This window comes from Coffea arabica, chromosome 11e, assembly GCF_036785885.1.
Source record: "Coffea arabica cultivar ET-39 chromosome 11e, Coffea Arabica ET-39 HiFi, whole genome shotgun sequence".
Taxonomy (NCBI): Eukaryota; Viridiplantae; Streptophyta; class Magnoliopsida; order Gentianales; family Rubiaceae; genus Coffea; species Coffea arabica.
In genome coordinates, this window is record NC_092331.1 from 53,326,629 (window position 1) to 53,461,719 (window position 135,091).

The 135,091-nt window shown below is 35.4% G+C and overlaps 9 protein-coding genes and 3 long non-coding RNA genes across 16 annotated transcripts in view; 10 read left to right on the forward strand and 2 right to left on the reverse strand.

Moving 5' to 3' along the window:
- The first annotated feature begins 11,086 nt into the window (after positions 1-11,086).
- LOC140021380 (uncharacterized) lies at positions 11,087-11,782 on the forward strand. The gene has a single exon (XM_072072140.1). The coding sequence runs from the start codon at positions 11,087-11,089 to the stop codon at positions 11,780-11,782; it is 696 nt and encodes a 231-aa protein (XP_071928241.1).
- A 13,747-nt stretch (positions 11,783-25,529) lies between these two features.
- On the forward strand, positions 25,530-26,498 carry LOC113718506 (uncharacterized). Its single transcript, XR_011825719.1, has 3 exons — positions 25,530-25,825; positions 26,019-26,202; positions 26,284-26,498. It is a non-coding gene; the product is annotated as an uncharacterized lncRNA (long non-coding RNA).
- Positions 26,499-30,468: 3,970 nt separating this feature from the next.
- On the reverse strand, positions 30,469-31,567 carry LOC140021115 (uncharacterized). Of its 2 annotated transcripts, XR_011825090.1 has the most exons (3): positions 31,443-31,567; positions 30,884-30,973; positions 30,469-30,781 (listed from the first exon to the last, which is right to left on the reverse strand). It is a non-coding gene; the product is annotated as an uncharacterized lncRNA (long non-coding RNA). The 2 variants fall into 2 exon arrangements; XR_011825089.1 differs by having other exon boundaries at positions 30,469-30,973.
- On the forward strand, positions 31,381-38,473 carry LOC113718696 (phosphoglucomutase, cytoplasmic). 2 transcript variants are annotated; one of them, XM_027243589.2, is made up of 16 exons: positions 31,382-32,944; positions 33,417-33,530; positions 33,641-33,703; positions 34,238-34,357; positions 34,447-34,547; positions 34,636-34,695; positions 34,769-34,868; positions 34,984-35,129; positions 35,205-35,300; positions 35,568-35,631; positions 35,823-35,904; positions 36,014-36,189; positions 36,330-36,406; positions 37,578-37,713; positions 37,928-38,044; positions 38,134-38,473. In XM_027243589.2, the coding sequence occupies exons 1-16, from the start codon at positions 31,397-31,399 to the stop codon at positions 38,203-38,205; spliced, it is 3,072 nt and encodes a 1,023-aa protein (XP_027099390.2). In that variant the 5' UTR covers positions 31,382-31,396; the 3' UTR covers positions 38,206-38,473. The 2 variants fall into 2 exon arrangements, with proteins under 2 accessions (XP_027099392.2, XP_027099390.2); XM_027243591.2 differs by lacking the exons at positions 37,578-37,713; positions 37,928-38,044; positions 38,134-38,473 and having other exon boundaries at positions 31,381-32,944; positions 36,014-36,244.
- Positions 38,474-46,155: 7,682 nt separating this feature from the next.
- On the forward strand, positions 46,156-48,329 carry LOC113717736 (F-box/kelch-repeat protein At3g23880-like). Its single transcript, XM_072072291.1, has 2 exons — positions 46,156-46,339; positions 46,912-48,329. Exon 2 carries the CDS (start codon positions 46,938-46,940, stop codon positions 48,090-48,092), a length of 1,155 nt encoding a protein of 384 aa, XP_071928392.1. The 5' UTR covers positions 46,156-46,339; positions 46,912-46,937; the 3' UTR covers positions 48,093-48,329.
- A 1,650-nt stretch (positions 48,330-49,979) lies between these two features.
- LOC140021382 (small ribosomal subunit protein mL103 (rPPR7)-like) lies at positions 49,980-50,545 on the forward strand. The gene is made up of 3 exons (XM_072072141.1): positions 49,980-50,073; positions 50,125-50,217; positions 50,334-50,545. Exons 1-3 carry the CDS (start codon positions 49,980-49,982, stop codon positions 50,543-50,545), a joined length of 399 nt encoding a protein of 132 aa, XP_071928242.1.
- An 843-nt stretch (positions 50,546-51,388) lies between these two features.
- Positions 51,389-64,005, forward strand: LOC113717735 (cleavage and polyadenylation specificity factor subunit 3-II). The gene is made up of 13 exons (XM_027242533.2): positions 51,389-51,695; positions 51,887-52,070; positions 52,148-52,220; positions 52,451-52,568; positions 53,039-53,112; positions 53,515-53,651; positions 55,017-55,080; positions 55,934-55,999; positions 57,419-57,488; positions 60,344-60,448; positions 61,096-61,237; positions 62,052-62,151; positions 62,977-64,005. The coding sequence occupies exons 1-13, from the start codon at positions 51,671-51,673 to the stop codon at positions 63,760-63,762; spliced, it is 1,944 nt and encodes a 647-aa protein (XP_027098334.1). The 5' UTR covers positions 51,389-51,670; the 3' UTR covers positions 63,763-64,005.
- Positions 64,006-88,129: 24,124 nt separating this feature from the next.
- On the forward strand, positions 88,130-92,527 carry LOC140021459 (E3 ubiquitin protein ligase RIE1-like). Its single transcript, XM_072072290.1, has 5 exons — positions 88,130-88,819; positions 90,170-90,289; positions 91,328-91,460; positions 91,573-91,728; positions 92,186-92,527. Exons 1-5 carry the CDS (start codon positions 88,278-88,280, stop codon positions 92,345-92,347), a joined length of 1,113 nt encoding a protein of 370 aa, XP_071928391.1. The 5' UTR covers positions 88,130-88,277; the 3' UTR covers positions 92,348-92,527.
- A 4,567-nt stretch (positions 92,528-97,094) lies between these two features.
- LOC140020943 (uncharacterized) lies at positions 97,095-101,224 on the forward strand. 2 transcript variants are annotated; one of them, XR_011824903.1, is made up of 4 exons: positions 97,095-97,753; positions 97,880-97,947; positions 98,348-98,399; positions 100,464-101,224. It is a non-coding gene; the product is annotated as an uncharacterized lncRNA (long non-coding RNA). The 2 variants fall into 2 exon arrangements; XR_011824902.1 differs by having other exon boundaries at positions 97,095-97,947.
- A 1,914-nt stretch (positions 101,225-103,138) lies between these two features.
- LOC113717821 (probable UDP-3-O-acyl-N-acetylglucosamine deacetylase 1, mitochondrial) lies at positions 103,139-108,867 on the reverse strand. The gene is made up of 7 exons (XM_027242635.2): positions 108,734-108,867; positions 108,319-108,630; positions 107,347-107,553; positions 106,032-106,133; positions 105,093-105,157; positions 104,059-104,203; positions 103,139-103,491 (listed from the first exon to the last, which is right to left on the reverse strand). Exons 1-7 carry the CDS (start codon positions 108,794-108,796, stop codon positions 103,438-103,440), a joined length of 948 nt encoding a protein of 315 aa, XP_027098436.1. The 5' UTR covers positions 108,797-108,867; the 3' UTR covers positions 103,139-103,437.
- Positions 108,868-112,998: 4,131 nt separating this feature from the next.
- LOC140003962 (protein VAC14 homolog) lies at positions 112,999-124,520 on the forward strand. Of its 2 annotated transcripts, none has more exons than XM_027243834.2 (20): positions 112,999-113,580; positions 113,671-113,784; positions 113,933-113,998; positions 115,390-115,479; positions 115,560-115,679; positions 115,777-115,805; positions 115,918-116,060; positions 116,421-116,515; positions 116,959-117,045; positions 117,171-117,278; positions 117,395-117,486; positions 117,667-117,748; positions 118,316-118,381; positions 119,567-119,682; positions 119,787-119,907; positions 120,119-120,280; positions 120,437-120,565; positions 122,758-122,826; positions 123,664-123,957; positions 124,061-124,520. In XM_027243834.2, the coding sequence occupies exons 1-20, from the start codon at positions 113,491-113,493 to the stop codon at positions 124,172-124,174; spliced, it is 2,187 nt and encodes a 728-aa protein (XP_027099635.2). In that variant the 5' UTR covers positions 112,999-113,490; the 3' UTR covers positions 124,175-124,520. The 2 variants fall into 2 exon arrangements, with proteins under 2 accessions (XP_027099635.2, XP_071927793.1); XM_072071692.1 differs by having other exon boundaries at positions 113,000-113,580; positions 124,070-124,520.
- A 7,967-nt stretch (positions 124,521-132,487) lies between these two features.
- Positions 132,488-135,091, forward strand: part of LOC113718507 (protein ACCELERATED CELL DEATH 6-like) — a 4,750-nt gene continuing 2,146 nt past the window's right edge. Inside the window, exons 1-2 of the mRNA XM_027243409.2 lie at positions 132,488-133,115; positions 135,044-135,091. The exon at positions 135,044-135,091 is cut by the window's right edge and continues 500 nt beyond it. Coding sequence (XP_027099210.2) covers positions 132,488-133,115; positions 135,044-135,091 — 676 coding nt within the window. The remainder of the gene's footprint in view (positions 133,116-135,043) is intronic.

Sequence of the window (135,091 nt, forward strand, 5' to 3'; positions counted from 1 at the left end):
GACCTCAAATTTTCGCTCAATTCGCGAGTACTCAATCCTAACCCTCGAGTGAAAATTTGGGCGGCATGCCCTTTGTATTTAGTTATTTTTCAGTCATTTATGACTTCATTATTTTCCTCAACTTAACCCAAATTCATACATAAACAATCTTAATACAATAGCCCTTCAACTAGACTCAATGTCATCCAAATACAAAGCAATTCTAGCAATGCAATCCAAAAATCAAAGTTGGAAACTAGTATTAAAGAAGAATAACTAAGTAGCAGGCTTGACACCTTCTGGCGTTTTGGTCACAACTGAAGCTACGCTTATCAGATTGGGGTAAATTTTATGGCGTTTCGAAACTAAGACAGAGAGTTACATTTTTTATGAAGACATCAACACTCAGTTCATGCATTTTCAAGGCCAAAATGTGAAATGTCATAGAAAATAGAAAGTTGCCTGTGAAATAGGACTTTTGACAATCAGAGGTATTTTAGTCATTTCACATGCTACAGTGCTCAAATTGAGCTGAAATTTTACAAGAAGATATTTAACTCCATTCCCTACAACTTTCATGGTTTGAGAAAGATCTCATTCAGCCTCTCTCATGGACGAATATATAGGTCAGAAACAGGGCAGATTCATCATCAAAACTGAAAATTCACTTCTACTCTAAAAATTTATATCCTAGCTCAACACTATCAAGTCCTATATCATCAAAACCATCAATTACTAGCTCAATACTATCAATTACTAGGTAGAAAACCATAATCAAGGCGGAAAATGTAAACCCTAGCTAACCCTTCCATTATATCATCCAAAACTGAATCATTAACCATAATAAGCCAAGAACATAAGTTTCTATCCAAATTTAAACAAGATTAAGGAAGAGAAAAGGAAAGAAAATCATGATACCTTCCAATAATTGCTTGTAAGTGAAAATCACACCCATTTTTTCCTAAACTTTTACCACACAAAACTTTCCAACCGCCAAAAGAGAAGTTTAATCGGTTTAGTTCGGTTGATTTCACTCAAACAAGGCAAAATCTAAGGTTGGAGTTGAAGTTTGTTTTCTCTCTTTCCCTCTCCAAAATTTCGGCCATGCTAGTAAAAAATGAAGCAAAATTGGCCAAGAAGAAAGAAACGTGTCTTAGTCAAACAACCGTTGGATTGCCGACACTTGTTGCTCAAGATCTTTCTTTGTTTTTGTTTTCTTTTCTTCCTTTTCCTTAGTCAATAATGGTGGCTGACTTATGGGTTAATTAAGGGCTAATTAGCTCAATTAAAAACAAGAAAATTAAGGTAATAAAGTAGTGTTCAAGTGGTGTACTCACTCGGTAGCAAACGGTGCACGTCGATTCAAGACTATTTTCCTTAACTCGCACGTACTTGTGTTTTTACTTATGGTTCACTAAGTTATTATTATCACTTCTAATCATACACTTTTTCTTATCTAAAACTCACTCTTAACCACCAAAATTTAGTACACACACCTCACCAAGTGATCACACGGCCAAAATGCACCAAAAACACATCAAAAACCCTAGTATGCGCAAAACCCCCTAACTTATGTCATTCCTTTAGAAAAATCATAACTTGAATTATAGATATAAAAAATTCATACAACTTGCATGTTAAAAACTAGATTTCAAATACTAATAATCTTTAGAAAATACCTCAAAGAAATTCAGCTCATAAGTTGGTCCAAATTGAGCCATAAGCTACTACAACATTCCTATGTTTACTTGTGCATGGCAGAATTTTCAGTCAACTTTGCTAATTTTTTGGAATTTACAGAGATTGAATCAAATTCTGAATTTTACACCATAGGAAGCTCTATGAGTCTAGTTTCAAATGCAACAAACGAAACTCAATTCTAACTTTCTTCAATTCTTGGGAGAAGGCCCTCTCTTGGAAATAGCAATCTTAAGAAATTGCGTATAGAAATGAGATTCACTCTCAATAATCCTATTTCTACTTTCTACAAAAAACAATACATTATATAAAAATCTAAAAAAGTACATCTATATATGCGGGGAAAGAAACAGGAAAAAAAGAGATGTCTTAGAGTTTAGAAACCTTATCTTCCAAAGCCGAGGAAAGATCACAATCTCATTTCAGAGAAGTCATAGCCAATTTCCCAAAGCTGCACAGAGCCTCCTGCGAAAATTTCTAGATTTTCTAACAACTTGAGATTATGAAACTTTTCTTAACAAAATTCACTCCCTTGACTCAAATTCAACCATTAAAGCAACCAATAATCAAATGTAAGTGAGTTCACATAAGGGTTATAAAGACAAGTAAAATTTCGGAGTCTCACACGCCCTATTAAACCTTAATTTATATCTTTTTTAATATACAACTCATTTTCATAAATTTGGAGACAAAAATATTTCTTCATAAAAACTTTTTTGATTTTAATTTTAATGTTATGGGTTAAAATATAAACATATGCATAGCACGAGTCAAAATATTAGTTATAAAGGGTTTGAGCAAGGATATAATGCTTTTAAATTATCCAAAAACAATCACTTTCATTATTTGCAAATATATTGTGTATATCTGATCTTTTCATGCAAAATTAGTATGTTTTCAAATTGATTACTTCCGACTCTACAAAAGTAATTAGTGTAAAAAATACTTACACAAATTAAGCATTAATATTTACATATCTATACTATATACCATTCGCTAGTTCAAAACTTCTAGAAGCTTTCCTAAGTAATATTACAGAGTTTACAATTATTTTAAGTCCTTTAAAATCTTGTATATACCATATAAGTTGTCTTTCCAAATTATAAAGAATTCAACAAAAATTCACAAAATTTTCAATTGGCAAAGAATTCTAACACATTCCCGAAAATCTTTTCGTCCCAATGCTTAATTCAGGTGCGAGTGGCTTCTAATGCCCGTTTTCCCTCACGGGTCTATTTAATTAACGATCAGTTTGTTTGGACAGCAGGGTGCCAGGCTTGTCCTTAATGCAGTATCAATAGAAGTGCTTCCTTCATCGTCGGCCTTCACAGCCTCAGAATATAGGAAGCTTCTTGCTCTACTTGAGCTGCTTATTTCAAAATAAAGGTTTTCTGTTAAATTTCCATTTACTGGAATTAATTTCTGTAATTGATTCTTTAAGAAGTTTGTGATACGATACCGTTTAGCAGTTTGTTGAGTTAGAATTAGTTAACCCTAAACCATAAAAGGGGGGCCCACATTGTGAAAAGGCATCTGGTGGTTATGAATAAAATCCTCACTTTCCTTCTCTTTTCTTCTCCCTCGCATTTCTCTCTCTCCAAGTCTTCGTCCTCCTCATCCCAATTCTGACTCAATCTCTGCAATTCCCCTTAATCTCTAAAATTCCTAACACAGTTACGTGTCCATTTTTGAGCCGGTTCCTACAGTAGGCACGGTCAAAGTGTGTGTACCATAGAATGATCACTATTTCATTTCTTGGATTCTTCTTTCCCGTCGTTCTCTGTCCGTCTCTCAGCAACTGTTAAACTGGTTGAGTTGCAAGAAGATTTACTCATTACCCACATTTTGTGATGGTTGCCGTTATGTGCCATCTCTTTCCTCCGGTAGGTCAATCGGTATCTTTGCCGGTTAGTGTCCATAAGAAATTTTTTTGCATTCCATCTTAAATTTTCACTACCTGCCGCGATAATTGTGTCTCATACCATTTTTTCCCGGTACTACGATCCCCTTTTTCTCCCTCCTCCAATTAGAGGAGAATCCACCGTTTCCTGCGTCCCTAATCCGGACGCCCTTAGAATCCGGCGAAATAGTATGTCGCGTCGCATTTTTCGTGATGAAAAGGATGTTTACAATAGATATGTGATTTTTATTTAAAAATAAGTTAAAATGGCCTAAAATAGGACTTTAAAGAATGCGACGGTTTGGGTCCAAAATTTAGTCTAAAAAGAGTTTTAAAAAAAAATAGGAATCATCACTTAGTATTGAATTTCAATGTATCAAGTATTTTTAACAAAATTTAAATAAAAAAGAAATAAACCCTTTTTGAGAACTCCAAATCTTTGAAAACAAAAGAAAATAAGTTTGGGAGTCATGGTTGAAGAAAGAGAAGGTAAAGATTCGATTAACTCAAATCTAAGGTACCTTTTTAACCTATTTTAAATTAGTTACGAAATTTAATAAAAAAATTTTCTAATCTAACCCATAAATTTACCACGTTTAGATGTTTCCTACATGAATGCAACTCTAAATTTATAGAAAAAATCGAAAGGAGCAAAATGTCCATTCAAGGGTTTAATTGATATTAGTCGCATTAATAAAGAAGACCAAAATAATCCCTTAAAAGGGTTACGAGTATGCAAAAATAAAATTCAAAAGAAAAGAGAATTAAATTATATATAGAAATAAGTGATCAAGAAAAAATGGATGCAATATAATGGGTATGGGAAACAAAAACTCGTGACATGATTTTCTTATACAGGAATTAACAGGGTATTTAAACTAAAAAAGTTATAATCATCTATTTCCCATGTTCAAAGAATAATTCTCCTAATCTAAACAAGCAAATGAACAAACTTATTTTACCATTTCTTAAATGAGATGCAATTCTAAATGACATATAGAGAGTATAGAATAATATAATAGGAAATATCATGCAAATGAGAAAAGATCATAAAATAAAAAATATGCATGAAAATGTAATGAATGTCAAGCAAAAGATGAATCTAATGCATGAATGATCTAAGAGTCTAGCGTTGGACTAACCCATTTCTAAAAGTTCTTACTAACATTGGACTAGCAAGCAAGTGGAGGGAGAAGCCATAACTAGTATTGGACTAGTATGGTGACGTCATGCATTAATACATAGTAAAACGAATAAGGCATAAATTAAAACAACTAAACACGCAAGAGCACGTAGCACGTAACATATAAACATAATATTTAGATGCAAAAATCCTAAGAAAAACGGATAAAACATATAAACACACAAGGCATATAAACACACAAAACCTATCTATTATAGCGGGGAGTCTAATTACAATTTAAAATGAAAAAATATAATAAAATAAACTATCTCTTCTATCTATTACAATAGGGGACCTAATTACAATCTAAAAGGGAAAAATATAATGAAACAAACTTATTTAACTTATCTATTACATTTTGTCTATTTAATTACAATTTTTCAAAAATATTAACTATCTATTATATTTTGAGGTATTTAAATACCTCCCAAATAATTATAAAATTAACTAAACAAACATAAGAAATTTTGAATGAACACTTGAATTAAATAAATAACAAAACATGTAAAAATATATAAATACATAGGAGCACGTAGGAGTACATAAGAGCGCGTAATTGAAATTTAAATGATAATAGGGGTACCTCCCTTTTGAAGTAGTAACTAAATGGAATCAAATTGTCCTATTTATACTCAAAATGAACAAAAAGATTATGACACCAATTTAATTGGAAATAATAATAATAATAATAAAAAGTACTAAATTCACATTAACATGTCAAACATAAAGAAACTTAAGAACATATAAAAATTACAAGTGGAATACACTTAAGAGTAACATAATTAGCTATTAAAGAAAAGCAACAATCATAATAGAGAATCAAAAAGTCACTAGGGACTAAAATGCAAAAGTTAGAAAATTTTTGGGTCAAAAATATAATTTTTAAAAATTTAAGGGTCAAAATTAAATAAAAAATAAAGTTTAGGGATCAAATTACAAATAAATTAAGGACTTAATTGAAAGAAATTCAAAGTTTTTAGGGTTATAAAGAAATTACTCAAAAAGTAAGGGGCTAAAGTGCAAAAGAAGGGCCATTTTTATATTGATTTCGGGCTATAAATCCCTTCAACCCAAGGAAAAAACCAAATATTTTTGTTAAAAGAAAATGGCCTGGCCCAATTATTTCTACTAAATCAAATTTGACAAAAAAAACTGGGCTTGAATATTAAAGCCCAATGTTGCAAACACTAAAAAAAACACAAGCCCACCAGAAATAAAAATAACAAGCCCAACACAATTTTTCCCTTCTTTTTCCTACTTTTTTCTTTCTTTCTTTCTTTTCTTCGCTTTTCTTCTTCTCCCCTCTTCTTAATCTTCTTCTCCAATGGTGCCGAAACTTCAGCCACTAGCGCCGCTGTTGGCCGTCAGTCGCCGTCTCGAAATTTCACCAAAATATGCCGCTACTCGATTTTTCGCGTAGAATCTATTTTTAGACTTAATTTTTACAAAAAATGAACCAAAAGTAACGAAATTGCAAAAAGACAGCCCAGTTTTTATTTTTTTAAAACCCTCAAAACTTCATCAAAAATCATAAAATTTATATTACAACACTCCTTATAACTTCTCCAATACAATTATGATCTTAGTTTGATAAGAAAACAACAATGAAAGGACAAATTAAAGCAAAACAGCCCTTAAAAAATCCATTTTTCATTGCCTTTTAGACTAAAAAAAAAAAAACTTAATTAAGCAACCTTTCCAAGCCATTAACTAGTCACAAATACCCATCATAACAACAATATATGCACAAAATTTAGCATTTTAATTCAGCTTTCTATTTAAGCATTTTTTCACACACTTGTCATGTGTACACAAAAAATTATTTCCTTTTCTTTAATCTGGTTTATGTCTTGCCCAACAATACAACAGTAACAAAACCAGCAAGAGAAAGACACAAACTAGCAACTAAACATGTTTTTAATATAACTAATTAAAAAAGAAAAAGCTGAGACAAAGCAAAAAAGAGAGTTGTGTCTTGTCTTGACCAGAAAAAAGAGACCAAGAGAGAGCAGAGTTGGTGATAGATTAGGTTGATAAAATGATGGTTTTTTTTTTTACCAAATGACAAGAAAGATCAATGAAACAAAATTGAGTGTAACAATAGGTTAATAGTGTATTTGGTAAAAGAGAAATGATTAGGGGTGATTTTTCTTCTATTTTTCTTTTCTTAACATAAACCTACAAAAATGAGAGAAAAGAAAAATAAAATAAAATTAAAATACAAGAAAATAAATGGCTCATTAAATAGATAAAATCTAAGAAAATGTTAAAATTGACAAAAATTTGGTATCTACACAATCACTATCGTGGGATATTGCCATGGCTATGTTTGCTTCCGTATCAATTCACTGTTCAAAAAAGCAAAGCAAAGAAAAAGGCTTTTGTCAACTCTTTATGTATCAAACCCAATTCTTGGGGAATTCATCACTCTGTCGTAGCTACCGTCGACATTGATGGGGGTTGACGGGTTGGTGGAAGCCTTCGATTTTGGAATGGTTGTGGAAACAAAGGAGTTCAAGATCCTACGATTGTCGTATTCTTAGGAAGAATCATGATGAAAAGCTTATGCGGTGCACCACTTGGTATCAAATACACAATGGCGATTGGTGACTCAGATATTATGTCAATTTAGTGGATTTGGAAACCTTTCATTGGAACACCTTTGAGCTAGAACATAATGCTAGTTTATGAAATCTTGCATCAATGGTAAGTGCAATTGTGGTCTAAAGTGCTTGCTTTGCATGCATTTGTCACAACATTACTCAAATCCAAAATGTAATAAAAATAAAAATAATCTTGTATCAATGGTAAGATTTCCTATTAAAACAATATATTTTAGTCACTCATTGGATTTCAATTTCAATCTCTTTTCGCTCCATATAAAGCTCATTGTAAGCATTGATTCTTTCAGGAACATTTCATAATCCAAATGACAAATGGAATGAAGTTGTGCGAGACAATAATGGTTGCTGGTAGGGAGAATTTGAGATAAAAGGAAGAAATTTTCTTGTAGAGATTAAAGGCCAAAAATATCTGTTCACACATTGGAGTGAAGAAATTGTAGATAGTGGCAATTGTAGGAAATGTGGATGACTAGAATATCTTCCGATAAATCAAGTAAAGACGTTTTAGCCATTTTCGGAAGGGGATAGGGGACGGAGATGAGAAAACGAAGATTGAATAGAGGAAATAAATGTTTTTCTGCTATGGAGCTCTACTTAATTCACTTATGGTTATGGTTGGAGGCTAAAGAAGGAAAGCTTTATAGGGAACTTTTAAAAATTATATTCACAAGTTGGATGATTACAAATGAGGGCTTGACCTATTTATAGACAAGACAATATGCCCTAGAGAATTCTAGAAATTCTACAAACTTAGTTATAAAATTAAACCTCTAGAACATTGTACCCTAGTCTAAACCTCTTATATACAAGTGTAACTATTGCTCAACATACTAGAGTAGCCTACAGTGATCTGAAATATTCTACGAAACCACTATGGCCATCTAGTCATAGTTCTCTCGATAAGCTAGACATGCTTACTACTAAAATATTTCCCAGCAATCATGTTAGAGGTAATACGTGATTGATATTTGATGGAATTGGACACATATGGAGTGCGCCATTCTTTCCCAATTGAGTTAGGCGATATTCCTAATGCCTTTGTCATGTCATATTCCTATAATAGCTTGGTGAATTGTCACAATTTCTCGAATAGCTCCTAGCTAGTCTCTGACATTGGTAGGTCTCGCATTTCACCAACTACTCTTTTGATGGTACATGATTTTTGTGACAAATGATATGATCTGATAGATTCTCATCAGCTACCTTGTCGTGCTCGTTCCTTTATCATAGCAGCTGCTCTTGACAACACGTTTTGTGAAGAGCCGTTGGGATTTTTGTTGTAAGGCTTGAGTAGACTCATATGAAAGACCGGATGAAGTTGAAATAGTCCCTTGGTAGCTCCATTTTGTATGCCATTGTCCCAACTTTCTTCAACATAGTAAACCGATCCTCATAACATTGCATTAAAGGAAAGAAAGAAAGCTGTTCTTGGGCATAAAAATTAGAGGATAGCTTGGTGAAAAAGTTGGTACAGTTACTGGAATAGCCGATAAAATAGAGAGCTCCATTAATTAGTTGCCATTTGCATATCTAAATAATTACATTTAGAACTTGATGGAAATGAATTTAAGGATGTAAATGTAATATTAGTCTAGTAAGACTAATCTAACGGTAATGGGTCAGATAGCGCACCAATTTAATAAAATAATCAACTCTAATGAAACCCACAGGGCTTATTAGAAGAACAGGAAAAAGGCCCAAACTTTTATAAAATGCGTAAATTTGTGGTTCGGTAGACAAAAAAAAGCATCAACAGCAATTTGCAAGGAATATTATAGCTAGAAGTATGTCACTTGTCAAATTATTAGAAAGCCATGTATTGAGAAGGGAGGCAAAACCCTAAACCTCTCTTCCCTCTTATATGCAAGGTAGAAATTGGGAAACTAATATTAAGTTTGACTAAGTCATTTTATGTGTATCATATGATTGATTAGAGAAGAAAATATAATTACGAGAAAGAATAGTTTACAAAAAAGAAAATTGATGAATGATTAGAGAATAAAATACAATTACGAGAAAGAAGAACTTATAGAAAAGAAATTGATTAACTAGCTCTCACCGCCATTAACCTGGCTGACAAATTAACTACCCACTGTCTTAGCACTAACTAATTAACTAGTTAAGGTAGTCTTGCACAAATGATCCTCTACTTCTCCCTTTACTACAATCACATCATAGAATTGAGATGTCCGAATTGAACTTTGGGTGAAATTCAATTTGCTCCTCCAATGTAGGTCAATAGATGGATCTAGCCCTATGTTACAGACACATACATATATATAGTGAATAAAACTCAATTAAGCCCTCCAAAATAGAAATTTTGTTTGAAATGAGCTCGTCCATCAATATACTTAGTTGATAGTGTTTTACTAAAGATTTAGTGGTAAAAGTGGTATCTAACTTTTTAGTACATTAAAACAAAAATTTTTTGCCAAATTGAGCCAAAAAAGATAAAATACTAAAAATAGTGCTCTAATATTCTAAATGTTGCTATTTACAATTTTCAAATTTTGTTTAAAATAGCAATATGTTGTCCTTTTGAGCTCTTTTATGTGGAAGATTAACTACTCTAAAGTCCCAAATAAATTGAAAAATTTTCAATACAACACTTACAGGGACTTAGTCTCTAACAATTAACAGTCGACAATTAAAATTCTAGAACCTTGCTAGACTTCCTCATTGAAAAAGCAATTTATTAGTTCACAAATATCCAAATAATTTACTCAAACATTCTTTTGTGTCAAAAGAACCAATAATAAAAGAAGTTTTTCTGCAGATGAAAAATTTAGGTGGTTTGTGTACATTTAAGAGCAGAATAGACTACCTGAAATGATCTAGAAAAGCAAAACAGTTTCACAGAAAATACATTAGATGACATTTTGTTGTCTGTGTCATGAATGGCACTCTTTTATGTAGATTGCTAACGTTTAGCAATGTTCCCTCTAGTCACCCGGGACGTTTCCTCATTTATAATACTGTCCATTTTTTTACTCTTCTTAAATGACATACCAGGCCGTGCATTTGTATATTTTTTGATGTCATCATCTGATAGAATAAGCTGAACAGATAAACAAACATGGAAGTTTAGACACCCTAAAATGAGAAATTATGTCACAAAGGTCCAAAATTAGATTCAATGAAGAAAACAAGAAAACTTATACAATAACTTTCAGATACTAGTGGCAAACTGTCAGGAACTCAGAAGTTAGCTATTGTCGTTTTATTCATATTGCTTAGCGTTTGGTAGGCTCAGGGCACAGACACCAGAAACGGTGTCGTTCAACTAAGTGACAGTTAGTAGTTAATAAAGGCGGTTAAAGCTTAATTGCATAAATAACCCACCGAATGATTGTAATAGGCAGTTAGGATCTTATTTGTCTGAAATCAACAAATTCCAATATTTCCCTCTTTCTGTTAATTCCCCCTCTCTCTTCCTCTACCTACATTTCTCTCTTTCTGTTATCCTTTCCGGTGACTATTGAAGCCATTGTGGCGGTGCTAGCTCGGAGCCTGACAGTTGGTATCAGAGCAGCCGATCCTTGGCTGCTGAGGAAGAAGGACTGCCATGGCGGAAGGCACAAGATACCGATCCTTGGAAGATCAGCTGAAGAAACAGGAGAGTAAGCTCCAGGAATTAGCCGAATCCATGGCCGCTCTGCATACGTCCGGGCAAATGAGTTACGGCAGAGACTCCAGGAGGAAATGGAGAAGAGCAACTCGAGACTGGAGACGATGGTGGGAAATCTGGACCAGAAATTCTGCAAGTTGGAGCAAAAGTTCAGTGTGTTAATGAAAGTGATGATGAAGGACAAGGGAGTCCAGGAGAACGAAGGAGGATCTTCCGAACCTCTTCTACCTACACCACCCTCGCATTTTCGACTGGCGGCTCAGGCTGAAATGGCAGGCCATCAGCAGGAATCCAGAGGTAGGATGTTCACTCCCAATTTGCCTAGATTAGATTTGCCGATGTTTACGACAGGAAATCCAAGGGAATGGCTTAGGAAATGTCATAAATATTTTTTGAACTACCAAATACCTGCTTGCCAGAAAGTAGATTTAGTGGAGATGTTCTTAGAAGGCAAAGCCGATAATTGGTTCCAAGGGGTGAAATTAGCTAAACCTGGGCTAAATTGGGAAGAGTTTAGCGAGTTGCTATGTGAGCGTTTCTCTGGAAAGGGATCACTTGACATAGTAGAAGAATTTAACAAACTGCAACAAGTGGGGACAGTGGAGGAGTATGAGGAAAAATTTGAGGAATTAAAAACTCTGATGTTGACCAAGAACCCCAGATTAGATGAGTCCTATTTTGTTTCCAGCTTTATCAGTGGGTTGAAAGAGGAGATCAAGCCCATGGTAAAGATGTTTAGACCACAGACATTGACCAAGCATTTGAAGTAGCAGAGTTGCAAGAGTATGCACTGGAGGTGCAATGTAAGCAGACCAAAAATTCTGGCAAGATTGCCATGAAGCCTAAGTTTGGGATGTACAAGGGCCAATTTGGTGGACAGAACCTACCTAGTTCTTACAGGCTTCCTGCGATAACTCCTAACACTAGGAGGACTAAAGTTGCACACAAAGAGGTAGGAAGACTTTCAGCAGAAGAGCTGCAGTACAGGCGCAAAAACAACCTGTGCTACAGGTGTGGAGAAAAGTTTGGGTTGGGGCATCAGTGTAGGACAAAAGGTCTGAACTGCCTTAGTGTGGAAGAAGAAGAGGAGACTGATTTTGAGGATGCAGTGGGGGAACAGGATGAGTTTACTGGTAAAGTTGGGGAGATGGCTGAGGTATCATTGAATGCCTTGTCTGGTGCTATTCAGAGGAAGTCCATCATGCTGATTGGCAGTATAGGTGGCTTACCAATCAAAATACTAGTGGACACCGGGAGTTCTGACAGTTTTATCAACCATAGACTTGTTATCTTACTGCACTTACCTTATCAATCTGTGAATCCTTTTACTGTGACTTTAGCAAATGGGACAGACATCACCAGTGGGACAGCTTGTCCTAAGGTAGCTTGGAGGATACAAGACTACCAATTTCAGTTTGACATGAAGATAATGGAACTAGGAAGTTGGGATATCATTCTGGGGGTTGATTGGATGTGTCAGTTCAGTCCAATCACCTTTGACTTCCACACTCTCAGTATCGCACTCAGTGATCGAGGGCAATTACTTCACCTCCAAGGGTTCATAAATCAACCTACGATGGAGCTTGTGAGAGGAAGGGATCTCAGATCCTTCATCCAAGAAAAAAAGAAGAGGTGTGCACACCTGCAGGCGAACTCCACCAAAGACCTTCAGAAAGACATCCCAGAGCTGGTGGAACAGGTTTTACAGCAGTTTCCACAGATATTTGCTACTCCAATGGGACTACCTCCAGAAAGGGAGCTGGATCACCAAATCCCTCTCAAACCAGGGGCAGAACCATTTAAACTCAAGCCTTACAGGTACCCCCACTCCCATAAAGCAGAAATTGAGAAGCAGGTTGCAGAAATGCTTACGAATGGGATTGTTAAACACAGTACTAGTCCTTTTGCTTCCCCTGTCTTGTTGGTTAAAAAAAAAGACAGTACTTGGAGACTATGTATAGATTACAGGAAGCTAAATGAGGTGACTGTCAAGGATAGATTTCTCATCCCCAATATTGATGAATTGCTAGATGAGTTACATGGCACCAAGTATATGTCTAAGTTGGACCTCAGGGCTGGGTACCATCAGTTGAGGGTCAAGGTAGCAGACACCCCCAAGACTGCTTTCCAAACACACCATGGGCACTTTGAATTTCTAGTAATGCCTTTTGGCCTAACAAACGCACCAACCACATTTCAGGCTTTGATGAATAGGATTTTTCAGCCATTCCTGAGAAAATTCGTATTGGTATTTTTTGATGACATCTTGGTTTACAGTCCCACTCTAGAGTCACATGCACAACACCTAAAAATTGTACTCTAGGTCTTAGCGGATAACCAGTTATATTGTAAGAAGTCAAAATGCTCTTTTGCTCAGACATCCATGGAATATTTGGGGCATGTGATTTCTGAGGTTGGGGTCAACATGGACCCAGATAAGGTGGGATGTATCCTGTCTTGGCCCACTCCTAACTCAGTTAAAGAATTAAGGGGATTCTTGGGGCTGACTGGATATTACAGAAGATTTATAAAGGGGTATGGTGTAATTTGCAAGCCTTTAACTCAGCTACTTAAGAAAGAGAGTTTTGGGTGGAACCATCATGCTCAGATGGCTTTTGAAGACCTCAAAAGAGCCATGACCACAGCTCCAGTACTCAGTATGCCAGATTTTGAAATTCCTTTTGTTATAGAGACTGATGCTTGCGGAGTAGGGATTGGAGCAGTGTTAATGCAACATGGACATCCTATAGCATTCCTCAGCAAAGCTCTATCTAGCCAGAACTTGGGGTTATCTGTTTATGAGAAGGAGCTATTTGCTCTGGTGCTAGCCGTGACCAAGTGGAAACACTACTTGCTGGGCCATCATTTTGTCATCAAAACTGATCACCAAGCTCTCAAACACTTGCTGGAGCAGAAGCTCACGCATCCCCTGCAACATAAATGGCTCACCAAATTACTTGGGCTGGACTACGAAATCCAGTACAAAAAAGGAGCTGACAATGGGGTGGCAGATGCGCTATCCAAGAGGAGGTTTGAAGACCCTCATGGGGACATAGCAGTAAATTGTACCATGTGTGCAATTTCCTCAGTCCAACCAACATGGATGCAGGAGTTGGTTGCAAGCTATGAGGGGGATAATGAGGCTCAGCAGAAGATAGCTCAGCTCCTGTTAGACCCCAATGCAGTCTCAGACTATCACTTGGATAGGGGAATGCTCAAGTTTAAAGATCGACTATATGTGGGATCTGCTAATAGTATTCGTGGCAAGGTGATCCAGGCTCTACATGACTCAGCAGTAGGGGGGCATTCTGGCCAAAGGGGATGTCTACACAGGATACAAACTCTATTTTATTGGCCGGGAATCAAGCAGGATGTTGTCACTTTTGTCAGGTCTTGTGATGTATGCCAAAGGAACAAGCATGAGAATGTTCCCTATCCTGGACTTTTGCAACCTATTCCAGTTCCACAACAGGCATGGTTTCACATATCCATGGATTTCATTGAGCAGCTGCCCCTATCTCATGGTTTTGACACTATCTTGGTAGTGGTGGATCGACTGACAAAATTCAGTCACTTCATACGTCTCACACATCCTTTCACTGCGCAACAGATAGCTCAGGTCTTCCTTGACCAGATTTATAGGTTTCATGGATTACCAGAATCTATGATTTCAGATAGGGATAGAATTTTTATTAGCAGGTTTTGGCAAGAGTTGTTCCATCTGTTGGGAGTTGGCCTGCATTATAGCTCATCCTACCATCCCCAGTCTGATGGTTAGAGTGAGCGAGTGAACCAATGCTTGGAAAACTATCTTAGGTGTATGTGCAGTGAACACCCCTCTCAATGGAGTAGATGGCTACCCACAGCTGAGCTTTGGTACAACACCAACTTCCACACCAGCTTACAAATTACTCCATTTGAGGCATTGTATGGATACAAGCCCAACCACATTCCTTTGGGGCCCTTTCACGACAGTGTTATTCCAGCTGCAACTGACCTGGTGCAGGATAGGCTCCAGGTCATCTCACTCATCAAGGAGAATTTGGCAAAGGCACAGAACCGCATGAAACTCTTTGCTGACAGACATAGGTTTGAACGTACACTTCAAGTGGGGGATTGGGTGTTTCTTAAACTACAACCTTATAGACAACAAACGGTGGCTATTCGAAGGAGTTTGAAACTCACAGCAAAATACTATGGACCTTTCCAGATCATTGCCAAGGTAGGGGCGGTAGCCTATAGGTTGCGGTTACCTGCTGGAGCTAAGGTTCATCCAGTGTTTCATGTTTCGCTGTTAAAGAAAAGGATTGGAGATGCTCAGGGCACTGAACCTATGTTGCCTGCATGGGACTCCTCTGACCAATGCTTACTTCAACCTGAGGCAATCTTGAGACGTAGAGCTATCAGGCGTAACTCTCAAGTGGTCATCCAGTACTTAGTGAAGTGGGATCAGCTACCAGAATCAGAGTCCTCTTGGGAAGACAAGGACTTCATCGACAAACAGTTTCCAGCATTCCAAGCTTGAGGACAAGCTTTGCCTAAGGGGGAGGAATTGTCAGGAACTCAAAAGTTAGCTATTGTCGTTTTATTCACATTGCTTAGCGTTTGGTAGGCTCAGGGCACAGACACCAGAAACGGTGTCGTTCAACTAAGTGACAGTTAGTAGTTAATAAAGGCGGTTAAAGCTTAATTGCATAAATAACCCACCGAATGATTGTAATAGGCAGTTAGGATCTTATTTGTCTGAAATCAACAAATTCCAATATTTCCCTCTTTCTGTTAATTCCCTTTCTCTCTTCGTCTACCTACCTTTCTCTCTTTCCTCTCTTTCTGTTATCCTTTCCGGTGACTATTGAAGCCATTGTGGCGGTGCTAGCTCGGAGCCTGACACAAACCTCTTGAGAGAATTGAGTCATAAGCCATGTGCCCCTTAAGTACAGGAACTTTGGTCTTTTAACAATCACAAGCTTCAAGCCATTTAGTTTTAACGACATAAACCATGCATAAAACTGCAAGATTTCTTCTTTGATATTACTGGAAAATTGCTGAGCATGTAAGAGCCCGACGATTCCTAACCTCTAGGCACCCTGAAAGGCAAAAAAAAAAAAAATGAAGGTATCATTTGACAGAATTTCAGAGTACTTTTGCCATGCACATGAGTTGTTACTAGAATTGTCGAAAGACACTATAATAAACATTTCATAGCATCAAGGTTGACCATGGCAACATGTATCGGTTTTCTACACAAATTATTCGAAAAATGGAAATAGGCCAGACAAAAAGCAACAGAGAAATGGGAGACATGGAGAGCCACACATGAAGAAGTGATACTTGATTATTATTTAACAAGAGTAGACAACAAAATAAAGGAAAGTCAAAACTCTACTTGCTTCAACTTTTCATGATTTTCTATGGTCCTTAGTGATATGGACTACTACTGCAGAAGTTAATATCTTCATGTACTGCTATTGGTGCCATCAGAAGCATTTCCTATTCTAACAGCCAGGATGTAGCAACTAAACCTATCAATATGCTGCCAAGAGATAATTATACTTTTTGGTCTCACAGTTTTGTAAAATTTGTTGAATTTAAATAGAACATTTTGTGCCAAATATCAACTACAAAATAGGATCAACTTACGAGAAAGGTACACATACACATAAAAAATAAAAGCACTTTCATGTCCAAATTAGAATATAATAAAACTAATTGATACAAAATGTATACAAAACATACCACCTAAACATCACTTTCAGCATTGATACCCGAAGAGTAGTAAACAGTTACCATGCCCACTAGTATAGACCAATGAAATAATCCAACATGTTTAAACTTTCTACCAATACTAGGTGATCATCACTATGGTAGAGGTTCCTGAATTCATAGGAATAGAGTTTGAAATTATATTTACTAAAACAGTTTGGGAACAGATTCTAAAATTTTATCAAATACACTGTGGTAGAGGTCTCCTATTATATGAAATTATAACTTTTCAATTACAATAAATTTTGTAACTTACAATTCAAATTAGAATGTGTCTTGAATAACCAATAATTTTCAACATTTACTTAACATGTTAATTAATGTAGGTTATGTTTGATTAATTTTTCTTCACCTATAAATATGAGTAGTTGAGATTGAAAAAAGGGTATAATAACTTATGTTTTGTGAACTATAATTCATAAAAGAAAAACTACCTACTATTCTATTATTTTTCTATGTCATAGTTTGATAAGTAAAACCGGTGTTAATGGAATTATACTCTTTTAGTTGTACAGACTAATGAGAGTGATAACAAGTGTGACTAGATTGTTGTAGTTTGGGGGTGACAAGTTGGAGATTCTACTATACCGAAATTGGTTCTTCCAAAAAGGATTGAATTACTTTAAAGAAAGTGAGATATCCGTGCCTCAACCCTCCATATTTGTGCATTATTATATTATCATTTTAACTATTTTATTATAGTTAATTTTGTAATTGTTATAGTTATTGTTATAACTGCTGTTAATTTTTCTATTTGACTTTTATATTTTTGTTCTAGTGAAACGACAATTTTAAATTGATTCAGATCAAGATGGAGTTCAACTTACAAGTCCTTACTATCAAACTTAGAAGACTTCAATATAGTCTACCTATGGACAGAAAAATATAAGAAGATCTTAACCAATGAGATATATGAAGCATTAAGGAATGCTTGTGAAGAAAAATTCAGCAAAAAGGGAAGTTGTTGATTCCATTGCTTGAATTATTAATTGTATAATCTTTCTAATGAAGTTCATAACTTTTATGAAATTTCGTATCCTATTGTCAACAATATGAAAGGATGTATAGGGAAAATATAGTATCAGAGATGTAGATGCGAAGAAGTTTAAATTGCTGAACAATTATAACTTGTTACTCCACTAGACAAGTTGCCACCATGCATTTTAGAAGAAATTTTAAAGATGCCTTCTTAACAAGTAAAAGTGAATTTCCAGTGGGTATGATTAATTGGGTTTTACTTTAATTGCAATCGATATATACTCCATTGCATGTTATAAAGTTGTGACAAATAGTGGGGTTTCATAATAATTTTCTATACTAATATGCAAAGGATTTTATTTTTGCATATTATTAAAGTACTAAAATAGTGGGAATTTTTTTTTCTTTGCTAAAAATTAATGCAAAGAATCTAATATATTATTGAAGATTCTCAATAACATTAATGTTTATTGTGAATAACAAAAAAAAATTACAAATCTCATGTGATACTATGTTATTTTTGCAACTTGCGAGTATGAATTTTAAATTTGCAATTAAGTGCAATGTTAAATAACATTGAGTATCATGGTTTTGGATTTTTTAATTCTTTCTTTGAGTTTGTGCAGATAGATATGCATTCAAAAGTGTGAATATAATGTGAAGGCACTTGAAATAAGTATTTCATATTCTTGCGAAAAGAAGCTCTATGAAAATTTCATGAAACTGGCAAAAATTGTTCCTAATAGGTCTATGAACTACTGATCTACTAGAGGAAATTGAGAATTTTTGAGAAGTAAAGTAACTCCTAGTAGTAAACTAATGGTCATTTATGTTGATGATTTCTAGTGAGACTATTGGCTACTAGAATCAAAAAAATTGAAAACATTGAGTCTTAACTTGAAATAAATATAATTGCTTGTATGTCAATTATGTGAGAAATATTCTCACAAAATATTAGTATTATCATAGCATTATTGTGGTACTTGATGAAATAATTGAACTCGAGTGTCAATAAATCATATCTTTGTTTATGTTTTGTGATGATTGTGAATAACTCAAAATTGAGGCAAAGATATGATAAATCATGAGAGGGATGTGACTAAAGTCCATAAATTCTAAATCACGTGCAAGGATACCCAATTTAATGATTAGAAATCCCAAGAGTTAGGTTCGAATTTCATACCACCAAGACTACAAATCTTCTTTGGAGAGTGTTTTCTCAATAAAACTACTCTAGATCTTTTGTATCTTCAATGTGCAAAAGTTCATTTTAACATTTTCATTTGTGAGTGAATACTTCAATAGTGTAGCTCTGTGAGGGTTGTACTGAGGGATAGTAAAACTTCCTTGCTTGACCGAGTGGAGTTTGGGGTAAGGAGGAAGTGAACCTTCCTTTGTACACAAGATTGGTTGTACTTCATCAACTTGAAGAAGCTTGTTCTATAAATTGATCTACAAGCTCAAAAGGAGTTTGATAGTCAATTGGTTTGCAATTCTTCCCTTCTTATTTACTTATTTTTATATTGTGATTTTTTAATTGCTTATCTCTTCTACTCCCAAACAATCGTGCTTTCTTACTAATTGCTACATTGTGTGGTCACTTAGAAAAGAGGGTAAATTTCATTTTGAACAAAAAGTGCCCATAACTTGATTAGCTTTTTAATCAACCTAATTCACCCCCCTCTTAGGTTGTCTTGGATCCTTACAAAAGGGAAAAACTAATTACATGGTGATTTGAAAAGAAGCATACACAACTGTTAATAATTATGGTCCATCCCTATGATATATTTACATACATCCTGTAATGGAAGAAAGGTTGCGCTGCTACATTGCTCTTAATGAAATCTATAACTCTTATGAGTGAGGTGTTTGAGTTACTAGAGCACCCTTGGTGGATTTCGCCTATATGAGTGTTAAGGGTAGGGCAGTTCTAAAGAGAATTGGGACTTGTTCTCTTATGCGCTCATGAAAAAATTGGGATTGAACGTAGAGGCTGTAGAGTACTAGAGTTATAAGCTCATGAGAATATCTAGACTATTATGTGTGTAAGATAATATCCAATAACTCAAATCGAGACCACAATTCACTACTAGCTCTGTTATTGGAAAAAAATTATTATACTAAATATAAGTACAAGACATTGCAACCTATATCATGCATGCTAGTTTTTTCTTGCTAATAATATTATACTATTTTATTTTATTAAAATAAGTGGGGGATTGTTGCAATATTTCAATAAAATAGTAAAATTCTTAATTAAATGTGTAAGTTTCAAGGAGAATAAATTGGTAAAAGTTTTTGAAATTTATTGGTGTTTGCATGATTTTTTACTAAAGATTTATTATATGAAATTATGGCTTTTCAATTATAATAAATTGGAGAATAAATTGGTAAATGTTTTTGAAATTTATTGGCATTTGATTGATTTTTGACTAAAGATTTATTATATGAAATTATGGCTTTTCAATTATAATAAATTTTGTAACCTACAATTCAAACTAGAATGTGCCTTGAATAGCAAATAATTTTCAGCATTTACTGAGGATATTAATTAGTGTGGGTTATATTTGATTAATTTTTCTTCTCCTAGAAATATGTGTAGTTGAGATAGAAAAAAGAGCATAACAACTTACGTTTTGTGAGCTACAATTAATAAAAGAAAAACTATCTACTCTTCTATTATTTTTCTATGTCATAGTTTGACAAGCAAAATTAGTGTTAATGGAATTATACTCTCTTAGTTGTGTAGATTAATGAGAATAACAGTAAGTGTGGTTGGACGGTTGTATCTTGAGAGTGACAAGTCGGAGATTCTACTACACCGAAATTGGTTCTTTCGCAAAGTATTGAATCACTTTAAAGAAAATGAGATATCTGTATTTCAACCCTCCACATTTGAGCATTATTATATTATCATTTTAACTATTTTATTATAGTTAATTTTATAATTGTTATAGTTATTGTTATAACTACTATTAAATTTTCTATTTAACATTTGTATTTTTGTTCTAGAAGAACAACAGAAACTGGTTTCTGTTTGAAGTTTTATGACATCCAGGAATTGTGGATAAGTGCTTAATATGATCTTGGGTAGGCTGCAAACTTGCAACATTACCAAAAAAGGTGCAGCAAAGCAGTGCAGCTATGAAAAGCTGGTTGAATAAGCTCGAGATGTCCATGCCAAAAACACATAGGAATAGTTAAAAAATGAGAGAGATGGACAATCTTTTTACTTTACTTCTGTTGAATAAAGTTGTGTTCGTATAAAATATTATTTTTTAAAAATAAATAACAAAACTTGCTGTCTTGTTGGAAGTAGTCTCTTTATATTAGGCTGAAAAGAAGGAAAAAAGATTAAAAAAACAAAGAGGCAAATGACTTGATTTCTTGACTGATGTTAGATATTTTATCTTAATTTGGCTAATATTAGCTTGGTCGAATGAATTTCTCAAGTTCAGTTGAAGTAGCTCAAATTTGCATGCACAGTTATAAGATTTATGGTTATCCCAAACTTGGACCTATCAACAAAACTGGTGCAAAACTCCATTTGTTTAGAGCACTAGTTTCAAGCAGCTTGAGTATCTTCACTCATGCTTCTTGCCTGATGCAAGTATATTTATTTAAAGTAAGTTTGTAGCCTTTGTTGATCAGGTTTAAAGAGACTCTACTCTAAAAGTGTTAATTTCTTAAGCAAGACATTAAATCAAATGCTAGGTTTACTGAAACGACCAAGTATACACCAGATGTGTGTTCGTGTGCGCACTTTTTTTTTTTTTTCAAAAAATTTTTCTTATCAAGAGAGGTGTTGGATTTAAGGAGCAGAGCATGAGAAGGGAGATTTGAACCAAAATTCCTTAAATTTTGAGGTCTCAATTTTAGCAGTGTGTGTTTGGATTAAACTGTATGTATCTGACATATTCCACTAATAGGTTTGTTGTATTTATATATATATAAGAAGTATTTATGCTATAAGTTTTCACTTTAAGAACTAAATATTTTTGTTTGGTTATATGTTTGGCAATCATTTTCTCGGTCATATGACTTAGGAAGAATCATGATGAAAAGCTAATGCGGTGCACTGCTCGACATCAAATACACAATGGTGATTGGTGACTCAGATGTTAAGTCGATTTAGTGGATTTCGAAACCTTCCATCAAGACCCCTTTGAGCTAGAATATAATGCTAGTTTATGAAATCTTGCTAGTTCAATTAACAGTTAGAGCCATGTCGGCAGGTTCTAGGATATGTATTAGGAATAATTTCAGAAAACTCTCTTGAAGTTTTTAACCATTTCACTCAGTTCCCCAAAGTTCTGAAAATTACACTCATTTCCCTTAATTTGACAGTTCGGTAACTAAACCTTAAAATAGGGTCAAAATTTTAATGAATACCCTAAAATGATCTTATCTTATAAAATTTAATTTATTTTTCTAAACAATTGTAAAGTAATTTGGCACAATTATAAAGGGAACGAGTGTTAAGTTTTTCATACCAATATTTGTTATTTTATAATCAATAATAAATCTTTTGCTATGATAGGATACTTTTCATTGTGATTTATTGTGGATATAGATTCTTTTTAAGATACAAAAAAGTATTATCTTGTCTTCTTTAAAGTATTATGGAACTATAAGTGAATGTTATGTTGTTATAGTTTATTGCTTTAGCCATGCGCATCCATTTGCTTTTCATACATGATACATCCACAAACCAGATTTCAGACTTGACTTTTAAGTGATGATCATTCCAAATTTAACCCGTATGCACTTGCCAATTGCAATCCGCTAAATCAAGATTCAAACTGAATAGGGCAAGTGTAGAAATCACTGCAATTCTGGAAGCAATACCTTAAAGATTAAACTGTCTATTTTTATTTCTTTTTTTTTTAAAATTGTTTTTAAATTTTTGATCATCACCGAAATGGGCCTTACTAAATGGGTTCTTTAAGTGGATACGTTTACTAAATGGAAACTGAAGGCCTAATTGATGTGAACGAAACGGTTGGGGTTGGGGCACCTGAAGGCGTGATTGGTATAATGCTGTTGGATTCTCGTCTTCAAGGGCAATAATATTGGCATATTATACCCAACTTTTGCCGCCGCGGTAAACTTATAATAAGGAGCACGGAAGGGCCTTTCGTCTGCAGTGAAGCGAATGAACTGTGCATATAGTACTCACAACATGTTCGACAAAATTCCGAAGCGAGATTTTATCTTATTCTCATGACTAAAGAGGCTTTGAAATTCTTCGCTTATAGTCTTCAAAGATTCAAAGCCTCAAGAAAGTTTCCGGACCGCCATGACTTCAACAAGTCTCTCCACAGCCTCACACGGTCCAACTGCGGCGACCTCTCATTGAAACTCCTTGTTACCTTTATTTCAAAAGGCTACTTTCCTCATGTCTCAGCTTTTAACTCCGTCATTTCATACTTCTGCAATCTAGGATTTCCTGGTTCTGCTCAAAAGTTGATAAATTTGATGCCAAAACTTGGTTGTTTGCCTGATATAGTTAGTTACAATTCTCTGATTGATGGGTACTTGAGAAATGCTGATGTTGGTGATGCTTGTTTTATGATGAGGAAAGTTTGTAGTGGGCTGATGAATGTTAGGCCTGATTTGGCTACTTTTAACGCAATGTTTAATGGGTTTTGTAAGGTTGGAAAGGTTGAAGGGTTGCTTGTGTATATGAGTTTGATGTGGAAAGTTTGTGTACCAAATGTTGTAACTTATGGTATACTTGTTGACATGTATTGTAAAATGAATAACGTTAATATGGCTTATAGGGTGTTTAAGGATATGAAGAGTAGTGGGGTTTTCCCAAATTTACAAATCTTTACTTCTTTGATTGATGGATATTGTAAGGCTGGTGAATTGGAAGTTGCACTGGGATTATACATGGATATGCGCAGGAATTCAGTTTTTCCAAATGTGGTTACTGATTCAGCTCTAATTGATGGTTTTTGTAAATGGGGGATGCTGGAAAAGGCTACTTACTTGTTTTCGAGGATGTCGGAAGGTGGGGTTGAACCTAATACTGTTGTATATACTAGTATGATTGATGGGGAATTCAAGAAAAAGAATGTAGATAATTCTCTGAAGTACTTGAGCAGAATGCATGATCAGGGTATTAGGCTTGATGTCACTACTTATGGGGTTATTATATCCGGGCTATGCAATATGAATAGGCTGGATAGTGCAGTTGAAGTTAAAAAAGTTATGACGGATCACGGAGTGGCACCTGATGGAGTCATATTTGCTACTCTTATGCATGCTTATTTCAAGGCTGGAAATGTGGAAGCAGCAATGAATGAATACGAGGAATCGCTGGCTCGAGGTTTTCAACCCGATGTTGTTACTCTTACATCCTTAATAGATGGCCTCTGCAAGAATGGGCGTCTTGACGAAGCAAAACTGCATTTTAGTAAAGAAAATGCTGATGAAATTTCATACAATGTCCTAATTCATGGCATGTGCAAGGAGGGGGAATTGAGCCAAGTTGAGATGGTCTATAGAGAAATGACCGACGCTGGATTTGTTCCTAACAAGTATTTTTACACTACTTGGATTGCAGGGCTTTGCAAGCAAGGAAACCTTGTAGAAGCATTCAGGCTTCAGAAACAGATGGTTAAAGAGGGTATTCCGCCTAATTTGTTTGCATACAGTTCCTTGATTTTTGGATTAACCAACAAAGGATTCATGATTGAAGCAAAACAAGTGTTTGATGACATGTTGAAAAAGGGAATGAGGCCTAATCATGTAGTTTATGATATATTAATTAGAGGATATGCTAAGGAGGGCAATCAACCTGCTATTTCATGTTTAATTGATGAGATGAGAATGAGAGGCCTACTCTCAGATGATGGATGCAATCAGAAGTACATGTTACATGATTGCAGATAGCAGTTGATTGGAATTCTGTCAAGAAAGGTATAATCTTGCGCCAAATGTTTGTGCTGAACTGCCTGCAAAGCCTGTAATGCTTGAGACTCTGTTTTGACGGTGCAATTAATTGCTGTTTGCTGCTCATTCAAGACGAGAGAGCGTAAATCAGTGGGTTGCAAATACTGGGACCGCATCTAAAACAATTGGAGTACAAGTGGATTATTTCAGTACATTAGACTAGTAGAAATCCTTCTTTTTACAATGAATGAAAACATATGGCCAGTTTTTGGCGACTTGATTATGGGAAAGAACTTCAATTTAAAACAATCAAATTGCAACTTAGAACAGTTGGTCTACTTGTGGACCTTTTCCGATCAATAATTATTCTAAGTGAAAAATTAATTTGATTTAAAATACTGCATAAAACAATTAGTGTACTCGTAAATTTTTTCCAATTATATTGATTTTAAGTTACTTTTCAATGTTAAAGAGCAATATTTATTGGAGATATTTTCATAAGTGGAGAAGAGCAATTTTTAAATGGGAAAATGACTTTAATTAAAATACTACTACTCTAAAATATAAAACAATTAGATTACTCGTAACTTTTTCAATTATATCAAGAGTAAATTTTATATACATATTGTATATACTATCATTATTGGATTTATGATACATGTACCAAAATTGAATTTTAAATTCAAATTTTGTATAATTGTCATTCATTCAATCTGATGGTGTATATACTGTCAGTGTAGGAAAGATTAATCCTTATATTAATAGAAGATTAGAACAACAAAAGTCCTATAAAGCGAATATGGAGGATATTTTTTTAGTTTTCACCTGCTATATATTAAATGGAGAAAATTACTTTTAAATTTAAGATAGTCGAATCACAATCTAAAACAGTTGCATGATCGATACAAAGTGGAACAGAATACGTTGATGCAAAGTACTAGAATCACAAATGTAAAACCAATTCGCCAACAATTTCTTTTACTTGGTTTTGTGATTGGGTGCATGGCAGTATGGTTCATGAATTTTAGCTGTTTCAAATTCATCCTGGTTTTCCGGTTAAGTCGAACTTCAGTTGGTTTTGGCATTTTGCTTATAAGTTTTGCAGAACTCTGCTGGTGTTGCAAGAGCAAGAATAAACCCACCTAGAATGGCGATTGAATGCCTCGTTTTAGGTACTTTTCTGACTCAACCTGCAGTCATGTGAATGACCGTTAGTATAATGGTTCCTGGCGCTGTTATATTGTTTTGTACAGAGCTCATTTGATAAAATGCCAATGAGGAAAAAAGTGACCCTTAATGGTTGTTGATGTTATGAAGTTTTGTGGGTTTATATAGTCTGAATTTGGTTTTTGTGATGATGATCAGGGGCAGGGCAAGAGGTGGGAAAAAGCTGCGTGGTGGTGACTATAATCAGCAAGAGAATAATGTTTGATTGTGGGATGCATATGGGATATCTGGATCACCATCGATATCCTGACTTCTCACTGACCCCTCGCAATGCTGCTGAAGATTTTACTAGCTCCCTCAGTTGCATCATTATCACACATTTGTATGATTTACTTTGTTAGTCCTGGGGGTGTTTTTGTGTGTGAGTTGCTGGTTAGTGAGTAACTGAATTTGGGTTATGCAGCCACTTGGATCATATTGGTGCACTTCCTTATTTCACTGAAGTATGTGGATATAAGGGACCCATTTACATGACGGTAATTTTCTCATTCTTTTTGGGAATCCTTATTGAAACCACTGAAGTAATTATTGAAGTTCAAACTTCGTGTAAAACAAGAACAGAGTTTACTGGTTCTGTGGTTCTTTTTAAAGTTAATGAACCAGGTGTTTTTTTTAGAACCCTTTTGACGCGAGGAATGTTATTACGTCGATATTTGTGATGCTGTGTGCAAATGCTTTGATTGTTTCTTAGTAAAAAAAACAACAAACTTGCTAGCAATTTCAGCACTAATATTGCTTGTACATAGCAGATAGGCTGACATACCATGTAAGACTTGTTACCTTTTTAAAACACTTTCAATACCATTAACAATCTTGGGAGGTAATTTAATCAGCAACACCAAAATTCTTCCTTTTGGCCCCGAAGTTACTCCAACTACCTCTGCCACGAAGTCTACACAGGCCTGCACAATTAACAAGAAAACTTTACTGATCATTCGCCACTTAAAAATATTATACAAGAAATAAGTAATAGATGTAAACCAAAAACTCCTCCAATGCTGAGCCATTATGGTTAAAATAGAGTTCTTTAGCCATAGCTATTGTGTTTGGCATAGAACTTAGAGTTTCAATTAAAGCTGCAATATGGTTCATACATGCACATTGATGGCTATGGATAAACAGAACGCCTGTGATTTTTGTTTTGCTTCATCATCACGCAAGTTTGTTAAAATTAAAAAAAAAAAATTATCCAGTTACTTATATACGATCAATCCTCATCAACAACCCTTTTGGAATCAGGGTTCAAGGTTCCAAGAATAAGAACCATTGAGATAGTTTTTAAGATGACCTTAGACAGGGCACTTTCAAAAAATCTGATAAACAATGCCTATGAGACGTTGAAATAAAAATATCCTGCACAAAGTCCTTTTTTTTTTTTTCCTTTTTGGTTGGGGTGCTGTATGAATAAGTGTATATAACCATTCATAAGATAATCAGTTGAAGGTTAACGATAATTATACCCATAATTGTGTTGCATGCTTATTAACTACGAAAAGCCAACCTTTGGAAAACGTAAATCAACTATGAAAAGTCACGATCAGTTTGAAATATACTACTATAACTTGTTTCTGTTCGTAGCAGAAAAATGAAAAATGAAATACAAAGCAGACATAGCAACCTCAGTGGGAACAGAAACAGCTCTTTTGTCACATTTGTTTGGATAGAGTGTTATTTGAAATATTATTTGGAATAATTACTGTAGCACTTTTTGTGATGTGATGTATGTAAGATAAAAAGTTGATTGAGAATAAAAAAAAGGTGAATTGAAAAATGTGTTTATGATGCAAGCGAAATATTATTTGAATTCATGTTTGTTTGGATTGATCTTTATTTCCCCAAGTATATTTGCTTACATCATCATTACAATTTCCAATACACCTTTTTACTTTCTCAATTATTTTTTCATCTCACATACATCACATTACAAAAAGTGCTACAGTAAAAATATCTCAAATAACTTACAATCCAAACAAACCCATCTGGCTGTAAGGATAGCAAGCAAAGAAACTTTGCATGGCATATAATGCAAATTAAATTAGAATTTAATTTTTTTTTTTTTTTTTTTTTGCTGAGTCAAGTACACAATGGGGAAGAAAAGTGGATTGAAAAAAATACAATCACCATAAAATAATAATTAAAAGAAACATGGAAATTAGAGGAATATACCTTTCTTATATAGAAAGACAGACGATTATACACAGTGTTTTGAAAACCGGACCGGACCGGCCGGTTCGACCGGTTGAACCGCGAACCGGCCATGGCTCCGGTCCGGTTCAATGCCAGGTTTGACTTTGTCAAGAAACCGGTCAAAAACCGGTCGGACCGCCAAACCGCTGAACCGGATGTGAACCGGTTATTTCCGGTTCTTGAGTTTTCCTTTTTTTTTTTTTTTTTTTTTTTTTGCAAAATGTAGTTACCAAGATTCGAACTCAAGACCTTTGTAATAGAAGACCAATGTAGTAACCGTTGCACTATCACATCTTATTAGTTTGTTTTGATAACTTATTTATATAAAACAAACACTCATATTTCTTTTGTTCCATTTTTTTTACAAAATATCATCCTTTCATGACTCTTTCTTTTTAATCTTCAATACACACACACACACACTCTCTCTCTATCATCTTTTCTTTTGCCACTCATTTTTAATCAAACCTCTTTATTTTTAATTTATTGATGTTTTCTTCCATATTTTAATTTTGTTTTTGTCCATTAAATTTAAAAAAGTTAAAAAAGAATTATTTTTCTTTAACCCAATTTATTTAATACCACAACCACTCACTTTTATCTCATTTTTTGTTTCTTATCAAATTTGCATTTCTATTTTCAATTCTCTTGATTTTCTTCGAACTCCAGACTTCCTTTTTTAAATTGTAAATTTAAATTCCAAAATGTAAATTAAAATTTAAGTTCACAATGTCTAAATTCTCATAGACGTGAATTTTTTATAATTTCAAATATTGTGATTTTTGGATTATATTTAAGATTTTTTTGGTAGATATAATTGAAATTGAGATGAAATTTATTTGTTTTAACGTATAATTTAAAAAACTTATTTTTAAAAATCCAAGTTATTCAAAAATAGTAAACTTTTCATCATATAAAGTATTAAATTATCCATTACATGTCTTATTTTGTGCACATATATATTTATATAAATTATTTTTTAAAAAATTCATTGAACCGAGGTTGAACCGGTCCGACCGGTTGAACCTCGACCCTTTCACTTCACCGGTTCGATTAACGGTCCGGTTTTTAAAACATTGATTATACATCTTCTAAACTTTTCTGTCCTCAAAAGGTCAATAACGGCAAATATCTTCCATTAAAATATAAGTGAATGAGATGGCAGTGTTTTCATAGTACAGAGAGAAAAATGTTGCTAAAGACAAGAATATAGCAATAAAATTTCTCTCAAGGGATGACCAATCCTCGCAAATATCCCAAATCTAGTAACGTCATCTTCAAAATAACCTTCTTAATTTTTTATTTTTTTGCAGGGGCCTCGTGCAATCCAACATCATCGTAACAACATCTTTTTTGAATAACATTTTACATTGCGATTTTGCAACAAATTATCACTGACAATCTCTATTTCAGCTAAAGCAAGGCCAACCATTTGTTTGAAGATGAATAGACGCATAAAATTTTGACAAGTTGCCTCCCTTGAAATAAATCAATATTCATTCCCAGAACTTTTTTGGTCTTTTGTGCAAGCAACCTCACAATTTCAATATATTTTCACTACCAAAAAAGTTTTACACCAATATGGAATAAAGTCAAATAAAACAAGAAAAAGTGAATAACTCCGAAGACCCCAGACTTGTCATGTCTGCATTGACTGATGGGAAAGGTCCAATGTCTCAGGCTATTGGGTGATTGGTAAATGAAAGAATAAACAAATTTAACCTTAGCAACAACTTCCAAAGAATTGTGTCGTAGAGTTAATTACTAGGATCATACAATGAGAATCAAGAAAGCCAAAATAAGTCTTACAACCAGACAAACGCTAGGAAGTGTTATATTACCAAATTTAAAGGTACCTTTGGTAACATCTGGTTGAAGATACAAAGTTGCTCTATCAATTTGCAATCATCAACATGCCTTATATGCGTGTTCTTTCTCATGTTAAGATTCGTCTCATTCCATTGGCCAATTAAGTTCCATTTTACATTTTTCGTCTAACCTGATATAAATTGTTTAGTGAGGAAATAAAGGAGTATAAATTGCAATTTTCTAGTACTAAATTTTACATATAAGATATGAAGGTTAATAACATTCGAATCCCTTGTATACGTTTGATCAAACAACTACATGACAATGCGGGGTAGAATTGCTAACATGCACAACTTAAAGTCATATCCATTTTCTTTTCTGTGAGAAAAATTGCCTCGCTCGTAAGTGCTTTAGTAGCCATTATGGGGGAAGAATGATAAAAAAGGTTGAAAGAAAAAAGGATCACACAATAGTTTAACAATTGAAAGCCAGATCAAGAACGAAGAAGGTTAATCGTTTCAAAACTAACTGAAACGTAAAGGGAACAAAATAGGAGCTCAGGCAACTGAAAAGGAGTTGAGAAAATTCAGTATTCATTGTCAAGAAACCATCAAACTACGCCATATTCACTCGCATTCAAAATCAAGAAGATACCAACATCACTAATGAGTAAATACGATTTGTCTCAATGACTACATGCCATAAATGCAGTACATAAAATATTAATTTGTTTGAATGCCACAATTTTAGGAAAACAAGTAGCACTCTGCTCACTGAAACTCTACTCTTAGTCACCACAAATGAACAATTTAAGGAATAACAATTGAAATTTTGAAAAGAAAAAGAAAGCAAAGAACCTGTAATAATAGGAAAGAAAAAAGTGGTAAAGTCCGAGGGAACCTCTTCTGCAAAGAACAAAGGAAAAGGGGTATAGCATTTAGAATACAAACCGTAATAAAATACACATGAACAGAAGAAGACACAATCAAACTACTCATTAATTTTACGCAAAGTAGGCTGGATACGGTGTTGGGTCCTGCTGCTAAAATCTGGAGTAGTTCTCAGAAAGGACCGAAGAAAAATTCCAAATTTTGGACCTGCAATATAAAAAAATTATACCTTAGACAACAAAGCCAAGGGAAAAAATCATTTAAAAGCATCAGATTGACAAAAATCCAAAACAAACAAGCTGTGAATTTAAACAATTCTTCACATAGAACTTATCCTGAATGATGCTATGACTTTTCAATAGGCTCTTAGCATATTGGAATTGGAATAAATTGAGAAATCAAAGATAAAAAATTAGTTCGTCAGTTAACCACTCGTGGCAGATATCACATTGGAAGAAGAAACAACCAAGAACAAAGATTCTCAAACTCAACCGAAAGAAAGTGCACCAATCAAATACCCACTCGAGTTGCTGCCTTAAGAACCAATAGTTAGATGTAGCAGAAAAAGATCAGTCATGTAGCAGCAGCTGGAGTAGCTACAGTAGCTACCGTAAAAACCAATAATTAGATATGGCAGCAAAAGATCGGGCCATGTGGCAGCAGCTGGAATACTTACGGTCAGAATTGGCTCTGACAAAAAGGATGGGCCATGTGTCAGCTGGAATAGTTACAGTAAGAACTGGTTCTTATAGAAAAGTTGGGGATGACGTCTTTCCTGTATCAGTCAGTCTATTTCGTCTTTCCTGTATTAGTCAGATCTATTTGGTTTCATCGTATATTCTTCGTCATTCTCCCGTCCCCCTTCCAGAAATGGAAGAAACTTGCTTGCTTGACTTGCCAGAAAACCTTCTGGTCACCCGCATTTTCCCACGCCTCCCATTGTGTGGAATTTCAAGCCTCGGACGTGTCAACAAATACCTCCGTCAATTAATCTCCAGAAGAAATTTTCTTGAATCTTATCTCAAGTTTTCCCCATATACCACCGTTATTGTATCGCATAGGTCTGTTTCCTCTGCTACCGTCCCAAGCTTCTCTCTCCTCCAATTGGAGGAGGATCCAACGGCACCTCTTCTTGCGTCCCTTGTCCGGACGCCCTTCCAATCGGGGGATGTGGCTACCATCGTGGGATCTTCCCACGGCTATATCTGCTTTCGTGTCAATTCGTTATTCATTAAAAGAATGCCAAAGCACGGGTATTTGTCAACTCTTCATGTATCAAATCCAATTATTGGGGAATTCATCACTCTGCCGCCACCGCCGTCGACAATGATGGGGGATGACGGATCGGTGGAAGGTTTTGGTTTTGGAATGGTTGAGAAAACAAAGGAGTTCAAAATCCTGCGATTATCGTGTTCTTTTTATGATACCGATGGCGAAGGAGATGGGTGCAGAGGAGAAGTCTTTAGATTTGAAGAATATCGGTGGGTTTCAGTTCAAGGACCCAATCCTCCTTTTCCTAGATATCGTCGATATTTTGATGGCCGGATGAATCGGGCCGAGATGTGCCCGTTGTCGTACCGAAATCGTTTGCATTGGCTCACACAGCCGAACAGGGAGGATTTTTTATATTGTTTTGATATTGCAGAGGAACGGATTTTTCCCATACCGCCGCCGCCGGTACAAGCATCCGCCGAGATGAGTATAACAGTCCTTGATGATTTTCTTTCTATTTGTGTTGTTTCGGAGGATAGTATCGATATTTGGCAGATGCTTGAGTACGAGGTGGAAGGTTCTTGGAAGAGAACTCGAATCCTAGACCTTGGCCTAGCAGTCCGTGTCCCCCCTCTCCCTTCCGTCCCAGTGCTTCGTTTGCAAGACACTGGGATTTTGCTTTGTCACCAAAGCTATGAAACGCTCAAAAAAGTGATAGAGGGGGAAATGTCTGCGGTCAATATAACCGCTGGAACCCAGTCACAAGATGTCACTGCTGTTTCCTATATCCCCCGCCTTGAGTCTGTGACTCAATTGGTGAACCGTGCGGATAAGACCAACTACAAATACCTACGAAGGTGTAACCTTCACAACTTTATACAAGCCACGCTTAACACGATCAATGGAGAAGGGGCTACAATTGTGGTTTCCGGTGATAGTCCTTTTGCCCCCAAAGATGCCATTCAGGTAAATTGTGAACAATGTTGATACTTTTAAGTTGGCAAATGTTTAGTTTTTTTTACTTCTTTTATTGTAGTTTAGTTTTGAATTGGCTAAAACCTTTATTTGTTCAAACCTTGAATTATTCTAGATGTCTGATGTTACATGTTGATGTTCAACATGTCTTGTTTCCTTATACTTTGATTTAGATGTTGTCATGAGAGGAGTCTCCCACTGGAGGTGTATTCTAGTCAATTTTTTGAAGTTAATCTTATAATATTAAACAAGCCTTAGGATTTATATGATAGAATAAGTAACAAACAAATTTAAATTGCAGAATATAACTTGCTCTTGCATGGGAAAGTATGGGCATTTTCTGGTTTGTCTGTAGATTGTGCTGAAGTGCGAACCATGCTCAACTTGTAGCATGCATTCTTTTTTTTTTGAACTGTATTAAACGGCTGTTGTGTATTTATATTCTTTGGTTTATCACGTGCAGATCATTATTAAAATGGCAGCTGCAAATGGAGTAAGACGAATTTGGGTTGGTAAGAACGGCTTGTTGTCTACTCCTGCTGTATCAGCTGTTATACGTAAAAGAGTTGGCATTGATGTAAGTATCTCCTTTATACTTTTCTTATGACCTTTTTTCTGATTTTTTTTTTCAGAAAAAATGGTGTTTTATTGCAATGTGAGACTTAATCTTTTTGCTACTGAATATAGGGTTCTAAGGCTTCTGGAGCATTCATATTGACTGGTAGCCACAACCCTGGTAGCCCTTGTGAGGTTAGATTTTGCTATAATATATTGATGCATTCATATTCTCTGTTTTCCTTGCTAAAAAATGCACTTCGCCATAAGTCTAACTATACTTCTGTTGTTCTTTTTTGCTTTACTTTTACCAGTATTATGTAGCGGATTTTGTTAGGAAAACTGTTTCAACAGAGATTTGGTCAACTTTCATGTGAATTTTTTCTACTTTTTGTGAGCTTCCATGTGAAATTTTTCTGTTTCTGTTGGTAAGAAAATCTTTTTAAACCATCGTTCTCATTTGCATAACATTTCATGGTTACCAGGATATTTGTTGCCTGGGTGAACATCAATGCCTAACAAACATGATCCTGAGGAGTAGACAACATGACCTGGGAATCAAGCCCTTACTTTACTATCTTTTTCTTACAATTCCCTTGTTTCCTGATGGGTCTATTTTATTGGGGTTGTAGTTAGAGTACTAGCGAAGGCACATCGTTGTACTGCATCTCTGAAACAGTTTAATGATAACGTGTTCATATCTTCATTTGTGTACCATTTCGACTGCAGGATTTTGGAGTTAAATACATGATGGGAAATGGGGGACTTGCTCCAGAATCTGTTACTCATAAGATCCATGAAGCGACAAAAACCATTGTGGAGCATGGGTTTGCAGTAGGATTGCCAGATGTATGAAGTGCTCTTTAAACCTTTTGTCTTTTCGTTGGACTCAAGTTACTTCTCATTTCCAATTCTAACGTGATCTCTAATTCAATTAGGTGGATCTCAATACAATAGGTTTGACAAGATTGCCTCTTTCAAGGGGACAATTTGAGGTTGAAGTCTTAGATTTAGCCAGTGACTATGTAGAAGTGATGAAGTATGTATCTTTCTTAGACTAGTAGAAGCCTACAATTTTATTTTTTTTCATTTGAAATACATTTATGTACTGCTTTTCTATATCACAGGTCCACCTTTGATTTTGGCCCAATTCGGAAGCTTATTTCATTACCAAACTTTACTTTCTGGTATGCTTGTCATCTTATTTTCATATGTATAAATTTAATGTCTTCTTCTCTTAATGCCTAGTCATCTATGCAGTTTTGATGCACTTAATGGGTTGGCTGGAGCACTTGCAAGACGTATCTTTGTTGAAGAGCTTGGTGCTGAAGAAAGCTCTCTGAGAAATTGTGCTTTTAAGGTCTTTAGCTTCTTTCCCTGGTAGTGTGCATTAAGTGGAAATGTTCAGCCATTGATTTTGTTGTATAACCTTTGATTGAATTTCATACTTTGTACATCAACTTTTATCTGGGCAGGAGGACTTCATCGGAGGGTATAATTTTACCAATGCAGAATCAGTTGCTCGAATGAGGTTGGGTAAGACCAACGCTGGCAGTGAGCCACCAGACTTTGGTGCTGTTGTTGATTGGGATGCTAGCTGTAACATGGTTTTTGGCAAAAGGTAGCTTTGAACTTTATGCTCATAACAACTGTAATGTTGCTCAAAATTGCATTTGACTTATTATTTTGGTGTCAGGTTTTATGTTACCGCATCTGATGCTGTTGCTGTTATTGCTGCAAATGCTGTTGAGGCCATCCCTTACTTTTCTGGTGGTCTTAAAGGAGTTGCCAGGTTTTGCTTGGACCTGCTTGATTGTTGGATCTTTGTTTATATGCATGCATGCAAGAATTTATTAGAATCCTACTTTGTGTTATAGATGTTTTTGTCTGGTGCATGCACGTCTTTTTGGTGTCAGTGTGCAGGTGTGCGCACCCACACACACCCATCCCATGCCCACACTCACACACAGAACACACTATGTATGTAAACAGCCATACATCATCCTTAGGTGACATCTTTTATAAAAAAGTTTTGCTCATGTTTAAGATTTCGTTGCAGGAGTATGCCCACATCTTCTGCTCTTGATGTTGTGGCTAAGCGTCTCAAGCTTCCCTTGTTTGAGGTGCTTAGCGCATTCCCTTCTTTTATTTTTCCATGTTTTGTGTTGGCCTGGGGTGTTAGGTTAGGTGTTTTTCTTTTTTTTTTGGGGGGGTGTTGGAGGGGAGAGATTATGATTTGAGTGTGCTTGCCTTCCATGGCAATGAATTTTTGTATTAATATTGCTTCGATCCTGCTGTTCACCTGAAATGTAAGGTTCCTGTTGGCTTGGAGTTCCGGGGAAATTTAATGGATGCTGGACTATGTTCAATATGGGGTGAAGAGAGTTGCAGGATGTGTAAGCTCTTGGTCATATTCTTAGAATTGAATTTTTGATAGAGTCATCAGCTGTAAAACAACTAAAGAACCATTTCTAATTTTTAACTATTTAATTGATTCACAAATAGGCTGTGATTGTATACGTGAAAGAGATGGAATTTGTGCCGTTTTGGCTTGGCTAGCCATTCTGGCAGACAAAAACAAAGATAACTTGTGTGGAGGGAGGCTTGTGACCATTGAAGACATTGTTTCTGATCATTGGTCTGTTTATGGCCGCCACTATTACACTCGATATGATTACGAGGTACATGCAGTATGTAGAAATGCTGATTCGTCATTTCTTGCAACCTGCATATATGGTATTTGTTGATTCTGACTTAGTAAGTTGAACAACATAATGGTAATATATTGTGGCTAAAACAATGTGTCTTCGTTTCTTCAAAGAATGTTGATGCAGGTGGTGCAAAGGAGTTGATGGCCCATTTGGTCAAGCTGCAATCATCCCTCAATGAAGTGAATGAGTAATGCTTCTCTCTTTCTCTCTCTAAGTTGCATTTGTTCTGCTTCTTTTCAGAACACTAATTTGGAAAATGACAAGTTTCTTAGGCTTAATGTAAGTGGGTTGCAGTCTTGTGTAACAACTTTCTGACATAAGATATCTTTTACTGTGACGGTGGATGGCTACTGAATTTGAACACGTTTAATCTAAGTAACCAATTGCTCTGTTTTCTCCATTTCATCTCGGGCATCATTTGTTGTTAATAGGAGTTCATGTGTTTACTTTCTTGTCTGAGGATGAGATGCAAAACTCAAATACTCGTTTGCATGAGTAAATAGTATGAATACAGTAAACAACCTACATTTCTCTCAACTCTGTCTTCTAAATCAAGTAAAAGAGTCCGTTGATAGGCAGATATTCTCTAGTTGAGAAAATATGTCATCCTTCTATATCAACTGTTTTTTAAGAGTTTGACTAGGGCTATCTGTGATTGGAATCTAAAGATAGCTCTGTGTGAGGTTGTAAGAAGGTAATGCTCTACAGTATTTTCTGCTTGCCCTGCTTGTGTCAAAAAGTTTGTTTATATGCATATATTCTGCAGTTATGCTAAAGACAAAGGTAAGTCCTCTCTGGCGTTTTATTTGAAGATTCTGTAGCTTTCCAGTGAATATGTTCTCAGGTTTTAAGGAAATTCCACCTATCTTTGATGAAGGCAAATGAGATTGTTGGACAAAGTTGTTTTCATGACTACTCCTACGTCACCCTGTAGGAATTTCTCATCAAAGGAAGACTGTCAAAAATGGATGAGTGTTGGATGCTAATTTTAATGACTTAAATGAAGCTCTCTAATCTTTTGACAAAAAAAAAATGAAGTTCTCTAATCCAAGAATGTCACCGGTTGGCCTGACTTTTTCACAGGCTTGCGATACATGTCTAATGTTTAATAAAAAAGAGAAAAGATGTGGGACTTGTCAGTTAAATACATGCCCAAATGATTTGTTTCTATGGCACAAGTGCTTGAGCTGCACTTTTGTTTGATACCTTGCATTCTGATGATTTGCATGAATGCTTGAAACTTGAATGTCAGTGTTGAGGGAACTTCTGCCAGATGATATTCAATTGCTTGTGTTGGTTTGAGGTAGCTTTTTTTTTTTTTTTTTTTTCTGAAAACCTTGCCTGTCCATGTAATGCAGAATAATAAAAGGGATACATTCAGACGTTTCAAATGTTGTTCGTGCTGATGAGTTTTTTGAGTATAAAGATCCAGTGGATGGTTCCATCTCTAAGCATCAGGGTATCCGATATCTGTTTGAAGATGGTTCGCGATTGGTAAAGTCCTAGCCCTTGAAGCTTAAAAAAATGTCTAATTTTGTTCCTAATAATTAAATGCTTTACTGCAACGGGGTAGTATTTCTTATTATGTTTCAAGTAGAGTACAATGAACACAGAAGGAACGATTAATCAGGATATGAGCCTTGCTGACTATTTCATACGGTAGATGTATCTGTCTTTCTCTCTTCACCGCACCTTCCTCTTGCATCAGGTTTTCTGTCTTTCTGGAACTGGATCAGAGGTTGCTACTATTCGTGTTTATATTGAGCACTATGAGAAGGATTCTTCAAAAACTGGCAGAGATTCTCAAGAAGCACTTGCTCCTTTGGTGAGATACTGCAGCGCATGTTTTCATACCTATTTAACATGAATCTATTTCAGGCTCCTCGTCTCTGAAACTGGTTTTTGTCGCCTCAGGTTGAAGTTGCTATTAAGCTCTCTAAGATGGAAGCATTCACTGGCAGATCTGCCCCCACAACCATCACATAAGAACATGCTGTTACGCAGTTTAACAGATTTGTATGTCTTAACAGCACAAATAAATGGTATAACTGCTGTTATGAGTCAATAATGCTCCACTCTACGGATACTCCATATCGACTTGTGTAATTTTTGTGTTTCTGCGGCCTCAATATGGTGGACATATTTGATGAGAATATCTGTGGACTTGGGTTTCCAGTTTTGCACGTAAAAACTTTGGATGGTCGGGTAACTTTCGGCACCTCATTCCCTTTAATCTAGCGTCTCTTTTACGGTAGTTTATAATTTGTTCTTTTACCCTATCTTCTGCATTGATTTTTCTTTAAAAATGTATATACGGTCGAGGAAATCTACTTGAATTCTTTCTGCTATCTTTTTTTTTAGGGTATATTGCTCATCTGAAAAATTAATCTCTGTCGTGACCCTTTTTCTTCTATCTACGAATTCCTTCAAAATTTTCAGATTTAAAAGTAACTCAGGGTATCGGTATGCATGGTGAATTATTGCATAATGACTGTTAGGTATAAGCCAAAGTTCTCAACTTTGCTAACATATTGATGTTGACAATGATGCCCTTGAGTTCTTCTCCATTGGAATTAAAATCTTTCTTCTTTTTTTTTTTTCGACAACGATAATAATTATATAACCTATTTTATCATAATCTCCAGGAGGATGAGGGAGCCTAAAGAGGCTTGTGTATCAGAGGCTAGCACCACCTTTGGATTTTTTTTTTTGGCACCACCCTTGGAATTAGAATCTTTCTCGAGAGCATGGAATTTGTCATCGAGTTCGGATGGTACAAGCACTTGCAGTTTTTGTTCCTCCACCAACCGCTATGAATAAGGTGTTGCAGGAATGTAAAACCCAAATTTAATCATGCCTGGTGATGGTTCAAGAAAATACTAGTATGGTAATGGAAAAGGAACCAAAGGTAAACTCTTTTAATCATCCAAAATAGTAGGGCTAATTTCTCAGAATATACGTAAAAAAAAAAAATTATCCACCAAATGAAGCTCTGACATAGGATGTTTCTCAAACTATACCGGCCGTACTGACTCAGCACGGCAGCAAAATAAATTTTTGTTCCTCCAAAGTTCTGTTTGGAAGCTTGGTTTTTTACCAAGTTTGTATAAAACTAGTTTTTTAACAACTTGTGCTACAGGAACCCCAAAAAACTTACCAAAATTTTTAACCTACACACTTAAAATATCCAAAACACAACAAAAAAAAAAATTTTCCTTCCCCTTTTCTTCTTATTCCTCTCCCACCACCACCTCCATTGCCGGCTCTGTCGCCGGTTCCCGCGTCAATTTCCGGTGCCGGTGCCGGTCTTCTTTTTTTTTCCCCCTTTTTTCCCTCTCCCCCTCTTCCTCCCCTGCCATCATCCTCTCTTGTCTTTTTTTTTTCTCTCAACGTCCGGCACCATTCCCACCTCTCTGTGGGAAAAAAAAAGAAAGAAAAGAAAGAGGATGAGAAGCGGGAAGGGGACAGGGAAGGCGGGGGTGGCGGGGCAGAGGGGGGCGGCGGGGGGAGCAGGAAGGTGCAGAGGGGGGCGGCAGGGGGAGGGGGAAGGCGGGGGGAGTGGGAAGGGGCAGAGGGGGGCAGGGGCAGGGGGAAGGCGGAAGGCGGGGAGAGGGGGGCTGCAGGGGGAGGGGGAAGGCGGGGCAGAGGGGGCGCGGGGGGAGGGGGAAGGGGCAGAGGGGGGCGGCGGGGGGAGCGGGAAGGGGCAGAGGGGGGCGGCAGGGGGAGGGGGAAGGCGGGGGGAGTGGGGAGGGGCAGAGGGGGCGGCGGGGGGAGAGGGAAGGAGGGGGGAGGGGGATGGGGCAGAGGGGGGCAGGGGCAGGGGCAGGGGGAAGGCGGAAGGCGGGGGGAGGGGGAAGGGGCAGAGGGGGGCTGCGGGGGGAGGGGGAAGGCGGGGCAGAGGGGGCGGCGGGGGGAGGGGAGGAGAAGGGGAAAGGGAGGAGAGGGGTGGCGGTTGCTGGCAGGCTGCTGGGGGTGGCGGAGGTAACGGGGAAGAAGAAGAAGAAGAAGAAGAAGAAGAAAAAGAGAAGAAAGAAAAGAGAGAGGAAAGAAAAAAAAAGAAAAAGAGAAGAAAGAAAAGAAAGAGGAAAGAAAAAGAAAAAGAAAAAGAAAAAGAAAGGGAAAGAGAAAAAAAATAGAAAAGGAAAAAAAAAAAGAAAAAAGAAATTTTTCACCTTATAAAAACTTCTACAAAATTTTTCACCTTACAAAAATTTCTACAAAATTTTTTCAAAAACTTCTACAGTGCACTACAGTAAAGTTTTAGACAAACTCCCAAAAAACTCAGGTTCCAAACAGGCCCTCAGTCAGCGGCTGCAAAAATTTTAGTGGGGCTCAGAAGATGTCAGTCGCGGCCGTGCTGACTGTGCACGGCCGCGACTGACATCTTCTGAGGCGTGGCAGAACTTTGCAGCCGCTGCCGTGCTGCGGCTGAAATCTTCTCAAAATTTGCAGCCGCTCCACCAATTGTTTCAATCATGATGGCATGAGCTGCAAGCCTGCAGCTGCACTGTTACTAAGTCTACTGGCTTTCTCGGGCTCTTGGACCGTTTCAAAGCCACCAAAAACATTTGTTTAAAATTGATTGAAGTCTGGACATGGATGGAGGGAGGAAATGGAAGTCTGGAACCATGTCCTTTAAGGAGAGAAAGTATTTTAAACAAAATATTTATATTTATATATAAATATATATATTTATTTCAATTGATATAATATATATAATATACATAATTTAAATATACATATTAATATTAATATAATTTAAAAACGAGAATCGGATACAAACCAGTTATTAAGTTAATTATACGCCTTAGTCAAGGTTGTTGGCGGAAAAAAATCCACTCAATTATATATTTATCTATATATATTTATATAAATTTATAAATATACTTATTTCAATTTTGTTTTATAATATGTATATTAATATGTATATTTTAATTATGTATATTATATTATATATATATAAATTGTAGTAATATTAATATTTATATTTCAATTATGTATATTAATATGTATATTATATATATTATATCAATTGAAATAAATATTATATATTTATATATAAATAATAATATTTTGTTCAAAATATATTTATATATATTTATAATATATATATTTATATAAATGTATAAATGTATTTATTTATAAATATCATACAAGTTTATATTTATTTAAATATATTTATATAAATATATAAATATATTTATTTCAATTTTGTTTTATAATATGTATATTTCAATTATGTATATTATATTATATATATCTAAATTATATTAATATTAATATGTATATTTAAATTATGTATATTATATATATTATATCAATTGAAATAAATATATATTTATATATAAATATAAATATTTTGTTTAAAATACTTTCTCTACTTAAAGGACATGGTTCCAGACTTCCATTTCCTTCCTCCATCCATGTCCAGACTTCAATCAATTTTAAACAAATGTTTTTGGTGGCTTTGAAATGGTCCAAGAGCCCGAGAAATCCAGTAGACTCAGTAATAGTGCAGCTGCAGGCTTGTAGCTCATGCCATCATGATTGAAACAATTGGTGGAGCGGCTGCAAATTTTTTAGAAGATGTGCAGCGGCTGCAAAACTTCTGCCACGCCTCAGAAGATGTCAGTCGGGCCGTGCACAATCAGCACGGCCGCGACTGACATCTTCTGAGCCCCACTAACATTTTTTGCAGCCGCTGACTGATTTTTATCTGTCAGATTGGGAGTGGGAAATTTATTTTGCTGCCCGTGCTGAATCAACACGGCCGGTATAGTTTGAGAAGCACCTCATGTCAGAGCTTCATTTGATGGATATTTTTTTTTTATACGTATATTTTGAGAAATTAGCCAGTAGTAGGGGACGAAAGAACTGTTTTTTTAATCATAAAATCCAATATTTGAAGAAAAACATTAAAAAAAAGAGGGAGTTTTATTATATATATATAAAAAAAAATACTAGTATGGAAGACAAATGAGCTGGGGAAAAAAAATCAAGATTTCAGAAAAATACAAAACATTTATCTGTGATTACACAGAATCAAAGAAAAGATAATTGGGACACTAGAAAATTTTAGTTACCCATACTTTGAAATGCGTCTAAAAATTCCAATCTGTGTTCCTTTTTTTTTTTTTAATTACTCTTCTTTTTTTTCATAATTCAGTATGACATTATCTCCACACAATAATGCAATACAAAGGTATCTGAATAATCAAGTCTTATCCCAAACTTTTACAGCCAACCGAAGGCAACATGATTAACATTCCCAGGTAACGATTGAGATAGTGTATTATGACATCAATCAGGATGGTATTGGCTCTGCTTCGCTTTGTTGTAGCATTGTTGTATGCTCAAATTTTCTCATTGTCAGGGCCCAACTGAACTCGAATTTATAAATTGTAGGTCACACCACATCAGCGGAAGAGGGGTAGGAAGCAACCATACCCAACAGTTCACGGTCAAGATTTTGCCAAAAAAATTGTACGATCCAGATTTTATCTTGTACCTCATTCTTAACAACATGTGTGGGACTCACAAAATTTTGTTCTAAAATTATACGTTATTAAAAGTAAGTTACACTATGTGTAAACAGAATTATGTTGTGTGCAAAATATACATAACCTTCAGGAAGGGTTGCTTTGCAGCCGCTCTGGCTCCTGATCCCACATGAGCAATGGAAGCAGCGTCTTACTTTTTATTACGAATTAGAGAACAAATTAAAGGGTCAATTCTCTAATCTCTGTCCATAGATTACTTTTCACAGGGTCGAAATCCAGTTCTCATTGCTTCATTTCAAGTGGTCCTTGTATGTGGTCACGTGAACGTTTGGATATCAACAGATTCCAAACTCCAAGCCAAAAAATAAGTAATAAATAAATAAATCCCAAGCTTCGAGAATGACAATAGATTCAGTACAACTACAATGACTCGTAAATAGAACACTAATACTTCAAAAAGTCTATTAAGAATAACTCATATAGCTAGAATGCTTAATAGTCTCGAGAGTAGGGGCGGGCGCAGGTCGAGTACTCGCCCAATCCACCATTTTGCTAACTCGACTCACACTATGCGGATAAGTTATTTTCTGACTCTTACCTGCCCCGCATATCAGCGGGTACGCGTTGAGATAGAGTGGGGTCAACGGGTACTCGTTCCATCCCACTTATCATTTAATTTTTTTTTAAAAATAATTTATACTAATTTAATTTTATATTTTACACATTCATCTAAAATTTAATAAATATTTTTTTTCAAAATATGTCTCCCACTAAGAACCAAGTATGTGAAGAGAATACAAAATAAACGAAAAAAATTAAAAGAATTCAAAATCAATAAAAATTTGAAATAAGTAGCACATGTTTGTAAATATATGTTCCATATTAATTAAACTCTTTTCTATAAAATATAATATCATGATCTCTACAAATGAATCTTGTAAATAAACTATAGTATCTCATATTTGTAATGCAATTTGTTCAATGAAATTACATATTTAGCCATAAATTATTATTTTATAGTATGTATATAAAAAAATAAAAATTATATATATACAGGGCAGGTCGGGTACCTGCAAATTTTTTTAATTATGTGACCCTAATCTGCCCCGCATTTTAGCGGATACTCGACTCCCTTTTGACCTAATCAAATAATATAAATCAGGTATCCTAATTTTTGCATTAGGTCGGATCAGATATGTGTGGATTTTCGGATCAGCGGATAATTTTGCCCACCCCTACTCAAGAGGGATAATAGGTTCGCTGGGGACGAGGGGCCTGGACGGTTGTCTCGATTTTCACGTCGTGTGGGACCCACAAAAATATTGTTCTAATGTTACTCGCTGTTGTTCTATTGTTACACCTTGTACAGATGATATTACATCATGTACAAATGATGTTACACCTTCCGGAGCGGTTGTCAGAACAACCGCTCCAGCCCCGCGTCCATTGGCTCGAAAGCAGTCAGTTAGTCTGGTGTAAGGTCACCTATAGGAGGCTTGCAGGGCTCCCGAGGCGTCTGGCTACCCACACGCCTATAAATAATTTTTTAAAAACTTTCTTCTTGTTGAAATTCTATTTTTCTTCCCAATTTACCATCTTTTTAGATCAGTAAAACGAATTATGCCAATGGATATAGAACAAAAAAATCTCTATTTTATCTCAACAAGTTACAGTATAGGTATGGGTTATTCCATACATGACATGAACTTCCTTTCCTGAACGTAACCTACACTAAACTTCTCATGAATAAATTTTGTAACTGTAGTGGACTCTTGTCCCTCCCAGTAATAGACTTTATATATGCAAATTGTTTACCTCGTAGATTCGTAATTGGAACTATATAAGGATTTCGTTATGTTGTAAACAAGCAAAAAGTTTCAGTGTAACACAATAGCCATGCTAAAATTCTATCAAACTTCAAGAACAAAGTGTATGTCACTGCAATTCAACTTCAAATATGAACAAAATATATCAAATTTCCAAGTTTGTCCTTCAACTTTTCTGTTAAACCTAATTTTGACTCTCAACTTTTATTTTGGCCAAATTAGTCCTTAATTTTAATATGTGATAATTTTAGAAACCTCCTCCAAGTTTTTCATAATATCACTCAGCTAATCTGAGGTTTTTAAAATCTCACTTACTTTGGATTAACATTCTTGTAATATTTTAACCCCTTTGGAGGAAATACAAGAAAGATAAAACTTTTGTTCCAATACTACCCTTATGTTATTTTACTTATGGAATTTATAACAAAATAAAAAATAATATAAAGTTAAATTTTTATAAGGTATAAATTTCTTAACATAAATTATTTATTTTAGCTATATTGGAACAAAGAAAAATTCACACACATGAAAAGATTATTTGAGTTTTCATTACAACTTAAACTACACCATGAATTAAAACATATTTCTCCAAAAAATATATTGACTTCCTAAAATTAATTGTTGCACGAAATTTTTTTAAGGTGTTAATTACTCTCCAAAATCGTCCTAAGTGATTGATCTTGATTAGATTTAATTTATTTACGTCCTTTGCTATCCCACCATGAGCCCAATATAAAGAAATATGGACCATTATCAGTTAGCAATTTATTTTTTAATTTACATTTTTTGCTTTTAAAATTTTATTTTGTTTTGACTTTTTGGTTAAATAGTTATTAAGAGCAAGGGTGATATTGTCAATTTATGAACTTTAATAGAAATATTTAGTCTTGTAAAATTGACAAAGGAGGTAAGTGAGATTTTAAAAATTTAAGAAACGTTGAGTGATATTATGACAAACCTCCAACCTCAGGGGAAGTTTTTGAAATTATAGCTTTTATTATTGTATCATATTTTATTCTTTTACGGTTGCAATGCCAATCAAAACATTTTTGGGACAAAATCACTAGCATCACAAAAAGTGCTTTCTTTTTTTTTAATAAAATTTTTAAAAAAAGTTAATGAAACATTTTGTTCTCTAGCCTTTCTAACAGAACTTTTTTTTTTCCTTTGTTTTAAAATAGGGCTGGAAGTAGTTACAAAATTGCCCTTTGTTGGTGATTTTTTTTTTTGGCAGGGGAAATGATATAATTGATGGCGCCAATCATAAAATTTGAGTTTAGGACTAAATTTGTCAAAATAAAAGTTGAGGGTGGATTTTTTTTCAAAGAAAAAAAAAAGAAGTTGAATTACAAGATTGGCCAATTTTCGCTTTGACATTTCCAAATAGGTTTCAAATTTGATTTTTTCCGTAATTTGCAGTGGATGGATTCCATATGGGTTTCGAGTTCCTTTTTGTTTTTGGGCTCGAACTTGTTATTGTTTGTGGATTGGAGTTAATCTATGAATACCTGAAAACCAGTGCGTGGGGTCCATCTCTTTGATTCCATTGCCAGCTTGAGGATTACTCTGACCATTTACTTTTGGGCCCATCCAAACTAGCGAAAAGATGAGGACAGCGCTGCGGGGAAGGAAGACTGTTGAAGAGAGAAACAAAAAGCTGCAACTTTTGGAGCCATCAAAGAGACGGCGAATCGAAGCCCCGCTTGAACGAAATTTTAGCCAAGACATCCTTGCAGCAACCACACTCTACCCATGCATCGGTTCTAAATTTCGGATTTTCGATTTATTTATGGGGTAATTTTATCCTTCCTGATCTGCTTCCATAGTTGCAATCTTTGGGGTACAAATCCTGGTTGATCTACTCTCTTGGGTACAAATTCTAGTTGATCTACTCTCTACTCACTTCAATTGATGTGTTAAAAAGTATCTAACCAAAACGTTTTAGAGGATGTAACTGTGTCTGTGCAAATCTTGGTTTGTGTGGGTATCCCTGCCTCGAACCATAAATTTGAGTTCAATTTTTGTAGTTTTGTTTGATAGTTTTTTTTTTAAATTTCCAGAAACGGTATAAATTTGGATTTGGATTTGTATGTTTGCTTGCTTGCTTTGCTTTCAATTGATTCCCGATCCTTCTGCAAAATAAATACATAAAAATAAAAATAAAATTTGGCCTACACCCACCAAAAAAAAAAGGGAAAATTTCCAGATCCTACCTGGTTTTGAGTTTCCTTTTCGGCATTGGATTTGCTCCATCTGTGGATTGGAGTTTTCTACAAAAGCTTACACCCGGCCAGGCATTGGCCACCATTTATTTCTGTTTCTTGTTTCCTCTCCTTTAGCTGATTCTTACGTCTGTCTTTTTTTAGATTATCCAGTCTGTTCATCAAGCACGATGGATTTACCTGGTGAAATGTGGTTAGATATTCTACTGCACTTGCCGGTGAAATCCCTCCTGCAATTGAAATCCGTCTGTAAATCATGGTGTGCTTTGATCGACAGCCCTCAATTCAAAGCTATTTACCTTAGCCGTGCTAAAAACTATGCTCTTCTCCTCAAGCGACCGCCCCTGAAGAATACCAATCGCTCTGCTTCTTACTATATCCATTCCAATCTGGAACCGGTTCGTGATGCCACCAAGCCTGATCTGCAGCACATGCCATTCTCACGTCACGCTAATTTTTTTGGTGACACTGTTATGCTTATCTGTGATTGCAACGGTCTAATTTTCCTAGAAGATGATAATGGCATGTACTTGCTAAATCCAGCACTTCAGGAAGTCAGGATTCTTCCTCCCCTGCCAAGGTCGTCTTTCATTGGATGTTACCTTGGACTTGGTTATGATTCTAACGCCAATGATTACAAAGTTGTTATATTGGGTGAGAATCAAACTGCACAGATGGCGAACGTGTACAGCCTGAATAGCGACTCATGGAGAGAGATAGTCGCTGCATTTCCAACTTGTGTGCTAGACGAGCGAATTTTCCCTGTATACTTCAATGGATGCATGCACTGGAGTGCATGCACAGTCGAATTCGATCCTGCAAGTCCTAGAGTGGCAAGGAGGAGGAGAAGGGTAGTGCTCTTTTCGTTCGACATGAGCACTGAAGTAGTCAAAGAGATTGCACTGCCTGATTCTTTCAGGGGCGAAAACATTCGTCCTCCTCGTCTTGGTGTTCTGAGAGAATCCCTTGCTCTAATCTATCGTCGGTATGTTGGACTGGAAGATCGTATTGATGTATGGGTGATGAAAGAGTATGGTGTTAAGGAGACTTGGGCAAAAATGTATTCAATCGGACCTGGATTTGACAACGTGTTCTGTCTGTGCTTTTGGAAGGATGAACTCCTTCTGCAGAGGTGTGTTGGAGGACAGTTGATTTTGACTTTGATTTCACTTGCAGCAGGCCATAAATTCCGAACGTTTGATGGGTATGGTGAGTATGACGACTCTGTAGTCGCCATAGTTTACAAGGAAAGCTGGATTTCAGTTAAGAGGTGTCACGAGTGTTTAGGTTTTGTGCAAAAGAGAAACAAGTACTTCCTACCCTGAGCACATCTCATTTGTTTGCAAAAGAGAAGAAGAGAAGTTCCCATCCTCACTGCATTTAAATGAACTCTCCATTGTAGATTATATAGGAGGGGGAATTTTCCTATTTTTTTTTTAAATATTATCTTTTTAAGGCTTTGGCATGGCACATATAGATATGGACAAGAACAAGGTAAAATCTTATGTTTACAGTCATCTCTGTTTTATGTCAAGTGGAAGCGTAATGCCTTTTTATTCTTCTGTTTTATGTTGCGGCTTTGTTTTGCCATGTTTTGTCTTGCAGATATGTGAACAAATCCCTGTAGTGGCATATAAAGCTTTCTGTATTTCTCTTGAATGTCGAACATGTGTTTATTAGAAATTTCGTTCCATTTCTTTGTCCTGCTATTCTGTATATTTTTATCGTTTTATTTAATCTTCAGAGAGTTATGGATGATTTTACAGTATCTGCTAAATCAAGATTCAAACTGAATAGGGCAATCCTGGAAGCAATACCTTAAGGATTAAACTGTCTATTTTTGTTTCTTTTTCTAATTGTTTTTTTAATTTTAGATCATCACCGAAATGGGCTGCACCAGTCATGATTTTTGGGTTGTTTGGGAGGCAGGTTAACTGATTGGAAACTGAAGGCCTGATTGATGTAGACTCTTCAGTCACTAAACTTGCTTTACATGGTTGGGGTGGGGCCACCTGAGGGCGTGATTGATATAATGCTGTTTGATTCTCGTCTTCAAGGGCAATAATATAGGCATATTAAACCCAGCTTTAATTGCCGTAAGCTTTTAAAAAGTGCGCGGAAGGGCCTTTCCTCTGCGGTCAAGCGAATGAACTGTGCAGATAATGCTCACAACATGTCCGACGAAATTCCGAAACTTTATCTTATTTTCATGACTAAAGAGGCTTTGAAATTCTTCGCTTATAGTCTTCAAAGATTCAAAGCCTCAAGAAAGTTTGCGGACCGCCATGACTTCAACAAGTTTCTCCACAGCCTCACACGGTCCAACTACGGCGACCTTTCATTGAAACTCCTCGTCGCCTTTATTTCAAAAGTCTACTTTCCTCATGTCTCAGCCTTTAACTCTGTCATTTCATACTTCTGCAATCTGGGATTTCCTGGTTCTGCTCAAAAGTTGATAAATTTGATGCCAAAACTTGGTTGTTTGCCTGATATAGTTAGTTACAATTCTCTGATTGATGGGTACTTGAGAAATGCTGATGTTGGTGATGCTTGTTTTATGATGAGGAAAGTTTGTAGTGGGCTGATGAATGTTAGGCCTGATTTGGTTACTTTTAACGCAATGTTTAATGGGTTTTGTAAGGTTGGAACGGTTGAAGAGTTGCTTGTGTATATGAGTTTGATGTGGAAAGTTTGTGTACCAAATGTTGTAACTTATGGTATACTTGTTGACACGTATTGTAAAATGAATAACGTTAATATGGCCTATAGGGTGTTTAAGGATATGAAGAGTAGTGGGGTTTTCCCAAATTTACAAATCTTTACTTCTTTGATTGATGGATATTGTAAGGCTGGTGAATTGGAAGTTGCACTGGGATTATACTTGGATATGCGCAGGAATTCAGTTTTTCCAAATGTGGTTACTTATTCAGCTCTAATTGATGGTTTTTGTAAACGGGGGATGCTGGAAAAGACAGCTTATTTGTTTTCGAGGATGTTGGAAGATGGGGTTGAACCTAATATTGTTGTATATACTAGCATGATTGATGGGGAATTCAAGAAAAAGAATGTAGATAATGCTCTGAAGTACTTGAGCAGAATGCATGATCAGGGTATTAGGCTTGATGTCACTGCTTATGGCTTATGGGGTTATTGTGTCTGGGCTATGCAATATGAATAGGCTGGATAGTGCAGTTGAAGTTAAAAAAGTTATGATGGATTACGGAGTGGCACCTGATGGTGTCATATTTGCTACTCTTATGCATGCTTATTTCAAGGCTGGAAATGTGGAAGCAGCAATGAATGAAAGTGGCACCTGATGTTTTCGGCCTGATGTTGTTACTCTTACATCCTTAATAGACGGCCTCTGCAAGAATGGGCGTCTTGACGAAGCAAAATTGCATTTTAGCAAAGAAAATGCTAATGAAATCTCATACACTGTCCTAATTGATGGCATGTGCAAGGAGGGGGAATTGAGTCAAGTTGAGATGGTCTATAGATGGTCTATAGAGAAATGACAGATGCTGGATTTGTTCCTAACAAACACTTTTACACTACTTGGATTGCAGGGCTTTGCAAGCAAGAAAACCTTGTACAAGAATTCAGGCTTCAAAAACAGATGGTTAAAGAGGGTATTCCGCCTAATTTGTTTGCATATAGTTCCTTGATTTTTGGATTAACCAACAAAGGATTCATGATTGAAGCAAAACAAGTGTTTGATGACATGTTGAAAAAGGGAACAAGTCGTGATCATGTAGTTTATGATATATTAATTAGATGATATGTTAAAGAGGGCAATCAACCTGCTATTTCATGTTTAATTGATGAGATGAGAATCAAAGGACTGCTCTCAGATGATGAATGCAATCAGAAGTACATGTTACATGATTGCAGATAGCAGTTGATTGGAATTCTGTCAAGAAAGGTATAATCTTGGGCCAAATATTGTGCTGAACCACCTACAAAGCCTGTAATGCTTGAGACTTTGTTTTGACGGTGCTTGCTAGCTTGAAGCATGTTTGCTGCTCATTCAAGATGAGAGAGTGTAAATCAGTGGGTTGCAAATACTAGGAGCGCATCCAAAGCAATTGGAGTACTAGTGGATTGTTTCTGTACATTAGACTAGTAGAAATCATTCTTTACAATGAATGAAAATATATGGCCATTTTTTGGCGACTTGATTATGGGAAAAAACTTCAATTTAAAACAATCAAATTGCAACTTAGAACAGTTTGTCGACTTGTAGACTTTTTTCGATCAATAATTATTCTAAGTGGAAAATTAATTTTCACTAAAAAGTACCAGTATATTACTGCATTAAACAATTAGTCAACTTGTAAATTTTTCCAATTATATTGGTTTTAATTAGAACTCCTATATGGTGAGTGCGTAGTTATCCAGTATAATTAATATTATGAGCTATGAGCTTATTTTTCAATGTTAAAGAGCAATATTTATTGGAGATATTTTCACAAGTGGAGAAGAGCAATTTTGAAGCGGGAAATTGACTTTAATTAAAATACTACTACACTAAAATAAAAAATCAATTAGATTACTCGTAACTTTTCCAATTATATTAATAGATTAGGACAATAAAAGTTTAGTTTTCACCTGCTATGTATTCGAATCACAATCTAAAACAGTTGCAAGATCAATATAAAGTGGAACAGAATACGTTGATGCAAAGTACTAGAATCACAAATCTAAAACCAATTCGCCTACAATTTCTTTTGCTTGGTTTTGTGATTGGGTGCATGGCAGTATGGTTCATGAATTTTAGCTGTTTCAAATTCATCCTGGTTTTCCAATAGGTGGTTAAGTCGAACTTCAGTTGGTTTTGGCCTTTTGCTTCTAAGTTTTGCAGAACTCTGCTGGTGTCGCAAGAGCAAGAATAAACCCACCTAGAATGGCGATTGAATGCCTCGTTTTAGGTACTTTTCTGACTCAACCTGCAGTCATGTGAATGACCGTTAGTATAATGGTTCCAGGCGCTGTTATAGTTTTGTACAGAACTCGTTTGATAAAATGCCAATGAGGAAAAAACTGACCCTTAATGGTTGTTGATGTTATGAAGTTTTGTGGGTTTATATAGTCTGAATTTGGTTTTTGTGATGATGATCAGGGGCAGGGCAAGAGGTGGGAAAAAGCTGCGTGGTGGTGACTATAAACGGCAAGAGAATAATGTTTGATTGTGGGATGCATATGGGATATCTGGATGATCGTCGATATCCTGACTTCTCACTGATCCCTCGCAATGCTGCTGAAGATTTTACTAGCTCCCTCAGTTGCATCATTATCACACATTTGTATAATTTACTTGATTAGTCCTGCGTTTTTGTGTGTGAGTTGCTGGTTAGTGAGTAACTGAATTTGGGTTATGCAGCCACTTGGATCATATTGGTGCACTTCCTTATTTCACTGAAGTATGTGGATATAAGGGACCCATTTACATGACGGTAATTTTCTCATTCTTTTTGGGAATCCTTATTGAAACCAATGAAGTAATTATTAGAGTTCAAACTTTGTGTAAAACAAGAAAAGAGTTTACTGGTTATGTGGTTCTTTTTAAAGTTAATGAACCAGGGGTTTTTTTAGAACCATTTTGATGCGAGGAATGTTATTACGTCGATATTTGTGGCATTGGATATCAAGTCTGGATTTTTAGATTTCTTGGGATAATTTTCAGTATCCTACAAAAGCTTTGGCTCCGCTGATGCTGGAGGACTATCGTAAAGTGATGGTTGACAGAAGGGGAGAGGAAGAACAGTTTAGCTCCAAGGATATTGTGGAGTGCATGAAGAGAGGTGGATGTCTTCCTCTTTTCTTGCGATTCTTCTTATCTTGTATGCTTTTAATTCATACGGTCATTGGAAGTGGTTAATAAGTGGAAGCAGCAACATTCTTATGTGTCTACAGAGTGCCAATAAAAGTACATTTTCTTTCTGGTAATCGTTATTGTGCATGTGGTTCTGTCTTCTTGATCCAATCCTTGTTGGTAAACTTCATGTGTGACATTTGAGAGATTGATTGCTAAGAGAACTTGTGATTGTTGTCAGCTACAATACTTGATTGAAAAGTATTCAGCTTTCCTCTTCCACTCCATCAGTCCTTCAATAATGGTTTTGTTCTCTAATTTTTGTGGATAGTTAGAGGTCCTGTAACTGTAGTCCAGCCAATTTTTCAAATGCATTTGCTAATTGTCAAAGCTAAACAAGGAGGTCTTGTGCAAATGCAAACGCATGAAAAATGATTAGTTTCTTGTTGCCTTCTGCAGTAACTGCCGTCGATTTGAAGCAGACTGTGCAAGTTGATAAGGACCTTCAGATTCGTGCATATTATGCAGGACATGTAAGGTTCTCATTATTCTTGGCTTGTATACAACACTTTATGTAGTTTTTATTTCTGTTATACAACTTTCTAATCCCATTCAAAAATGCCTGTATTTTTTACAAATTTTGCTTTGTCTTTCATGGTTCTAAGTCTGTTCTCATTTTTTTTCTTTTCTAAGTGTGCTTGTTAATGCTTATATCAATTTTATTGTATTTCCAGCTGTCATGAATTTTCTTAACTAATAGAATGCAAAATGATTGTTTCACTATTTTGGTACATGGATGCATGTATGTTTCTAAATTTAGTAGATTGTCTTTCTTGCATAGTGATTATGACTGCTCAATAGTCAGTGTAGAATTATTTTTGATGCTTTGTCGTTTGCTACAGTAAATTGTTTGTATAATAGTCTAGATGCTCTAGGTTCTTGGAGCTGCAATGTTCTATGCAAAGGTTGGAGATGCTGCCATGGTGTACACTGGGGATTATAATATGACAGCAGATAGACATCTTGGAGCTGCTCAAATTGATCGACTGCATTTGGACCTTGTCATAACAGAGTAAGGGAGCCATTCTTTCTTATGTGTGCATATATGCTTGCATATACATAATTCATCATGTTAGAGATATTCATTAATAATTTCTCTTTAAATGTATTTACACATTATTTGTTCTTAGGTCGGGTTCAAGAGTGTCACTGGAAGTACAGTCTGCTGTTTTAATCTCTGATTGTGAGAGGCAGAAAATTTACTCCCTTAGACCCATTTTTTTTGTGTCAGTTTCCCTTCCGAGGTGTCTTTATCCTGAACGACCACTTCAAAAGTGGAAGTGTTTCTTGTGATTTTACGCTTTCATGCAAATTTGATACATACAACCAATAAATGGTAGAAAAGGGAACAACAAATTCTAGAACCAAAGATAAATAGATTTTTTATTTTATCTTAGAATAAATGGAGTAAAATGGTTCATTCTTTGTTACACTTAATGCAAGTACTATCATTATGTCATTAAGTCAATGGACCTAAAATTTCATGTTTTCGTTTTTGGACTTTTTTCTGCATAATTTTAAAAATTGAAACGATAGTGAATATGACTTGCTAGCTTTACTCATAGAGGCCAGGTTGGACGTTCAAGATGGTAGAAATTACTTGCATCTGTTTCATCCTGCATCAGGAGGTGAAATCTTGAACTGGAATACAAGATGGAGAGAACAGTTCCTAATGGTATTTTAGAAGATTTTGACTGAGGAAAAATATGCTACCTATGTTAAATGGAATTTATAGGAAACTGTATAAACATATTTTTGCTGTTAATCACATGGACTGTGGGACCAAAATCATGGTACGTATGCAATTGAATTTTTCAAGACTAGGGAGTATGGTTGCATGCATGTCATTAGATTTTCAAAGACCACTTTCATCTTTTAAACATTGGAGATGTTAATTTACGAAAAATGCACAATGGAGCAATTTCCCTACAGTTTCAATATTTATAAGAGATATTTATAAGAGATTGTTAATTCATAGGTTTTTAGTTGGATTGCATTTGACATTTAGACGGAAGAATTTACTCTTGTTTTGAGTTCCTTAATTTGACTAGTTGATGAGTATTAATCACATAAATTTGCATAGAGCTTTGAGTTCTTTAAGCTGACTCTATGGGTAACAGATTTGTTATTTACTAGGATGATCACTGACCCTGTTATTCAAACTTGTGCTAATGATTTTCTTTCTATGATTTTGCCTCATTACTTTTAGTGACCTTTGTTGTTTGTCAATACTTGAATAGCACTTCTATTAACAATTTGAGATGTTCAAGCTGGTATAAGGATGTGCATTCTCTTGGTGAAAACGAGTTATTTTCTGAATCTGACAAAGGTTAATAAAATTTATTAGCTAGTGCCTTATGGGCTAAAGTTCTTGCAGGTCAACTTATGCAACAACACTCCGGGAATCAAAGTATGTTCGGGAGCGGGAGTTTCTAAAAGCTGTATGACCCTCCACTTTGTAATTCTATTTGTCACTTGAATTTCCTGTATGCTGCAGTTTCATTCTTTCTTAAATTGTGTTTCTTTGTTTCACCATTGATGTTCAGTCACATTTTTACTATTACGTATGTCTGTTCCTTATTGACATGCTACTAAGTATAGAATTATGCTGGCAGAAGTTCAGTGTTTCAGTTTTGACAATTTATACTTCAGCTATTAACTTTCACCTCTAAATATTTTTTATTTTCACCTACAATACTGATTCAGCTCCTCCTATGGGAATAATATTTTTGGTTTCAACTCTGCAGAGTCTGGGAGAAAAAAACTTGTCTTGGTTGCCACGGATTTTGGAAAAATTGTTGACCACTTTTTACAAGAGGCAGTGGTGGAATGTGGCAACCCTTGTTCATGCATGCAATTTCTACTGCTGTAGATTTTTTTCTGTCAATGAAGATGGTTTCTTGAATGATGAATCTAATGGTTATTTGTTTTGAAACTTTTTTCTTTAACATAATTGAAAAAGATTGTTATTCTTGATCCTGTCTCGGCAACTTCTTTTCTGGTGATAGGAACCTTGATTTGGGCACATAATTCAAGTAATTAAATTAAGATCACTGTAAATCAAATTTGCATGTCTTACTCTTCCTATGGAATCAGAAAAGAGGAAGTTAAAAATTGCCTGGATGAGGAAACTGTATTTAACTGTGTTGTAAATACTACTTCAAATGTACATGAAAAACAATTTGCATTATGTACAATTCACGTATTATCTGATGTTTCATTCCCTAGAAATAGACATGCAACGCAATCATTTTCTGGTCTAATCTTCAACTATGTCTATTTTGATTTTAACAGGTTCACAACTGTGTTGCTTGTGGAGGAAAGGTGCTGATTCCTTCATTTGCTTTAGGAAGAGCACAGGTTGGTAAAACATTTTAGGCTGAGATCATTCATCTCTCATGCTTTGGAGTAAAAATTATTCCTCAGCTTGTAGCATTCTTTGATTGGCACATGCCTGGACATGGATGTTAAAGATTCAATTTGCTTAAACTCGCCCAAGTCTCAACATATTAACATCTAATTCTAGAATCACCCTACTTGTGTTAACACTTGAGGCCCATAATTTCTATTTGGGTAGATTATTTTGAATAGGGATATTGATTTAGTCCCAGATCATGTTGGAATATCTTCATCATTTAATGAATAAAGTGAAATAAAACTATAAAACAGAGATGCAAAATAAGACACTGAACATGTAGCAAGCAGAGTCGAGGAATCTATCAACTAATGGCACTTTCTAAGGAATAACAACTGCTGAGACTACTCTCCTGAAAACTTCTAAACTGCTGAATGCATTCACAATAATAAGTCATGGTAGGAGTGTCCAGCATGTAGCCCTCCTACATATGATGGATGACATGGATAGATATGCCTTTTGATCTCAACAGGAACTTGCAAGTCTGATAAAAATCACATTGACATAAAGGATCTTAAACTGTCCCAATTGATGAATCAACAATATTGAAAGCTGATAGCAACTGATGGCTTAAGATGTGTTGGGAAAGGGACACCCGTTTGTGGTTGCTTTATTCCTTGTGAACTGACAAACTCAAGTACTGACTGTGATACCATTACTGTTATGATCAGAAGCCATAAAGGACTTTTTGAAGGCTAACTCCTTTGTAGGTTGTGATTTATGGAATCTGTTAAGCTTTGTATTATCCTGATTTATGAAAGAGTCATTCTTGTTCTGTTAAGCTTTGTGTTTTCCAAAGTGCCAGGATGCGCATCAGTACTGCTTTGAGACATTTAACCAAAATTTCAGCTTTGATATCATTTTATGCTATGCAGCTACTTTGACATATGGTCTCTCCTTTCTTGGCAATGCAATATAGGGAAGGTTTGTGCCTATAGGGGTTGCATGATTTGGCTGTTGTCCTAGTAGGTTGAAGGTTGGGAAAGCAAAATCCAAGATTGCTCTCAATTTGATTTTGCCTAACAACATGCATTTAGCAGACCAAGTTTCACATTAATTATCACTTCCTGCATCAATTAATTAGAAACTCTGGCATCCCTCATAGGTTTCAATTTTTCTTACCCACTGGAAGTTTACTTGTTGAATTGCCTTCTCTTAGCATTCTAGAAGCTGCTCCATGGAACTGAGCAAATTGTATGACCTGTACAATGTTGTATTTGGTTTGAAGTGTATATGTTTATTTTGGATGCTTTCCTTTGTTTCATCACTGCAAAGCTTTTGTTCTTGGAACATGTTTTGAATTACTTTATTCTGACTTACCAACTGCCAACCTTTCTTCTTACAAATTTGCCATTGCTAAATAGGAGCTGTGTATGCTATTGGATGACTATTGGGAGCGCATGAATCTTAAGATTCCTATCTATTTCTCCGCAGGTTTGCTTAAATGAAGTTCTTTGTGTTGATACTGGGGCATTTAACTTGTGGCTTTTAATATCTCTCTTGGACTGGATGTCTACAGAACATACATGGAATTTGTTTCTCAAGATTGTCTGAGCTTATGCTTGCCAAAACTGATTTAAGCTAGTTATATTTGGTCTGCCAGTTGTCTTTGCACTCTATATTGACCCAAAAAGGGGGAAAAAATCTGTGAGTAGTTGACAGACTACCTCATGCTTGACAACTCAGGAGCCACTTGATAAGAGGGTTTGGGAATTAGGATTTGGAATCATTACCATATTTATTAATAGGTATGGATTTTGAAAACTGGAGAAATCTAAAATTTTGGAAATTTTGTTGGTTCTCCAATCCTGACTGCATAGGGAGGTTTTGTTTGATTACCAATTTGAATCCTAAAAATAGAAAAATCCAAAAAGGTGATAATTTTCTGTCTTCTTTAGTCTCTTCCCTTTCCTTTATCACCCTTCCCATACTTCTCTTCCCCTGCCACAACTGCTTCTCTGCCTCCATCGATCCCTAACAGTGCATCCTTCCTTGCCCCCAAGGTCTGACCTCCTTTCTTGCTCAGCTTCTCCTTAAGTCAAACTCTGGTTCTTTTTCTGGTTCAACAAATCAACAGGGAAGAGATTTTAAGAAATCCTATTTAGAAACAGCAATTAGCAACCATTGAGTGACGATGAGATTGGGATTGATTTTGACTACAAAACCATGGACTTTACCCATTCTTGAATCACATAAGATGATGAACATTCTAACATTTTGAATTTCTAGTTTCAATTTAGATCTACTTTTGATTCGAAAATCTTGGAAATCTTGAGACTGAATACAAACTTATGATCTTAGGAGTAGTAATTGGTTGTGAGTTTCTCTTGACCTCGAAGATTTTGCTTGTGGCTGAAGGAAAGATGCCATGCCAAAGCCTGTAGTATATGCAGGGAGAGGAAAAAAGGAAAGAAAAAAAAGAACAATTAAAAAACATATAGACAAAAGCCAGTGGTATGCTACCTAAATGTTTGGGTAAATAGAACAAAGCACAATCCGTTCATAAGGAATGGTAAATTTGACTATTTTCATGCATTGTGGTCCATTTCTCCATTTTACTCTCTAGTGAGCAAGAGTAGGAAACTAGAAGTGCCAGGTTATGCTCAATGATTGATATTTAAATTAGTTATTTGAAATACCAATATCTTTGTACAGGTGCAAATGTTAAAAAGATGAATTGATATCCTCTAGATATCATCCATAAATGTATGCATTAACTCGAGAATAGAACAAAATAACTAGAGATTATATCACATATTGATACAGTAACAGGCTAAGTGGGCATTGGATTTTGTTAATTTCTGGCTGTTATGTGATCTTTTTTATGTTGTGGTTCATTGAAGAGGAAAGTGTTCATATTGACATTCTTCTACTCACCATCATCCATACACTAGTCAACCCAGAGAAATTAGTAGAAGCTAATTCTGTCAAACTTCTGGATGAGATGATTTAGAAGTTCTACAATCATTGTCACACACGATGGCACACGTATGGTTGGTTTCCTTATCTACAGATATTCTTGTTCTTGTTGATATGACCAAGGATGTATGTGGGGTTTTTATCTTTCTTCCATGTTAATAGGATTACTTCCAGTTAAATTTATTATTATGAAAGAGGAGCTAGGACAAAAACAAAAGAAAAGGAAGGTGCATATTGACATAGCTGTGTCAGTGTATTATGTGTGTGTTTGTGTCACACGTGTACTTACGAATTTAATTTAATAAGACATATGATTTCCATAATGCCTCCAAGGATGTTAAAAGTATTGAGATATTTATTGGTTGCATGTGATGATTTTCCTTCCAGTTAAATTTAATGTTATCAAAGAGGAGCTAGGACAAAAACAAAAGAAAAGGAAGGTGCATATTGACATAGCTGTGTTAGTATATTATGTGTGTGTTTGTGTCACATGTGTACTTACGAATTTAATATAATAAGACATAAGATTTCCACAATGCCTCCAAGGATGTGCCATTCAAAAGGAATGAAGATATCAATCCAACAAAAGCTAGTCATTCGGGAATGAGTCCTGAAAATGCCAAACTGATAGGATTACTTCCAGTTAAATTTAGTGTTAGGAAAAAGGAGCTAGGACAAAAACAAAAGAAAAGGAAGGTGCATATTGACATAGCTGTGTCAGTATATTATGTGTGTGTTTGTGTCACATGTGCACTTGCGAATTTAATATAATAAGACATAAGATTTCCACAATGCCTCCAGGATGTTAAAAGTATTGAGATATTTATTAGTTGCATGTGATGATTTTCCTTCTTCATCCAACTTAATTGAACATGAAATTCTCATAATGGAATAGTTTTCTATCTTTTCCACGTTAAGACCTGGGCACTTCAAGTTAGTTGCTCTCCTTAAAGTTGAAGTTGAAGATTTTCCTAAGTTGTTGCTTAACCTAATTAGGAATTCCTCCTTCAGAGCTCAATCATTTGGCATGTTTTCTAGCAAAATGAAACAGCCAGTGACACAATGTTAGTCTCTGTTGTCTATGATCTTTTGCCTTCTTGTGCAATTTCCCTTTACTGTCTTAGGAAGCTAGTGTATGAGCCATTTATTTATTTCTACTTTTTACTTCAATTATGTAGCAATTGCATGTAAAAGGTTTTTCCTTAATGAAGTATTTTTCTCAGGAAGAGGGATTAAATCAATGTATAAACTATACCTTGTTAATTTGTTTGGGCGGGCATCTTTGTAGTTAATGTTTGTGGCTAAGAAATCATCTTTTATGGTATCCCTCCACCCCTCTTTTTCTGATTACAAAGAACGTTTATTTTCAGGTTTGACTATTCAAGCCAATGTATACTATAAAACTCTGATCAACTGGACAAGCCAAAAGGTGAAAGATTCGTATGCTACACGCAATCCTTTCAATTTTAGAAATGGTACTTCCGCTACTGCTTGTGATTCATTTTGGAAAGAGAAAATTATTATTTCCAAACAGTTTCTAGGCAGTGAATCTTTCTTTGTAGTCTTTTCTAGACTTCAGTTTTGGGGATGTAGAATAATGGTCCCTCTCTTTGTTTCAAAGACTTGGACCCATAAATTATAATGCTTTGCTGAATATGATTTAATGCTCATATCTATAAATTTAGTAGTGTTTGTGATGTCAAATTTAGTAATAAAGGGTTTTGTTGCAGTTTGATATTTAAAAGGTGTAGGGTTTCATTTGGATTACTAATTACCCTCAGGGAATAATTTAGGTTAATTGAATAGCTAAGCTTTTATTTTATCTCAAAGAAATATGGTCAACATAATTCTCAATTGTTCTGCAATTTTATTATCTTAGAAGATATTTGGCTTGCTGAGCCATTCTGATTGCTCCTACTTCATGCTTCTGAGGTGTATTTGTCCAGTAAAGGAGGACTTCTGGTGGCGTAGTCTCTAAAAATAGCTGCTCAATCAATTCGATTTTTGTAATTATTTTTAGCTCTCCAAATTTTGCCCATATTAATTGCACTGCACTAGCATCTCATATATGCATTGATCCTACTGAAGGTGTTGATTATTTTCTTGAATTTGGATTTTACAGTCTGCAAGTTTGAGCGCTCCTTGATAAATGCTCCCGGGCCTTGTGTCCTCTTTGCTACTCCAGGAATGATAAGTGGTGGATTTTCACTTGAAGTTTTCAAGCAATGGGCTCCAGATGAAGTGAATCTCGTCACACTGCCAGGGTATGCTCTGTTCCCCCCATATCAAAACTAATACACAGCTGCTTGTTGCTATTTTAAATGATTGGGAAGGCTGGCATAAATGATTATAAGAATAATGTTCACAACTTTAGAAAGCTCCTGTAGAGTGAGCAAATGTTCCTTTTTTAAAATCCTAGATTAAGAGCAGTATTGTTTCTAATCACTATCCATTTAACCTTTTAAATCACTTCTATCGAGTTCTGTGTTGTTTCATTGTTTTCATCAAAATGCAATGGATTGACTTTGAATTCTGTCCTGTATTATTCTCAAGGCATTTTAAAGTATCCTTGGCTTTTTCTTGCTTGCATTAGATGTTGCATTTTACAAAGACAAATTTTAAACAGTAACATTTGCACTTTGACTTGAACTCTGGCATAATTTGAGAAGTTAAGATCTTTTCAGTTTAGCAAAGTGGAGGGCAAAGTGCAAAGAAATATTTATGTAGTATAAATATTTAAGATGCTTCATATTTTTGAAGAATAGACTTAGTTACTTGTAAGTCAATTTCGAACAACCAAGTGCCCCTTTCCCTTTCTTTATTTATTTTAGGTGTTGTAGCATTACTTTCTTAATAATGCCACCGTATTTTTGAGATTATAAACACAGGCAAGTACAAGGATGGACAGAGAGGAGAGAGAGTGGCCTGGATGCATGTTGAACAAAATATTAACTTTGACCGACAAAAAGCGATGCTTAGAGTGATACAATGTCTCAACTTAATCATACCCAGTATATGTGGTGCTTTTATTTTGTAAGAACCATTGTGATGCATTTTCTTTTGTTGGATTGTTGCCAGGTATTGTGTGGCTGGGACAGTTGGACACCGGTTGATGTCAGCTAAAACACCAACCCAAGTTAATATAGATCAAAACACCCAAATTGATGTGCGATGCCAGGTTATTATCCCCTTTTTGATGCTTGCTCTTCTTTTGATAACATATATATGACAAGGTTCTCTTTCAATACTTTAATGAGTGGATCCTTTTCTGCTGAGATTGATTACTGGTTTTGAATAGATAAATCATTTTGATTTTGATGTCAATTAAGCTCAATCTGCTACATTCCATTGTGAGTTTCCGTAGAAGTTTATTAAATCTGAATGCACTTGTGGGATTTCGTGCTCCATTGTGTATGTGAAATTTAAGGGTGAAGTTTATGTTTCTTAATTATCTATGTTCCAACCAACGAAAGACCCACAAACTTAGAAGAATCAGACATAACTGGTCATTGATTTAGCAATTTATTTTCTTTGCCAATTAAACTTGGTGCTTTTCAAACATCTAAATATGAAAATGTTTGTAACCTTGTTGCTTTATGTTGGTCCCTGTGTCTTCGCCACCTAGTATACCAGTCATCCCAAAGTTTGACTCCTGATTATCTTCTGTCTGAAGATACTTTAGAAAATATTAACCGTAATTTTCTTCACCGAACTTCATCCATTATTCTAGGGACAGCCAGCCAAGGAAATGAGCTTCTTTGTCCAATAGTTGCATTGAGCTCTGTTGAAAGCATTTTGGTTGTTGTTCAGAAACCATGAACAGCACAATGTATCAATCACATCTTACGTGCATCAGAAAGTTAATGAATCAAATGATAGAGACCAGTGCTCAAGTTTTCAAAGAAGCATGAATGTTTTAGCACAAGATGTTTCTTTGTTAATATTGTATAGATAAAGCAATTTCTGTATACAAGATAACCAACGTCTTTGCTGCAATTTCCAGATTCATCAGTTGTCTTTCAGTCCTCATACTGATGCCAAGGGAATTATGGATCTCATCAAATTTCTGTCACCAAAGCATGTGATTCTTGTACATGGTGAAAAGCCAAAGATGGAATCCCTCAAAGGTAAAATTGAGTCTGACTTTGATATGCAATGCCATGTTCCTGCAAATAACGAGACTGTGAGCATCCCTTCTACTCACTATGTGAAAGCTGATGCATCAAGCGCTTTCCTTAAAAGCACATGGAGTCCAAACTTCAAGTTTGTCACAGAAAGATCAAGAGGGAATCTTATTACAGATGATATGGACATGATTTCTAAGCCTGTGCTACGGGTACGTGATGACAGAGTAGCTGAAGGCATACTAACCACGGGGAAACACCAGAACCCAAAGATTGTACACCTGAAAGAGCTTGTACATACATCAGGACTGGAAACTCATGATGTCCAGTTTGCCCTTTGTTTTCCAGTGCGAATCACCAAAATGGATGAGCAACAACAACTGAATCCTGTGTCACAAGAATCTCTGCCTTTTCTGCACCAACTATTTCTGAAGCTTAGTAACAATTTTTCTGAAGCAACCATCCAGGAATCGGACCAGAATCTTCAAATTGAATCATTTATTGTCTCCGTGTGTTCCAAGGAAAAATGCCCTCACAGGATGAATGATGGTCCTGATTCTACATATGAAGCAGTTCATTTTTGTTGCACGTGGTCAGGAGCAGATGAGAAGCTTGCTCGGAATGTTATTTCATTTATGAAGAACCTGGTGTTGAACAAGTGCTGAAGGTGCTAAGTTTTAATACCATCTCCAAGGACGGCTTTGGATCTGGCTTCATCAGTCCAGATGTTACACCTTGTATAGTTGGTTGATAGTGTAAGATCAAGCCTATCATGCTCAATCCACTGGTGAAACATTCAGCGGCTATGTCATACGTGTTAACACACGTTTCAGAATAGAAGAATTTCCATTCAGTTTGTGCTTTGACTAAAGCTTTAATAAACATGAACTGCTAATCGAGGTTGCTAACGTCGAGTCTTATTGGAAATTTCTATCGATTGGTTGAAGGATATGAAAGAGAATGTAGTTTTGGAGGGAATGATACCCGTTGGGATCGGATTCAAAGGATTAGTGAAGCCTTCAAAACAACATAACAAGGCTCTCTTGAAAACCCAAAAAAAAGAAAAAAGAATCTATTCGAGGAGAAAATGAGAGATATTTTGTTTCATTACAGAAATTAAGTGTTTAAAAGAAAGCACAATCAGGAACCGCTTGCAGTCGACTTGAACTATACAAAAGCCTATACAATTCAGCACTATGGTTGATTGTTTTCTTTCTGATTGAGGCCTGAGGGAGTCTATTCTGTACCTTAAGGATACTTGGATGCTTACATAAGGAGGGTTTTTTTAAAAAAAATTTTCTATTTGGTACCCTAAAGACGCGTGATGAACACATAAAATAGAGGGGTGGACCTATCTTTTTTTTTTTTTTTGTCCAGAAACGATAATTGATTATATTAGCTTGTGTAAGAAATATACACTTAATGAGTAAAGGGTCAAGTTGAACTATACAAGTGTTTGCGACACTGAGGATTTAACCATTCCTCATCAAAAGATATACTTAGCGCATAAAGACTGAGATTACCTATGCTATTCCTAACTTCCTCCCTAACTAATACAAATGAGCATTCCACAAACATTGAACTTAGATCATGAATGTCCTCTAGATGAGGATAAAGTCGAATATCAGTAGCCTTTTTGGCTTCTATCAACTTCAAAAGCTGTCGTTGTGTGATTGCTACTTGAATTCTCCTCTATTGTTGCTCCCTTGCCTTTATCATTGCTAATTTGATGGCAGCTGCATTATCCATTAGATTGTTCCCTGTGCTGTATACCTTTACTGCCCACTTAGCTAGCAGTTGATCATTTTCCTTCATTGCAACAATGCCTATTCCCATCTGTCCTTTTTTTCCTTGATTTTCAATAGCTAGGCAAATGGTTATCAATAATGTTCAAATATTATCATTCATCCATGAATTGAGAAAATTTTTGCTTTTAAAATTTAACTTTTCGCGACAACTAAAAACTTGACCCACCTCTTGTAAGGCACAACATAGAAGAAACCATGCTAGTATTGAACAAAGCTCCAAAGATGCTATTTCACTCTTCAAGAATTTAATGGATTCATCATCAGCTTTTGTAGGATATCAAGAACCATGCAACGCTAATCTTGCAGTTGTTCCGTTGTAGTTATGCTACTATGGGATATTATCATCCCTTTCGAAAGGTTTCTCGTCATTTAGACTAGGCTATCCAGCCTCATACGGTCATGATAGAACTGTAGTGAAATTTGGAACTATTGCATTTTGATTGATTTTAACATTTTAGTGGTACGGGTGACTGTTGAGGATTATCAGTGGATAATCTTCAGTCACTCCTGATTTCAGTTAGCTACACTTATCACAATAAATATGGCCTAGACCCGAATTCTGATGGCACAAAAATACACACACACACACACACATAGAGTATTTGTCATTTTTCCACTGCTTAATTTTCATTGATGCAGTCAAAAGAAGGTGTAGAATTCTAGTATATATAATAAAAGATTTTCAGCTTTGAACATTAAAGAGGTTGTTTCTGGATAGGTGGTCAAGCTGACCTAATGAAATCTCTTCTTTAGCGAGGTGATCTTAGGTAATATCTCACCTGGCCGAAATGAGAGAAGGGAGTTTTTCCCTATGATATCTTCGACGATCAAGTCAGTTTGGTAGGAAATAGTAATAATAATGAATCTGAATGTAACTGAGTTCTTATTTGTCTTTGAGGAGGAATACGGTATTTATAAGATACCGGATGGAGGGAAGGACAGTGGATTCAAGTTCCCAGGGCCCCACAATCTGCACATACTATTTTGTACTAACAGGTAGCAGTGGTCTACTTTCTCTGTCATGTAGGCACGTGGTTTTTCAATAAAAAGTAACCATGTGGCTTCCCATTAACTGATAGTTATTGATAACTCGTCACTCGCAATATTGAGGGATGAACTGGCTTTGATAACATCTGCGCAACGGGTGAGGTGGGATGATTAATAATGTACGGGAGTTCGGTATTGCGTTAGGGACCTGAGTCGACATCACCTCGGGCCGAGGTGATGGAAACCACCGAAGGCTTGGGGTTTTAGTTCAGAATTACCGAGCCGAGGTAACCGTCCTCAAGCACCTTGTCAATCTTGTAAGCCTGCGACTTAAACCCTAACAGTAAAATGCCCAACGCCAATAACGGCTACCTCAAATGGAGCCTTCCAAGGGATAATCCCCTTGATTATACACTTTTTCTGGTAATCTTACAGATATGCCTAACCATTACCCAGACAAGGATTCTTGCATGTCTCCTGAGACCTTTAAGACAGCCACGGGTTGTAGCTGAGATTAGTATAAGTTTCTACAGTCACGTAGGTTTCTATACCTTTTGCAGATTTATTTAGCATATGAGTACTGAGATTTAGAAGTTGATCACAGTACGGCTTATAAAGTCCATCCTCACATATTTTCGCATTTGTCACAAGATCTTCAAAAAGATCTCTTAAACCTTTTGTTTTAGCCACCTCTTTCGTGGGATGGGTATGAGGTTCAGATCTCTTCTCGAACAACAAATTTATGCGAGCATTGAGATCTGTTCTGTCCTCAGATTCCCTCTCCAAGAGTCTGTTTTCATATTCATTAAAATCCATACCTGCTTTTTTTTATCAAAAAAATAAGCGAGACCCGTGCCCATAATCAATACCCAATCTCCTCTCGCCAAAGACTGCTCCAGTCTTGTTGTCGAGACTAAAAGGTACTGAAACATTTTAGAGTCATTGGCATTTTCATGAATAATACAATTTAAGATTCTTGGCATGCCAAGTTCTGAGCACAAGAGTGCCATTTCGGTAATGCCAATTTGCAATAGCCGCTTCGGCTAGATTCAATAATTCGGTAAGGCCTCTCCTACTTCGGAGGTAGCTTACCTTGAGGTTCAGCTCGACTAACCCAGTTTTTTCTTAGAACTAAATCTCATGGGTTGAATGGAAGATGTTTAACACCGGCATTGTAATAGCTGGCTAAGATATTCGGGTACAAAACTATCTGAGCTGCTGCAACGTCTTTTTTTTTTTCAATCAAGTCGATGTCCATCCTCCTTTCTTCTTCATTTGCGTCGGCAGCATATGCTGTCATCCGAGGGTTTGGAATAAGGATCTCGACAGGAATTATCGTCTCAGACCCATAAGTAAAGGAGAACGGGGTTTCTTGCATTACCGATCTCGGCGTAGTTCGATAAGACCAAAGCACACTAGGGAGCTCGTCTACCCAGGATGATCCAATTTGGTGTAACCGGGTCTTGAGGCCATGTAAGAGTGTTCGGTTGAAGTTCTCAACTTGTCTATTGGCTTGGGGATGACCTACCGAAGTGAAGCGCTGATTGATTCCAAGGTTTTCACACCACCCTTTGAATGGATTTTCAACGAACTATTTTCCGTTATCCGAGATGATTACCTGTGATATTTCGAAAAGGAAAATTATATATTTTCAAAAGAATTTTTGAATAGCAAGGTCAGTTATACTTTTTAGTGGCTCGGTTTCGACCTACTTTGTGAAGTAATCAACAGCTGCTACTAACATAATTTCTCACGATCTTAGGGAAATGACCGATAATATCTGTCCTTTATTACTCGAAAGACCAAGGCGAGGTGATGGGGACAATGAAATTGGTAGGCTGATGATGTTCAGGGGCATGGTGCTGACATGAGGAGCAGCTAAGAACTAGGATCTGGGTATCTTGCTGAATTGTAGGCTAAAAATATCCGAGGAGCAGATGTTTTTTAGTCAACATCCAATGGCCGACGTGGGCCCCGCATAATCTCTCATATATTTCACGGAGGAGGCGTTCTCATTTCTTAGTTGTGACGCACTGTAGCCATGGTTAGAGATAAGACCGTTTATACAATTTGCTTTCCCGAAATGCATACCGAGCAGGCTTGCGTTGAATCTTCCTCGCTTCAACTCGATCCTTGGGAAGGATTCCCTGGTCTAGGAACTTAATGAGGGGATTCATCCATGTATCTCTTGAGTGCACATGATAGACCTCTTCTTCCAAATACCCCGACTCGGTAAGGACATCCATAAGAACCGTTTTATTAAGTGTTAAAAATGAAGTGGAGGCCAACCCGGACCAAGAATCAGCTCGCATGTTCTGTGACCGAAATATTCTTTGAATTTTGAATAAGTCAAAGTAAGCAGTGAATTGGTGAGATTTAGAGAGGTACCGTTGCATGGTCTCCTCTCTGGCATCATATTCACTAAGAACTTAGTGTACCACGAATTGGGAATCACTGTTAACCTGAATGCACCGAGCACCGAGTCTAATGGGTAATTGTAAGCTCGCGATCAAAGTTTCTTAATCGGCTTCATTATTAGATACAGAAAAGTTGAAGCGGAGGGCATACGAGCAAATCTCTCTATGAGGATCTTCAAGGAGCAAACCTGCTCCGCTGCCATCGCTGTTAGAAGACCCGTTTACATATAATGTCCATCGAAATGGTTCGGAAGAATCAGATGTGACGTCTTGGCTCACCGAGAATGTGAGCTCGATCAAGAAATCTGTCAAAACTTGGGTTTTGATAGCTGTCCGAGACTCATATGAGAGATCGTACTCTCCCAACTCGACAGCCCATGTGGTAAGATGCTCTGAAATCTCGAGACGTAATAAGATCTGTTGAATTGGTTGATCCATCCTTATAAATATGGCATGAGCCAAAAAGTAGGGTTCTAGTTGCCGGGCTGCATGTATTATGCCCAATACAAACTTCTCCACTTGAGTGTACCGAATTTTCGATTTATGTAGAACCCTGTTGATATAGTAGACAGGAATCTGAGTACCTTCATCTCGGATTAATACGGCGCTTACTGCTTCATCTGCTGCAGACAGGTAAAAATACAACTTTTCTCCGGCTCGTGGTGAAGTGATGGTAGGAAAATGATGTAAGTATTCTTTCATTTGGTCAAAAATTTGTTGGCATTCTTTAGTCCAGGAGAATTGGTTCACCTCCTTTAGTACCTTTAAAAAAGGTAACACCGTTCTGACGGATTGAGACAATAATCGGTTCATACCTGCCAGGCAACCAATTAATCTCTGAACTTCACGGGGATTCCGAGGAGGTGACATGTCTTGGATAGCTTTCACTTTATAGGAGATAACCTCTATGCCTCGGCGGGATACCAAGTATCTGATGAACTTTCCCGAGGTATAGTCAAAAATGCATTTTTTTGGATTTAACATGATCCTGTTACCTCGGAGAATCCCAAAGACCTTTCTCATATCAGAAGGAAAGATGTAGTTTCGTTTTTGAGGAGGATATCATCAACATAAGTTTCAATATTTCGGCCTATTTGGTTATTGAAGATTTGGTTTACCAGCCGTTAGTATGTCGCCCTGGCATTCTTCAACCCGAAGGGCATGGGAGTGTAGCAATAGATTCCTTGATCGGTGTAAAATGTCATTTTTTTTCTGATCCTCCTTACTCATCCCTATCTGCTGATACCCTTTGAAGGCATTAAGCAAATAGACGATCTTATATCCCATTGTCGAGTCGACCAGAGCGTCAATCCTGTGCAATGGATAGTAGTTTTTGAGGCAAATTTTGTTGAGATCAGTGAAATCTACACACATTCTCCACTCACCTGTATCTTTCTTAACCATTACAGGATTGGATAGTCAAATCGGATATTGGACTTCTTTGATCATCCTGGCCGGTAAAAGTTTATCAACTTTCTCTGAGATGACTTTACTACGCTCTAGATCGAAGTGTCTCCTTTTTTGCTTAACAGGATGGGCAAGTGGATCGACGTTAAACTTGTGTATCATGAGCTCAGGAGGCACTCCCACAACCTCATCGGCGGTCCACGCGAAAACATCTCGGTGCTTTTTGAGAAGATTGGTCATCTTTTCTTTGAGATGCATAGGTAAGTTCGTCCCAACTCGGACAACTTGATCTGGTTTCAGAACATCTAAGGTGACTTCTTCATCTTCATCCCCAATCTCATTTAGTTATTTTTTAAAAGAGCGTTACTATGTGCTATTAAAAAATAAAGGGACAGAGTAGGGAAAAGAAGAAGGTAGAAAAGAATAATTGTCATTGATGGTTAAGTATTACAAAGGAATTGAAAAGAAAAATTTCTAAAAAAACAAGGGCCTGAGGTCAGGGATGCTTCTAAGCATCTCCCACCTCGGTGGCCCTAACACTCTCTACTTCTCCTATAGTTCCTCTTACATCAATTGTGTCTAGTTCACCACCTTCTGGATTCAACTCGAACTCGGAGAGTCATTAGTTGAATTCTCCCCGCACCTTGGCTAGGTCCCGTTCAACTTGGATGTTCTCAGTAATCCAGTCACAAAGTTCTTTGGCATTCTTATTGTAGCTATTCTTGTTCTTAAAAGAATCCAGATTCTCCTGAGACAGAAGTGCCCCATCTCGTTCACTGCTGAAGTGTACTCGAACATGAAGTTGGGTAAAGTCAGCTCGCCCAAGTCTTTGGTGAAGGTTTCGGACTTCCTAAAGACCTCCACTGCAGAAATACCTACCTTCTCAAGCACTTCGTGATATGATTACTCATCATCACGACGTCTCTTTTATTCTTCTTCCAAGGCCGATTTAAGAGAATTGATGGTGGTCTCGGTCTTATCTTTCTCGGATACGGCTTGGTCGCATTTCTCGCGAAGCCGAGTCTGATCATGCTCAGTTAATGCCAACTTTTTCTCCAGCAAGGAGATCTTGTCTTGCAGCTCGACGGATGGTTACTTCTCGAGTAAATAAGCATATCACCGATGCAGCTCGACAGTAAAATTCGAAGTGCAGACCCACGCTACCATCGAACTATGTGGCAACTCAATAGGAGTCAGTTTCTTGACATAGTCCACGTTCCGGGGCAAGGTGGAATGCACCAGAAGTTCATGAGCCACGCGGGGATCCAAACATCTGTCGTTGACGTTGAGATCCCAGTCAAGACATCAGTCCCCGCCGGGGTGTCTAGTATCGTCTTCAGTGGATCAGAAGAAAATAAAGTGATAATTCCACAAGAAAGATCCTAAAACTGGTGTTTCGGAAGACTGAGGTGGTCTGTCTCGACCAAGAGGAAATGAGACAATAGTTACACCTCGAGTAGCAATCCCTTCTGGGACAGTTGAGCTTTTAGAAACCTCCCCAGTCACAGTAATGACTGAAGTACCGACCACTGTCGAAATACCAACGATAGGACCCGGGGCACTCTTCTTCTTGGACATCCCAGATATCTCTCTTGTTGCCTTTCTCTTCGCCCTCTTAGCCACAGTTATTGATCCCGTGGTGATCAAGTCGGATACTTTCACCATTGCACAAGAGAGATACATTACTATTTAAAATAGTCGAGACTGAATATAAAAGTTATGAAGAAAAAATTACAATACTTCTTAAGTCTAGAAGAAAAGTAGGGAATTCTGTCGGATTAATTAGAGTTCGGCTGATTCCTCCGTTAACTAATACTACTTCGGGATAGAATCAACTGTTGATCCTGAAGTCCGATCCCATAATCTTTTGAAAATTCATCTCCTCTACTTCGCTTGGAGAAGGGTCGTTTGGAGCGTCATGAGGCCTCTACCAAAAATCTCGGGAAAAGTCTCGAATCGAGACAAAAATGAAATTATGCTTCCAACTCTTTATTGAAGAAGGAGCATCTACCACCAGTTTGGGGATGCTTTTATTTCGGTTGGCAAAATAAAACCAATCCTTGTCACTTCCGCTGTTCTTGATAGTGTAGCATCGACGGAAGAGGTTGACGGTTGGATCACTCCTTATTCTTGGCACAACATCTCGAATCTAATAAGAATTCAGATAGCATTTGGGACCAGTTAGGTGACCCTTGTCCCCCAACACATGAGGTTATCTCGAAAGAATCTCATAGTGGGCATCCTCAATCTGGCCTCCAAGTGCTCCACATAAATTGCAACCCTGCCTGCCCTGGCAGTTCAGCTGGTTGAGTCGGTCCGGGTAGGTAGATGCTATATCCTCGTCTGAACGAGTACTTTCGGATTATCGCATTCGCCTCAGCCAAGTTTATTCCACTCTTGAATGCAGGAAGTGGACCGAAGTCTATGACGGTCAGGTCTGGTGAGGCAGCTGGCTCTAACACTTTCTCATCTAAAGGCACTTCGGTTCTAAGGGAGTTGTCATATAACACCTCGGACTCCCCTCGACTTGTTTCTTGTGACGCTTCGGATTCTTAGGACACCTCGACTGCCTCCTCTCTGGGACTGGACGAGGTGCCCTCTTCCTCCTCGGACGGGTCGAGCCTCTCTGTTTCGTGGTAGTCTGGCCTCACCGTCTCTTTGTGCGTGTCCGTTACTCGAGCCATGTATAAACAAGAACGAGAGAGATGACTTACTTTTTTCTAAAAAGGATTGACGTCGACTGGCACAAAAAAGATCTCGGATGACTGCTCTTGTATCTGTTTTAACCTTTTACTACTAGAATGGTGAATGGTGAATGATGAAAAAAATTTCCTATTTATAGGGTGTAAAGGAAGACGGAAGGGCTGCAACTTTAAATTTCAAAAAAACGTGTCCCTCTCTCCTCATTAATGCACAGCTATTTTTCTGATAGACTGCTCCACACTTTTCCCCCACGATCTCACATCATGTCAATCACTCTGGTACCCATCCTATCAACCCACGTTCCTCCGATTTATGGGCCCAAGTTTGACACGTCATTATGGCCGAACGTGACTTACGGTTACTCGCCAAAGAAGCCTCGAAATGTGAAGACAGTTAGGTTCCTCATTCCCGAGGTTTGGGAGGCTTATTGAGAACGGTTACCTCGACTCGGCAACTCTAAACTAAAAACCTGAGCCTACGGTGGTTTCCATCACATCGGCCCGAGGTGATGTCGATTCGGGTTCCTAACGCAATTCCGAACTCCCATACACTATTAATCATCCCACCTCACCGCTACGCGGATGTTGTCAGAGTCAGTTCATCCCTTAATACTGCGAGTAATGGGTTATCAATAACTATCGCTTTATCAGGAAGTCACACGGTTACTTTTTATTGGAAAACCACGTGCCTGCATGACAGAGAAAGTAGACCACTGCTTCTTGTCAGTACAAGACAGTATGTGCAGATTATGAGGCCCTAGGGATTTGAATCCACTGTCCTTCCCTCCATCCGGTATCTTATAAATATCGTATTCCTCCTCCAAGACAGGTAAGAATCCTGTTAGCTTCAAATTCATTATTATTAGTATTTCCTACCAAACTGACTTGATCGTCGGATGTATCCCAGAGGAAAAAGCCCCTCCTCTCATTTCGGCCAGGTGAGATATTACTCAAGGTCACCTCGCTAAAGAAGAGACTCCATTAGGTCAGCTCGGCCACCTATCCAGAAACAACCTCTTCAAACATCAACTGCAATATTATGGGGGGAATAGAAAAAATAGATATTAAATCTTTACGATGAAGCTTTCTGTAGTTGACTCTGCCTACTGACAACTTATTCTGGTGCCCCAGGTAGATTGCTAGACAAGTATTATTATTGTGGCTTATATGTGCTCTAATCAGAGTAGCAAGCACTGAAGAAATTGTCAAATTAGAAAGTGGGAAATGCATTAATTTGTAATTGATTCAGCATACCTGCCAGAGATGAAAATTTGAAGCTATCAAATAATTGGGCCTACATACTTATTTCTTTCCACATATAAGAAGATCCTGCTTGTATGGAACCAGTTTCTTTAGTCAAGTGTTGAATTCAAAATCTTACAATTATCATATTTTTTTTATGATACCGATGGCTTATGAGATAGGTGCAGAGGGGAAGTCTTTAGATTTGAAGAATATAAGTGGTTTCTAGTTCAAGCATCCAATTCTCCTTTTCCTAGATATCGTTGATATTTTGATGGCCGGATGAATCGGGCCGAGATGTGCTCGTTGTCGTATCGGAATCATTTGTATTGGCTCACACAGCCGAACAGGGAGGATTTTTTATATTGTTTTGATATTGCAGAGGAACGAATTTTTCCCATACCGCCGCTGCCAATACCAGCATCCATCGAGATGAGTGTAATAGTCCTTGATGATTTGAAGAATATAAGTGGTTTCTAGTTCAAGCATCCAATTTCCTTTTCCTAGATATCGTTGATATTTTGATGGCCGGATGAATCGGGCCGAGATGTGCCCGTTGTCGTATCGGAATCATTTGCATTGGCTCACACAGCCGAACATGGAGGATTTTTTATATTGTTTTGATATTGCAGAGGAACGGATTTTTCCCATACCACCACTGCCAATACCAGCATCCATCGAGATGAGTGTAATAGTCCTTGATGATTTTCTTTCTATTTGTGTGGTTTCAGAGGATAGTATCGATATTTGGCAGATGCTTGACTACGGGGTGGAAGGTTCTTGGAAGAGAACTCCGATCCTGGACCTTGGCCATGCAGTCCATGTCCCCCCTCTCCCTTCCGTCACAGTGCTTCGTTTGCAAGACACTGGGATTTTGCTTTGGTGCTTTTGGCTTACAAATGGCTTCATTCTTACTTCTCAATTTTTGTTATATTCATCAGCTTGGTGTTTACTGCGCTGGTGACATATTTGCGAGTGAATTGGATGCTGGCCTATGTGGTTGCTGTTATTGGGTCCAAATGTGGTTATAAGGCAATGAACATAAGTGTTTACTTGATTAAAAGAAATAGAGGAGTGGCCTTGTCAATGCAGTTATTTTTGGGACTTATAGATGTAGGAATTTTCTTGTGTTCATATGCTACTTATTGGTGGAGTTGGGGGGTTTTCTTTTATGTGATATGTGCTTCAATCTATGTAAGTTTTTGCAATCTCCTCGGCTACTTGGTTGCAAGTGTGGTTCTATATGTGCAGTGCAGCGACTTGCATGGAGGACTGCCGTTCAAGAATACCAACAATTGTCCTCTGCTCAACTGAGAAGTTATAGATTCTTGATAAGCCAACTTCCTTTACTTATTGGCTAATGTTTTGTCCTTTAGAAATGAAACTGCGTAGTATTTGATAATTGATTTTCTGCTTTTTTTCAATTAATGTTCTATACATTGACAGTATATATACTGTCAGTTTTGAATGAAAAACAACTATAAAAAATTTAATTTGAATTCTAATTTTTGTACATGTATCATGTATCTAACGGTGACAGTGTATATTAGATTTATTCTCCCTTTTTATTTGGAAATGTCAGCCAAACTTTTGGGACATCTATACAAAATTTAAATTTGAATTTAAATTTAAACTTTTGGGATTATCTAAAGTTTTGAATGAAAAAAAGCTATACAAAATTTAAATTTGAATTCTAATTTTTGCACATGTATCATGTATCTAATGGTGATAGTGTATATTAGATTTATTCTCCTTTTTATTTGGAAATGTTAGCCAAACTTTTAGGACATCTTGTGTTGTATGTATGAGTGGTTTTTGGGAGAAAGAGGTCATCAAACAATAAAAGCCATTCAACATTGGGAATCCTATTATTGTTGAAGGAAATTGGTCAATCCTGACTTGTCATAATATGAACTGTTGATTACGAAGAAAGGCTTATCTTAAGATAGCCAAAAACGTTGTACTTCATTTTCTAGTCCACCTTATCGCATTACAAGCAAGCTAGTTGCATCAGATAACTGTAGTATTAAATGCGGTCTGATTTATCAAGATATAAACTTAGTTGAACAATTATTAAATTATGAATAAGTCACTGATCAAAATTAACCAAGAGACTGGATGCCTAAATAGTTACCTATTGATGCAACTGCAAACAAAATTTCTTTGATCATTGATTTGGGGTATAATTAGTTGCAAAAAAAAAAAAAAAGTCTACTTTTTGCAGTATAACTGACAATTTTTTGCACAAGAACTTGTCATATTAGAAAGTGACAATTTTTTGCACAAAAATTCTACTTTCTTTGATCAATGTTTTGTCTTTCAGAAAAGTTTGATCATTCATTTTTGTTTGCCATTTCTCGGGAAATTGTTGATAGATTTGTCAGTCTAACTTGTCGGACATCTTGCATTTTGGAAAGCAAAGGTCATAAAGCAATAACTGTTGTTGAAGGAGATTATTCAATATTGACTTGTCCAATATGAACTGCTGATTTCAATAAAAGCTTAAGGTACCAAAACATTGTGAATCAAATTCTGATAGCTGCATTTCAATCTGTTCTGTCATTAGGATTTAAATATGACTGGTTCCTCAATCAGGGGTGAACTGTTTTCATATTCTAGTCGTCCAAATGCCTTTAAAATTCTAGGTTAACTTAGATAATAAAGACCATTTGCCATGACAAGAACGGCTATGATATAACTTGTCAAAACATCAAACAAGTCAAGTAGCATTTCCAATTTAAAAAGCAATCCGTTTGGATTAGTTGTTTTTTGGGGTGTTTTTAAAAAATTTTACTGTAATAGAGTTTTTATAATATATTTTAGAAAATATTTTGAAATATTTAAGAGTAGAAGAGTTTTTAGAATACATTTTAGGATATTTTTTAAGCATAAAAAAAAATTAGACTACTTTTTAGAGTACTTTTTAAAAATTTTAATAGTATTTGAAAAACTCTTGAATCCAAACACCAACTTTACTTTTGGTTCTATTTTAAATTTTTCTCAGACTTCATCAATTTAACTCACAATAAATTAGTAAAATAATAGAACTCTAGCTGGTTGCTTATTGATCGTTTAGTAATTTATTTTCTCTATCAATCGAACATAATTATCAATTTGCATGAGATGGTAGAAATGAGACCATTTTTGCTGACTTGGGGGCAAAATATTGAATTACCATTTCTTTTTTTCAAAATTTGCAAAATCATACAGATACATAGGGCTATCAACGGGCCGGGTTCGGGCCGGAATTCATTATTCCGGACCCGGATTACTATACCGGACCCGGATCCGACCCGTTTACCCGACAGGTCTTTTATTCTATGATCCGGATCCGGCGGGTCCCGGATCCGGGTCGGATGTACCCGAACAAATTTAGCAAAATTTATAATTTCTAATAAAAATGAGAAAAAAATATATTTGTAAACTAATTTCTAACTAATGCAAAGAAAAAACCAAATAAGAAAAGAAATCAAATTGATTTTATTCAAATACATCACCCTAATCAAATTATATTGATAAATATATATATTTTAAATTATTAATTCATTTATATCCGGATCCGGGTCTAATACGGGCCGGAATACTATATTCCGTATCCGACCCGTTTTTTTGTTTGACAAAACGGATCCGGATCCGGATCCGGAAAATGGAATTAAATCCCTACCCATACCCGCAATAATTTCACGGATTCGGTCCGGATCCGGGTCTAGACCCGACCCGTTGACACAGGCCTACAGATACAACAGACATGATGAGATCAAGTCCCTGCCATTCCTGCTTTTTCTCTGCCCTTTTCTTAATAAACAAATGAATCATTTGCACAGCTCTTACCACTGATTAGTTTGTGCTGACTAAAGCTTTGGAAAACATGTACTGCAAATCAAAGTTGCTGACATAAAGTCTTATTGGAAGTTTCAGTTTTGGATTCTTTTTAAATGTTAAAAAGAAAACACATTCAGGGATATGTTGCTGTTGACTTGAACTATTCAATAGCCTGTATAATTCTTTTTTTTTTTGGTGAAAAAATGGCTTATATAATTCTTGATCCTTAGCACCATGGTTGACTGTTTTCTGGCTTGACTTATTCTTTTTTGGCCTTTTCCTTCAGTTTTCTTTTTTCTCCTTTGCAAGTCAAGTGCTAATAATACGAAGGGTTCTTTTTCTAAACGGGGCTCTCCAGATGCAATTTTGGTATAAAAAATTGGTGTAGAACTCACCCCTATACAAAAAATATATTAGTTTACATTGAAATTGTGCCAGTTTACATTGAAATTGTACCAATTTATATAATTAGACGGAACTGAACAGAACCTCAAATAGAGACGCCCCGACCCCTCAGGGTCCTTTTCTTTTTAAAGCACCGGATAAAAGATGGTATCCATGTATTCTTATTTTTGAAAAGTTTAAATTTACAATGCGAAATTGAGCACAATTGAGGGGTGGCACTAAAATCAAAATTTTTATGATGGGCATTCCTTTTTGTGTGCTTATCCCCATTCCCCTGTCAGTAGGATAAGAATAAGAAAAGGCATATGCTAATATTGAACAAAGCTCTAAAGATGCTAGTTCACTCTTCAAGAATTTAATGGATTCATCAGCTATTGTATCATATCAAGAATCTTGCAACACTAATCCTGCAGTTGTTCCGTAGCTGTGCTACTATGTGGTATTATCATCCCTTCCGAAGGATTTCTCCTAGCTTAGAGACTATGCTTATCCTACATAATATTGAGATGACAGAAGTGTAGTAAACTCTTTCGCATTTTGGTTGAATTTAAGATTTTAATGGTACGAGTGACTGCTGAGGATAATCAGTGGACAATCTTCAGCTAATTTCAGTTAGCTACACCTATCACATTAAACATGGCAGGGAACTCGAATTCTGAAGGCACAATACTGACAACTTATTCTGGTGCCCTGGGTAGAGTACTAGACAAGTATTATTGCGGTTTGTATGTGCTCTAATTATAGTAGCAAGCACTGAAGAAATTGTCAAACCCGAAAGTGGGAAATGCATTAATTTGTAATTGATTCAGTGGACGTGCCAGAGACGAAAATTTGAAGCTATCAACGAATTGAGGCTACATCTCATTTTCTTCCACAAAGGAGAAGACCCTGCTTGGTATGAAACCAGTTTCTTTAGTAAAAGTGTTGAATATTACTAATCTACAGAAACCTGACAAATCTTTCTAACAGTAGCAATGAACTCAACTATTATCGCTTTTTACTTTATAGTGTGTTTCTTGGCTGTGATTTTCTAGAGCTCTGATCTAATCTTCCATGGCTGCTTCTTCTGAAACCATCAGCCTCTGAAAATTGTCTCCGAGTCGAGAAACATAATCAGAGCCAACCTAAATCACTTCCAGGCCCTGGCTGTTCTCTTTTGTTTTCCTCTTTCTCTCTGCCTCATCATCTTTCCAACTATCCAAACAATATTTTTCTCTCAATCTCTATCCAACTTCACACATTTCACTGAAAATCCAGTCCTGTACCTTCTCTTCAGTCTCCTCCATACAATCTCTGTCATCCTCTTCTCCTTATGTGCTGTTGCCATTATATTTCATACGGCATTTACCGTGCACTCTCTGAAGAACCTCTTGTTATCATTGAATCTAAAAAGTCCATTTTTTACTCTTGCCCGTCATTTATACAGAGCTTATTGTAGGTTCCATTGTGACTTTGATATCTATCCCTTCTATTCTTTTGGCGATTTTGGTTTACAAATGGCTTCATTCTCATAGAGTTGAAAATATTTCCAACGTGAACTCTCACTTCTTGATTTTTGGTATATTCATCAGCTTGGTGTATATTGTGTCAGTGACATATTTTCAAGTGAATTGGATGCTGGCCTATGTGGTTGAGTCCAAATGGGGTTACGAGGCATTGAAGAGAAGTGTTTATTTGAATAAGGGAAATAGAGGAGTGACTTTGTCAATGCTGTTATATATTGGACTTACAATTGGAGGGATTTGCTGGTGTTTATATGTTACCTATTGGTGGAGCCGGGGGGTTTTGTTTTATTTCATATATCATCCATTTATCGTAGTTTAAATCTTCTTGGCCAATGCTTCTTCAAAAATGAAAAAAAAAAAAGAAAAAAGAAAATTCTTCTTGGCCAAATGGTTGCAACTGGGGTCCTGTATGTATGTTGCAAGGACTTGCATGAAGGACTGCAATTCAAGAATAACAAGAATTTTCCTCTGCTCAACTGAGAAGCTGTAAACTTTTGATGAGCCAACTTTTCCTCTTTGCCAATTTTTTTTCCTTTTGAAATGAAATTGTGTAGCACTCGATTTTGATTTCCCTTTTATTTTGTTTTAATTTAGAAATTGTTGATAGAAATATCAACCATAGTTTTGGGACATCTATTATTTTTTGTATGAGTGTATTTTGGGAGAAAAAGGTCATCAAGCAATAAAAGCCATTCAACGTTAGGAATCCTATTATTGTTGAGGGAGGGAGTTAGCCAATCTTAACTTGTCCAAATATGAACTGCTGATTACGAATAAAAGCTCATCTTAAGATAGCCAAAAACGTTGTACATCCTTTCTTGTCCACCTTATAGCATTCAAGCAAGCTGGTTGAATCAGATAAATGTGGTATTAAATATTGGTTTTTTTTTTATCAAGAAATAAACTTAGTTGAACAATTATTAAATCATAAATAAGTCCTGATCAAAATTAACCAAGAGACTGGATGCCTTAATAGTTACCTACTGATGCAACTGCAAACAAAATTTCTTTGATCATTGATTTGGAGTATAATTAGTTGAAAAAAAAGAAGTGTCTACTTTTTGCAGTGTAACTGACAATTTTTTGCAGAAGAAATTGTCATATTAGAGAGTAGGAAATGCATTAGTTTGTAATTCATGCAGTTGAGTCACCAAAGATGAAAAATTCCAAGCTATAAACCAATTGGCCTACATCTCATTTTCATCCAGAAATGGTCAATAAGAAAGCGTGCTTGGTAAGCTGTCATGTTTCTTTAGTCAAATTAGTTGCTTGTCATATCAGAAATTCCATCTTCCTAGTCTTAAAAAATTACTAATCACTGTATTCACAAACCTAATGTAGCATTGACTCAAGCTTTTAAATTGTTGTATTTATTGGCTGTGATTTTCTCCCAGCTCTAGTCTCATCCACCATGGCTTCTTCTTCTTCTGAATCCATTAGCCTCTGCAAAATCCTCTCCGAGTCAAGAAGCATAATCAGAGAGCATCCACATCATTTCCGGGTACTCACAATCCTATTTCTTTTCCCTCTTTCTCTCTGCTCCATCATCTATGTAACCATCCAACCAACCTTTTCCCCACACACTCAATCCAACTCCACATACACAACCTACAATCCAATCCTGTACCTTCTCTTCACTCTCCTCTATACAATCTCTGTCACCCTATTCTCCTTATGTGCTGTTGCCAGTATTTCATACAGCACGTACCGAGCTATTTATAAAGAACCTCTCAACCTCGTCGAATCTATAAAATCCATTTACAACTCCTTTTGGCCCATCGTTTCGACAATCATTGTTTTAGAGCTCATTTTTGCATCCATATTTATCCCTTTTATGGTTTTGGTGCTCTTGGTTTATAAACGGTTTCATCTTTCTGGAGTTGAGAACATTTCCAGCTTGAGCTCTTACTTCTTGATTGTCATCATATTGATCAGCTTGGTGTTTGTTGCGGTGCTAATCTATTTACAAGTGAATTGGATCTTGGCTTATGTGGTTGAGTCCAAATGGGGTTATGAGCCACTGCAGAGAAGCGTTTCTTTGATCAAGGGAAATAGAGGAGTGGCCTTGTCAATAATGATGTATTTTGGACTTGCAAGTGGAGCGTTTTTCTGGTGTTTATATGGTACTGGTTGGTCGAGATGGGGGTTCTTCTTGTGTGCGATACTTGTTTCGATTTGTCAAAGTTTCATTCTCCTTGGGAATTGTGTTGCAACTGTGGTTCTGTATGTTCATTGCAGGGACTTGCATGAAGGACTGCCAATCAAGAATGCCAAGAATTGTCCTCTGCTTAAGTGAGAAGTTGCAGGCTCTTGAATCTTGATTTCATTACTTCTTTGTCAAATATATGTTTTTGTCTTTTAGAAAAGAAACTTTGTAGCATTTGATCAATCATTCCTGTTTGTCGTTTCTTTGAAAATTGTAGATAGGATTTGTCAATCAAACTTGTGGGGCATCTTGCATTTTGGAAAGAAAAGGTCATCAAGCAATAAAAGTCATTATTGTTGAAGGAAAATATGCAATATTGACTTGTCCAATGTGAATTGATGATGATTGCAAATAAATACTTACTTAAAGAGATACTATCAAAATATTGTGGATCAAATTCTGATAGAACACTAATACCAACTTGAAGCATTACAAGCTAGGTGGTTGAATCAAACGCTTAATTTTTTATCTAGAATTAAACTTGATTAAGCAATTATTTGTGATTACATACGATTTATCAATTATCACTAAGCCCTGATCAAAATTAATGTGGCCTACAAATGAGAGTATATTAGGCTTTCAAGATAGATAACAAATGTGGCCTACATAGATTATAGAACTTAATTTTCCTCATAATTACATTTGTCAAATAAGTATCATTATATGGACTATGATAAAATTACAAAAAAAAAAAAAACTTCCCTCACTACTCACATTCTACCTCACCCACCCTTCAACTGTCACTACAAAAAACACTTAAAAGTTCTTTCACTCTCCAGAAATTCACACACACACACAACAAACACTACTCATGCCTATCTTCCCATTCAAATTCAATCCTTTTTTCTACTCACAAGGAGCAGAGGGTTAGAAAGTTAGAGAGCAAAAATAGAGCAAGAAAGTGGGTCTTAGAAGGACTATATGAGAGAAAGGTTAATTAAGTGGGATTTTGCTAATGTAGCATGTTTATATTAGAGGCTATACTCAAAAGACCTTGTCAGGACCATCTTGATATCAATGCTTTCAACCTATATCTGTTTAGCTTCATTTTCTTGGGCAAATTAAACCTTCTCATTACTTGCCTCTGAATCTTTACATGCTTATTTATGTCAAATAAAATAAAACTAGTCCTGTCCTGTCCACTATAATCTCAAAATTGTAGAACATGAAAGCACGATGGTTACAGGCTGAAGAATAGAAAAAACTATCAAGAGATAAACTTTTTTTTTTAATAGCAACATTACTACTTTCCATCAATCAAAACTGAAAGGAGAAAACTAGTACTCTCAGCAAGAAAACATGACCTAACTAGCAAATTATTTTTTATCAAAGCGCCACTCTATAACCAGACATCTCCATTCTCCTTGGCATCTTATCCCATTAAACAACAGTCATTACCTGCAACTGTAGTAGTCTAGAGAGCTTAACCTGGCGAAATAGAAGTCTATTCCTTGCCTGCCACAGATGATGAATTGTTGCTAAAAAGCTAGCCTTCTCAGGTTATGACAAAAGGAAGCAAAGATCCAAAGCTTACTCCACCAGAGCACTTTCATCCTGCCACGCCAAATTCCCTCTATACATCAAGTACAACTGTTGAATTTTCCTCCTCCACTACAAGAAAAGTCACATGCAAAAAAAGAGATGTTCCAATGTTTCATCATACTCCTCACAAGACAAGTTTAGCCGCCAAATTCTTAGCTAGCCTCACTTTTGTATTCAATCTCTGCATAATTGCATCTGGATATAAACTTAGTTTAACATTTATTAGTTACATATTATACACGGTCGTTTCAAGAGAGTGGATGCCTAAATAATTACATATGTTGATGCAAAGCGCAAATGATGTTTCTGTCATCATTGATTGAGAGCATAATTAGCTGGAAACAGGCTCTACTTTTTGTAGACATTAACATTGGTTATTTTTGCTGTCAAAATTGTCACATAATTGTCTCGAAGGGATTTTTAAGTCAAAGAAATAACTTTTTTTTTTTAGGATTTTGGTTCTTAAAAAAAATTATCCTAGAATCATGTTATACAACATCTCTTGAAAAATGGCCAATTCACTTGCATAATGATGAAAACACTTTATAGATCTTTTATGGATCTACTATCACCATCTTATCAAAATTACGAGATTAATTGAGAAGGGAGGAGGGGCCATCGGCTAAAGGTTTCTAGTGCTATAAACCATGACTTGTCGATTAAGGCAAGCAAAACAGGCACAACGATGCAATAATGAGGGGCCTTTGTTTTGCAAATTTCTTAGCCATGAATTATCAGCAAGATTCATTTGGCACCATTCTATAATTGTTCGATGTTTTAGAAGTCCTGAAATTCATTTGTGAAATTTGTGTTACCTTTTTTTCTAGTAAAGCCTTGACGACTCTGTATCAAACCAAGCCCACTTAGGTAACTTGATTATATTCTTTTAGATGTATATGGCGATTTTTGTTGCCTATTTAACTGGGATTAAGCTTGTGCCAACAACTTAAAATACACAAAAATATGATTTAAGATTAAGTTTGTAAATCCTGGCCCCGGAAAAAAAAATTTTGAATCACGAATTAGAATACACAGAACATGAGAACATGTTCAAGCTATCTTTTGATTAGTTCACTTATAATGTAGAAATGATGTTTTTATGAATGGCTTATTAATTCAACTCGAACAGAAGAGTATATGCCCATAATTAGTGAACATTTTTGCCAACAAAACTGTAATAGGAAAATTTGTGATAGAACTTGTATAACTTCACCTTTTTTTCCTTGACTTTGTCATTCCCATCAAATAAGCACCAAGAAGATCAAGCGAAAGGGCAGGTGAAGGAAACTGATACTAGACGAGAGTAAAAAATTTTCAAAACTGAAAGATTTGCCAACGTTATCCAAGCAAACACCAAAAGAAGCTGACAAACAGTGAGGGTAAGAAAAAAAAACCCATGAAAACTACCAAATTTTTCAAAAACATCAACCTGTATCATATAGAAGGATTGTACATCAGCCACTAGTGCTGAGCAACTGCCCCAGATAAACTAGAATTGAATTAGAATTAGAATTCAATAGAATTGCAGTTCTTTGAATTGTAATTCCGTAGCAATAGAATTCTTTCATTTGAAAAATGCATAGAATTGATAAAGAATTCATTTGGAGCTCCAAATTCTTTGGTTGAATTGTTAGAAATTACATAATATTTGAATTCACATAGAGTTGGACTGGTGACAATAGTTTCGTATTTTTACATTACTTAGATGGCTCCAAAGTTCTATCATCTTAATATAGTCATTAATTAGAAATCAAGAATTTCGAGTTTTGTAAATCTACGAGTCTAATATTTTATGCAGAGAATTAAAGAAATAAAAAACTAGAAGTGTCGCGTGTAATTTTTTTTATTGTAAGGAGGCAAATAGGACAACCTTACTCTATTAGTCAAATATTATAGTTGGCTTATCATTAATTTCCAATCATAAATGATAAGAATTTGTCAAATATTAACGTTACAATTATGTTATAAAGTTGTCCTGAAAATACAATTAAGTGATGATCATAGAGTAATAATGAACAAGACATCCCAAAATACAAGAAAGAAACAAAGAAAAAAAAAATCTATATACATGCATGCTTGTGATAACCCTCCCCATAATAGAAGACTTTATTGATGAAGAGACAATAAAGCAATTGCCCAGAATACAAGCATGTGATGCACCCCATCATTGAGAGCACCACTAGCTATAGTTTCAATCAGGGACGTTTGCAAATTGCTCTAATCCCTCCAAGAGAGCCTCCACCACTTTTAACAAGACCGTATATGCCCACAACCTGTTGCTATATTAAAGGGTCTAGTTGAGCTATTAACATGTAACAAACATCAAGTCTAAATAACATGTTCTATATGATTAAAGAAGTAGAATTTTTTTTTTTTTTTTAAAAAGGGATAACTTTAGAAACCTCCCCTGAGGTTTGTGACTATTTAACTGGCCTCCCTCCAAATTTTGAAAATTACACTAACCTATCTTGAAGTTTATTATCTTGGAACATTTAGGTCCAACCAATAATTAAAAAGTGATATTAGGAGGGAGAAGATAACATGATTCCACCATTGCCTCTCATTTACTGAATTGTTTAATTAATTTAAAACCAACCCAAACATTAAAGAAAATATTAAAATTTGTTGTTTATCATCAGGGATTAAATCACATATGGTATAAAAAATAGTATATCATTCTATATATTTCACTTAATATAAGATCCAAATTGTTCTTTTCAATTACAAACTCATTGTCAAACATGATCAACAATAAATAATCAAAAAAATGTATAACCAAAATATTACAAAGATCGAACTTTAATACCATAAAAATCTCAACAACTATCCTTAATATATTGACAAGAACATCTATGATGTTAAAGTTTGTTTTCTGTAATATTTTGGTTGCAAATTTTTTGATTTTTTGTTGTTGATCATATTTGGCAATGTGTATATAACTGAAAAGAGTAATTTAGATCTTATATTAAGTGAAAAATATAAAATGATATAAATATATATATATATATATATATTTGATGTTATATGTGATTTGATCCGTAATGATAAACAACAAATTTTAGTATTTTTCTTTAATGTGTGGGTTGATATTAAATTAATTAAATAATGCAGTAGATGAGGGACAATGATAAAAATATACTATTTTCTCTCTCCTAACATCACTTTTTAATTATTGATTGGGTCTAAATGTTACAAGATAATTAATTTCAACGGAGGTTAGTATAATTTTCGAAACTTAGTGGGCGGCCAATGAAATAGTCAAAAACCTCAAGGGAGGTTTCTGAAATTATCCCAAAAAAGGAAAAAGCAAACCTTGATAAGCACAAGGGGACGAAAACCACCAAAGAAAGCATGTTTTGCTTGTGCAGTCCACATCACAGCACTGAGATGGAACAATGCTCCAAAACTCTCTAACATCTAAAACAAAAAGACAATGGAAATAGACACAGTCCTTCTTAGCTGCCAGGTTACCAAGACTTGACGTAAGATATTTGGCAATTATGCATACAAGTTTAAGCTAAAAAACGCAGCCAGTGGTCAAATTCCTTGATGAGAATGTGCGATTTCATGTTGAAATGCAGACAAAAGAAGTTTGGCTATTTGACCTAACATATAGGAAGAAGATGATTTTTCCTCACAAGCATGGTACCTAATTTTTTGAAGTACTGCAGACATGACTGCCAAAATTTCTTCAGAATATACTAGTTCTAACCCAAAAAAAAAAGGATAGAGAGAGGAAAAGGAACATAAAAATAAAAGGTGGTTAAAAAAAAGATATGTAAGTAGGTAAAAACACCATGCAAACGATAAACCAACTTGAGCTCATGTTCTGAAAAAGGTAAAAACATTGTGTCAAATGAATTTAAGTCCCATTTGGATTACTATTTTTTTGGAGTTTTTATAGAGAAATGTACTGTAGCGATTTAATACATGTGAAATAAAAAAATGATTGAAAAATATGTTTACGAAAACGTAAATAATTTTGGCAGAAAAATGACAATTCAAATAATTAGTAAATGTGCATGACAATGTTTTGATTCTGAAAAAGAGCTAATTTGACCTTAGATTTTCCGATGTCATAAATAAATATTTCTAGTTGCCTCGATGTTGCTCCGTTTGGAGTAAATGTTTTTGGGAGTGCTTTTCAAAACCATTATTGTAGCTGTATATTTATATATATATATATATATATATATATATATATATATATATATATATAATTACTGTAGATGTTTCTGGGGGTATTTTTAGAGGTATTTTGGGTTTTAAAATATATTTTGGAGTATTTTAATAATTTACAACTTTTTTGAAATTTTTTTAAAAAAATTTTACACCACCCCTCTCTCTCCCTCTTTCTCCCCCCTCCCTCTCTCTCTCCCTCCCCACTTTCCTCCTCCTGGTGGTGGTGGTAGTGGCGGTGATAATGGAGAGTGATGGATGGTGGTGGTGGTGGGCAATATGTGGAAGAAGAAAGAGGGGAATTTTTTATTTTTTTTAATGTATTTGAGATGTATTGCCTGTAATTGAAATGTATTGTAATTTTGAATTGTTTTAGAATTTATTACTGTAGAATTTCAAAAAACTGTTAAATCCAAATGAAGTTTAGATTTGCAAATGTATAGTCATTCTGATTGGAATCTAGTGTAACTTTGTTGTTCATGTTATTAGACCAAGAAACGACCAACAAATTAATACAAAACAGTCAAAAGAAGAAAAAAAACTTTTAGTTTTATACTATGAGATTCTTTTAGGTTTTTGTTTTTTTATAGATTATAGAACTTAGCAATTTTCCTCATAATTATTTGTTAAATGTCATTAAGATTTCCTTTCAAAATAAATATCATTAAAATTAACTAATGTGAAATTACCAAAAACACCCCAACCGATCGTCACCTCCCAGCCACTCTCTCCCTCACCAACCTTTCAACTCTCTACTACACATTCAAAAAAAACACAAAAAGGCACACCAAAGCTTCTTTCACTCTCCGGAAATTGACACACACAACACACAACACACAACACACACTACTCATGCCTCTCTTCACCTCCAAATTCAACCTTTTCTTCTAAATCCTACAAATTTTCCCAAACATTTTGTGGAATAAATAGAACCATTCATTCATTTCAAGTTATTGAAATGGCTTCCACCGCTGTCACCCATGTCCTGAACCCGGATACGGATACTTCCATGACCACTCCGCTGCTCCGCCCGCGTCAGGCGGAGGCGAACCATGGTCGACCCGGAACAGCTCCACTGGCTGTTCTACTCGGTCGGGTCACGGGTCGACGTGGAGCTTCCATGCTGGTCCGGGAAACGGCAGCTCGGCAGCTGGAGGAGCGCCGCGCCGACTGGGGCTACTCGAAACCGGTGGTGGCGTTGGATATAATGTGGAATTTGGCGTTTGTGTTTGTTTCGATAGTTATGGTTTTATGTACTGTGAAGGAGAGGGAGAATGTGCCCATTAGGGTTTGGATATGTGGATATGCTCTGCAGTGTTTGGTCCATGTGGCGTTAGTTTGGATTGAGTATAGGCGGAGGAATAGGAGGGGAAATTGGGGGAACAGTAGGTGGAGAGGGTATTCGGAGAATGGTGGTGGAGGGGATGGGGGAAATGGGGAAATTGAGGAGGATGAGGAGGGAAATGGTGGTGGAGCTTTGGGGCAATCGAACCGGTCAACGTAAGTTTTTTTTTCATTTAAGTTAAGTTTTACTGGTTTTTCTTTTTAGCTGGATTGGATTTTAAAGTTTGGAACTTTAACATGCGGTTGTTTTTTAAGGTTGGAAATGTTATATTTACAGGTTTATATGAATAAGTGGATTATGAAGTATGAAGCCTCCACATTATGTCTCTCTGTTTAATTGTTTCTGGTTGATGAGTTTGGACTATAAAATTCATAGCTTGAAATGGATAATTGCGCGCGGCAAAGTTAATAAAATTGGAACTTATATCCTTAAATTTTGTACGTGTGTATGTGAGAGTGTGCGTGTTTGTCTGTTGTCCAAAAGGCTGTAGCTTTATTTTGTGTGTTAAAAGTTGGAGTATCATGATAGATAGCTTGAAAGGGATAATTCGGTACACGGCTTAGTTAACACAGATTCCAAGAATGGAGCTGTAACATTTTGTTTCTGTATGAGGTTTTGTTGTACTTTATGCTATTGGTTAGAATTGCAATGTTGCAATTTATAGTTTGATATGCTTGACAATGCGCATGTTTTAGTCTATTTGTTAAGTTCAACTTCGAGGTATGAAAGCTTGAAGGATGTGTTTTTTCGGGTTGTAGCTTTATTTTTCCATGTCTAGGTGTCAAGTGGAATAGTTTATACCTTGACGTTTTATGGGAAACTCTAGTTGCTTATGACTTGTGTTAAAAGCTGAATTGTGTGGACTTTGGAGCTTTAGCTTTGTGTTTGTAGGATTTGGAAGTCAGAAATAATTGAGTCACTTATGCCCATTACATTGTGATTGAATGGGAGAATGGAAGTTTGTAACTTGGCATATGCAATTATGCATGTGTGTATCTCTGGACATTATGTTATCTTTTGCGAGAGATTATAGTTCCATTTAACTCATACTACATGCTGACTTGTTCTCTTTTTTGGTAGTTGGATATAAAGTTTGTTGCTTTAGATTCTAGTGCATGGGAGTTTTGGAATATAGTGGATTGAGGTTATTGATAAATATAAAAGCTTAAGTGACTAATTGTTGAAATATTTTAGTGATGCATAGGAACTCTTGGTTTATGTTGTCATGATGCCACAACCTACTTCTGTTGTTTCCAGAGTGTGTATTTTCCCGCCTTGACTTGCCAAGAAGTTTTGCCATATGCCCTAGAAGCACAAACTTTTGGCTCTAATGAAACTCTAAATTGTCTTGGAAGTTTCTAAGGGTGATTTTATGCCTTAGACTGACTATTGTTTGTCATTTTTGTTGGTTTGGGCTGTCTTCTTTATTGGAAAGTTTGTTTTATCACTATTGGAGAAAAGCGAAGATGCCTTCTTGACTGCTTGTTTTTTTGTGCATAATCCAGTTGCATTAAACGATGTGAATCTGTAAACACAATGGCATCCTTTCTATGGTGGATAATTGGCTTTTACTGGGTAGTCTCTGGTGGCGAAGTTCTTATGCAGGGGGCCCCCCGTCTGTACTGGTATGCCTTTATCCAATTGCATTTCAGATTTTCTTTTTGTTTATTTTATCTAGATAACTGCTCAAGGTTGTTGATATAGTTTATAAATGTAAATTAAGCTTCTCATTTTTGCCTTATGATACAGTTATTTTGCTTGTTTATATAACATGCTTGTGAGTCTAGATTGTGGTGACAAGATTGCCATCTCTGCATGTTGAATTATATGTTTGATGATTTCCTTTTCTTGTCATTACTGAATTGTTATATCCATTTTTTCTTGTCCTGATTAAAATTGAAAGAAAATATAAAATATTCATAACTTCCTTCTACAGACAATATTGTTTGGAGTGTTTTCCATAATAATGGTTACTAAAGAAAATTACCCCCTCCCCCTTCTGCCCACAGAAAAAACAAATAAAAAAGATTAGAAAAGAACAGAAGAAAAAACCAAAAATCGCTAAACAGCTAGTTTTGGATTGAAATGGCACTTGCTGACAACATTTAAAAAATGAATTCGGACAAATTTACTTTGGTCTCCTAAAATTAGATTAATTATTATTTTCCTAGACAAAGCCTTACCATTGACCAGCTGTATGTTTTCATGTTACTCATGGGGCATCAGTTACTGTATTTTCTATATCAGCTTTGTCAATGTCTAGAAATTTTTTGACATATGGTTCTTTATTGTCTTTTTTCTTCAAACGAATGTTTTCTGCTAAAAGCATTTTGTTCTTTATTCTCTGTTTTCTTCAAATGAATTTTTTCTGCTAAAAGCATTTGTTAGATTCTGAGTATAATGCTGCTAATTTGTTGAGTATAAGGTCAGAAATCAATTTTTTTAAAGCTCACCCTCCCTATATTACGGCTCCTGTCACTAGCTGTATTCGAAAGTTTGTTGGCTACTACAAACTGTTTCTTTTTATGTCAATTAAAGCTTGCATCTACAGCCGGTAAAAATTTTTTATCTTTCATTTTTCTTCTTCAACTCAGCATTGAGAAACGATTTCAATTAAAACTGGCAGATATAGATCATGAGAATTCTGGTTTTGAGCATTGCAGGTTGGCGGTCGTATTTCTGGCATTTGATGTGTTCTTTGCCATCTTTTGTGTGGTTTTGGCATGCCTGATAGGACTTGCCCTGTGTTGCTGCTTGCCTTGCATCATAGCAATTCTTTATGCAGTTGCTGGGCAGGTAAGCCTCAAAAATCTCAATGCAGTCACCACAGGCAATGTAGACACACTCAGTTTGATGGTAAGCCTGTTGATAATAGATTGCTAACTTCAACTTTTGTTCAAACACACAGGAAGGTGCATCTGATGCTGATCTAAGTATGCTTCCTAAGTACAGGTTTGAAATATCTATGGATGAGGATAAGCCTATTGGATCTGGTAAAATGGTCCCTATTCAATCGAGCGGTGGATATTTGGCTCTTGAACGTAATCTTTTACCTGAGGATGCAGTAAGTTACCACTCTTGTGGAAATGCTAAAGCTGGTTCTCTTCCTAATGCATAAACCTGTCGTGGTTGCCTGAAGTTTTTGTCTGTAAATCCCATTGTAGAAGTCCAATGAAATTGGAATGTTCTATTTTACTGCCCTGAACCATAAAAAAGCAGATTGGAAAGTCAGCATACATATTATGAAATTTCCATCCATCCATAGACCTATCTATTATCTTGACCTAGATTTACCAAATCTTATGGTTTTATGAGGCCTCTATGCTCTGAGTTTGTTAAAGCAGCTTGTGGCTATGGGCATCACAATACAATATGCTAATAAAAAATGCTGTATGAATAAAATAAGATAAATATTAAAAATAAATCTTGCTCCATAACTGCGCTCATACTCTCAATGCATTGCAGTTTCACCTTGATTGCTTTTGGTCTTGACCTTTTGGTTTCCTTCTGTTTGTTCCTAGGAATGCTGTATCTGTCTTACTGCATACGATGATGGGGCAGATCTCCAAGCTCTTCCTTGCAACCATCATTTCCACGAACCTTGTATAGTGAAATGGCTTAAGATGAATGCAACATGTCCTCTCTGCAAGTACAACATTCTGAAGGGTACTGAGCAGGTTTAGAACGAGGCAGAATAGACAAGTTGATATAGGTTCTTCTATCTGCTGTCAGTCAGTGTTTATATGTACAGCGATATGAAGGCTGGAAGAAACAGCTTTCAAATACCTTTTAGGAGAATAAGATGCATCATTTGTTTGTTGAGTTTCTGTCATGTATTCGGCCTCTTAGATTTCTTTTGGCAATTTGTGTTCCCTTCCAATTGAGTTATTTAAAGCTCATTGGTAGTAGATATGAATTAAGAAGTTTCCAGCCATGTAAATATTCAGTCAAAGTTACTTTGCAGTTGATGTTGTTTAAAGTTTCCTTGGTAGTAGGTATGAATTAAAAAGCTTCCAGCCTTGTAAATATTCAGTTAAAAGTTGCTACTCTGCAGTTGATCCTTCAGATACAAAGGTGGTTGGAGATGCATGTAGTATGTAGTGGTTGACTCTGATGCTGTGGGCTTTAGGTGAACTGGAATTGTTCTTCTGTGTTTCTTGGTTTGTTTTTTGATTGATTGGCAGCTAGCTGGCTTGCATACAATTCCTACAACGCTAGTTTATCATAGCCTTTTAAATATTAACTAAACTACATAAACACAAGCTCTGTGGGCTGCTTACTTCCAATCTTCCTTTCACGGAGAAAAAGAAAAATAAAAATTTAAAAAAAGTTGAATTTCAATCTTCATTTGTTCATTTCCTCTTTAATTCGTCCTTCCCTAATATAAGAATGTCCAAAGAAGAAGAATTAAGGGGGAAAAAAAGGAAATGGAAGGGACTAGTCTACAAGGCTTGCCCCTGATGCTTATAGTGTGTTTAGAGTTTAAAACCTTTCCTGGACAGGTTGAGGGATTGGCAACCCGCTTGAGACAATGCTTACCGTGTTATGTGTCATGTTATTATTCGACTTAAAAGTCTAATCTGTTGAAAAAATATATAAAGAATAAATTATTATTATTATTATTTTTGGCTTTGAGCATCCGGTATCTCCACCTCAGTGAGACTAATCCGGATTCGACCAAATGAGTGCCCACAGAGTCCGATTCTTACTAAGGGGTGAAGGTCTGTCCAAAACTCTTCAATGCACCACATGTAGGTTTCGAACTTGCGATTTCCTGTTGGCATTAACTACCCACTTATCAAATCGCCCAAGTTCATAGGTTAATTCAACATGAATAAGAAAGATTTTAGCAACTTCTTTTATTATTTTAATTTTTGCTATAGTAAATACTATAGAGAAGATATATATAAATATATATATAATAAAGGGCAATAATACTTATCGTACATAATTTCAGCAATAAAAGGGTAATAACATTATTAAACTCAATCTTTTTTTTCCCTCACAAAGTATCGATGGAGTGGGGACAAGTATACTTTCAAAGTTTTAGATTTGTAAAGTGTGACTACTCCCAAAATTTAGGAGAGCAAAGTGAATTTTTTTTTTATGGTATCAATCTATAAAACAATTTGATGGGTTTCTTTTTTTCTTTTTCTTTTTCTTTAGATCTACCTAGCTAGATTTGATCAGAGAGGAAAACAAGTGAAGTGGTCAAATTCTTAGAAGCTTATTCCTTATCGCGCTAAACAAATTTGTTGGTTAGATCCATTTTCGATGTGGAAGATATATATTAGTTTAAACTTTAAACAAAAGGATTTCCTAAAAATTCTTCACTTGCCTTTAATGGAGATTAAGCTACAATCCATGATCTCTACATCATGAAATTTTACGTGAAAGAAAGTGTAACCAAAAATAGGTTTTTCTGAAAAGATGATTTTTTTTTTCATAATAGCAGCAAGCTGTCTTTTGAATGACATGTCTATAACGCAAACACAAGCTTCATTACCGAATTACTGTGCTCTTGCATTAGAAGAAAAGCAGCTAGAAAAATTATCTTATTGAGTATATGTAATCCTTTCAGATAACTAGGGCTCCATTTGGATTGGCTTATTTTTCAAAAATAAGTTTTTAAATACGATACTATAGTAATACATACAAAAATAACTCAAAAAACATCTCATTCATATAATATATCAAAAACAATTCACAAATATACACAAAAAAAAAATAAATTTTACAACATTTTTCACCTATCACCACCACCCTTCCCTCCTTCTTTCTCCTCCCCCTTCCTCTTCCTCCTCCTCCTCCTCCCTCTTCCCCTTCCTCGACATCCCCTGACCCTTCCTTCTCTCCCTTGATCTAGTCACGACCAGATCACAACCTTCTGGTTGCGATCTAGTCACGGCCTTTGGTCATGACCGGAGGCCTCAACCAAATTGAGGGGGGGGGGGGGGGGGGGGGGGGGGAGGGGAGGGAAAGGCCAGGAGGTGGAGGGGAAGGGGAGGGGAGGAGGAAAAGGGAGGGGGTGTGGCAATGGTAGGTGGGGGTGGTGTTGGTGGTGGTTGTGGTTGTAGATCGTAGTATTAATTTTTAAAAAGTATCCTAAAATATTTTAATTAAAAGGTGCTCTAAAATATATTCAAAAAATCCCTCCAAAAAACATCACAAAAAATATTTACAGTAAAAGTTTTTCATATATACTGCTACAGTAGTTATTAAACCTAACCTGACTTAATAATTGAATCGGTTGGCCTGGTGAACTGAGCATCAAGCTGGGTTGGGTTTCTAGTTTGATTGGACAAAGAATTGACCTGATCAAACCCATTGACCTACTAGTTCAAACAGGAATTCGTCCATTTTTTCAAGGGATAATTGCAGAAACCTCCCCTGAGGTTTCTAACACTTGCACTGACCTTCTCTGTGATTTGAAAAATTGCACTGACCTCCCCTGAACTTATTAATCCTTTACAAATTTAGTCCAAACGATTAAAATATTGTTTTAGGGAGTGAAATTAGAATTTTGTACCAGATTTGCCCTTTGTGCTACATGTCCAATGAATGACAAAATATTACAAATCAATTAACAATTAATAAACTTTAAGCGGTGTAGTTTATAGGCAAATACGCATTACCCATTTAAAGTACCGGCTCTTTATGGATATTTTACTTTCAAACATTTAATTTATGATAAATATATCAATGTTTGTAAGTAAAATTCAAAAAGTGTTACAGTAATATTCTTACAAAAAGGAAATCGGTAGGTTATCTATTTAATATAAATTAAATAATTTTTTTAAAAAAAAAAGAAATGGCCCATAAAGTATTAATTCTTTATGGCTTTCATCCATTAGATGAGTAAAGTATTGGCTCTTTATGGGCATTTTATTCTGAATCATTTAATTTATGTTAAATACATAAATGTTTGTAACTAAAATTGAAAAAATGTTACATTAATATTTTTACGGAAAGGAAACTAGTAGGTTTTGTATTTAACAAAAATTAAATATACGAGAGTAAAAACAAATCTTTGTACTCTACAAACAGACAAGTACAAGTCATCCTTCTATGCACACAGACAAGTACAAGTCATCCTTTTATATTTTAACCGTTATAAAAATGCATTTTTGAAGACAAGTCTTTGAAACGAGACAAGTACAAGTACAAGTCTTGAAATTTCTATGCATTTTTATATTTTTATTATAATTGCTCCCCCTCAATTATAGAAAATATCTTTTTCCCTTTATATTGCCCCCTACATTATGAGAAATTCCCATTTTTTTTATATTACCTCCTTAAATAATCAATTTTTTTTGGACATCTCTCCTATCGTACAAATTTTTGAAAGTTATTAAAACACAAAACTAATTACTACTTAAATAGGGAGTAACCTCGTTCCTTTTGAAATGTAGAAAACTCATAATAAAAATTGTATTTTTAATCAAAATTTTCTTTACATAATAACAGCATCATTTTAGATGTATAATGATGCTCCCGCTAAGTATAGATCATGATTCCGCTACTGCCCAATTCATTGATAATTCTTATTGGCATGTAACACTCAACCTCATCCTTAGAACCTTATTGCATTTGTAAAATCTCATGTTGCAAGCACATAACGTGATGTAAGAAATTATAGTCATGTACATAATGACCATGTTTTATAAGGTTTTCCTACACCATATAAATAGTTCGTAGGTGTTTTCATTCCATATAAAATTTTCCCTACGAAAGTCAATATTCAAACTTATAAACTTATAAATGTAAAATTCATTCCTTATATTTATAATGCTCTTTCGATGTTTTCACTCTCATTTAAACAACTATTTAAACTGCTCCTTGTGATGTTTCCACTCTCATTGAAAAAAAATCAAATTTTGTATTTTAATTTCACTAAAAATTGAAATAATTTCCAAAATCTATACCAAATAAATAAGATTGGATTTTGAATATCCAACCTTATATTTATACTTAAATCTGTTATGCTCACACATTTATCTGAAGTAATGATTCATAAATTTATCACTCACATAATATATATGGTATCAAATACTTCTCAATTAATTGTTTATTCTTGAGCAAAGAAATAATAAACAATAAAGAAAAATGTTATTCATTTTGAATTATAATGTTAGGATAATCATTAATTTATTTAACATTTATTGTTGGCACTAAATTTTTTTAAGGTAGCCCAAAAAACCTTTACATTTGTTGCTAGCATTTATATATATATATATATATATATGATAGCAACAAATTATTTTCAATGTAGGATTGTTGTGGTAAAACCCAAACAAGCAGGTGCACTGTCCTTTCCCAAATAATACTACATATCATATCGTTATTTCATGGGCCAAAATTTGTAGCCCATTTAGCTTCTTATAAAACCATCACAAAAGTCAATGCAGCACAACAAATGCAAGACACCAGCTTCTCCTCTCAACTATCACGTGGCAACACAATAAGCAACTACAGCAAGAACCAACTTGTTCTTATAATATCTACCTTGTATATAAGAAAAGATTAAGGTTTAGTGCTTTCCTTTTCTTTTGTCAAGTGGCTTCTTAATTATTTGACAAGTGGCAAAGTCAAATTTTTCTTGCAAATTGTCTGAAGCCTTCTCTTAATATTTCTTTCAAATTGTCTGAAGCCTTCTCTTTCTTTTGGCATTGAACTGTTTCTTTCTCATTAGTGCTTTCCTTTTTCTTTTGCCACATGGAAAAGTCAAATATTCCTTCCAAATTATCCGAAACCTGTTCTTTCTTTTGGCATTGAACGGTTTCTTTCTCGAATTGCTGTTGAAGCCTTTTCTTCCTTTCTCTCTACTAGATGGCTATTCTGAGCCAAAATTCGGTGTGCCTATTCTGAACAAATCCAATTCCAAACGGCTATTCTACCAAACCCAATTCGAAATGACTATTCTAGTCAAAAAGTTGGGAATTTTACATGATTTGGGAGATGGATTTTGTGAGTTCCTTCTTCAAGCCAGTAGGTCAACTGCTACTCCTGCAGACACTTGATTTCATGTTGCAGAGATTGCTGGTCACTCACATGGTGTTTGTACTTCAAAGGAGGAAAGTTAGGAGCAGGTGAACTGCTCTTGTCTACACTTGCCGTGGTTTCCTCTTTCTCTAATAGCAAATTAACCTATTTCATGTTGCAAGAATTGATTTCATGTTAACCCATTTCTCTTTCTATTGATTTCATGTTGCAAGAATTGTTGGACACTCACATGATAATTGTACTTCAAATGAGCGAAATTGGGAACTTTTTGTTAGATTAGGTATGACATTCTATTCTCATTAGCTTTGCCATTCAATTTTCTGCTCAAATCATGCTTTCTTTTCAATTCTCATCAGCCGTACGATTATGATGAGAAATATCTTTTCAGATGTGATTTTTCTCTTATTCCAATTATGATAAGAAATAGGTTTCCTATTCATTTAGCCTGTAACCTTTCCAGTGAATTACAAAATCAAAAAATGGAATAGAGGTATTTATTAGTGCATGGTGTTGGCTCCTCTGTCTTATAAACTGCAAGAAGAAGCATCTTGATCTTTACACTTTCTCTTTGGGGTCTCTTTGGTGAGAAAAAGTCTTTCCCTATTTTTTGTCAAATTTTCCCCGTATGAGTAATAGACAGATTAATAAATTCTAATATACACATATGCTTCAATTGATAGGTTCCTTCTGCTGTAGTTCATATCATCAGTCAAGGAATCCTTTAACTTGAAGGTCAGCTTGTTGTCTTTCTTGAATCTATGAGCTGCTTTTCTTCATTTATGTGACTATATTTTCAAAAGTGAAATTTCACCGTTCCCTATTTTTTTTAGTAGTTTTTCTTCAGTTTCTGCTTCATTTATTTTCAGTTTGCTGGTGCTATTTGTTTTGTGTGATCCTTTGTGAAACAAATGGTAGTTTATTTGAGTAGGTGATTGTGTTAATATTTTCTCAATCCAATTGTGCTGCTGCAACCCATTCACCTGAAAAAACAAGCCAAAAATGAAGATACGAATCCAGCTCCCAGTTCAATAATCCTTATTTTGAAATTTGGTGAATTCTTGAATATATATATATATATATATATATATATATATATATATATATATATATATATTATTAGTGGAATACCTACAAAAAAGAGAGATCCATTTGCTGATGTGATTCTGGCCAATTGAGCTGTCCTACTGGTTTGTATATAATCAATGTACTATCAAACAGTCAAATTGCTATATACACTAGAAAAAAAATTGTAGTAATGGACATCAATAACAGATTTTGTGAGCCAAAGTCATTAGCACAATATATTTTGTGAGACAAACTTTTGCTTGTGCTGTTTTTGGGGTTGTGGCTGCTATGCTAAAGTTATTATTACATGACAAGTTCCTTTTTAACTAATTTCAACCTCCTGCTACTAGTGCTTTTCTCTTTAATCACAATGGACAATTTGGTAACACATAAAAATAAGAAGTTGTACTGAACCTAAGATAGTTTTTCTTAGAATGAATTATAGTTATAATATCTCATATGAGATATGTGACCTGTTGTTGTTCTAAATGAGAAATAGGAGTGATTAACTATTTTTCAGAGAACTTTAAGGTCAATGCAGAAAGGCTGTTATTGGCAAAACTTGTTTAGTCATCTAAGTGACTATTGATTAAGCAACTTAGTGTGTGCCTTGTTTTCTGTTTCGTTGAGTCTAGACTTGTCTAGGGCATGAAAAGCTTTTAGAGAAAACACCATCTTTCTCTAACCTTTATTGTACCTTCTCAATTTTAAACCATTGATCAACCTAGAGATCATTGATAGATTTGATGCTTCCTTTAAGCCTTTTTCACAAGTAATCATGATCATTTATTTGGTTTAAGAAAGATAAGAAAAAAAAAACAATTGGTGTTTTGCTCTTGTTGCTTCACTTTCCCCACGTGGTATGGTTTATTTTTTTTCTATCTTTTTTTTTTCATCTTTCACCTGATAAAAAACAATAAATTATCTTTTCTCTCTTGCTTATTTATATTGATTTATTAATATTTTTTTTAAATTTTGAACTTTTCCCCCTTATCTGCATTGAATTTTATTCTTTTTTTTTTTGTTTTAATTGCAAAACCAAAATTTTCATTTAAATTGAAGTTGCCTCTGTTGTAGGCTATTTGTGCTTTGTTCTTGCAAGTCTGCATACGTTGCTATGAGGTTTGTCTAAAAAACTCAATATCAAATTTAAGCTTTATGCTTTTGATTTGCACTTTTTTTTTATGTATTTAGAGTTTTGAAACTGTTATGTTACTGATTAAATTAGAGGCCGCATGTTTTCTGTTGGAAAGTTTTACCTTTATTAACATTAATAACCATTAAGAAACATAAAATATGTTCTTCTCCATAAAATCTGATAGTAAGTTTTGTTTATTGTATGTGCTTGAGTTCTTGGTTATTATCTTGGTATCTATACATGACATGTTTGGCTCGGGTTAAAACTGACTATGTATATGCACTTTTAGTTGCTATTGTGTTAGTTAATCATTAGTCAGACCTCTGTGCTATGCTATGGAATGCGAAAAAGAAAGATAAACCAACACTCAAATTTAATAGATGGTCTCTTTGACGAAGTTAGTAGTGGTCAAATGTTATTAAAACAGACAAAGAGCTCATATATATATTGGCATATTGTATAGATCTACTCATATATATCAGCAGAGTGTATAGGAGCAAAATATACAATAAGAACTTCTACTTCCAAACAAATAGCTAATATTCCAGGATACACTTGATAATTATTTATACTTTAAAACAAAAAAATTGCAGGAGCTTAACTTTTCTGTTGAACTAGCATCTGCAATCGGAAAACATTCGATTGTATGTTTCATCCGCTACTATGAGGCAGATTATCAAGGCTAGAAGGAAGACAAGTATAATATTGTCAAGGCATACACTACTGAGGAATCAACTCACATTCCAACGGCAATCACGGCTGCAGAAATGAATGAAAAAATTCCAGACCTTCATGCTACTGTGCTGCAGTCTGATAACAAAAATTAATTTTTCAGTCCATCAACCAAAAAACTGCTTGATACCATCGCTGAAACTTCTGCTACTGCAAACAAAGTGCAGCCTCCAGTGACCACAGCAAAGAGAGCCTTGGTTTTTGGAATTGTACCTCCTAAAATTGGATCAAATTCTGCTGAAGCTATTACACCTGCTTCACTGCCCACCAATGCACTCTCAGCTTTCGCTCCAACTAATCTTGCACCAAGAAGTCCCTTGAAGAAGCAGTGTGATAATGAACTCTAAACTTACTTGAAGCCTTTTGAATTGCTAATCTTGCTAATCTTGAAGCACTTTACAGTTGAATTGCTAATCTTGCATCTTTTGACACAATATTGACATCCATTAAGAAATTGTTCTTTTGTGCAACTTAATGGATCTCAATATTTGATATTTTGTAATTGCAGCTTATCATTGCACTTTATATTAAGTATTCAGCATGTCTTCTTCCGTCTGTGTAAGACTAACTTACACTTGAAGATATCAAGTTATTTGTAAAACTACTTGCCAATCTTTTGTCATCTTCTCTTATCTTTTGCAATGTTGATGGTTTTCTGATTTTGTTTAGTCTTATATTGTTAGCCACATGTTTGATTGGTAATTTATGATTTTAAGAATGCTATTTCACAAACATTACTGTTAATCTTATCTTATACAAAAATATATGACAACAGATTATAGGGGGCCTAGACTGTGCTTAGCACAGCCGAAAACCTTCTAGTAGTAAGATATATTTTCAGTTTTTCACACACTAACACACTTTCACACACACAAACACACACTCACTTCTTAAACTCCTTGGAAACACAGTATAAATAGAATAATATACAAACACTCACTTTTATATTGCTTGTATTGTGAATTTTACATAATCAATTGTACATTTAAATAGATTAGTTAAAAAAATTTGTTTACTTTATACTTTTTAATTCTACTAATTGATTGAAACTTATTTTTGTCACAACTTATTTAACACTTTTACTATTCATATATGCTTTATTGTAAGTTGTAATAATCAATGTATTTAAATTATTGAATGCTAGCTTATATTATACTTGAAATGGTAATTAAGAGACATATAATTTGTTGTATTATAATATTGATAAGGAATTATTATTAATAATGAAATAAAACAAGTTAGAGAAAAGTAAAAGAATGCAATTAGAACAAATTTAAAACTCTATTCTTGATATACAAAAATATTAATAAACAGAAGCAAGTAGCAATCGGAGATCAACAACCAAAAAAAAAAAAGAAAAAAATGAGAGGAAAACAGCATACTCTTAAAGTTATAATAAATTATTATAAAAGTTGAGCAAGTATAATTATTGTTGTAAAGCAAAATAAGCATGAGTTTTTATTTCAAGTTTCTTTTTTCTTTTTAAATAAAAAAATTTAAAAAATTGATTAAAACATATATATGAGAATTTGTTAACACATGTCCAAATGCAAGTGGTTGGGTATATGTATATTAAATCTTGTATTTATTGTTCTGAACTATATTTAAACAGGTTGGATATTAGGTGTTCAAATAAAAAATTTAATCCGCTTAATGAATAAGTTGGGTTGTTCTTACCCAACCAACTAAACTCATAACCTAACTGACCCAATCTATCCTTTAACATTAACGGGCGGATTGGGGGTTGTTAGGTTGTGGATTTCTTTGCTAAGGCTAGAATTTCTAGGAGATGAAAAACACTGCTATTGGCCATCAATTGTAGCAGCTGGGCTAGTCATTCCCCTGCTCAAAGGCATCCAAAAGATTTCCAGAGAAAGGATTAGTAAAGCTGTAAAATAGAGTGAGGGATCATTGTCCTCCATCTGCATAGATGAAAAAGGCTATATAATGAAGTAAAACCACCTGCAACATTCATGATTTGTAAGAACTATGAACAAAAGCTCGCGCTCTATTAAATATAATATTTCTCTGCTGTTGATTTGTCAACATTGTTCATTAGTATCACTCCATGACGTGGTGGTAAATACGGGGAGTTTATATAAAGGAATGACTTCTGAAGCTTCACATTCCAATCAATTTTTTTTTTTCTGCATTTGGGAGGGAGAGTTGAAATTTCTCGCTCGTCCCCTCTATTATAAAAACTTGCAAACAGGAGTATTCTAATGTTTTTGATTATGCTAGAATTATCCTCACCATGGATACAAGGTTTATTCAAAGCTGAATGATTTGTCGTTCTTTGAAAAGACTACAAACAAGTCAAGACCAAATTGCTTCAGCTGCAAACTTAAGTTTTCAGTTGTCGAATGAAAGAACAAACCTTATTTTTTTCCCTCAGTTTGTCCTTATTTCTAATCAAACAATCAATCCTCTGAAAATTAGCAGTCTACTATCTTGGTTGGACGTGCCAGGAGGGTTTCATCAGATAGTCATGCATCTGCCATCTTTCATAGCTCACGTCCAAAAATACGTTTAAAAATGAAATGAAATAATAAGCTGAATTCCATCGATGGAAATTCTACAAAGTGTCTAAAAGTCTGGAACAATAAAGATCTGATGGCAACAAATCAAGCGAACACTACTTCATCTGTAACTATACATGTTACAAAGTTCATCCATTTCCTGAAATCAGCTTTACTTGTTTCACTCATAAGATCATGTCTCAAACCACTATAAGAGAATACTGCTATCTCGCAAAACGGATTTGATGGGGGTGATCTTCCAATAAGCATTTGGTCCTGAACAAGATGCCCCTATACCCACAGTGCAGAGAATAGTTTACTCTGTTCTCTTCAGTTGTCGAACAAACTCAGCATGCAGCGAATGTCCACCCTGTGCCACCAAACGTCCAATAAATTCATCAGCAGATCAATAGCAGTGTACGCTTATCAGGAATTAAATTTCTTCTTAGTGACAATAATCCACTACTCTGCCTTATCTTTAGATTTTATTGAACTCATTTTGTCGTCTCCTCATTAACAATAAGTTTTATGAATCTCTCTAATGTGCATATAAGTGTATACAACATATGACAGCAGCAAAGATCAGATCCTACACCATATAAATTCATTTTCAAAAACCTCTTTCTTCCTTTATGGCAAAAGCTGGAGGCAAATCACACATTACTTCCAAATTACAATAGTAGTATCTAGAACATAGAAAGATCCTACTTACTACACACTGGAAGACTTATTCATCTATTGTCTCCATTTTCGGGAAAAGAAAAACAGTACAATTAATGTTCTTAAGCAACAATCCATGACCAAACATTTTCCTAATGCTTTTTTTAACAATCTTCAAACTTTTTAAAAGTTTGGTGCCTAAAACTGCCTTTGAGTGTAATCTAATAATAATTATAAATAAAAGGTGAGCAACCTATTATCTGAAGGAAAAGGATACCTTATAAGCAAATATATGAGCCACTGGAAGCCCTTGACTGCCAGAGCCAGCAAGGAGGGATACATCACCGATAAGATCTAACACCTTGTGTCTGCAGGGCTCGTCATCAAAACGCAATGGTGGATTTAACCAGCCTCTACTTGCACTAAATGGATGAAGTGGAGTCAGAATCCAACATGATTAAGCTCAACCATTAGCTAAAAGCACCCTAGAAATTAGCCATTTTCAATAAGTAACAAACAACACCCTCCAACAAAGTATTTACCACAATATTGCACTCATCAATCTAAGTTCAAAAAATAAATAACTAATTTTATTCATCTTCACAAAATAGAGAAGTCGATATCCTGAAGGAAAGGGACTTTGGCAGAAAAAGGGAGTGGAGAAAAATCAACTTCCCTGGTTAAAAGAGTTAAAAGGGCAAAAAAATCACAACTACTTAATAAAACATAATAACAATGACCAAAAAAAAACCAAATAAATTCCAACAAAGGTTTCCAAAAATCCTCAATTTAAAGTTACTGAAAATAGCCTCTTTAATAGGAAAAAAAATTACACAGTTTGACTGACTAATATGGAACATGGCTCCAAAAACTGCAGTAACCAGGTAAGCCAACTATGACTAGCAATAGTTCATTAAAAAATATGACCACTCATTACTGTTTAGGTACCACAACCTACTTGCCACAGCAGGCAAAGCTCCAAAAGGAATCAACAAGGAAGAAGATTAAAGAAACTGATTAGCAATGAAACAAACCAAACGATTAAGCAAAAGAAACTAAAATAAGCAGATATAGCAAAAAATGGAAGAAGAAGAAGACCATAGGATCCAAGAAATGAAACATTCTATTATTGCAAGTAGATAAATAAGTTAAAATGAAGAAAATCATATATGTGTAATAACTCAGGTCTCTCTTTCAAGCACGGAAGTATATCCCATTATCAGCAAGCAATCAAACAATTTGAAGTGCAGATATCATGGTTATCAGCAATCAGGCACTGTCTGCATATTTACAACGTAGATTCTCTCTCACCTGCAAATAATGGCATTTTCTGCTGACCCTCCACTGATAAGTCCAGCATTTCGCAAATTTTCAACCTGATCAAATAGTTTGGTATGGATCCCATTAGAAGAACCATAACCTAATGGTAAGAGTACCAAAAAAAAAAATGATGCTTGTTGGGCACCTACTGTATTAACTTGAAAGAAACAGTTGATATACTTGAATAACCAATTCAGGAGCCCCTAGATTGGACATTTTTAGCAGAAGAGGTTTTCAAGTACTAATGTCCAAAGAATTAAATTTGACATAAAAAAAAATCAACCCCATGCTTATGCTAACCAATCAAAAAGAAAATTTGAAGCCATATTTAAACCTGCTCCAACATAATGCCTTTGTTGCTCTTTGAAGTCCCTAATATAATACAATTAAAGTTATAAGAGTACAATATCTGCTGTCTATACTCCAGGCAGAAACACATATTGAAAACTTAAAATTATGATCAACTAAAATACATCATAGTGTTGATCAAATTTACATGTTTCGAAACATCTAAACACAACTCAGAGAGAGAGAGAGAGAGAGTGGGTGGGGAAGGGGCTGAATGCCATGGGGCATTATGTTGCTTCTAGAATTAAGCCATGACAGGTATAAAAATTCTCAAAATCTGTCCTGTGTCTAGGATTAGGAAATACATCATCCCTTAAAGAAGTAAAAATGCATCAAAGAGTTGCTTTGCCTGTTACTCGAACTGCAGAGTATGGGCTTAGCATGCTCATCAAAATATCATGATGCACAGGAACAGGACTAAGCACTTAAAAATCCAAACCACTCATGGCACACATCCCAGAAATTTCATACACCCAATGAAAATAGAAAATCGCAATCATCATCAGTAGTCTTGTATTCACAAGAATATAGAGCCAGATAATCATAGAAACCAAACCGTGAGAAACAAGACTTAGGACCAACCTCTTCATATATACAAAAGGTTCTTGAAGAAGCAATCAGATTGTCATATATGCAGTCATCAGCAAAGGTAGAACAAAACCATTGACAGCCAATAGCAGGTATCTGCAATAAAGAAAGCATCACAAGTCCACATTTCAAATTGCAAAATACTTTGAGAACTTACTTACCATACATAAAATCAGCAAATTGGCTTATATTTTGCCAGAAGAAAGAATTATTCCTCCAAAAACAAGAAAACATTGATACAGTCTTGACCTTTGCGAAAGAGAATTTATTCATTAAGAACCAAAAAGGATAAAAAGAAAGGTGCACAGCACAAAGATTATGTACAACTTGAGCATGGATATTGAATCCAGAATCACACAAAAATTTATGTTCCTGAAAACTGGTTGTCATCCCCTGTATTACTACATATGCACCATTTTCGTAAAATTGTTCCACCCTTTATCTTCTCCATAGATGTATCAGCAGCTTTTTCAAATTTCCCTTACCCCAGCAAAGTTCCACGTGATCCTCCTATCACCAGTCTTTGCAAGGTTCTTCCCTATGTCAGGGAAATATCTACCACCAGTCCCTTTAGCAACCTTGTTAGAATGTTTACATCTCTTTAACTTCCATTAATCAATAGTTTGTCCAAGATATTCAATGACAACCAAGCCCAGTATCAATAAGGACAATTTTTAATTATCATCATTGTGGATATCAGACTATGAAAAGACTAGGCTACAACATAATTTTGATGAATTTTAATAACAAATGCCTATGGTTGTCACCTTCAATTTCTGGCTTAATATCCACATCTTATCTAACTTGAGGAGTAAAACTTTTGATTGGTGTGTGCGCTGCTTGTTCTAAGTATTAAAACCGATTCCACTAATGGCAATAAGTTTCTTGCTAGAGTATCATCTAAGGCTGAAGAATGAACTGTAAATAACTTTAGCAGTCAATTGTACTTCAATGCAGATGACCATCACATACTTTTTAAAGGCCATTGAGTTTATCTCAGACTGCAAGATGTACAAAGAGTGAAAAGAGTTCACAAAAACAATGAACACTGAGTCTAATTTCACAATAATTATAAGCTGTCCTGCTGAATGCAGACATAATAGCAAGCAGTTTCTATAAATGCAACTGTCTCATCTTACTGCAATCGCTTTAAGTGGAAAGTTTCTAGAAGGTGCTTAACATCAAGAAGACACAATTAAGCTTCATCAAAACTAGTTCTATTAGAAAGCTAACAGAAAGAAGCACATATGAAGGTCCCTATTAGTTGATATTACCGCACAAGTTACTAATTAACGAAGAAGAGATGTACCTTTGAAAAATCAATCCCATATCTGATTTTGGTCTTCTGAGAAGGGAATGCCGCTACAAAAGAATCATTCTTTGACACAAAAACAGGTTCATTAAGAAAAGGTACCAACTTTTCACAGCTTTTACCGCCACTATCTTTGGCCACCGTTAGCCCAACTTGTCGAATTGCCTCCATCCATTCCCTTGCTGACCCATCAAAAATAGGAACCTGTGTCAGATTTTCAGTTATCAAACCAAGGTTTTTTATCAAACACAACAGCACATATTTAACATATCCCTATCTTTTTCAAGTAATGAATCATATTCCTTTCATATCACACCTCCGATACTAATATACATTCAGTGCATATTAGTAACTTCTCAAAAATGCAAACCTTTCTCTGTTCCTGAGTTATGTACCATGTAATTCAGATTAAGCACATTAATAAGCACAAGTACATGTAAATCCGTCCACCAAAACTGCGAACCACAATCATTTTTAACCTAATCTCCTTAACTTAACAAATCATTTACACTCAATCACATCCATTGCATACATCTGTGGGCACAAGTACTTATGAATTCATCCATTAAGAATAGGAGCTTTTGATAGTACAGTAAAAACCTTTTTTTTTCTGTCAAACTTACCAACAAATATTATCTACAGCCATATCTTGATGGTAATGAAGCATTTTTAGCTCAATACAAACAATCAAGCATTGCATTCATGAATAGACATGAAAGCACATTAATCCATCCATCAAAAATAAAGGCCTTTATTAGTTTTACCTATCAAAAACCATTGCTTTTGCATCAATTTAACCTACATTTGTCATGCATAACCTTATTTTCTTCACGTAAGGAATTGTTTACTCATTAAACAGCATTACAATTCGCTCATTTGCATTCAGCCAGAAGCAAACGCTCAATCCAACATGTAAGTATAAATTTTTTTTAAAAAAATGGAGCAAATCAATATCAACAGAATAACAACCTCAACAGAAGAATCATCATCAGAATCACAGCTCTGAATTTCGATACGGCAATTATCGACACCGGAGGCCTCCAGAGCAGAGAGCAAATGCTCGATCGTTCTTACACTATACCCATCTTTACAAAGTGTAGTGCATAAAGGTGACTCTTTTACGTAATCAATCGAAGCCCTGATGACATTTGACTTAAATTCGAAGTACCTGCCTCTTCCGGCCAGCTCAGGGTGTATTTTCACCGTGGATAGCTTGCCGGAGTGGACTCCCAGCCCGGTTTTCTGTATATAGTTGGTCACTGTTTTCTGTAACTTTCCAGTCTGCAATTCAAGCAAAAAAAGCGAAAATAAGCGATTGGGTTCCGATCAATTTTGACTTTTTTTTCATAAAATGGTTTTTTTTTTTTGGGGGGAAGGAAATTACCGTTTTCCAGGAGATTAGAGACGTCGAATTGACGGCGGATTTGATGCCGCCGGCGAGAGTCATTATTAACTTTATGAGGTGTTTACTTTTACCGGTCAAAGAAGAGAAAAAAATTGTTCCGGTTTGACTTGCCGATTACCATTTTCCCTTCTTTTTAAGTTGGGCAAAATTATACTTCCTCCTCTGATGTTTATCATAATTGTAGAAACTTCCATCTATTTTGTGATAGTATTGCATTTTTTTTTTGTTTTGAAGAGAAGATAAAAGTCGAAATTTTGCACAACAAAAACTCGAGTTAACCTTATCTTTGAAAATTATGACTTTTTTGAATGGTGTTTTATTTGACAAATGGTAAATATATTCAGTTGCTCCAATCTCCATTGTAATTAGGATTATTTAAAAAGACTTGATAAATCAACCAAGTTATATACCACATTATAAACCTTAGCTCTCAATTCTTTCCACGGTTGATTTTGGTTTAAACATACTTTAATGATAAGTCCTATCTAAATTGACAGATGATTCCTACTGTGTCTATTTTTCCATGATTTGACAATTAAAGGAGGGAAGCATTAGCTAAATTACTAGAACGTGTTCTATCATCTATGGCTTTATAGACCAGTATGTAAGTATTGTAAGCAATTAAAAAAACATTGGCCTCACATAAATATGTTTGGACAATATTTGAAGTGTCATAGAAGGAGAGTCTTTTCTGCCGCCAAATTTAGGATTCAAATCTTATACCTGACAGTTGAAAATAAGAAGGATGTAAAATGTAGTGAGCGAATGATTTTTGAAAAAAAAAAAAACTTTGAAAGTGTTATACTTAACATTTGCAAAGACCTAATAGTTGAATCTTCAAACTTAACACCTAACTGTTGAATCTTCATACTTAATCCCGAGTACTTTACCTTCTCCCATTGTCCTTTTCAAAATGTTTAGTTATCCACTTTTCACACCCTGTCAAATCTTGCTTCATAATTTTGCAATATTTACTTTGTTAAAGTAGGTAAAACAAGGCAATGATGAAAAGAAATTCAAGTAGATGTTATTGGCTGGTTAAGTTTAAAGTTCTCAAAAGTGAGCCTACGACCCTACAGTTCAAACAAACATCCAACCATTCACCAGTTCCTTCAGCTCAATGACCTTTACTAAAAGCAACCAAAAGTGTTGTTCTGCCTCTTAGACTCCAGCTGCTAGAGGTATTCAAACTTTAATCACTGAAAAACTTTTATCTTATTTTACTAGCCGTCTAGGAAACCACATGGAAATTAAGTCAAAGCACCTTAAGGGAAAGGATCACTGATTTAACCCTCCAGTGATATGTTCAATTAAGACTGGAATCTTTGCTAATTGTTTCCCAAATTATCATAAAGTAGCTTTTATGCTAACGTGTTATCTTTGACAATCCAATGTCATTGTACCCCATTATCAATTTGAGTTGGACTAATACACAAAGAAAGCTTCAAGACCTCCCATATTTAGAGGTGCATTAGACTTCTGTTCCTCAAGATGGTTGAAAAGTTTTCTTCAAGTGCACACAAGGAATATTTTTTCTGATATTCATCCAAGCAAACCAACCTGTATTATTGTTTTATCAAACTTATGTTCGACTCAACCCTACTTAGCCTATGCTTAATTTCTCTAACTATCCAATTGAGGATTTTGTCTTCCCTCGTAGAGGATGACTATATATATAAACAAGACCCTTTGTTTATGGATCTCGAGAGATAACGTGGAACATAAGTGAACTGAAGTTGAGAAAACCAATGCAACATTGGCTGGCATTTCTATGTCCAATGTGAGAATTTCACAGTATTGTAAACGAATGACTAACACACATGGTTCAAGCTAACGTGATTGAATCTCACTGTTAATATAAGAACTGTATTAGTATGTGATTTATAAAAATTTCTGCAAATTATCTATGATTTCGAAGGTATATTCTGACCCGTAATAGCGACTGAAAATTTGGACTGTGTTGAATTCCGCTGATAATATAAGGACTGTGTTGTGTTAGTATGTGATTTATAAAAATTTTTGTAAGTTACCTATAATTTCGAAGGTATATATTTCGACTCGTAATAATGACTGAAAATCTGGATGCGAACTCATCTAAAATTTTAATTGCAAAAGAAAAGGTAACACATATTCCTAGGATGACTACTTTGACTTAACAAAAATGACATATGACTTTGACCAGATAAGCTAAAATCTCATAGACAGAATATAACAACTTGGAAAAGTTTCCTGTTCTTCCAAGTAACTTACTCATTTTTTGCTTTTGGTATCCAAAAATTTCAAAGAAATGCGATGTGGAAAAATGATATACCTAATCGTTGACTAAGGACTGGATAAAAAAGGCATGGGCTTTGTCGTAAATCTTGTCAAACAGGAAAATATGCAAGCTTACACGGTATAGAGTTATCCTATAAAAAAAGAGAAAAAAGAAAACAGAAAGAAGTCAGTCTCATCTTTCACTTGAATACATCAGCCCATCATCAAATCTCATGAGTTAAAAGTCCTCCTTTACTGACCCACGCCTCTTGAAGCCACAAAGAAGAAAAACTATCATCATGTATTCAAGATTTAATCATAGCAAAGAAAAAAGGTGATACACATTTCCTTGTATTTATTAATAATTTATTTCCATGACATGTATCTGATATAGATGGTTTTAACTTTTTCTGAAGTTAGTTAGGGATGCAGTTTTTCGAAAATGGATTTCAGTAATTTATGAAGGTGCATTGGAAACTTTTTCGAAGCAAAAATTGACTAAAATCTTGACTCTCAAAGACACTTATTTTTTTTTTTTATTTAAAAATTTAAAATACCTTGTAGAAAAGAAAAAGCATAGAAAACAATAAGAACAATTACTAAAAGCCAAAATCAGTTTATAATATTTTGTTGAACTGATTATGTGCAGTGATTAGTAAAGTCCCAAATGTCACAGGAAATCAATAAAAAGAAAAATCATTCCGAAGTTTTTTTTTTTGTTTTTTTTTGCAAAGAAAATTGTTAAAGAACAAGGTGTAATGTTTAAGTCAATAATTTTTGTTTAAGAGAAGAATAAGTTTAACGATTTTACACCTAACTCAGGCGCCTTTGGGCCATGCTTTTTCCACTTCCCACCCAACCGTTAAACGCAATGCCAGCTTGCTTATCCAAAGTCCAAACCCAGCAGCCAAACAGTTCCTATTTTGTTTTCTCCTCCAACAATAAGGAAAAATTAATAAAAGGGTCAAGTACAATTTACCCCTTGAACTATGAACTTATCTCTGGTTGCACCCTGAAAATTATTTGTTTCATCAATTACCCTATGCAATGGTAAGTAACACCTTACAATCTCTATCAACACAATGCATCAAATTAAGATATATACTATATAACAATATGTTTATTGGGCAAATTTAATATTTCCTATCATTTAAGTCATACATACATCATAAGCATATGACTAATTTAGTATTTTGATCATGAGAATAGTATTTGCCTATTAAGTTAAATAATTGAATATCTCGTAAAGGTCAATAATTTAAAATTTTATCTATCGTCTTGCAACGTGATTCTATTATTATGACACGTGTGTCTGCACTTTTTGATCCTTCTAAAATTGCAATCACAACGTAAAGAGAATATGTTTATGCTGGACAGCTTGACTTGGAGTTGGATCCAACTTCACATCTGCTGAGCAGAACAACTTGATATGAAAAATAGTAGATTCAATATTTGAATTTTAATTGAGTTATTTTTTTTAAAAAAAAATTGTTGGAATAGCAAGATTTACAATACTAATCACGACAATACTCCAAACTCATTTCATTACCAAATCCAAACTCGAGGTTAGTTATGTTCGAGTTGTTATCAAGTCTACTCCAATCATCCTGAAATTTATAAAAAAAACTTGCCAAACTTAATCTTGAACTTAATTTTTAAATCAAGCTTGAAATTGAACTTACTTTAGGTATTAAATCAAATTAAAGCTCAAGTTACATATTGATTGAACTGATACTTGTATAGATTCAAATGCAATCTAGCTTTGATGCAATCCTGACAATTAAAAGAAAGAAAAAGAGTGATTAAAAAGTTAAACATTTAAGGAGCACATTGTTAGTGTGAGTCTTTGAGGGGTAATTTGAAACAACAGCACATTTTCACGAGGCAGTTTGCAATTCACCGAAACAAGAAAAACAAAAAAAAGAAAAAGAAAAACACTAAACCTAAACAAAACCCAAAATAAAACACAAAATTAAATCAGATTAAATTAAATGAAACAAAATAAAAATTCAACTCGTCTAAATTCTCATTTCTTTTCTACCTTTTTTAATTTCCCTCTCATCTTCTTCTTTCTTCTTCCCCTATAAATCCAAGGCAGAGGATTTCGGTTTTCAAATTAAATTTCAATTATACCAAGTCCTTTCCCTCAATTAATTCCCCCAAAAATTTCCCCCTCAATTTCGATCTCCTTCTTCTCCAGTACTAGTACCTATCGTCCCAACCAGCTGTATCCATCCATCTACCTATACTTACAATTCAAACTTACACTATTTTTGTGTTAATTTTGGAAAATGTTCCGATTGCAGCGAGAAAAGATCAGAAAAAGATTTTGACACTTCAGTTAATTTTGATTTTTTCTTGTCAATTTTGCAATTGCCGTGGAAGAATTTATAGTGGATACAAAGGGCAGAGAAACCGTTTCATTTTTTTCTGTATTTAGGGTTTTTGGATTTTGGTGTTGTGTGTACTTCTGTTTTCCTATGGCCGATGTGTTTTCTATTATTCCGGCGGCGGTTTTGCGTAATTTGTCGGATAAGCTTTATGAGAAACGGAAGAATGCGGCGCTTGAGGTTTTTAATTTCTATTTTTTTGGGGATAATTTTATTTTAGGGTTTATTGAAGGGATCTAAGGATGATGATGAATGTGTGTATTTGTGTAGGTGGAAGGGATAGTGAAACAATTGGCAGTGGCCGGGGAGCATGATAAGATTGCGGCGGTGATTAATTTGTTGGTTAATGAGTTCACAAACTCCCCGCAGGCTAATCACCGAAAGGTGGGATCTTTTTTTCCTAATAGTGCCTAGTTTTGTTGATAAATTGTTGAATTGGGGGAAATTGAATGGGAATGGATCTTTTGGCGTGATTATTGTTATTATTTTTTGGTTCTTCTCCTCTTGATTTTTTTTTTGGGGGGACATGCAGGGAGGTTTGATAGGATTGGCAGCTGCTACTGTGGGTTTGACTTCTGAAGCGGCCCAGCATCTTGAGGTATGGCTCTTGTTTATTGAATGCGTTCATTTTATTTAATCTTGTTTTGTTTATAACTGTTCTTTAGATGGTAGAAGTTTGTCAATAGTTTTCTACCTTGAGAAGTTGGTTAATTGTAGTAGTACCATAAAAGTTGATTCCTTCATGTGCCTTTTTGTAGATTAACAGTAGGAGGATGATGTTAAGTTATTTTTGGTAGAAGATTTTTTGTGTATCCTTTTGGAAGCTTGGTGTGTTTATGATGCTGTGGAATATGCTTCTAACAGTTGCTCGATGTTATGTCTTTGAATACAAAGTTTGTCATTTGAAGTGTTTTGGAGGACTTAATTAATTTAGATGCTTGCATCTGAAGTTGTAGGGAACAAAGAGTCCTGTTGTATATTCCTTTTTATAGCTGCTTAGTACGATGGCAATTGAAAACTGGTGGCTATTGTTTTGGCTCATTTCGGTGACTCACATTATCAGAAAAGGCAAAAGATTTGCATCTATCTTTGGGCTTTTCTTGTTAATATGTGTATTTTGTCTATGAGGTGCATCTTTCCTGAGTTGTCTATGGAACTGAATTTTTGGCCGGTATTTTCAATTATTTACCTACAAATGGATCAGAAATATGTAGAGCTTGTATGCTTATAACAATTTGCAGAGATAGCATCTAGGGGTTGGAGAGCTGGCAAGGAATGTGGTGGTTTTATTGTTTTTATTTAAGTTTTTTGGTACAAAATAGTTTCTTTTGCTTGAAGGTTGAAGTATAAGACACAGTCAAGTTTCTCTATATGCTTGAAGATTGCCAATATGAAGATTAATGATAAAAGCAATACAATTCAAACTTGGTATCACAATAAAGTTCCAATTCCTAAGTGCACCATACCTCCAGATTTTCACTGAACAGGTCAAAGAATAACGAATGCCATTTACCTGCCAGCAATGTTGATGCTCTATTGAGGGTTGTGAGATCTCGTTCTATTCTAGGCACTTGCTTTGAGTAATTTAAACTGTTTTTTTCCAAAAACCTTTTTACTGTTCTAGTTAAGAAAACTAGGTTGATAATGAGTTGTTATGTGCTTGGTGTGCATTATATTTCTCTGGATTTTTGCTACTGTTCTGCATGCTATTGGTACTTCAAGTATACAGTACAGCCTTCATCTTATATTTTTGTATAATTTCCCATGTTGGCCTTGAGAGAAAATATTTGTAAGCAATTTTTGTTTACCGAGACATCAAGTTCTACTTGAGAATATGACTACTGTTGTATCCTTTCCTGTTTCGCTTCTCCTGGTCTATATATCTTGTTATTTGCAGATATTCTAAATTATCATTTGATGAACAGTTGTAGTTATAAGTCAATAATCTTTTATTGGTGCCTTTACTTATCTTTGGATTTAATTTTGCAGCAAATTGTACCACCAGTGCTAAACTCCTTTTCTGATCAAGATAGCAGAGTTCGTTATTATGCTTGTGAAGCTCTATATAACATAGCAAAGGTGTAATACGCAGAGATTTTGTTCATATATGATGTCTTCTATGTATGTTGAGCTTCAGCCTTTCTAATCTCATTTTGCAGGTTGTAAGGGGAGATTTTATTGTGTTCTTTAATCAAATTTTTGACGCATTATGTAAGCTTTCCGCAGATTCAGATGCCAATGTACAGAGTGCTGCCCATCTTTTAGACAGACTAGTGAAGGTAAATAAACTGAGCATTTCTATTTCCCCATCTTTTCATTGGCATTAGATCTTTCCAAATGATGAGTTGCTGTATGATTTGCTTTCTTTGATTGCAGGACATAGTCACAGAGAGTGATCAATTCAGGTTTGCTTTATACTGTTCTGTCCCTTTCATGTTAATCAATATCAGTTTTACTGCCAGAGTGAATCAATTTATTGCACTCGTATCAATACTTCATTCTCTTTGGCTTTCTCAGCATTGAAGAATTTATCCCATTGCTAAGGGAACGAATGAATGTCCTCAATCCCTATGTCCGCCAATTCTTGGTGGGATGGATCACCGTATTGGACAGTGTTCCTGATATAGATATGTTGGGTTTCCTCCCTGATTTTCTTGATGGTAAGCTTTTACATTGTGAAGGTTAATAAAGTCTTGCTATGCCGCTTTACTTTTTCTTTCTTTATTAGAATTTACATTTGATACTAGGAGACTTGCATAAAATACTGTCTTTGTTATTTGAATATTTGGACATATAGAGTATGATTTCCAATGCGTCTGATATTGATATGGTATCGTAGCAACATAAATTCTTGGAGGGGAAGGGAAGTTTCTGGGATTGAATGTGCTTGTCCAGGTTTGGGTGGTTTTTTGGGGGGTGGGTTGAGAAGGTGGATGGTCCAACTAAACAAAATGGATCTTAGAAGCTGAGTGCAATTATTGGTGTTATCTTTTATCTAACCTGGTTGAATGCATTTGCAGGACTATTCAATATGCTAAGTGATTCTAGCCATGAGATACGCCAACAAGCTGATTCTGCACTTTCAGAATTTCTTACAGAAATCAAGAATTCTCCAGTAAGACCTTGGGGAGTAGTCAACTTTGTATATAGTTAGTGATTTATTACATGGTTGCTTTTCTTGATTGAATGAAGTCTTTGTTACATGCGTTGTTTCCTGCTCCTCAAATCTTGTTGGACTGGAAGCATCTTCCTTTCTGTGCATACAGTGGTTGGAAGGGATCCCTAATATTGAGATAGAACTTTACTGTTTAATAAGTTCATCTAGTGAGATTGATTATGTTCTATTCAACATATCTTGTATTGCTCTTTGGTAATGCCACAAAATGCATTAGCAGCTTTTTTGACCTTTCTTGAAGAATTTTAGGATGGGGTTGCATAGATCTGTCTTTTGGATGTTTTTGGATTATGTATTGACATGAAAGGAAAAATCCTGTATATTCTCTTATACTAGGAATATTGTTGTTGTAAAATCCTGACTTGGCAGTGCTACTCTTGAAGTCTGTAGATTATGGTCGCATGGCTGAGATATTGGTACAGAGAGCTGCTTCCCAGGATGAGTTTACTCGGTTGACTGCTATTACTTGGGTAAGCGTTGATGCTTAGTGCTGCTGCCGCTGCTTTGCTTCTTATACATTATCAAATGGGAATACCATATACTAATGTGTCTATATTTGTTGAAATCAGTATCAATCAACTGCTTTACTGTGCAGATAAATGAGTTTGTAAAGCTTGGTGGGGATCAGCTTGTTCCTTACTATGCTGATATTCTGGGAGCTATTCTTCCATGCATATCTGATAAAGAAGAGAAAATAAGAGTTGTAAGTTTGTTTACGATGAATCTTCTGTTTGTATCTTCCATTTGGTATTTTCACCTCCCTTAGTTTTCCTTTCCAGTATCTCTCACTTTTTCATTTTTGTATTATCTGAATTAAAGGTTGCTCGTGAAACAAATGAAGAACTTCGAGCAATTAAGGCTGATCCTGCTGAAGGATTTGATGTGGGAGCAATCCTCTCGGTTGCAAGGAGGTATAGCTAGTGGATCCTGGGTTTTGGAGTAGCTTCTTGTTGGCTACTGTGGATGCCACTTTGTTTACTAGATGTTATAGAGCAATTCATAAATTGGATTTTGTCCTCTGTTCTGGTATTATAATCGACATTTCCTTATAATCTGTGTGTAATGGTAAACTTGTGTTTCCTTCTTATCAGGCACTTGTCTACTGAATGGGAGGCAACACGTATTGAAGCATTGCATTGGATTTATACCCTCTTAAATAGACACCGTACAGAGGTGATTCGGATTGTCTTATTATTCCTTTTAAATGTGGACCCTTTTATGTGTTCTTAAATGGTAGTAAAATTTCATGCTTTCTGAATGGTTCTGATTTTTTGTTGCCTGAAGCTGAAGCTGTTACTTGCTAAAATCAATTTCCTTTTTTTTTCTGCCTCTTATTTTTTTCACGAAGGGGATTTTTTTTTTTTTTTTTAATAACTTAGAGAGTTCTTCTAAGAAATGAAAAATAACTATAACTTCTAGCTGGCGAAAATGATTACTGGAGTGAGTAAGGAGGGAGTTGTCTAAGTATCCTGTAGACCTTGACTTTCATGAATTACATGGGAAATTTTATTTTGCACATTTATGTCTATTGATTTCACAGCCATCATGAAAGATGGCAAATCTTTTGCAATTGTTAGTTTTGATGCTATAAAGTTTGAAATCATATGTCCAGGTCTTTTATAACAGGATTAAGATCCTTTTGTCTTTACTATTGGTCATGCTCTATATCTACCTTGACATTTCTACCAATTACCTTGATAAGGTGATTAGGCTGTTAATTTTCCTTTTTACATGGAACAGGTTCTGGCATTCCTGAATGATGTTTTTGATACACTTCTCAAGGCATTATCAGATCCATCCGATGAGGTATTTTCTTTTATGTTCTTTTTTAGGTTAAGGTGTTGTCTGTTTTTTAAGGCGCATCTTGTATTGCTTTTCATTTTTTGGATTATTTGACCAAATCACCATACGCGCTGCAATAAGGATTTGAAGCTCGTTTCATTCTAACTACCTTGAAATTGATCGATGAGAGATATTAGTTTTTCTTTTTTGTTCTTTGTGTTGAGGCGAGAGAGAGCAAAGTCCAAAGATTGTGGGTTTTTATACTAAATTAGGTCCGTTTGGGGGATGGTTTGGACAATTTTTCTGGTGAATTCATGGATGAATCTCTGATCTAGAAAATGTGTTCCAGTGTGAACATATAACTAATAGAAAGATAAGGGGTCCTGTGTAGGCTTTTGGCAGAGCAGGTATGCTTGCGGAGGGTGCTTCTCGTTATCCGAGGACCTATTTTTCCTCTTTGTGAGTTTCATTTAATTATGGGATATTTAGTTCTCAGACTTTTGGTTATACCCTTCTTACACTCATCTGCCCTTCCCTCATCTCCTTTACCTATTTCCTTCACGTCCTTATCCTCCAATTGCCTCCTTTACTTTTTGCAGTTCACGCTATTGTTAGGTATTTTCTCTTCTTTCTTCTTGGAGGGCTATCTTCCTTAACTAAAAGTGAAGTTTAGTTGCTGTTGATTGTAATTGGTGCCTGAGGATTTCTTTTGTCTAAATTCTGTAGCTCATTTTGTTAGCATATTTTTAAATTTATCTGCAGTTAGATGTCTTTTTTTCTCCCTTGAAAACAATGACTGGACAGCTTTTCCAACTTACCGTCTTAATTGCTTGAAAACTCTCTTCATTTATAATAAGCTTATTTCTTATTCAAGAATCTTTTTACTTTGTTGACCCATGACTTTTAAGATATTGCTTAAAGATTAGACGAAAGAAGAAATGATGTCCTATTTGTCACAATTTCTATGTGAATTCATTCTGTTGAAAGACTATTGATCATCGCATATACTGTAAACAATGGTCAAGAAAGTACCGATTCTCGTTATGAAACATCAGGAGATGTGAGAAGTGTCATTACCTTCTGTTCTCAGATGTTTTATATCTAAAATCCAGATGAGTTTGCACTGAACAAATATTGTTCGAAAGTCATTCAAATCAGCACTATTCAGTTGCATGTGTAATGCATATTCCTTATCTGGTGTTCTTCCAGGTAGTCCTTCTGGTGCTTGAAGTGCATGCATGCATAGCTAAGGATCCACATCATTTCCATCAGCTCGTCGTGTTTTTAGTTCATAACTTTCGGGTTGACAATTCTCTCCTAGAGAGGCTAGTCTTTCTCCTTGAGCAACTACACTGTTTTTAAGATATGATTTTTGTTTGAAGAATGTATTGTGGTGCTAGTTGTTAGCTTAATCTTTTCTTCAATTCAGACGTGGTGCTTTGATAATCCGCCGGCTGTGTGTTCTTTTAGATGCTGAAAGAGTTTACCGGGAGCTATCTACAATTCTTGAAGGAGAATCTGATCTGGATTTTGCGTCTATTATGGTTCAGGTTTGTGGTATAAACATCTCTTTACCACCCATCCCCTGGCTGTCTCTGGTGCAAAACTGGATGGTTGTTTTATTGGCTGCTTTTACGGGATGTAATTATTCAAAAAGATTTTCTTGATTTGTTTTTTTTTAATCGAGATAAATTCAGAAGATGGATTTAGACCCTAGATGTGGTTGTCCAACTTTATGTATGCTCATTTGTTTTCTTGCAGGCTTTGAATTTAATTTTGCTTACATCATCTGAGTTGTCTGGTCTTCGAGACCTTTTGAAACAATCATTGGTTACTGCTGCTGGAAAAGACTTGTTTCTTTCTTTATATGCCTCATGGTGCCATTCGCCAATGGCAATAATAAGCCTTTGCTTATTAGCTCAGGTGGGACTCTGCTGCTTTCTGGTTTTGACTTGTTACTATTTGGGTTTCTACCTCCTTTGCTTTATAATCGCTCTCAGCTCTTTTGTGGGATATGGCAACTGTGGTCATTTTAATTGATTCTTATAAGTTGACTATCTTGCTTGGATTACTTCACAGACGTATCAACATGCTAGTTCTGTCGTCCAATCCCTAGTTGAGGAAGATATTAATGTTAAGTTCTTGGTCCAACTGGACAAATTGATCCATCTATTGGAGACTCCCACCTTTGCTTACCTCAGACTGCAGGTGATGAATTTTTGCTAGTGTATTAGGGTTTGCAATGTACTTTCTTTGCAACATTTGTGTTTCTTTTCTCCTTTTTTTTTTTTTCTCTTTTTTGTGATTGTGCACACTGTGGGAGCAAGGCTAATTAATATTAGCATTATAGAGAGTGCATAACTTTAGGGTTCTAATCATAAGGTTAACCCAACTGCTACCCGATGACGGTGTTTCAAGAATTATAGGAACTTATTTTGGTATATCCTAAATCTCAATGTCACCTCCTTAGGTCATTATTTCATGAATGTCCTTCATGGTTAAACTTTGTGTTTTATATTAACAGAATTTAGTGAACTAATCCAATTTGTTTCAATTTTTTTTTCTGGATTGATATTGATAGAGACATGGAGAGGGTAGCTAATTAGAATTAAGAAATATGGCAAAATTTAGTAGAGGTACTCTTTATCAGTGGATAAAAGTTTTTTGGGTAGGTCAGTATATTTGTTGAAATGATAGTTGAAGGGATTCTTGGGGTCTGTTTGGTTGGAAGTAAAATGTTTTCCTTGGGAAAATATTTTCCGTGGAAGTAATTTTCCATGAAAATCATTTCCCTTTCATCATTTTCAGGTGTTTGGTTAGTTTATTGAAAATATTTTCTTACTTCATTTTTCTGGTGTTTGTTTAACTTTTGAAATATTTTCACTTTTATCTCTATCTTTACTTTCTACACATTATAACTACATACTTCTTCCCATGCAAAATAAGAAAATTTATCTCATTGTTTAACTTTAAAAAATCTTGGAGAAATGTATATATGAATAAAAAATATCTCCTTAAGCAATAAACAAATTGCTGGCCATTTAGTGTCAAAAATCAATCATATGCAATGCTTATTGTGACATATATCTTGCACTCTCACTGCTGAAAGTTTCTCTAGAAAAGAATGTTCCTATTATACATAATTAATTACTAGCATAGGATGAGCAGGATGAGGTTTTTTTTTTTATTTTGAATATACTAGGGGGAGGGTTGGGTTGGGTGGTACGGGGGAGGGAGTGTAAGGAAGAGGTCTTGGGTTCGAATCCTCCTGTTTACACTAAAAAAAAAAAAGAACATACTACAAGATGTTTTCAGTAAGTTTGGAACATACGACAGGCGGGATGCATGCATTTCGGAAAACAACTTCAGTAAGTTTGGAAGGGAAGTTGTTTTCCATAAGATGAGTGAAAATATTTTACATAGGAAAATGTTTTCAGTAACTTTTGTGCAACCAAACACGGGAAATTAGGAAAATATTTTCCTGGAAAACATTTTCACCCGAAACAAACGGACCCTTGGTGAAGTTAATTTTCAGTTGAGGCTAATATGCTAACCCTAGTCATAAAATCAGTGCAGACTCTTTTTCATTAAATCCTTTCTAAAGTAAATAATAGATAGCGTAAGATTGAATTTCATACTTTCATTGACCACTGGGACTTGGTAATAGCTGAAGATGTGCAATAGTTTGGCAGAGGAAGCAGAAACCTCATGGTTACTAGATCATACATTAATACTCTGGCAGAGAAGCAATAGACTCAATTTAATTGAACGTATATCTTATACCAATGTATGAATGAGAAGATGAGCAAGAGCCAAGAGGGACATCAATTGACAGTATAAAGACATGCTGTAGTGCAATTCAGTTATAAGGTTTATGTGATTACGTCTTTTTTGTTGTAATTGAATTCTGAGACACATGTAAGAGATTATATCTATTTTAAATATTATCAGTGACTCTGAATTCTGTGTTGTTCGTTTGGTTGTAACTGGGTCCCTCATTAGTCAATTTGTCTCATTCCCAACCTTCTCTTGCTGTAAAATTTGGTGTCACATCAACTTCCTGAAACCGTATCATCAGATTCATATTCCTCTCTCTCTCTCTCTCTCTCTCTCTCTCTCTCTCTCAAGTAGTGATGGCTATTAATTTTGCCTCTGCTTTTATGTGATCCATGTGGCTCACATCAGAGATGATTGATTGTCTTTGGATCACATCCAAGAAAATTGGTGGCACCTATATTGAGGAGAGAGAACAAAATTGTTTTCTTCCAATATTTGGAACAGAGCAGTATGTTGATGACTACAATGCATATTTTGATACCTCTTCTCATCCTAACGGCAATAATGTATGCTACAACCCATGTTAACCTGAATTAATATTTGAAGTACTTTCTCTTCTGCAGCTTCTTGAACCTGGAAAATATATTTGGCTTTTGAAAGCTTTGTATGGTCTTCTGATGCTGCTTCCCCAGGTATGTCATATTTTTATTTTTTTCTCACAGGAATGTCAATGTGCTTGTTGCCCAACTTTAAGCTTGGGTGGAGACTAGTTGCATAGTTTACATTTCTGATTTTTCAACTTCATTTATAAACCTAGGGCTCCCGGGACTTGTTATGCTATGAGTAATTGCCTCTATTGTCCTGGATCTGGTTATCAAATGAGCATGTGATGTCCTTGAAGAGATACTGTTGCACTAAGACTTGCAGTGTTTCATGATATTGGGAACTGCTTTCTGTCATTTTTCTTTTTTTGGGGGAATTAGATTATTCGTCAATTGTTTTTCTGAATTAGCTGCGGCATCTGAAACTTTAAAGTGGTTTCCATCTTTAGATAATGCTTCTAGTCTCTAATGTCACGAATTTCCAAGAACCACACAAATGAAAGATGTATTTTTGTGGTAAGCCCTCAGAAGTAAGTCATCAAGCAAATTGTACCGGACTTCAGTTGGTTTAAGTGGTTTTTCTAACTTGCACAAACACTGATTGGTTTACTTGGTTGCGACCATCTCTAAGGTCTCAAGTACTCTGCTGTAATAGCATGATGATACTGAGAGCTTGTTACAACCATGGATGGTTTGATTGATTGGGCCTGCTTATGCATAGTATCTTGTGTAGTTAGATTGTCTCACTAGCAGATCGCTTTCTTGTTTTTATTGTTTTTTGGTTTGGTTGGTTTAAACGTTTCAGCCTTGATGGCAGCAGGATCTATGGGTTTCTTGGGGAGTTTGAATTTACTTGTGGCTGGTATTGTTACAGTGATGTTTATCAATCTCAAAATGTCAATGACTAGTATTTATTTGTTGATGCAGCAAAGTGCATCATTTAAGATTCTGCGGACCAGATTGAAAACCGTACCTCCGTACTCATTCAGCGGTGAACAACTAAGGATGGCGTCATCTGGGATCCCCTATTCACTAATGAATTATACAGGGAGTGGGTCACAAATTTCTGAGGACGGTGATATGCATGATGATCTACAAAATCCGCACAATGGAATAAATTTTGCTTCCAGACTTCAACAGTTTGACCAAATCCAGCAGCAGCATCGCATGCATGCCAAGACACAGACCCAGTCACGATACAGCTCCACTTCTTCAACAAAGGTTGGTTTTACTTGATGCAAGTTTCAAAATGTGGTCAATTTGGACAAATTTTGGCTTCTGAAGTTCTTTAATGGTTTAAAGTTAGTAACTGTACAAATGTTAGTTGGTTCAGGAGGTTCAAAGACTGGAAGAGCCAAAGAGACCTTCAGCAGCACAGGAGCTGAGCCGGCCTCCTTCAAGGTCTTTGCGAAGAGGTCCAGGCCAACTACAACTTTGAGTCTTTTGGGTTTTTGTGCTTTAGTTGAGGTTCATTATACAGCAATCTCGGCGTTAGCCGAGCCTCTTAGCATAAGTGTAAATTGTATATTCTAGGAGTTGGTTTTTGTTAAAAACTTCCAGAGGTTGTTGGGATGGTGGAAGTTGGGTTTTGGCATCCATGCTCTCGGATATTTCCGAGCTATTCTTTTTTAGCGGACAGATGACACCATGTGGTTATGTTGTTTTTATTAAAGCCATATGGGAAGAAGAGGTAGATATCCAATTTAGGATACTTGATGAAGATTGTTTTTTAGTAATTCATCCCTTGCAACCATTAAATAAATATAAATATATCTACTTGCCCACGTGTTGAGACTTTCACCTTTTTAATGATTTTTTTTTTTTTAATTTTTGGGTTCCCCGGTCTGGTGGTGTCTTTTGTCATTTGCGGTGATGATTCAGTGCTTTTACCAGGCAAGAAAACATTGATGGATAGAAGTTCGCTTTTTTTTTTTTTTTTTTTTTTTTTGGTGTTGGATAGATTCAAGAAGGCGAACATATGTACGTGCTTGAGCAATGTGGCTAAGCATTGACCAACTTATGTGCAACGCCTTATAGATCATAATGTGGATGAATTAATTTGAGGTTTTATTTTGCTAGATGATTTGAATCGCTAATCATTGTAGACTTCAGATAGTTGACATGAACAAAATGAAGAACTGACAGATGAGACTAACTCACAATTGCTACGTTAAACCTTCCTAATTTTAATATGTTCTTTTATTCTCTTGCTAATTGTGTCAGTCTAAGGTAAAGAATATGATGGTTATGAGAGGGAGAAATTAATAAGAGCAACTTCGAATTATGGAGCAACTTCTTTTTGAATAAGTTACTTCAATCAGGTCTACATGCAAGTTTTGGCTAATTCATATTTTTAGCTTATCATATGAAGCTTTTCACAACTTGGCCAAGTTTGAACTTTGAACTTCAACAATCAAGTTCAATATTGCAAAGGAAAAAAAAGAAAATTAAATAAAAATTAGAGATTCCAATTATGCAGGCATGGAAGATGATTCCAATTAATTGGTGAGATGATAAATGAACAAAATTCCAGAAATTAGAGGTTTTGGATTCAAATCCCTTCCTTCTCCGCTTCTTAAATTCCACCTCTCATCTGTTAAAAATAAGAAAAGGACAAATACAAGTAAACAATAAAAACAAGGTAAAACCTCAGTTGAGAATTACAAGAAAGTATTTTTTTGTTTTTTAACTTGTTTGTTCATGCGAAATCAAAGTTACAAGTTAGGAACACAGATTATGCTCGGACAAAAACATACGACCTAGGAAAGCAAGACAGAGAGAGAATTAATTTACTCATATTTCTCAAGCATCAGAAGCAAGAAGATACGACTTTTAAAATTACCTGGGAATTCAGTTGTGTACTAAATATTGTATAAGAAACCGAAGATGAAATATCAGGCTTTTCCTTGTCTACTGGAGAAATTCCTTGCTTCGACTTTTGGAAGGTGGAGCGTTTTTGCTTTATAATGCTGATCACTGCGATATAAGTCGACAAAGTGTGCTTTAAATCAGAGGACAGAAAAAAAAAGCTAAATACAATTGAAAAAAAATTAGTTTTTTCCACCTTTCTTTTCTTTTCTTTTCCTATTCGAGGAAATTTTTCCCAAACAAATTATGTATGCTTGAGGAGGTTTATGTGTTAATTTTTTTTGTTACTTATTGAAGTATATTTTATCCATATGATAATGCCTAAATGAGTCCAACCATATTGAAAAAAAAAAGAACTCTTTTTTTTTTTGTTTTTTTTGGCGGCGGGGGGGGGGGGGGGGGGGGGGGGGTTTATTGGACCTGCTCATCTACACATTTGGATTTTCAAAAAGCTCTCTAGCAAATTAATTTTGCTAGTGTAAAACCAAATTTTATGAGAACAGTTTTTTTTTTTTTTTTTACAAATAATATATAATTTCTTCTTCTTCTTCTTTTAAGCAAGTGGGAGAACCTTCTATTTACAATCCTTCCCCCTAACCACCCAAGCCAACCCACCCCCAATATCTTTTATTTGCAAACACATAAAATATACTTTAATCATTGCTTACATCAAGGGACTTAATTTATGCAACTTGTTCAAGAAAATCTTCTAAAATCTTTTAATAGTTTTACGTTATAAACATAAATTATTGGACAAAATAATTCTAAGTAAGTTACACTTTAACCTCCTCTGAATTATTGCTTTTCCATATAACCCTCTTATGATTTTAAAAACTATAAATAACCGATCATGATTTAAATTAAAATATCAAGATTATTCTCGTTTAGAAATAAAAATGACTGAAATTCAAAGGTACATAAATGTAGTACATATCATACTTTAACTCCTTATGGTTTGACGCTTTACAAGAATTGTCAAGCCTTTCAATGTTGCTGTTGGAAGCCTCTCATGACTGGTACAACCTGGAAGCATATACTGTAAAGTAGACCTCATATATATATCTATATGTTCATCAACCTCAACTATCCAGGCATACATTTTAAGAAACAAATCGTACCACTCCGTAAATGAATCTCTAGTCACCTTAAGATAATCTCCATTCAGCCCAAGGCACTTGAGTAAAGGCCAGGAGCTGAGAAGTTTGGTCAATAGGATCCTCCAATTCTGTTTATGATTTTCAATTCAACCACTCCATTTAATGACCAAATATATGCGTGGTCTAACTCAGAGCAATTAATATACTGGCTCAAAGTCGAGATCATCATTCTGGCAAAAATTCAATATTTTCAGCGTCAAATCAGACACATTAAAATGTTGGATACCCCGACACCTAATTATGAACAAAATGGCAAGTTTAGGCATGGTAATTTGGACGGGCGACTCAAAGATGATTTCAAATAGTCTGAGTTCTCTGAGCATCTTGAAGCCTTCCAAGGCTGTGGGTAATGTCTTGCAAATACACTTTGAGAGGTGCACTTTGGTAAGTTTCGGACAAGAGAAAATACAAGGGACATTATAAGGAATTGGATTTGAATTATTAAGAATCAGTTCTTCGGGGGCCCTCCCTTGATGAGGAGCAGCCATTGATCAATAACGGATTACTCTTCTTAAGGTAAATCTGGCACTTGAAGATTGATAGGGTGCATTTTAGTGGGGTATTTTGGGCATTAATGCACTTTTATTCGACTAAATATTTCCAGCAATTGAGTGGATTTTACTGATATTTTGTTTTGGTACAAATTGCAGGACTGGATGCTGAAAAGTGTTTAAATTCAAATTTTGGAAGATTCATCATTCGTGGGGCCCGCGTGAGAAGCTGAAGAAACTAAATTGTAATAGGCTTGAGTCTATTTTATATTTTTGGAGAGTCTTGTTTTAATTTTGAAAAAAAAAAAGAAAGATAATAACAATTTCCGATAAGGGAAAATCTCTCCCTTGAACTTCGGACAATAGAGGGAGGAGTGAGCGCTTCGCTTAGTTTAGGTTTTTGCCCCGCTCGTTCTTTGCTCCTCGGCTGAATAGAGGGATGGGGGCCGCAGCTTTGTAGAAAGAGAGGCAGCAGACAACAGCCACTTTTGTTGACTTTGGGATGCTTGTGAGTTTTTCATTAGTCTTGACCAAATTGAGAAATCAAACAATTTGAATCCAATCTCTCGTATGTTTCTTGTGTGGGAAAAGAAAGAAAGCTTAAAAGAGCCGCAATTGTGGACTTTTGCCATTGTTTTTCACTCTGGTCTTGACCGAAGAAATTGAAAGTGTGTACTCTCTATACGGTTAGCTTAGGAGAACAATTGAAAACCGCCATAATCAATTGTTTCCTTCCTTTTCCTCGGTTGACCGAAATCAGCAAGGGCAATTTCTTCTGTTCGCTTTGATTAAGGAATCGATGGTTTCTTCCAACTTTATCCGCATGGACTGTACATCAATTATGGGGAACTAAACCCCTATTTCTAGTCAAGAGAGCAACTGATGAATTGGTTCAACTAATACTGTGAGATCTAAATCATTGTTAATTGTTTTCTTCATTTATTGATATTTACATGTTCCTTGCTTTTAATCGCTATAGTCTTGTGTATGATTGGTTAGTGCGCAATAATTAATTATTCATATAGGCTATTTTGCTAAATAGAGGTAATTGAATCCGTAAGTATTCGTTATCTCTGTCTTTGTAGCAACAGGCGTAATTGGGTTTATATCAGGAGAACATATGATCTAGCTTAAATAAACCCTCGTAGCGTGTTTGTTAGCTAGGATTGGACCTTTCTAATTAATAATGAAACCTAAAAATTAAATCCTGCGGTCGTACCTAGGGTTGTTTTTGGGTTAGAGAAATAGCAACGGTCGTACCTTAGCTATCGATAAATTAAGGAAGGGTTGGTTGTTTATCGCGTGCATGACAACTATAACCAATCTATTAATAAAAGTTGGAATTATCTGTGAATCGATGATCAGTACATGAACCATTTCTGAAGTGTGCCCTTGGCTAGAGTTTCCCCAATTATTTCTTTTAATTAATTATTTTCTGCATTTAATTTGTTTAGTTGGCATTTAATCCCAAAACCCCCCATTAATCTTGATTTGAAAAGAAACAAAATTTCTCTCCAGTCCCTGAGGAGACGACCCTGCTTACCACTGTCTATTAGTTAGTGTATACAGTTAAATAATTAATTCAGGTATATCGGATTAAGCAAATTCTTCGGGAACAGGGTGAATCAAGTAACCCATTGCACACCTAGAGTCCCTGCTCCAGTACTCGAATTGATTATTGACTGCTTAAAGTGGTAGTTAGGTTTTATTTATTATTATTGCACAGGTTCGGCACCTGTCAAAGATCAAATTGGAGGATAGGACCAAGGTGTTGAAAGAGTATTTTGCCGACTGTCTTTACATGGTATTGTTGAAATTCGATGGCTGATCTATTGCCTCTAATATCTTCTGAAAATTGCTTGTTAAGCACAATGTTCGGATGTCCAGCCCATATATATCTCCACTTTCCGCACAAAATACTAGTTCTTGCTGCATCTCGAGTAGGAATGTGTACCTAAATATGATCTATAACATTGTCCGAAAGGCTTGAGATTCTATCAAGAGAACACCCTTCCGCGTCAATCCGTGTTCTTCTTTCTGTTCCCATTGGTTCTATGCTCTAACTAACAAAAGAATAATTTATATACTGATCAGACAAAAAGATGTGTTCGGTAAAAGGCACAGGCTACAATCAATTATCAAAGTAAATCCTAAGAATTTTTCTTTCCCCAGTTGCCAATTAAATGGAATCAACCATGCAACTGTATCAATAGTAATAAAATTGGAAAGTAAATCCGTTTAACAATGGACATTCGAACTTTAAAAAAAAAAAGCTGATATAAATTTTCTCCGAAAAACAACCTTAAAAGAAGTGGGCAAGAAACGTGTTCTTGACTACGAGTATGAGCAGCAGGAACTGTAACAATAAAGAAAAAAATTGACTATTTCATGCCAATATTTATTATTTAATAATCAACTATAACAATAAATCTTTTGCTATGATAAGCTATTTTTTATATTGGGAGTATAGATTCATTTTACAATAGAGAAGAAAGTGATACCTTGTGTTTTTAAGTTTATGGACTATTTTTTTTTAAAAAATAAAAGTTTATGGACTAGTTTAGTGATGGAACTACCATAGATTGGTAGTGTTTTGGGCAATTTATTTTAATTATTGTTGATTTTGATACAAAAAAAAAAGAGTTACAAAAACATTGGATGACATTAAAAGTCATAAAAAAAATTACTAATTTAACGTTTGATCTAGATAGATATTGGCGACAATATTGATAGTTCTATACTTCTAATGAAATATAAGAGAAATAAATAAGAAGGAAAAAGAAAAAAAATTATAAAATCCATCTTTTGTATAAACATGGCAACAAGAGAGTTTTATTAAAATATTAAGGTTAGCATTGTCATTTTAAATGGATAAAGGAGGTAGGTGTAATTTTTAAAACTTTAAGGGAGCCATTTAAGATTATCAAAAACCTAAGGGGAAGGTTTCTGAAATTATCCCTTTTGTTTATGGGTAAATTATTCCACTGGAATTTCTTAGCATCGACTAAGGGTCTTTCTCCACAAAATGATGGAACTTTACAGGTCAAGTCAATATGTTACCTTTTTTTTTTTCCTTAAGTGAGAAGACTTACTTTTCTAGTCTTTCTCTGCCTGGTTCCGGACTTGAACAAGTCCCATTTCCAATTGGGTTGATCTCTTGGTTAAAAAGAATAATATATTTTAGTGGTCAATTTTCAGTATATATCATGAAAGCAGAAAAAAGAACTTGGAAGAATGCCTCGAATATATATATATATATATATATATATATATATATATTTTTTTTTTTTTTTTTATGTATCATGTCTGCCTTACGAAACATCTCAAAGACTGGGGTCCCCCCTCCCCCCAAAAAAGGGAGAGCAAAAGAAAGCCTATGAAGATGCTGGAAAATAAAATATTGTGACTCTAACATCTCAAAATAATAAAATATAAAAAAATAAAAATAACCACACCGGCCACTGTACTTTTATTGAGACTAATGAAGTGAACATTTTACAAAAGAAAAAAAAATTTGTCAGAGATATCAATATTGAAGTTAAATCAGAGGGGGGAGAGGGATGGATGAACGTTGGAGCAGCAAATAATTATTTTTTTCTTTGAAAATTCCAATGGTTGAAAACAAGGATAGTTTTTGAATTATGTAACAACAACTAAAAATGGAGTAACGGAAGAACTTAAATGGCACAAAAAATAATGCTAAGAACTATACTACAAAAAGCCCTAAATCATTAACCAACGAAAGCAGCCAAAACGCCTATCCTCACTGGTAAATAACAAAGAAATTATTTTTGCATGTGATGATAAAAAAAAATGTGACATCACCCCCCTTTTGTTAGCAAACGAAGCATGACAAGTAAATGTACTTAAATATTTTGTGTGCACATATATGATTTGTAAATTACTGATATAGCTTATATTCTGCAAATACAACTACTGCAAAGATCTCTATACAACAAAATTGACACCAAAACTCGAATTTGCATCTGGATTCTGATATAAATCGACTCGTACGTACAAGCCTAAGTCCATAATCCAGATCCAAATCTAGTATGTCAATCGGATCCGAGTCTGGATCTCCTTGTTTCAGCTAAAATCGACCCACTTAGACCAGACATGCAAAGGTTAATAATGTCGGCATAATTTTTGTCCCTTGTCCAAAATATTAGCAACAAAATCTTGAAATGCAAAAGACGGGCACCAATGCGCAATGGTGCTTAGAATTTTAAACAGTGGATGCTCATCGGCTTGGCCTTATTTTTGCATTCGAATTATTTAAGGTTTGATAACAGTTTGTACATTGTTTATAATTCTGTGTCAATTCATGCTCTTTATATATTTCAAGGATCTGTTTAATGGGTGTCCAATATATATATATTTTTTTTCCCAAAAGCGGCACATGGGGTGTCCAATATATTTTAAGTGTCATATTTTTTAAAAGGTAAAATTAATTAAATAAATTAAATAAATACAAGAAAATATAGGTGAGATTAAATAGAGAAAGTATATAAATATAAAATTAGTAATAATTATTAATATATATATATATATATATATATATATATATATATATATATATATGATAGAGTAAGTGCATTGAGTAGATACCATCCTTGAGGACATTGCAAATATGAGATGTTTGTTTGAAAAATATACTTTCTCTTTTGTTCATAGAGGTGGTAACAGTTGTGCACATAGCTTAGCAAAGTTTGCGGTAAAGCTAACTAAAAATTTTGAATGGGAAGAGTGCTTTCCCATGTGGCTCCATGAGAGTGCACAAAATGATTACAAAAGATGAACTACTGATGTATCCAATCTTGTAATATCAAGTTCATGATATGAAATGAAATTATGATGTTTGACAAAAAAAAAAAAAAAAAAGTGAATTTATGTGTATTAAAGAGTGCTGGACATCCATTAGAGAAACCGATATTTTAATTACCTTTTTCCACTCTTATTCGTTCTTGTCGACTGCTGGATGCTTTCTCTCCTTCCTCTCCTATCTCCTTTCATCCGTCAAAACAGGCCTCAAACCCGCTTCTTCTGGTAATCATTTCGTAGCACATAACAAATCAATGCCTTCCGTATTTGAGCTGTCTCAACTCTTGTAGCTCAACAAATTACATAAACCCCACAGTCTATAACTGCTATGGTTCTCATGCATATTTGAGCTCCAAAACAGACAGTAGGTTCAACCAGTTCTGATACTGACTAGATAATCAGTTGCAGAAAGCAATGGATCCTGAATTGCGTAAACTTGCACAAAAAGGAATGAATCCTGAATTGTACGCAGCTGCACAGTTAGGTGATTGGGCTGTAATTAGAAGATTCTCAGGCAAGTTCCTGGCTCAGAGGACTCCAATAGGAAACACTGTCCTTCACGTATTAGCCCAGTCCTGTGACTCTGCAGATGTAGTTCAAAGTATCCTTGCACGAAATTGCTGTTTGCTAACAGCAAAGAATGCTCGTGGTGAGACTGCACTTCATTTGGCCGCAAGAAAAGGGCATTCTGGCATTGTTCGAGCACTTATTGATTACAGTAAACAGAACAAAGGATGTTGGTTTTGTGCCTGTTTTGTCGACAGATGCAAGAGGATGCTGAGGTTGACTAATGTGGATGGAAACACAGTTTTACACGAGGCAGTTAAGAACAACTTCTATGAGGTTGCTAAGTTGTTGGTTCAAGAAGATCCTGAGTTCCGATATCGCCCCAATCACGCTATGGAGACTCCTCTATATCTCGCAGTTGAGAAGGGATATCGGGATATTGCGGATCTGATTTTGACGACTTGCAAGTCACCAGCTTATCTTGGCCCCGGTCACAAAACCGCCCTTCACGCTGCAGCAATATGGAATTTGCCAGGTACATAATTTGTAGGATTAATTACATTTACCTCCCCTGAGGTTTGACCATATTACCAATCAATCCCTGTAATTTGTCCAAATAACGGTCTCACCCTTTGAATGATCAAACATTTAACAAAAACCCCCTTAATGCCGAAAATGCCCTTATTGAGGCCATGTTGCATTAAAAAAAGAACATATTTTTATTTTATTAACCCTGAAGCAATCCAAAAAAATAGAAAAAAGTTTTTGCTTATTATTTTATAAAAGTCATATCTTTGCTTCCATTCCTGAAGTATGGTTCAAATTGAGAAAAACATGCCTTGTGCTCTCCGCAACATGCCTTGAACCACAAATTCGAACCATAGTTGAGCATTTAAAATAATTGCTTCTTTTTTATTTTTCTTTCAATTTATCTAATTTTTAATATTCATTTTTAAGGTTTAAAATAATTATTGATTCAAAACTATTTATGGAAGCAAAGATATGATTTTTATAAAATAATAAGCAAAAACTTTTTGATGATTTTTTTGGATTACTTGAAGGTTAATAAATAAAAATATGTTCTTTTTTTAATGCAATATGGCCTCAAAAAGGGCATTTTCGGCATTAAGGGGGTTTTTGTTAAATGTTTGATCATTCAAAGGGTGAGACCGTTATTTGGATAAATTACAGGGATTGATTGGTAATATGGTCAAACCTCATGGGAGGTAAATGTAATTAACCCTAATTTGTATCAGTCAATGAATATAATCACCAAAAGAAAGGAAATCTTTTGAGCTTTTTTTTTTTTTTATTTGATGTTTTTCTTTTTTCACACGTTGGAGAGGGCATTATCTGCGTTCTTCAAAAATTTTCGAGGACAACAATCGACCAACCAATGATTAGAGGAAACCCAAAAAGGAAAAAATAAAATGGTGGCTCAAGACGGTGCTTTTAATTTTCAACTCAAATGGGACAGGCTGATACAGCCAGCTCTGAATGAGACGAGTCATAAATGAGAAGTCTCTTTCATAAAAATTAGACTAAAATATACTTTATCCTCATGTGATTTAACGATTTTTTGCATAATCTCTTTAGTTTCAAAAATAATATATAATTTCATCGTGATTTGAATTAAAATATCAAAGTAATAGAAATGATCTTTTGCAACTGAATTTATAGAAATGTCGAGATTACTCTTATTTAAAAACTAAGATGGTTGAAATGATTAAATTATATAAACATAACATGTATGATACTTTAACCTCTTATGGTTCTATATTTTATCATATAACTTTTTTATTACTTAGTATTTTACTACATAACTTTCTTATAGTTTTCAAAATATATACATAATTTCTCTGTGATTAATAAATAATTTTCAACTTTACATATGAATACTTTTGACATTTTAATTAATGATATTATGGAATACAAATTTCATTATTTTAACATTTTAGTCCAACTCATGAAGGAGTTATGTATAACTTTTGAAACTATAAGGTATTAAAAATGCTAAATCACAAGGGATAAAGTATATTTTACCTGAAAGATTAACATCCAACTTTTTCTTTTTTTAGGACCAATTAAAAGAAAGCAACACATTCAACATTAACAAAGGTATTTTTCCCAAGTCCATTTGAGAATGGTACATTCTTTTATAAGATAAATTGGAACTAAATGCTACAAGAATCCCTTTTATAAGATAAATTGGTACATTCTTTCTTCTGACTTCCGATCATGAAATGGTATATTCTTTCTTATGATTTAATCCATCATCTTCAATGGAAATAAACTTCAGTCATTTCACTTTTGACTCCTCTTAAGCATTAGATATGAAAATAAGAAATATGAAGAGAAAAGAATATTTTTCTAATCAGAACTCGTGGAGCATTTGTAATTTGTAATTGATTCTTATGGTTTAATGAACTACAATATCTTTAACTAAATATCTGCTGATTGCAGAACTCGTGGAGCTGATTTTGGAAAAGCTGCCTAATCTTATCGAAAAGG

What these genes read in the sequence shown, in the direction of transcription:
- LOC113717821 (XM_027242635.2), bottom strand. Translation starts at nt 108,796, where the DNA reads ATGACTCTCGCCGGCGGCATCAAATCCGCCGTCAATTCGACGTCTCTA. An exon ending in CTCTAATCTCCTGGAAAACG is followed by an intron (nt 108,631 to 108,733) that starts GTAATTTCCTTC and finishes CTTGAATTGCAG; the next exon opens with ACTGGAAAGTTACAGAAAAC. An exon ending in CTCATATATTTGCTTATAAG is followed by an intron (nt 103,492 to 104,058) that starts GTATCCTTTTCC and finishes TTGGTGGCACAG; the next exon opens with GGTGGACATTCGCTGCATGC.
- LOC140021459 (XM_072072290.1), top strand. Translation starts at nt 88,278, where the DNA reads ATGGCTTCCACCGCTGTCACCCATGTCCTGAACCCGGATACGGATACT. An exon ending in GGGGCCCCCCGTCTGTACTG is followed by an intron (nt 90,290 to 91,327) that starts GTATGCCTTTAT and finishes TGAGCATTGCAG; the next exon opens with GTTGGCGGTCGTATTTCTGG. An exon ending in ATCTTTTACCTGAGGATGCA is followed by an intron (nt 91,729 to 92,185) that starts GTAAGTTACCAC and finishes GTTTGTTCCTAG; the next exon opens with GAATGCTGTATCTGTCTTAC.
- LOC140003962 (XM_027243834.2), top strand. Translation starts at nt 113,491, where the DNA reads ATGGCCGATGTGTTTTCTATTATTCCGGCGGCGGTTTTGCGTAATTTG. An exon ending in TTTTAGACAGACTAGTGAAG is followed by an intron (nt 115,680 to 115,776) that starts GTAAATAAACTG and finishes CTTTGATTGCAG; the next exon opens with GACATAGTCACAGAGAGTGA. An exon ending in AAGAAGAGAAAATAAGAGTT is followed by an intron (nt 117,279 to 117,394) that starts GTAAGTTTGTTT and finishes TCTGAATTAAAG; the next exon opens with GTTGCTCGTGAAACAAATGA.
- LOC113717735 (XM_027242533.2), top strand. Translation starts at nt 51,671, where the DNA reads ATGGCGATTGAATGCCTCGTTTTAG. An exon ending in GATTGAATGCCTCGTTTTAG is followed by an intron (nt 51,696 to 51,886) that starts GTACTTTTCTGA and finishes GATGATGATCAG; the next exon opens with GGGCAGGGCAAGAGGTGGGA. An exon ending in TCCTATCTATTTCTCCGCAG is followed by an intron (nt 57,489 to 60,343) that starts GTTTGCTTAAAT and finishes GTTTATTTTCAG; the next exon opens with GTTTGACTATTCAAGCCAAT.
- LOC140021380 (XM_072072140.1), top strand. Translation starts at nt 11,087, where the DNA reads ATGGAGAAGAGCAACTCGAGACTGGAGACGATGGTGGGAAATCTGGAC.
- LOC140021382 (XM_072072141.1), top strand. Translation starts at nt 49,980, where the DNA reads ATGGATTACGGAGTGGCACCTGATGGTGTCATATTTGCTACTCTTATG. An exon ending in GGAAGCAGCAATGAATGAAA is followed by an intron (nt 50,074 to 50,124) that starts GTGGCACCTGAT and finishes CATCCTTAATAG; the next exon opens with ACGGCCTCTGCAAGAATGGG. An exon ending in ATACACTGTCCTAATTGATG is followed by an intron (nt 50,218 to 50,333) that starts GCATGTGCAAGG and finishes CTTGGATTGCAG; the next exon opens with GGCTTTGCAAGCAAGAAAAC.
- LOC113718696 (XM_027243589.2), top strand. Translation starts at nt 31,397, where the DNA reads ATGGCAGCAAAAGATCGGGCCATGTGGCAGCAGCTGGAATACTTACGG. An exon ending in GTAAAAGAGTTGGCATTGAT is followed by an intron (nt 33,531 to 33,640) that starts GTAAGTATCTCC and finishes TACTGAATATAG; the next exon opens with GGTTCTAAGGCTTCTGGAGC. An exon ending in TTGAAGATGGTTCGCGATTG is followed by an intron (nt 37,714 to 37,927) that starts GTAAAGTCCTAG and finishes CTCTTGCATCAG; the next exon opens with GTTTTCTGTCTTTCTGGAAC.
- LOC113717736 (XM_072072291.1), top strand. Translation starts at nt 46,938, where the DNA reads ATGGATTTACCTGGTGAAATGTGGTTAGATATTCTACTGCACTTGCCG.